Genomic DNA, 143,755 nt, shown 5'->3' with positions numbered 1-143,755 from the left:
CAACAGTGGGAAACTATCTCAGAGCACCTCCTAGGGGACAAAGTCTGAGAAAACATCTGGAAGGGAATTTGATGAAGCACTAACTAGGACAACAAATAGTTAGCATAGCATAGCTATAGTTAGCATAGCGTTCATAAGGGAATGTCAAGGCAGCATAACTTGTTTGAGCTCTAAAAAGCCTAGAAAATTTAATATGCTCAAAGATGTTGGACAGTGCTTAAAATCAAATTCAAAAGCTGGGCCAAAGACACATGAAAAAGTATACAAAGCCAGACACTGAATAGGAGAACAGCTGGAAAAAAATAGAAGGAAAGCAGAGATCAGGCAAATTCAGACAGTGGCTGGGACTGGGACTATAGGTGAGTCAGCCCCTGCACTGCAATTGTTTATTGGGGCTCATACAATCGGCTTAAGCCATTTATAGAGCACTCCATCTTTACCATGATTCAGAGAAATATTAGACAATATTTCTTCAAATAGATCTTACCTTGGAAATAATTTTTTCCAAAATTTGGAATACCTGCAAATCCCATGCAGCTGCTTTTGCCTAGTCATAGATATGCAGGCAAATGACAAGATTACGGATTTAATTAAATCCTCAGTCTGGCTTCTTGCATGGGGTCTGCAAATGTCCACACATGTCCATAAATGCTGCTAATCACAAGGACTGGAGATGGCAGCAAGCTCTCCATCACAGCCTCCTTTGAAAATGCCTCTGCTACCAGCTGGAACACTATCTATCCTATTAAGTTTTTGGCAGCTACAAAAGGGAATCTGGTTTTAAAACTGGGCCAACTACAAAGTCAGACACGTGGTCATGTCAGCCAACCATGACATGTCATCCAATATATAGCTTTATAATCATTTAAGATTATATCATTAATATATTTTAAAATATATTAGCTTTATAATCATTTAAAAGGGCATCCAGACGAGCAGCATTTCTGTGTAAATTACTCCAGAAAGAGGACACAGCCCGTGGAAGGAAAGGCTGAGCCAGTCATGACAGCAATGAATTTTGCGTTGGACTGGAATAGCAGGGCCTTTTCAAATAAGACAGACTTCAGAAATAATTGGTGTTCATCTGATGTCAGCTAAAAAAGTTTCCCTTGGGCCAGGTGAAAAGAAACTTGGGCACAAAGAACTATGTCTACAAGATCTAGGCAGAGATAAAATGGGTCTGGAAGATAACACGAAAAGCAGAATACAAGGCTCTGAACTTATCACCCCTGGATATCATGGAAAAGGAACAAACCCTGAGAAATTAAATAAGAGAATTGGCACGTTATTACTCAAGTGACAATATCTGAGAAATTGCAGTAAGCGTAAGGTCACAATAATTGTCCGCATCCCCAGTGGAGCTGACAGCAAATTATGGGTAGAATCAAACTAATCTGCTCCTTCTGGCATGGGCAAGATTTTCACCCTCTTCAAAAACTCTAATAAAAAATTGAATAGCTCAGAGCTGCCTCTTATCCAGAGTTAACTTTCTTCCAAGAAACTTTTGATAAAGTAGATAGTGCCTCCACAGCAGATTTTACATTTCTTATTATCTAGGTTTTCCAGAAGGTTGCCAAAGAAGTTTTAATCTCTGAGCAAAAATTAACTGATTTGATCTTGCTCACTCTAGTTGTCTGAATTGCCATCATCTTCAGCAGGACAAACTTGTACCATGGAAAAAAAGAAATCACTGGGATAACTGCCTAATGGTTTCGATTACACAAACAGTCTGTCTCCCAAGTATACTCATGTGCACTTGGTAAGACAAATGCAGCAGCAGGTCCCTCATTTTGTTGATAAAGATTTTAGAAGACATAAAACCATGGGCAATCCCATCATACTAGACAAAGGCATCTTACAAACCACTGATGAGTTCAGTTTTGTGGGAAACACCTTTTATTAGCACTGGAAATACACCAGCTGTATGTTTTGTGAGGCAAAGACAAGTGCTTATTTCCGGAGTCTAACACCAACATGGAACTGTAACCTTATGACAGTGTCAGCACAGAGATAGAAATCTCTAGCAGCAATGCAGGAACAATACTCTATCCAGCTCAGTTATGGTGCCTGAGCCAGAAATACGAATAAAGAATGAAAAAAATTGGGAGTGCACATGACTGCCCACAGCTGCACAAAATGTGGAGGAGAAAGCCACCTTGTTTCAAAGTTGCTGTATAAAAAGGCCCATCATTTGAGCTCTGCTTTGGTGATTCCCAAGCCAAAAGGGAAAGAAGCTGCTCCTTAGGGGCCCAGAGCAAAAATAATGGAAACAGCAACTTTACACACCAGCAACTTGAAGAAATTAAAGGAGCAGCCCAGGAAAGTATTGGCTGGCAATTCTCAGCCTTCTGCACCTGACAGTGCAAGCCGCCAATAGGTTTGGATATCTTGCCATTTCCAGTTTGATGTGACATGGGAAACAAAACTGCTCCTTGTTCTGACTGCTATTTGAACCCAGCATTTAAATCCCAAAGGAAAAGGCTTCCTTAAAGATGCTGGTTTCCTAACACTACAAGACACATACCAAACAACACCCAGAGCTCTCACTAATTAACCTTTTATCTCTTAAGCTCTCTGCCTTTTTCCTGGAATCACACCATGAAAACACCGCTCTTTTTCCTGCACCTGGTTTTCCATCCTTCCCTGTGATCCCAGTACCTTTGGCTGAGAGTCTGAATTCCCATCTCCTCCAGGCCAGCCCCTTGCTTTCGTCTTCTCTGCAGCCTGACAGCCAGATGTGGAGCTCAGCCTTAGGGCCACTTCACTTTCCTTTTCACTCAGACTGAAGAGTTGCATTAGCAACTGACAGCTATTTGGTTATATCTTTTTTAATCATTTGACTTGCATACATGTGATCAACTGAAAAGTGCTCACAGCTGCTGGAAAAAGCAGACAACAGAGAGTCTCCAGCTTGCCCTGTGGATGGGACAGAGGAGCCAGGACTCAATTTCTCAACAGGAATGCCTCCAAATCACCCTGGACACAAGAATCAGTCCAGGAAGCCAAGCTGATATGCACAAACCATAAACTATCTTGTCAGCACACAGAACTGATTCTGCCCAACTTTCTAAATAACCCAGACCCACAATGTTGTTCTGCTGAATCTCTAGAGCTCTGCCAACGTTTCTTGGACTGCCTATCTCCAGCTGTCAATATATTGAGACCCATATTCTCTATACATTCATATTTCAAAGGCAGAACCTGGGAATGAAAGTGTTACCCACTTTTAAAACCTTCCCTGCACAGAGGTACTCACAAGGTGTCAGAACAAGCAGCAGCTCACCACCATTCCCATTACACAGGCAACAAACTTGTTGAGCAGGAGAGTTTGTTGCACTCAACAACTCCTTAAAGTGCCTGGTGTAACCATGGGAATATTTTCCTGCTTCTGGGCAGAGAGAGGTTAGTTAAGTACAGCCCTGGGCACACCAGTTACATGCAGTTAGTTACACAGGCTCAGCTCAGAATCTCTTTACACAGAAATAGGAGTACATGCCATGGATTTGGGTTATAGCTTTTCTGTGTACTGCCCTCATCCAGGCTTCAGAGCTCTTTAATATTAATCATAACATAAAAATAAATTAGATAAAATATAGCAGAGCAGAAACCAGAAAAGAGACAGCAATATACCCAGTGCTTCCAGTCTGGTTACAAACTGTGGTGGATATCAGAGTCTCCAAATTCTTTTGAAATATTGGAGTGCTGCAGGGGTAATATGATGGATTCAGATTCAAGACACTGAGGAACGGGGCAAGAAAACAAAGCCTTTGATTTACACTCAAGTAAATCTTCCTCTGGATTAATCTGCCCAGCTCTGTGATAACATGTAGATATTTTTTACACAACCTAACATAAACAAATCCTCCATGTGCAGTGAATGGTGGGGCAGTAAAAAGGAAAGCAGTTTGGGAGCATATACTTTCCAAGGAATGGAAAAACACTTTGTCATTCACTCTGGGTTTAGCTTTCAGAAGTGCTGCCAGGGGACTGAGTGTTTGATATAATCAGTCTGCTACCAAGAGCTTCATTTAAGCACAGAGAGCTGCCTGTGTGCTGGGTGATTCCCAAAACAACTGGGAGTCTGCGTAACATCACCTCACCCACTTCTGCTCTCCCTCAGCTAAACGTGACAGATCAATTGGGCCAAGGGCTTCAGCCTGATGAAGCTAGTAGGGACTCATGCAACTGCATAAACTGGCATTACTGGTCTCCAGGGTATACAAGGATATGAAGACAGACTGGCAAGTTTCAACAGTAAATTAAATGAGCCTTCACAACTGGGCATCATGTACTCTTTTTTTTCCCCATCTTCTGCCATCAGCAGCATCAGTCTGATGTTTCACTGCTTGTTGCAGGAACAGGACAGTGTTGCAACATGGACCAGGGTGGGATGGGTTCTTGTTTAACCTGCACAGACTTTACAGGAGAAAAAACAAAAACAAAACAAACAACAAAAAACAAGCCCCAAAACAACCAAAAAAATCATCTTGATTTCTGTTCCCAAATTTTATGAACAGTAAACCTAAGCTCAATAGCAACGTGCTCCCTCCCAATCCTGTCTGGACTCAGCTCTTCACCCTTACACTCCAGCTTCTGCCCCCAGGCTGCTGGAGGGCTGACTGACCACCCAGCCCCTCTCCCCGCGGCAGACTTCGCCCAAGGATGGGCGCAGCTCCCACAGGCTGGTTTTAAGCTCAGCTTTTGCCGCAGAGCCCGTTGCCTGCAGGCTGGGAGCACGCAGGTGCTGAGCAATGCTGGGGGAAAAGATCTCAGCTCCACAATTATCTGCTTCCAAATCCCTGCTGTGTCAGTTTGTTTTCTTCACCAGCAATGTTTTAGGAACAGCTGAGCACTTGGATTCCCCTTTCCCGGGGACTGAAAACCAAGCAAACCCAGCTAGCACACACAGCTGCTCCTTCATCTAGGAAGAACAGGGTTTTACATCTGGCTAAGCCACTCCTCAAAAGCCTGGTGAGAAAAAACACTTGGTAACAGTTAATTAACACAACAAAAGACACTTGGAAGTAGTAATTCCCATTTATGCTAAATGCTATCCCTGCAGCCAGCTTCTTCCAGGTTTCTACCCCATATATTTTCTTCATGCAAGGAAATCTTATCTATTATCTTGGCACATCTCAGACAATACGTCTCATCCTAAAGACACAGACCTCTTGCTGGGATAGCCAAATGTCCAAGTTAGCAATATGGGTTCTTCAAGCAGTTTCTCCTCAGTGGTGCATCGAGCAGATTCCTATCACTGGCAAGCCTTTGCCAAGTGACTGTGTGTATATTGCACTAACAACAGTTATGCAGGTCACAGCTGATGAGTGACAGTATAACAGTTTTTGGCACTTAATCTGATGCACTACAACATATTTTCTCACATGAGCACACTGAACTGCCTCACAGCAGTTTGAAGCAATAGTTCTTACATAACTTTGTGGAAACTGAGGCACAGACCTGTACTGACCATCCCAGGGCTACCCCACCTGCTCGCAAAAGCGGGATTGGAAAGCAAACCCAGATCGGTCTCAAGACTCTGGCTTCAAGCAACAGACCACCCAGTCACAAGAAAAATCACTAGGATAACAAAAGCCTCAAGTCCTGTAGCTCTCAAGTCCCTGCAAATTGAGACAGGTCTCAGCTGACAATAAGGTGCAGTGCTGCCAGGAGGGAACACGGACACACAGACAGCAGCTCTTCAGGGCAGTTTTCCACGCCTGAAGCAGGGCACAAAGGGCTCCATTATACACCCCTTTCCAGCAGTAGCAGAAGAAGCAGTCTAGAGGTTACAGACATCAGCACATTATGTGGAAAGCTAAAGGAATCAAGTGAAAACTCAGTTATTTCACAATGCCCCTGGTCCTCAGCTACTGCACTGTTGTGGACAGACTGGTGGGGTTGGTGTGGAAGAAGCAGAAACCGTCTCCAGCTCAACAGCTCCCATTACAACCAGCTGACTGCTTAATTGGGAGATCCTGGATTTGGGGAGTTCTCAGACAAGTATAGCATTAGGTTAGTTAACATGTCTAAATTTACATCTGTCCCAGAGGACCACATTTCCTGTACTACCAGCCCCACAAGAAGGAGAAAGTAGTTTTTTCTTTCATCAATGTCTGGCTCTGTTCCAGAGGATTTGTTTTTTGTCCCTGCAGGATCTTCCCTGGGGAAGCTATTTCCTTGAGGTCTACTTTCTCCTCATGACCAGCCTTCACCTAAATCAAGGTTACATAGGGGCCCCAGCCCATCATCAGGAGGTGTTCAAGGCTGATGCTGGCCAGGATGCCTGCAGAGACCAGTCTTACTCTTCATCAGGAAGAATCTTGCTATCAGACACCCTCAAAGAAAATGCAATTGCACAGCAGCTGCTCCGCAGTTGCCCACTCTCTCTGGAGAGGGACACCGGGACAGGAGCTAGCCCCAACACATCCTTGTGAGGCAGTGAGCATATACACCCCAGAAGTGCCAGCCTAGACCCAGAATCCCTGTGAGGCTCAGACTCCTCATTCGCACACTGAATCCCAAAGTTGAAGCACAGGGTCCCCACCAGCTTGCAGACTCCTTCCCTCCTAGGTGGTGTGGCTGAAACCCCCACCCCAAAATCTGAAGTTTAGTCAAAAGGCTAATGAGGAAGGATCTGGAGTCATATCTCATTCTGCCCTCCTCCATATAGCTAATTTCAGTCTGAAAACTGTGTGAGCAGCAGAATAAGCCCCTAAGGAAGATCTAGTGACTGTGTGTGACCTTACCCCTGAAGCACATTGTCAACAAATTAATTCACTTCACGATAAAGTTTTAATAGATTCGGACCTCCAGCATCACAAATACCTTTCTCAAAAGCCACATGGCCTGGCAACCTTCTCCTTTGTTCATGCAATGCTTGCACAAACTCTGCAACAGAGTCAACGACAAGAATCATAGAATACCAGGTGGGACGGGACCTCAATGATCATCTGGTCCAAACTTTCTTGGCAAAAGCACAATATAGACAAGATTGACCAGCATCCTGTCCAGCTGAATCTTAAAAGTGTCCAATGCTGGGGAATCTACCACTTGCCTGGGGACATTCTTCCAGTGTCTGATTGTTCTCATTGTGAAAATTTTCCTCTTGTGTCCAGTTGGAATTTCCCAAGGAGTAACTTGTACCCATTACCCTTTGTCTTTTCCGTGTGATTCCTCATAAAAAAGGAGTCTCCTTCTTTTTAGCCACCCTTTAAATACTGGAACATGGTGATAAGGTCTCCCGTAAACCTCCTCTTCTCAAGGCTCAAACAACCCAATTCTCCCAGCCTTCCCAGTTCCTTGATCATCTTTGTGGCCCTTCTCTGGACTCTCTCCAGCCTGTCCACATTTTTTTTTTTTTATAGTGGGGATTAAAACTGAACACAGTGTTCCATGTGTGGCCTGACAAGCACTGAGAGGGAAGACGACTTCTCTATCTCTGCTGGTGATGCCCTTGTTGATGCAACCCAGCATCCTGTTGGATTTCTTTGCTGCTGCAGCACACTGTTCACTCATACTGAGCTTGTTGTCCACCAGGACCCCCAGGTCCTTTTCCACAGAGCTGTTCCCCAGCCAGGTATATCCAAGTCTGTGCTGCACTCCTGGATCATGTTTTCCTAGCTGCAATGATTTGTGTCCCAGTGTTGGTCTAAGCAGCAGCAACCAGCATCATGCCATTGCACATGGCACAACTCTCACCCCAAATAGCCCAGCCTGAAGATATGAGCAGGCAGCAGCTCTGACCCAGGGCAGATCTGATAGCAAATGTATAGAAAGAGCCACACTCCCCCAAGCCTTCCACAGGGGCTTAGAAATGGGTAAGGAATGAGTCAATGAGACAAGCTCAGGCAGCACAGGGACAAGACATGCCCTGGCTGCTTGCTGGGTTGGCAACGTCAGCAGGACTCAGACAACAGCTGCAAGCATCACCCAAGACAGAGCAGACAGATGGAGGGGACTCAGTGGGCTAGAGCTCTGTAGGAGGACATCATGAATTGTAGTTCCTCTGTACAGAAAGGCTGAATTATGCACTGCTCCTGGGATCCAAGGGACAGAGCTAAAAGCAGCTCGTGGCAGCCGTGAGACTTCAGCAAGGAGCAGCACAGGGCTTTAGGAGAGAGACTGATGTTGGGTGGGTCACACACAGAATAAACCTCTTAACTGGTACAGCCGCGATTGAGAAAGCAACTAAACAGAACAGCATTTCTGCAAACCTACTTCACTGAATTTACATTATTACATAATACAGCTGGTGAATAAACAGCAAACAATATCTTTTAACATATTAAACATTTACACCTCTTAAAGACATTCCTGAAATACAGGTTTGAATCCAAGAAGTAATAGGGAAGAAAAGGACCCTCTTTCCTAAGCCATCCATCTGTACTTATCCTCTACCCCAACAGCTGTAGACCTTCAGTTCTGGCTAATACCTCTCCAGATTTATTGGATGCCCAGCTAGAAAGCTCTGATTGTTCCCTCTTGCAGTATTTTTCCATGGGTGAGGAATGTGGGAGGGATCCATAATATTTTTATGACTATTATATGGCTTTCTGTTAACTTGATGGGATGACTCATAGGGCCCTCCCTGAGAAGGCAGCAAGGATCCCTTGAAATGAATGCTCATGGAGAGGCATAGAGGTCAAACCAACACTGGAGCCTGAATGCTGGTAGGAGTTTTAATTATGAATTATTAATCTAGCTACTATAGGTTGCTATTTTTGGAGCAGCTAAATTAACAGGGAAGTAACAGGAGGATCTTCTCAAAAGATAGGGCACTTCTGCCTCCTTCCCAGTAAGGGATGTGAAATTTTTACTCCCTGGATCTGAAACAGCAGTAATTTGTGGTGCCTGATTTATCAAGGTTACAAATCACCAAAGCAGAATCTTGCCTTCACTTCTGTCTCTCCTCATGCCAAGGGGAAATCTAATCCCCCCAGAATGCCTCTCACCAGCACAGATTAGATTGCTTTAAAAAGGGTATCATCTTCCTTCAGTTCACTTTACATGGTCTGGAGAGTAAAATTGCGTGGTTTCTGACTGGAGATGGATAATGCAATATTATCTCATAAGAAAATGTTGCCTTGTTAAAGCTGAGAGGTTTGCAAGCAAACATATATCTAAAGCAAGAATAACTTCAATTAAAAGTGGAAATATCAGATTAAGAGAATTTGGATTCATTAAAAGATAATTTCACATCCTAAGACCTCCTTTTTCTGCCTGACTTTCTGAAAAAGGTTAAAATTTCCTTTGAATTTTATGCCAGAGTTGAAACAAATTTGACCATAGGCTACAGGAGATTCACAATCCTGCAGTCCCCATCATAGAAAATATCGTACCTGTTAACTGAAAATGTCGACATGGCTAACCCATAAAGGCGTTAAGATACTGAACCAATAACAGTAAGTGGAATTTGTATCTGCTGAGGCAAGGTAAGCCCCAGATCCTTTCAGGGCTCAGGAGACCCCAGTGTGGAAGGGAAAACGCCATTCCCAGGAGATTAGAGCAACTGTGGGGTGCTGGGGGCTTGCAGCAGTCACACCTGCAGAGAAGGAATGTTTCAGCACCTTTTATCACCAGAGCACTACAGTATCACTGCCTGGACACTCAGCAATTAGCTCCCTGGAAATACTGCTGCTCACACCAACCAGATGCAGAGCCTGCCCAAACCTCAAAACCCTGCTTGTTTCCCTCACTTTTTGCCAGCACAGAACAGGCCAGGGAGCCTTGCAGTTTTGTGAAAAAAGAAAAAAAAAAAAAAAAAAAAAAAAAGTACTTCTTCATTCTCTTCATAATTAAAGCTCGTCTCACCAGAGAGCACAAGGGCAATTTACCTCCTCAAGGGGAGGGGGTTGCTGGCATTCAGCTAATGGAAACAGGCTGCTGGCTAACGGGTGGTCCACAAGACATTTGTTTGTGTAAGGAGCAATCCCAGACATGGCAGGTAAGCAGCATGCTGCCCTTGCGGATCCGAGTGACTACACTCAAAAACTACTTCAATCAGCAGCTACACAAAGTCTACTGAGGACGAGACTGCTGAACAGGAATTTAGCACCATTTACACCACCAGCTTGGATGAGCAGCACCATATCCCCCAATGACCCCAACACCACCATCAGAGCCCTCATTGCTCCAGGATGGCCAGGGAAACAGATGCTGGGACTGGAAGGAGAGTTATGTACTTCAGACTCATGAAAGTTTCATTTACTCTGCTGTACTTGATAAAGGAAGGGATGAGTTGTACTGAATGCAGCATTTCTACTGAATTTGTTTATCATAGGAAAAAAGTCTTTCAGCTGAGACCAAAACTGTTTGTGGACACAGACTGTCTCCAGCAGGCCTTTCAGGAGAAAGGTCATTAGAGTTGCATCAGGCAGTGTGCCAGACAAAGGTATCACCTTGGCCTCAGACCTCACCAGGATTGCAGCCTGCCCAGCTACCAAGTCCCAGAGTTTCCAGCAGATTCAGGCACAGCACAAGCTGCTCTGCCACACACTTAGCAGCACAGCTCTGACCCGTAGGGGGTTGCCGTTCTCTGGATGAGACTTCTTCAGAGCCAGTCTTTCACCAGATGTCTCTAACTCCTACTGCCAGACAAGTCCTTACAAGGTGCTATTTTGGTGGGGAATTTAACAAAAAAAAAAACAAAAAACAAACAAACAAAAAAAAAAAAAACCAAAAAAAAAAAACCAAAAAAAAAAAAACCAAACAAACAAAAAAACCACCACAATACCCCCCCCCCAAAAAAAAACAAACAAAAAAAAAAAAAAAAAACAAACAAAAAAAAAAAACCCAAAACATGAGGTGGTCAGTTTAGTTCAAATCTCCAAAACCAAAAAAAGGGACAACTCAAGAGGCACCACAGCTGCTCTGGGCACACACACATACCTCCAAACCCAGACATCAGGTGACAGCAGCAACAGGAGCAGGGCTTATCCCTTGATACTTCAAAGCCCACTTCCCAAACCATAGTGGCTACACCAAGTTTAGAGTTGCCTTCTCCACAGGAACAAACACCTCCCTGCAAAACCTACTCACCTTCTGCCTTTGATATTTGAGTATCCTGCTGTGCTCTCATAGGCCACCACAACCATCCAAGCCCACTCTTCATCTGAGAGTTGACCTCCTCCCTGGCTCTCCCAGCTGAAGCCAATCTTACCTCCTAAAATCCCAACCACAATTCTCCTAGGAGCAGCCTGGGAAGCAGGAAAAAGGCTGGGGAAAAAACCAAACACATGGATGCCAGTCAGTAGATCAGTGACAATATCTATCTGTAGTCCCAGATCACAGTTTAAGTGTTGGGATAATTGTGTAACAATATGCTGAGAACATTTCTGGAAGGCACAAAGGCAAGCTATGCTTGGGCAAGCTGCAGTGGTGCACAGTATAAAATGAAGTTCACAATCAGATACAAATATGTCATGCTTAAACACATGATCTGTTTGCATAACAATGTGCCTGAAACATTGCTTTCTTTTTAATTGGAACAGTTTGTCAAAGGCTTTGTACCTCAAAGCAAGTTATAACTCTGTTCTTTAAATTAGTAAGAATTCTTCTCCTTTCTAAATAGTTACCATCCAGAAACAAGGCAATGCCACCTGGTTCATGACAACTCCCAAATAGTCAGCAGCAGAGAGAAGAAAGTCCAAGCAAAGAGCTTGTTAAAAATCCACAGGCTGAAAGTCATCTGATTTTTTTTTTTTTTTTTTGTAAATGCTGTGTATAATTAGAAAAATCATGAGGTAGAGCTGGTGAAAGAGGTAAGAAAATGTCATGCATCTTTGGAGATTTTATTCTGGTTTTGCTGCAATTTTGAATTAAAAATATAACACGAGATGTAGCACGAGCCCATCAAAACCATGTTCGCAGAAGATCTTCTGTTGAAGCCTGTCCACCTCCCACCTGATCTTAACTGAGAATTTCTGAATAATAAATACTATTTTCAATGTTTGTTTTGACCAACTTTACACAAACAATTCCTGTGAAGAAGACAAAGGCAAATCTGAGACAAGTTACTTCCTATTTGTCACCAAAACATGGTCTGAAGCCGTTCCTCAAACTCAACCCTGTTGCCCATGAGCAGAACAGATCTTTCCCCTGCCACCCTCAACCCTCATGATGGTGCTGGCAAGGGGAGAGGGCAGCCCAGCAGCTGCATCATGCCTGCAACAATTGAGCAACAGTCCTGTCTAATGTTTCATTGTTAAAAAGTATTCCCAACTGAAAAGCAAATGCTGCCCCACAGTGTGTTTCTAGTAAACAAAAGAAGACAAATGCATACCAGACACAAGGGATGTGGGAGGAAGAGGAATGCATAATCACCTCCCAAGAGTCATTGCATGGTTTCTTCTTCTAGGGGGGTCTGAACTGAGGGAACAGTGGCAAATCTCCTGGGTGCTCACATGAGGAGAGGCCTGACTTAAAGCGCTGCATCTATAAACCTCAGGCTTGGCTCTGGTCAGATTTACATGATAACCAAAAATTATAAAATCAATATAAGAATGTCTCTATATAATCATATATAGAGAGACATTTTATAGTCATAAGCCTGGGTGGATGAAACAGTTGTTTTTGCAATTGCTGGGCAGGGCAAAGCGAAGTTGTATTCAAGTGTGGTTTCCCCTGAATGTTTAAAGAAGGGCCTGAATCTGACCCGAGTTCACATCTAAAGGTGACCTCAATTTCTGGCCCTTTTTCCCACAGCAGGAGACAGCAGCATTCATTGCCACACAGCCCAGCAAGCCCTGGAGTTACCTCCAGCCTCCTTAGTTTTCACTCATATCCCCCTTTCCCTAACCTTCATGCATCTTCTTCCATCCTCTTTTTTTAGCTTATTAAGTCTTTGGTGGCCTCTCAAACATACTAAATATAAATGTGTGGACCCAGCTATGTAAATAAAATGGCCCATGTGGTCAGCACAGATGAGGGCAGGGGGTCTTTCACACAGATGGGAAGGCTGATTGCCAACCGAATCCCAAGCCCTGCACTCCTGCACAAAGAAAGGGAGCACTCGCAACTTTTCTTAGAACAGCTGTTATTTTTCTCTACCTTGGGTGGGAAATGCCAGTTACTGTCACTGTTAAGATCTGCCTCCAGCACCAGGAGATGAAGACCTGGAGGAAAGAGGGTCAAGGGACAGGAGGATGTGTAGGGAGGAATTTTTATGGATGAATGGTATGCAACCAGAAGGGGAAAGGCTTCTCCAGTCTTACTGTTTCTGATATATGTGTACATCAGTGTTGAACAGGGTGCACACCATACGGAGACTGTTCTTGGCCTGTTGGGAATCATTTGTCTGAGTGACTACCTTGTTCCTTCCAGAAAAAAGGAAGGCAGCTCAGACTGGCAAAATAGGTCAGGGGGCAGTTCAGGAGAGGACTGCCAGACAGCTGTCTCTCCATCTCCGGTGCAATGTCCCCTGGCAGCAGGGAATTTGACCCTCTGTCAGGCAAGCAGAGGTGCTGGGATCTGCATGTAGTGTAGTGGGACTGAGTGTGCAAACTGTGCACACCCTCTGCTAGGTTAGAGGGTGACTTTGCTACCTGCCCCACAGTGAGTCTTTCTTGACTGAAGAGGTCTTCATCAAGCTGCTGGCTCTGATACAGTCCTCTGTGCCTCCCCATGGGTGCAAAGGGACAGGAGGAAGGTGGTCCAGGGCACGTGGCCACCTAAGAGGGTGAGCGTGCCGGGTGGGACAGCAAAGAGAGCACACCCAAGCTCTGACTCACTGTCACACTAACACAGCACTGAGCCTGCTTCTACTTTTCAGCAGGCACAGAAGAGCCCAAGCCAGATTCAGGGACTGGATCTCAGTGGAAAGTGAGATACAACACAGCCAGTGGGACTCAGAATCATGGGGGATGCCCAAGCCAGACAAACATAATACATGGCAGAAACTTCCATCCATTACCACTGACTCACACCTTGACACCTTGACACACTCAAGTTTACACCCCAGCTTAGTCCCAGGAGGCTGGGACAGCCTCCTCCTCTTCCTCCAAATCACACAATCCATGGCAGAGTCTCAGGGTTTGGAGGGGAAGCCTCCTTTTTTCTGACTCAGTGTCTGGTGCCTAGACTGGGGGACAGAGAGTTGGCATGAGGTCTAACCTCATCTGACTCGATCTCCAGGAGGTCTGTCTCCTTTGCTGATGCTTCTCCTTCCTTCCAGCCTCTTCCTATTCACAGGCCTAGCTAGGGGTGACATGCCAAACCTCCTGGTTTTAAACCTATATACTTGAAAACCTTTTAGACAACACAGTAAAAGAGGTGATGGATCCTGCTGTGCTTGTTTGCTTTGCAGCCTTTTGGAGTCAATGCCAAATGAAATTAAGCCCCAGAATAAATCCTACTGAAGAGCAACATTTTCACAGATAACCTCAGCTACACAGGTTGCAAGTTCTCAAGCATTTCTACATCTCTGCAGGCAAAAACATGTGTTTTGTGTTGCTTCGCATAAGTCTCTCCGGTTATTTAACTGCATAAACCCTTCCATAAATTGCTTGCTGGACCTCAAAATGCAGCAAGAACGCTCTTTGATGTATTTCTCAATCACCAGGTGCATCAATCACTACTGTGCACACCTTGTTTGCTCCCACGCAGGGAGAAGTTACCAGTCGCCTTTGCAAGAAAAGAGGGCAAAAAGTCAAATGGTTTTCATGGATGAATAAATGTCAGTGGGCTAAACCTCATGCATAGAGCTTGTTTATACTGAGAGTTACTAGCACTCCCTCTTCCTGCTCGCTGATAAAATACTCCTCCTCTATCCATCCTTATGAAATATACTCCAGACCAAGTGCCTGCACATGAATATTTGACCTCTTTGTGAGCTCCTTTTACACTACCGTATTTTGTCCTGTGGTGGCAGTTGCTCTCTGTACAGGAATAAATATAACAACAGTCTTATTCTGTGGTGTTCAGGTGGCATATCAGTCTTGTCACAGACACACTCTGCACAGAGGTGGATCTAACTCTTCATCATCACAGCACAATTTTTAACATTTATTCTGAGTCCTGGGAATTAATCTTGTTTTTCAGGTTAGAGTTTAGCTGAGTAACTTTCGTGATTCAGATCTACCATTGGATTTCACAAGGGATGTGCAGGCTCATTGACAAGGTAAGATTCATCATCGTTGAGTGAGCTGTGCTGCTGACATGCTGTGTGATAAGGTCTGGATCAAGGCATCACTCTGAATCAGTTTCCCCATTCAAAATGTAAATGAGTCAGTGCAATAGAAAAACTGAGAGCATTTACTTTATGTTGACATAGCACTCCTGTTGGCCATGTTGTCGGGTCTTAATGCTGAGAGTTAGCCTGCATATACATTACACTACAACATGTCACGCTTCTCCAGGGAAAGCAACCCTTTGTGAACACCCTCTCACTCCTGCACGTGGCCCCTGCACTGCTGCTACGAGTTGCTGGCTCCCAGTGTGACAGCTCATATTAACAATGTTTTTGTAGAGGTGGGGCTGAAGGGATGGAGAAGTTGGAAGAGGGGAAATGGAGCCTTAAACAGCTTGGCCAGCAGTTCAAACACCTAGTGCGACAGCCTAGAGCTCATATCCTCTGGCCGCTACTGAGGAAGGAATTGGCTGGCTTTGGGAGCAGGCTACAATCTTTATTCAGGGGTCCCAACAACAGCTGAACTGCTGATTCAGACAGAATATGTGATTGGTTCAGCTATGTACAATTAGGCTGAGGCTGCTCTGTAGTATTTAATGGGTAATTTCTCTGCCTCTGCACTGCTGCTGTGTGGTTATCTTTGGTACCCCTGGGCTCTGTGCTTTCTTGTGACCTGTGATGTGCGGCTGGACTTGTTTTACTACAGCCCACTGATAGAAACAAAATGCTATGGTCTTTCAAGGCCCTTATTCATCTCCTTATTTGATCAATCCAGTCCCAAGGGAGTTCTTGTGGTGTAAGGAATTTCTCAGTGCCAGGGGGAAAAGTGGACGTGCGCTCACATAGATGACATCCTCCCATGGGGCTGAAATCCATGGCCTTCACATCCAGATCACAAGCTATGTCCATATTGCAGTAAGGGATCCTAAACATAACCTTTTCCATCTGCTCTGCCTGCCTGTGTCTGCCTTACTGATCACTTCTATCTGCCTCTTAGACAATACTAACCAACATAATCACCTGCTAGGAGGGATTTGTCACATCAAACTCAACATACTCTGGGAGTGTTTTAGACTTCAGCTCAGACATGTAGATTCTATGGAAAAAGGAGATGGATCTATTTTTAGTGTGGCAGTCCGTTTGAGAGGCACTGATGCCAGCTTCATCATGACAAGTATCTCCCAAGTTCTGCAGCAGACTGACTGCTTCATGGTGGCATGGTGGGGGGGTACTGCATGTGTGAGCAACATGGTCTACATGACATGTCAGCTCATCTTTGAACACATCTGGAGTCCCTGTAGCCATCATATGGGAGCAGCTCACAGAAAGGGAGTCTGACCAAGCCCACACTACTGTAAGAAGGGATGGGAACTGATGGGCAGCAGGCACACAGGGACTTGTGCAGGGCGTAGCCATGCCTCAGGATCACACACGCAGCTCCCATCATGTCTCCCTTCACCCTTTACATGCCGAGTCAAGATTTCTTGTCATCCACCTGAGAGTCAATATCAGGCTTCTGAAGGCCAGAAATTCCCAAACAAGAAGGAGGAGGCTTCTGAGTCACCAACACCAAACCCAGCACTGAGGTCTCTCTGCCCTGAGCATGCCACAGCAACCCCATCACACTGAGGTTTCCTCTTTGCCCCACTCCCTCTCAGCGGAGGCAAGGACTGAGCGGACCCTGGTGACCAGCTCCTTTGCTGTGTTGCCCCTCTGCACGGTGGAGACAGTCCCACTGGAGAGGGCTCGTGCCTGTGACATGGCCTGCAACACAGAGCAGCCTACCGCTTGGTGCACCGGGCACATCCCTGATGGCAGGAGCAGACAGCTCCCTGGACAGGAGGCTCGTGCATCACACTGGTTGGCATCCCCACCCCCTTGTTAATTTGGGGGAGCATTCCTGTCTCTGTCAGGGCTTTACCAACTCCACAGTGCTTTACATTCCCAGTCCCACTCCTGTCTCAGTCCTCCTAACCATTGACACTGCTGTCAACAGAGAAATTTCACAGGCAGTTCAGATGCAGAGAGATTGGAGGCATTAATTTCCTTGGGGCTTAGCCTTGAACTTAGTCTCAGCTCTCTTGATATCTCCACTCCCTCATTCCACTGAGTCATTCCTGGTTTAACTTTACTGTCATCCCCCAAAGATCATGACTTTAAATCATGCAATTAGAAGTAATATTACTAATAATAGCTAACAGAGATATTTTCCACTTGTGATTTTTTTTTTTTTTTTTCGTTTTGAGTCTCTATTTTCTCTGCAATTTTGTGGGCTAGAAATATGTTTTCATGGAGAGTCTTGCATAATCACATGGTTCTGGGATCTGGGCACCAAGCTCTGGAAGCTCTGCTATTGAACTGGGGATCAGATGCGTAGTAAATACATCTACTTTTGATAATGCTTGTTACTACAGCTTGGTTTAAGAACACACATGTATTTTCAGTGCATACATACATACATACATACACACGCATATGCATGCATACATCCAATCACAGATCTCTCTATGTAAAATTTTCTCTAGTAAAAGAAGAATTTTACTATGTAAAATATCTCAAGCTCAGCACACAGTGCCCAGCCTGCCTGGTATTGGTGAGCAGGGTGGCCTTGGGATGGGGATTGATCCCCACTGTCCTGAACAGAGCAGAGCCCTGGGCTATGGGCAGCCAGGAGCCTCCCACACACTCTGCTGCAGGAGGTCACTTTTTTGAAAGCCTCAAAGGTTGGTGTCAAACAGGTGACCAAATAAGAGATAGAATGCTTATGCTGACATGCTAGGAGGTCCCCTTCTGAGCGATGGGAGTTAGCCTAGGGTTGGGCAGGGGAGAGGCTTTCATGCTTCACAGGGAAAGAAGGAGTCACCAGCAAGTCAGAGACACAGTCTACTTGGACCCTTGGCCCTCATCCATCGGAGGGTGATATAGGTGCTGTAGAGTTCTGTGAGATCCCCACAAGTACATCAAATGTGTTCCCAAATCCGGTTTCTCTTTAAGACTGCCTTTGCCATAGAGGCACCAAGCACCCCCACACCATCCCGGCACCAAGCACCGCCCCACACCATCCCCACACCACAGTGTGATGAGGTTTATTAGTTCCAGACGCCTGGATAAGAGCTCACCCCCTGGCCATTGCCAGTCAGCAGGCACAGCCTGTGTAAATGCCAGACCTGGCCCCAGGAGAAGCACTGTGCCTCTCCACCCGTGCCAGCAGTGAGAAGGTCCCCAGGAGATGCTGTGAGCACAAAGGCTCTTTACCAGTCCCTCCAGCTCACCCCCTGTCCTGGCTCAGACCACTGGGTCTGTGCTGCCAAAGGCCTCTGGGTCTGGATGTCCTGACGGGGGACAATCAGGACAGTATACTGTTGAGCCTTGACCCCATTCCTGGCAAGATGGGAAATTCCCAGAGGAGCAGGCGGCTGTTCAGCAGCATGCCAGACACCCTTTTATCACAGAGCATAAAGCAAAACAGGCCAGTCATTGATTCATGTTCGCTGCAGTACTGGGCTCTCCTCATCCCCCTTCATATCTATGTGGTGTCTACCATGCTTTTCTTGTTCAGACAGTAAAACTTTATGGTCCCCTTTCATCAATGCCTTGCAAAGGACTGGCTACAGCTTGCCTTCTGCAGGGAGCAGCCAGGCTGGTGGTACAGTGGTGGGATCCTGCTGTCCCCTGCCGGGCATCCCCAGCATGGCTTTCTGCACTGCCCCAGGTTTGAAGACTGCAGAGGGCATGACAGTGGGTACAGCAAAAGAAGGGGCACACTTAAGATTTTCTCTCCAGCTCTGCTCTTTATGTGATTTCAGGCACCCTACTGCCGTGTTTTTTCACTGCCCCAGGAGAGGAGGGAGGTCTGCCGAGATCACCTCAGGATGCTCTCAGTTATCCAGACTGGTTTGGAAAATCTGTGGACCACTGGTGACACAAGGCAGAGTGAAACTACTACTGACCGCAAGATGTCTGTGCACAGTGAACCCACAGCTGCAATTCATTGGTGCTTCCAGTCAGCTGGGTCCATCTACCACTAGTCAGCTGTCATGAAAATCAGTTTCCTCTCCATGACAGGTGACCTGGTGGAAGGAGGGCATAGGGAGGCAGCACATGGCACCACTGCAAAGGCTCCGAGCAGCTGTCTGCTGACTGCCTGTGCTTCCATGGCCAAGGGAGAGCACTGGTGTCAGTCTGTCTCAGATGGAAATGGTGGTGGAAGGGAATCTCACCTCTGCTGCTCAGAGAGGAGACTGAGGCTGCCAAGCAAGGCTGCTTGACATGGTGCTTATAGCTGAGGGCTTAGAGAAAGGAGGGGGGAAATAACAGAAAAAAAATTATAGAGCATTATGCAAAGTGGTTTGGGAACTGTTTTTACATGATGGGCAAGGTGTGAGAATAGCTGATTAAGTCAATCATGTTCCTATATGCTTCTGCCACTGTATGGCTTGTGGTGCCCCATGACGGGAGTCTCCTCTCACTGCAGTGCTCTTGCAGCATCACCATTTCACAGAGGCGAGGCACAAGGTGCGCGCTTCTGCCCTGCAGCCCTCCAAGGACAGCTGCTCGGCACAGACACTGCACTGTGGCCTTGGTCACAGAAGAACGGCCACGGTGGCTGTGCCACAGCAAAATGGCTTGAGTAAAGTGTGAGGAGATGAAGAGGACTAACATCACCATGAAACCCTAACACTGAAATAAAATCCTCTCAAATCAACCCATATATCACTGGAAGCAGCCTGTAAATGTGACTCCTGGCTGGCAGCCAAAGTGCAAATGGCAAGCCTCTGTGCAGAAGTGGCTTAATGTGCAGTGGGGATCACTGCTATTATGAGTCCCAGAACAGGCTGTGCTGGTGCATAGGTTTTGCAGTGTTGGTTACAGGCTATTAAACCCCTCTAAGGTCATAAGTTCTCATTCCTCTTCCAAATGCATAAACTTATTCCTAAAAACCACACCAAAACACACTCAAATGGCTCACAGTTTTATTGAACGTGTCTCCACTTGAACAGAGGCAGAATGAGAAGGGACCTCTCTACCAAGAAAAAACAGGTTCATGTTGGGTTGCTTTTTAGGAGCACTAGCCAAAATATTCCTAAATAGAAGGAAAGACCTGCTAAAGGAGTGTTGGTACAAAGCAAGTCTGAGCATACCTGTCCTACTCACTCCATGTTCCTGGGCACTGGAGTGAGAGAAGCACTAATATACCAATGAACAGTGATTGGAGACCTTAGGTTACCCCAGGGTAAGGGTCTCCCAAGTCAGGGGACAAGAATCCTCAGGACAGCTGATGTGGGCACACTCAGAGGATGGAGTTTGGGCAATAGCTAAGAGAACATGGGAGAAAAACAGGAGGTTTAAATTGTTAATGTATTAATCTGCCTTTCCCAAATAGACTCTGTTCCTCCATCACCACCACCACCCATAAATTTACATTTATTTTAAACCCTGGGGCTTGTTTCTCTTCAGAAAGGAAACATTGATGTCAAGGGCACTTAGAAAAAGTCATTTAGTTTCTGGGTGAGAGCTCAGTACAGTATAATAAGAGTTCCAGAGCAACAGCCCAGTGCTCTGCGCAGCCCATCTTGGCAATGGGGACCCCCACAAGAGGAGGCAGTGGCTTGCTGTGTTGAGACGTTCTGGGTGCTACTGAAGGATGAGTGCTGACGGTGCTCAGGATTGCACTGTGGTGTTTGCTACTGTTCTTCAAGCCTAAACTCATGACTTTAAGTGATGCTGAAAGACTCTTATGTCTTCCTTTAATCTATTTGCTTTTTAAGTAGTTTTCTAGCTTTCATGTTTGTAAAGAAACACCTGAAATTCAATACATCAATGTTAAAACAAAGCAGCAAGGAAAAGAAGTATCCAGGCTGTTTGCACAACCTCAGGGCTCCTCAGCCGGTTTGGTGATTTCTGGAAGCAGAGGGTGCTCCTGGAGCCTGCAGCCATGCACCACGAGAGGGCACGGGGGTCACTCAGGCGGTGCCCAGCCACGGCAGGCAGGGTGGTGGCATGCCCCGGCCAGGCTCTGCCCCAGCCTTTGTGTGACCTTCTCTTCTGGCATGCCTCAGTTTCCCCTTTTGTATTTGTCTTGAAAAGGAAATTTAGACACGCTGCTGAGTCATCAGTTGTGGAAAACCAGTAGTTCCTTCAAACACCCACGGGTGGTGTGGGAGGACAAGAGGAAACAGGAACACCCAAAGGTGGGGCCAGTGCTGCAAGGCAAAGACATATTTTCGGTCTGCACCATTCAGCACTGCCTCTCAGGATGCTATGGAAGCCCTTCTCCAGTGGGCTTTTACATTTTTCACATGGAAAATGTGTTCTGCCCTCAAAACTTGTCAGCACTGACTGCTGCAAAATCCCTGTCACCCACCACCTTGTAAGTGTTCGGAAAAGCACTATCTGCAGTTATTTACAGGACTTAGAGGCCCATTTCATGAGATCAAGTATTTAGCTGTTCTCGGAAAATCCCAGTCTGAAATACAGACCAAGATCCTGTGGAAGAAAAGCTATCGCTGTGCCCTTGGACCGAGTTGTCTCTACCCCCAGGACACATCAGGACAACACATACTGACCAGGTTCAGCTTTGTGGTCACAGGCAGCTGAGAAGGGATCACTGGACATGGGCTCTGCTGGTTGCCACCTCCCCACAGGACTGCCTGTGCGTGAGCTGAACGTGATTCACCCAGCCCCTTGACTGCACCGCTGCTGGCTTCACAGCAAGCACAGAGAAGGGCACGGACTGCAGTGACTTGCCTGATGCTGGCCTCAGCACAAGGTGAGCTCACCGACCTGTAAACCTACTGCCCTGCAGGCACCAGATATTTGCGCTGCCTGCCGGGACTGTGCTGTTTTTCACATGCCGCTCCTGCCAGGACTTCAATGATCAGATGCTGCTGCCAACACTGCCTTTTCCCTGGGCAACAGCACGTGGGGATTGACCCTCAGTAAGATGCACCATGTTCAAGAACAGGGGAATGTGGGGCTGGGGTCCAGAGCAGGCCATCACTGTCCCATCTTGGCCTTCAGACATACCTAGGGCTGGCTCTCTCCAGGGGTGGTATGTCCTGCACAGACAAGCAAAGGACCCTCAAGCTGCCTACCAAATCCGATACAAAGAGGTCAGAGTACTTATGCACCTCACTATAGGTATCAGGGCACTTGTGCAACCCTGGTGCCATTCAAATGGCTCCAGTGACTACAACACAGAAACACATTTCATTGAGGTTCCCAAGAAGAGAAATACACATCTCCCTTGCTATGATTGGCCTGGGTCTGTAGGACCCTTGGGAATAGATCTCATGTCCTTGTTCCTGTGGTTCCACATCAGCCCAGATGCTGCCCAAGCCGCACTAGTCAGAGCCTGTCAAAACCTGCATGGTGAGCAGCAGCAGTGGCAGGGGGCTCAGCTGCAGGAGGCAGCAGTGCTGGGGTGCTCTGGGAGCCTCACAACTTACCAGAAACGTGCCGCTCTCTCGCCAAGAGCAAACATCTCCATCCTCACAAATGGTTAACCTGCTGGAAGCTGCACAGCACTAATGACTTCACATGCATTTAATCAGCTTGGGCTTCCAGAGCCTCCTCCTCAGCAGCAGGAAAGGCCATGCACCCGAGGTGCAAATGCTCCTAAAGCCACGCACACCCCCCCTTACCAATCATTAATCATCACTGGGCCGGCAACGGGAGCAAGCGGCAAGCAAGCAGGAAAAGGCCAAGTCTCTACAGCTCCACAGGATCAGCAGGAAGCAGTGCTGACCGGTTCCCTGTGGTGACAGCTCTTTCTCCGACCACCCTCCCCTGGGAGGCCCCGGTGGAGGTGGCCAGTCCCGCAGCACTGCCCTTTCCTTCAGGAAGGTCACTTGGTCCAGAGTGCGGGAGGCTCTGCCTGCAGCTGGGAGCTGCTGGGCTACGTGTGAGGTGGGAGCCCTGAAGAGGAGGTTCTGTCTGGTCGGCACCACAGTCTCCATCTCTTCACCATGTGGCACAAGGTATTTTGGAGTGCCCTGGAGTGCACCTGCCGATTGCTGGGTATCTCCACTGCAGCAGGTAAGAGTGAGCTCTCTTTTTTCTTTGGCACTAAAAGTCACTGAGTGGGTGTTGAGACCCCTGGGCTGTCTCCCTGCCTTTAGCTAGGAGCAGCCACTGCCCAATCTTGTGAGAGGGGCAAGGAAACTTGCTCACTTTTGCTTTGGGACCCAGGGAGGGAGAGTGCTAGGTACCTGGACAGGCTCTTTACAAATTATGTGGGGGGACACAGTGAGACATCAGAAAGGAGGAGCCAGCGCTCAGTATGGCAGAGGACAATCTAAAGCACAAACGGAAAAGAAAACTGAATTATATTCTTGTAAAACAGACATGGGAACAGACAAGATGTGAATGGGACTGAAAATTAAAATACTCATGGCTGCACAAAACCACCAAGCTGCTCTGTGAAGATGAAGGAGGAGCTCCTTGTGCCGTGCACAGTGAGATGTCCTGTGCCGGGCAGGATGGAGAGGTCCCAGCCATCACGGCACAGTTGCAGCCTACATGCTGCTCTGCCTCACTAGCAACCCATCAGGGAGCAGGCTCAGGAAGCAGTTCAGGTTATAGCTGCAGTACGAACATCATAAATTCACCCACCTGGCTAGATGCATCCTCTCACCCACTGTCAGGGGCTGCTTGGGACCAGCATCCTCTGGGTTTGGGTGACACGTTCTAGTGCTTGGTTTCAGATGAAATGCAAATGTTTTGATCTGGCTGTCTCAGGCACAACATCTCACCCAGAAGGACTGAACTGCAGTAAATAACCCTCTCACACGGGTCATCTCTGGACAGGATGTAGGGAATCTGCTAATGCAGAGGGCTCAGGAGTTCACTCTGACATTGCTGCTGACTCACTGTTACAGGACAGACTGCACTCTCTGCCTCAGTTTCCCCACCAGAAAAACAGAGATCAAAGTGCCTGATTTGACTAAAGGCTGGAGGAGTGAACCGGAGGTTCCTGGTGAAAGGTGACTTGAGGTTGTGCCTGTGGTTCCTGTGTCAGACCCCCAGGAATTTCAGATTCAGACATTGCAGAGTAGGTCATAGCAGGCCCTCCTACCTTTGTATTTCCTTTATCAACTGCAGACAGACATGTGAGTCACTTTTCTCAAGTCAGGGGCAAAGTAGAAAGCACACATGTCAGCTGAAGAGAGCACAGGTCCCCAAGGACACCCAAAGCCCAGCTGGGATGCTGAAGGCTGTGCTCTGGAATGTGCTTTAAATGACTGATAATGGGCAGCAATTTGAATATCAGAGTTTATACAAACTCCCAGTAGATAAGTACACATCATGGGGACACTGAAACAGATAGGAGCTGGGACACATCTTTAACCAACAAATGCAAATCTCTTCCTTACTCCATCCCTATCCCCCTCAGGCCCACATGAGCCCATGTTGGTCATATTCTCTCTTAAAGCTCCAAGAAAACTCATAGAGGCCTTCATGGGAGAAAACACGAGCTTGTTGCCATGGGAAAACTAAAGCTAGAACAGCAAAATTGAAAGTAGTTTACAATTTGGAAGTGTCTTAGTGGAATATAATCTCTCTCTCATGCTTGTTTTCATCATTTTGCAACATCTGCACCTCTTTCTGTAGTTCTTGAAATGAGCAGTGCAGTTGTCTCTCTGCTGAGCATCACAGAGCATAGACAGCTGTACTTCCAATCTCTGTGCTTTTCCATAGCTCTGATGCATTTCCAGTATCACCTAACTTTACGAAAAGGCCAGTGAAGAATGGGAGGTGCCTGTGTTTTATTCCTCTATGTGTCTCAATGGAGTAAGAAAACAGCTTGATGCAGTGTTTAGTGCCTGATGAGGTGTGTGAGGTTTCTGCATGAAATGGAAACCATGCAGGAGAAGATCCCACGGGGTTTGTTTGAGAAAAAAAAAAAAAAATGAAAGGGAGAGGAGAGTGCATCAGCCTCATTAATTGATTCTGAGAAGGCCTGGCCAGCTCCATCACCTGCTTACAAACACAGAAGGTTACCCTCATAATATAAACCTCCTGTTCCCCAAGGATCCTGGAGTGTAATGGCTGTCTGCAATGGTGGGGCTGCAGGGTTTCTTGTGTGTGAGAAATCAGACAGCCCTGCTGTCGTCAGAGCTTCGCGGCAAGTTAGTGAAGAGTGATAAAACTCTCCCATGATTTGCTGCAGTGTTTGGGGCATCTCTGCAGTTCAGAGATTTTAGGCCTTGTGATTCCTGCATCTAGGAGAGATTCCTTACTTATTTCTTAATTCTCATGCTTTCAACCATTTAATTCCTAATCATGTGCCTTTAGCCACATGGTTTGGACAAGATCCAAATCAAGGCAGCAACTAGTCCAAACAAACACCTCAGAAACAGCCCTTTGCTTCTTGCATATTCTTCATCCAAAGAGCTTTGTGGGTAAAGCAGAAGCTGTGTTAAATGAGGAAACCTCCTCATCCAGAGCAGAGACTCGAGCATAACATCCAAGCTATTGAATTCTGCATTCATCCCCAGGAAATGAATGAATGAATGAATGAATGAACTCCACATGTGTAGGGAAGATTGTAAAGAAGGGTTCTCAGTCACAAGATAGCAAAGGACAATACTTTGCATGTAGGATTATACAGCTCATGCAGCTTCACAGCCCTCTGATGAGACTGATTTCCCTGTGCCTCTGTTCAGGGCTGGAGAGGCAGCCTCCATGGAGGAGGGTGACTCATAGGCCCTGTGCTCTCCCCTGGCTGAGAGGGGCCATCAGCTGCAGGTGGCACAGGGGGAACCAAACCAAGACCACAGCACCCTGGTGGGGCTTTTCTCAGCCAAGATGGGAGAGCTGTGTGCTCAGACACAGACCCTCATCATTGACCCACCTGTGGGCTTGGTGGACACTGGTCTGCATCCCTATTTGGGTTCCTGATACCCTTCTCCAGCTGGGACTCAGAGAAATTAAGCCAACTGGCACCTCAAGCCTTGGCCAGCATGCACTGAGCGGGACCAGTGGTGAACTTCCTGATCATCAGTGGATGGACAGCATCTGGTCAGTGAGATGTGGAGATATCAAGTGTGGACAGGAGTGCAGTGACTGCCTAGAGCAATTCCCTGGACATGAGACCTGGGGTCCACTCAGCTACATGCTGCTGGCACTTCTGCACCATGACTGACTGGTTATGTACCAACCAAATTGATGCAGCTAGTGCAAGGCACTGGTTTCTGCTCCATTTTGGAAATAGGCTTGTGGGGAACTGAAGGATGTTGAAGGAAATTTTCCATGCCCCTGAAGCTATTGGCCCCCAACAGCCAGTCCAGGGAAGATTTTAGCCTTGCTAATGCTCTAAATCCCCCTTAAACTGACTCCCCAGTGTGCTGTGCTGGCTGGGGCACTGAGGGGATGTTCATTCCCTGGTTTTAATCTGCCTGCTCTCATTATATGTTTTTCTGTTTGGCTAGCAAAGGATCTTGATGCCATGGCTACGGCCCTTTGTGAAGGCAGCTGGCACATTTCCCCTGTCCTGCTGCTGCTCTGCAGTCATGTGTTGGGTGCAGCAGGCCTGGGCAAGCAGTGAGGGCAGGGGAGTAAGACTGGCAGGCACTGGGAAACCTGAGCAGTGAGGTCCCCAGAATGGGAGGGGCAGAGATGAATGGGGCAGTGGGAAGGAAGTCCCTGAGGCAGCCCTGATGGAGTGGCATGGCAGGAGGTTGGAAGGGACATGGGACACTGCTGTTAACCTCCCTCAGCTGTCCAAGGCCAGCTGGTATCCCCAGAGCACCTCCTTCTAGCCCACACAGTGGCAAGGCTGCCATGATAGGGTTGCAGCCGGGATGGGTTTCTGGGCTGTATGTCAAGGCCAGCATTCAGCTCTGACTCCCCAGGGAGCATGAATCACGGGTGCTGGCAGTCCTAATGTTCTGCAAAGCATGGAGGAGCAGCCTCGCCAGCCCCTGGGGAAATCGGGGCATTGATCCTGGGAGCTGGTAGGGCACCAGAGAGACCAGAACCAACCCTGCAGTCAGCATCTTTCCTACCTTCTCTTTCTAGTGCTGATTGGTGTGGGCGTAGAAACTCTGCAGCGAGGACAGTTCAAAAGCCTGGCTTTCTATCTGCTGTGAGTATTTTTGCCCTTGAAGTCAGAGCTGGAGGGGGTGACACATTCGACCTCTCCACCATATGTAGCACCAGACTAGACTGCAACAGCAGCAGGGAGCAGTATCTGAGGCTTTTGGGGATTTCCAATCTCCATATTTAGGTTTCAGAAAAGTAAGCTATTTCTGATAGAGAAAATGATACTATTGCATCACCCATGCTACTGTTCAGGTGGGCCAGAGGTGACACTGACTTCAAGTTTATCCCCTGGGGACAGAAGGGTTTTGAGCTCTCCTCCACAAACCAGCCAAGCAGAGGGTGTTCAGCCCCAAGCACACAGACTCTGTTGTGAACTGGATAGTAAATCCTGGCTCTCTATGCCCCTTCTGAGACCTGGAGAGCATACTCAAGCCCAGCCCTGCCTCCCTGACAGCTCCACCTTTCAGTTTTTCAGGGGTTGCAGTTACTGTCTGTGAAGGCTTCTTCTTTATCAGTTTGTTCCTGGAGATGTGCTTCACGTAAGTAGACCCTGTCCTGTCTTCTCCAGCCTTGGTAGGACCTCCCTAAGGCAACTTGCTCCTTACAGGCAACAGCAGACCTAGCTGAGCTGCAAGCACCAGACCAAAAGTCCTGCCCCTAATGCCATGGCAAATGGACTCAGGCAGGACAGAGGTAACTGAGGCCATGTCCACAGACAATTAAACCTATGTTTTAACCCAAGTTTGTGCTATAATTTGCTGAGCACAACAAACCCTGGTCTGCAGCATCTGCTTAACACACAGTACGAAACACTACAAGGGACTGGGGTTGAGGAAAGATCCAGATCCCCAGGGTGAGCTGCAGCTTCCCTCCAGAGACACTGCAGAAATTTAAGTTAAAATGTTGAAAATCCTTATGTACTTCTCAGAGTCTGAGCACTTCTGCTGTCTTTTAGCATAAATTCAAAAGCCCTGACAGCTTAGAGGCAGCACCTTACTCCAGCTAACAGGCACTCAACTAGTGGCCAAGTAGGCAAACTCACCTAGGAAAGATGGCCTGAGATGCTGACCACTGGCAGATGTAGCCCCTGGCCTCTTCTCCCCATGTGAGAGGCTCAGGCTTTGCTTACAGTCCCTGAACAAAACACTGGTTTCCTGGAAAACCAGAGTGAGCATCTGCACATCTAGATGGGTGATGCTTAGGCCCAAATCTTCTTTCCATGTGCTTGGTGCCCCATCCCACAAGGACCTCTGCCTCTCTCCCCAGATACGAGCCTGACTCCCTCTCACAGGCCTGCTGGAAGCGAGCTAGACGCCCAGGAAGCTTCCAGAAATTCCTGGGGTACACGCTGCTCTCAGTGGCTTGCTTCCTGCATCCCGTCCTCGTCTGGCATGTCACCATCCCTGGTGAGAAGCCCGTGCTGGGGTGGGAGGTAGTGCAGATGAAATAGGAGCATGGTCGGTCAAGGGCCGGGAGAGGGTGGGGATATGCGGGGTGCTGGACTGGTTGCAGATGGTGCTGAGCTAGCTAGACCAAGGACTGCTTGGCAAGCTCTTCACCTTGCCCCAGCCCTCAGCCAACATGACCTTCTCCCCAGGGTCCATGCTGGTGCTCACCGCCCTGGCCTACTTCCTGCTGAGCAAGAGGAGGAAGACCCCAGAGCACAAAGAGATACATCCCCCAGCGGGCCAGTACGTGGACCCTTCAGCCACCTTGGCAGCCCCAACCACTGCTGGTGACACTGAGCAGACCTATACCTTCCACGGAGCCCAGAGGGAGCAGCACCACTCGCTGCTGGGCCACATGAAAAGTATCCTGAAGGGCAGCAAAGACAGGAGCCTGGCACCAGTAGCTCCTGTCCAACCAGAAGTCCCTCCAGCCCCACGCAAGCAAGTGCACTTCCAGGAGAAGGTGGTGCAGATCATCCCCTCTGTCAGCGAGAGCTTGGAGGACATGGAAAGCGAGGCTGAAGAGACCACATCAGACACAACGCCCATCCTCACCCCACCTGATGCCCCCGTCATCCTTGCTCCCCTCAGCTCCACGGGCCTCTTTTGAGCCCTCAGCGGGAACAAGGATGGAACAGACCTGCTACCCCTGGCACTGCCATCTCTCCCTGACGTTCCAGCAGCCAAAGGGCCCTGAGAGGTTGCCCTCCTTGCCCTTCCTGCCTCCAGGGTGACAACTGTGTCAGCCCTCTTCAAGGGGCTGCCTGTACTACATGGTCCCAAACCTTGTGACAGGGCCAGTAGTGGTCCCCAGCCCCTGTAGTGCCATGCCCAGGGGACAGGCAGTGGTTCAGCCAGGGTGGTGCCAGCTCAGTAAGGTTTCTGCTCCCATAGCCTCACTAGTGGGTCACCCCTCTTCTGTGGCACTACACATCACAGTGGCTACTCCTGCCTAACATCACAGCCATGGCGTGTGCCTCCCATGAGGCATCAGCAGGCAGGAGGAGGGGATACCACTGTGACCCCAGGGCAACCTCTTCTGAGGGTGGTTGTCTCCCTCCTGCCCTCTCTGTGCCTTGAAGAGCTCAGGGCTGGGACAGATTCAGCATAGGACACCACAGCCTGCAGGTTTCCTCACAGCACCTGCACCAGCTGCAGCAGGCCCAGGGCATCGGAAATATCATTTCAAAGGTGGGCTGAGAGCAAGCACACCCCCTGCAACTAGCATCAGCTAAGTGCCCTCCCCTGAGACACACTCTGAGCCCAGCAGGAAAATCACCTCTGGCCTTGGGGACACCTATGCAGGAGCAGGTAGGACCCTGGGGCTTCCTGGTGTCCCCTTCCTGGAGAGTCCTCTTGAGTTAGAAGAGCTTTTGGATGATGTGGCAGCTCAGGTCATGAGATTCAGCACCACGCTGGCACAGAATACCATGTGTAACTCTCAAGGTGTGTTAATTATGTGTCCCAGAGGGAAAATGCAATAATAAAGTTACCACATTGTTCCACCAGTCTCCTCCATTACAGCTCTTTCCTGAACCCTTCACCTATGGCTTAATCCTACCATATTTTCTGCACTTTGAGGAACATTCATCTGTAATCAGGCATTTCTCTCCCGCTCAACTCATCCCCTTGGCTCTATCCCACCTGAGGACTAAGACCTTCTGCTTCCAGATGTCAAATGGTGTCTGTGCCTGCAAATACCATCTACAAGATCCTCTCATCAGCATCAGACAGCTCTTTTGGCTGCATGTGGGAAAGAGCTCAGGTGGCTGTTTATTCTTGGACATGGGACATGAGGCCACACTGTCACTACTGCTGGGATGAAGAGTTGTAACTGCTCTAAGCCCAGACACACAGCATTGGGATGAGGTGGTAGTAAGGAAACAAGATCCCTGAGACCTGCTAGACTATTTATAAGGTAGAAGCCAGTGGGGATGGTTCTTTTTCTTGGAAATACTTATACTACTTTTTAAAATCTCAGCTCTTTGAGTCACAGTTACCATGTTCATTTAGGAAAGCAGTGTAGTTTGAAGTGTGAAAATGTTGATTCAAAAATCAGAAGGCAATTGAGATAAGAACCCAGTGCTACTTTTTAATAAACACTTTTTAAGTGACTCCTAATTTGAGAGATGGATGGGGAAGAAGGTGGAAGATACTTACTCAATATTTGACTGCCTGTGTTTGTTAATGAAACTCTGCCCATGGAAGCAGCTTATGAATGGTTGCACACACTTGTCATTCCTACAATCAGACATAAACAACAAGCTTCTTGTTGCATCACCAACATTTAAAATGATAGCTGGTATCTATCTATTCTAAATATGATACATGGAATAGAACCCTCCTTCTGGCTGCATAAATTAACCCTCCACCCCATAATTGCATGCTGGGGAAGAGTCACGTACACATCTGCCCTTAGGGAGGTTTTGCACCTGCAAAAATGTCTTCAGAAAATTAGGCCTGTTTACAGCCTAACGCTGCACAACTGATAGTAGCAAGCCCAAGATCCAAACACAGCTCCACCCTCAGGCTAGTGTATTCATCAAATTAAGAAATAAAAATAAAGCTGTTTTCTTCTAAAGTTGGTGGCCAAACAGCATACCTGCACCAATAAAGGTCCTGACCCAGTCATGCTAAGAGAGTACCCATCCTTGCCAACTGTGCCCCAAGAGGCTGTGCTCAGATCTGGCTCCCTAGCACAATCACGTATTTGCTCTGCAATTAGACCCGCTCTCATTAGCAAACTCAGCTTTCTGCATCATCCAAGGCTCTTCTTTGAACATTGCATAACTAATTACACACACAAAGATAAAGTTTGTTGAAGAGGCATCGCTCCCAATAGATCAAGCAATATGCTGACAAGAGAAAGGCCACATTTCTGCAGTCTCCTCTCTAGCCCTGAGCAAAGCTCCAGGGCAGCCTGGGTGGGGACAGCTGATCTTCAACAAATTTTATCCTTCAGCCCTTACTCAGTCAGCCCCATACTTCATACTGGAGGGGGAAGCAGGGCCAACTGACAAGGGGAGAAGCAATGTGGTGAGAGCACCTGTGGTACTCTGAAGTCTGTGGGGAGCACATTTCATTGCTCTGTGAAATGCATAAAATGAATTCACAGTTGTTAGAATCTGCAGAATTAGGTATTTCAGTTTTTAGGCTCATCTTTTGAAAATCTGTTGTAGGTTTCCCTTGGGAAACAAGACTGGGGGAAGCTACAGGTGAGGTGGTTGTTCAGTCTTCTTGAAGACAGCACTGGACCTGGTTGTTTTTCTTGCCTGCTCCCTGGTATTGGCCTGGCTCTTTTCCAGCCCCACAGCTAGCTGGCTAGGATATGAAGACTGGAAAAAAGCTTTTTGTCTTTTCTGTGGTATTAAATTGCCTGTTCAGTTAAGGTCCATGGCTGGCTCACCCTGGAGTCTGCCAAGAGCCTGCACCAATGCCAGAGAAGTAGATGTTCCTCCAGAGGCAGCCGGGCTGTGCTCCAAACAGCATCAGATGGGTGCGATCCCACCACAGGGGCTGAGCTGCTCCCCAGATTACCCCTGCCAAGGAGTCCATTTGGACATCCTTGGCTGTGTTCCTCACCACCCATCCCAGCGCTGGTGCTATCTTCCATCTCCATTAGCACACAGAGTTTATTAGCCCAGAGGAAAAATAATTAGGAAAAAGAATGTGGGTGGCTATCTTCTTGGGTAATGAGCCAAATAAATTAATGGATGGAAGGGCCAGCCACAAAATTAAGGGGATGGGGAATAAAAGCACCCCTTTCAGAGGCAGCAGGCTGCTAGAGCAGCTCAACTGCTTAAAGAAATGCAGCCTCAGGCTTTCTTTGAAATCCCAGTGCAGAGGAAATGTTCAGCCTCAGGGGGTGTCAGACGACACTGCAGAGGACTCAGATTATTCTTCTCTGTTGGCCCCTCTCTCTACTTCTAGCTGTGGGGGGCATCCCAGGGGCTATTGAAAGTACCAGAGGTGCTGTAGAGAGATGCTGGGGGATCTGTATATGAAAACCTCTCATATATTCAGGGTAATTGCAGGAAAAGAAAAAGAGGAAGAACTTCATGCTATTAACTGTGCAGTATAGTAATATCTGAACTTGAGCTGCCTGAACTGCAAGTCCACACAGCACTACATGAACACTGCTATATAATTTTTACCTGCATTACAGTTATTTCATGATACAGCTAATCCATTGACATGAGTTAGAGTGCATAAACCTAGAAAATCCTATGGATTCACATACTGAAAGGAAACAAGATGAATCACCCAAAAGACATAGATGTGTAAGGTAAAACTCTGTGAGTAAATCCTGGCAGAAATTGTTTCCTTCAAAATTTCTTCCAAAGATTTCCCTGCATGAGGAAAAATTTGCCTGCTTTGCATGTACAGTGGAAACACTTTACAATGCTGCTTGACAGCCCCCATCACAACTTAGTGTACCAGTACGTTAAAAACAATTAATCCACTTTATGTTTTATATGAAAGAAAAAATAAAGTTCAGTGCAGGCTTCAGTTATATTTCCTCTCTGCCTCCAGTGCACACTAGTACAAGTAGTTGTTGCACAGCCCCGAAGGCAGGTACGCTACCTGCCCCACCACAATGTTCCCACCTCACGTCAGGCACTTAGATGGTCGCACTCCAAATTCCCTAGCTACCCCCAGGGATTCTGGGCCCCATTTTCTCTGAGCACTGCTCTGTATTTGAAACATGGATATGAATGTTTTACCCATACAACAACAGTGTTAAGAAAATAAAGTACACTTGGAGAGAAAAATGTTTGGTTTCTGCAGTGTCTGTACTCAAAATCAGAAATAAGCTGCTCATATCTGCATGTGTACCACTCACAACAGCTACACTGCTTTGGCATTAGTGGCGTGGATGGCTCCCAATTCAATTTTGAGTCGTGCCCACATGTGGGAGAGGTCTTGTCTCCACTCAGTTCCAAATGCTGCATGCTCACACACCTGCAACCCTGCCTCTCCTCAGCCCTGCACCTTGTCCCATCCCATTCAGGAGATTCTCATGTGTGCTGGGCCAGAAATGCAGGTTCTGTTTTGGCTACTCCTGCATTTTGTGCTGTACAAGAAATTACAGGAACCAGAAACAAGGTCCCAAACCTGCCTGGGATTCCTCGGAGCTGTCAGCCCCCTTGTTTGCTTGGCATGGTGTGGGCAAAAGTAGGAATCTGGCTTCCAGCCACCATATATCAGCTTGCATACTGCTGGTGAAATGACTGCACTTAGGTTATATCCTAGTGAATGATTAAGGTACCTTTAGAAAACTAATTCTAGGCAGCTATTCACTCAGCATGTGACTTTACTGAATCTTGATTTGAGACTTTATGCAAAACGCCAGGAATCTGATTTTCCAACCCAGGTCTTTGGATCACAGACTAAAGAGGGAATCCATATTTCAGATAGGAAAAAAAGAAAAAACAAACAAACAAACAAACAAACAAAAAACACAAAACCAAAAACAAAACAGACAAACAAAATAAAAAGAGAAAGAGAAAAAAACTACCTAGAAGAGTAATGTTTTTTGGCAGTTCATCCTCATCCCAACCTGTACATAAAGGTGACCTCATCCAGCACAGGAGGAAGTTGTAAACAGCATCTTAATACTAATCCCCATCCATCCTCACCTCTTCCTTCTTCCCAGCCTCTCATTCATCACAGCCTTTCCACCCCAGAGCTGGACTCATTCAGAAAAGCTATATAAAAAGAAATATCATCTTGATTAATTCATGCTAAACAAAATTATATACTGTGACATTTCCACCCTGCCTTAACCCTCTTTCCATTGCCTTCAAAACTCCCTTGTAAGAGGGGCTGGGTTTAGTACTCACCCAGATGCCCAACTTTGCTTATCAGCCCCGGGCTCTCTGCTGGCACCCTGCTCCTTGGCTGGTGCATCACCCACTGCACCTGCGCTTGCTCTCCTAGAGAGCCACACTTGCAGCTGCAGTTTTGGGTGAGGCTTCCAACACTGCAGAGGAACATAACACCAACCAAATTGTGCCTAGAAGGGGAAAAGGCAGCAGCCACAGGGGACGTGCCCAGTCAAAGGAGACTGTATGGCAGCCCTAACTAACTTGTTAATTTTTTTCTGTTGTTTTGGGGTAAACCTCACCTTCCAATTTGTGATGCCTGCTGGTGTGCTGCTAATTTTGCACCATAAAAAAGTGAGTTTATTTTTTCAGTAATGTGTTGTGCTAGGCTGTATTACTTCCTTCAATAGCATGAGAAAACAGAAGTATACAAAAAGAGTTTTACTGTGCATGGAACTGAGCTGAAGAAGCTCTTCTACATTGGCTACTCAGCCATTCTCAGAGGGATTTGGTATAGTGACAGTACTTCTGAATTTGGTGTAGTAGCACTACATTTATTACCTCTTTCACTCTTGTGCCTATTGAGGAAACAATCCCCAGCATGGGAGCAAATTTGCCTTCCAGACCAATCAGATGAAGGGACCACATCCCATTTTATGTCATACTGCAGAGCTATGTCCCCATATCATGTTCTCAGGAAGACAGGCTGCCAGTGAAGGTGCAGATGCATTACAATACTTGGATCTTCTCCATGCTCCCAGATCTGGTGGGTGAAGTTGCATGGGCCAGGAAACCTGAAGCTCTTCCCTGGGCATACACATTTGTGGCAGTATGGCAGGGAAGCTTGATCTGGGAAGCTTTTGAGGAGAAGGGCTTGGAAAGGGAATTAGACCTCTTAGCTACGCCTTCCCCTCAAAAACCCAAGCCCAAGCATGAAAGTGAACTCCATCTTCATCTCAAATTAATTATTATTCCCTCTTAGCATCTATTTCTCATGCAGGCATCTGCAAGCTCAGAAGAAATCATCAGCTGCATAAATGGAAATCAAAGTGTCTTCTCCAGCAATAGATGTGTTATGTGTTTCACACTGGGACTGCATGTGGTCACAGTGTAAAAATATGACAGACTTACTGTCAACATCTCTTATGTAAAAGTGCCATAAGAAGGAAATTGAAAACAAATTCCTGCTGTCTGGTTTGGAAATGGAGAAGGCTCTGCTGTTATCATAACTTCTCCTGGCTCTTATCCAGTACTAAACTACCACGTTTATACTAAAATTATTTTATAAAACTCATACTAACTTATTTTATGACTTCTTCATTTCCAACTAGTAGTCACAGGCACAAACATTCCCTCATTCAGTCTGATTCCTTCTAATTCAAAATTCCAAACAAAAGCACAGCATAGTCCCTCTGCAAATGTATTTATCAGATAGTTATAAATATGAATTATCTTTAGTTTTTGTATCCTGATATTATTTATAAGGTTAGTGTTACTGTATGTCATTGTTTTCCACTTACATATCACTTTCAACCATTGAAAAGCTGACACAAAATGGCAGAATATTTTTTGCTTTGTGTCCTGCAGCTACAATTAAGAATGCACCAAACCCCTTAATTACAGCATTGCTCTTCCCTGAAATAGCACCATATGTATGAAGTACTCCATCAGTAGTGAACACTGTGTTTTCAGAAAAGGTATTGTGACAGATCATGCAATACAAACTACCAGACAAGGCAAAGTCAAAAATACCACACAGAATTTATATTGCCATGGAAATGTCATTGCATCCACTGTACTGGTTCTGTCCTGAAACAGCATCCTGCGTGCCATTCTGGACAGTGTACGTCCTTTCTTGTTACTTGTTTAGAGGTGTAAATGACAGCAGAGAAATACCCAAAGTTCAGCTCCAGCTGCCTGCCTGCCCTACCATTTTCTGTGGTTTCCACTCTTGTGTGGCTGACACCTGTGAAACACTCCTACAACCACCCAGGACTGCATGGAGCTACCATGCAAAAGCTTAGGTTTGTTACTCAATAGTTTTATTGAAAAAAATAATTATTTGAGTTATTGCCCCATAAACAACTAAGTCAGTAAAACAATAAAAAAAAGTGTAAGAAAAATCAGCTTAGTCAATGTCTTAAACCTTTTTTACAAGACTTTAACTCCCATGTTACTGGCAATTTGGTGAGCCATTCAAACAGGGTTTTTTTCTTGCTAAAAAAGATTATATGTCTCAGGCAAACACAGTGAAAATTACAAGTTGAATGTGACGTAACTAAAACCAGTCTCAAGTAGAAAATTGTTAACAATAATTTGTAATCAATTTTTGCAGAGCTCTCATGTAACAGTAATTAGAAATTACAAGATAAATCACATTTCTAAAAACATTCATTTCTTTTGGGAGGCTCAGTGTTTTTTAATGATGTAGTTACTAAGATGAAAGACATTTTTATTAATAGCATTTTACCTTTGTTCTATCCTTTTAGGAAAAAGTCTGACAACTTTGAAAAGTTTTCTTATGAAGCTGAGTAAGTGTGTATATGGCTCAATACCAGCACAGGATAGCTGCTAGGTAGAAGTTACACTGAAGCCAATTAGAATTTTTGTTTTATTATCCTGTGGTTTATATTTCATTTGATCTATCTAATCATGTTTAAAATCTAATTTATTCAAAATAGTCATGAGAAACTTAACAGACCTCTGAGTTCACAAGTCTATAAATTTACTATGCCTTGGATGATTCACTCACAAATAGACATGCACAAAAAGCAGTCAGTGACTAGTTTTATGGGCAACATCTCAGAAATCACATCTACTATACATGTCTGATATTCAGAACAAGACATGAGACAACAGGTTGCATTACAGTCTCTTATATAAGAAAGAATAGAGTTTCAGGAGGATACTTGGGTCAGGGAATAGAGTAGATGGAACGAACTAGATTAGACTAGACTAGACTGGAATTGAATGGAATGGAAAGGAATAACTTCAGCTAATATAAATACAATTCTGATGTAGGTGTAATTTCAAGCTGTCATTACTAGAAAAGTGAAATTGATGAGGGCTGTTTATTGATGGACCAGGGCTGAATTCCAAAGGTAAGTTAGTGATTCTGTTTTGAAACTATGATAATTTCTCAAATGTACATTTTCCCCACATCTGCTTGTCCCCTATGTAAACTAAAAAGTCCATGCCAAATGCTGTATAGTCTGGAGAAAGAGACCAATGATATGACATCGAAATGTTACTTCTTCAGATCAGTAATCTGATTTAGTAGAAGAAATTCTATGACTGGAAGCACTGGGATTTCATTTGGGGTATTGATATGCTTGAGCACTTGGTGGGACACAGCGATGTATGGCAGAGAGAGGAGAAATGGCTGTGAGGCAAGAAAATATGTATGAGGATCATGAAGGCAGAATAGAAAAGGGTGTGTGGAGAAGCTGAGAAACAGGAGGAATTTATGAAAAGCTGAAGAGTTGAAAAAGGACAGGTAGGTAAGAAAACATGACAAGACACTGAAATAAAAAGCAAACAGGACAAGAGATGCTGAGGGACATGCAAGAAAACAGTAGGAGTAAAGGACATTGACAAGACTTCAAAGACTGAAGTACAGAAGAGTAGACAAGGGGCAGGGCACTGGATGGGTTATGAGCTGGCCTCTCCTCATGAACAAGGAGAAGGTAAATGATGATTTGTTTCATTCATCCTGAGCAAAAGTGTGGCAAATCATAGTTGAATTTGGAACTGAAATTGTCATGTATATTAAGAGTGATTCCTTCCCCTTCAAAGACCAGAAAGCAGACTGGAGAAAGCAAGCATATAGCAAACATAAGCAAGCATGTGGATACATGATAATTAATTACCCTGTATAACTTTTCCATCAGCTTTTTAATTCTGAGAAGGTTTGAACATGTTGTGCAATACGCTGCTTCTTGCAGCATAGCTGTGTGGTTTTGTGGGATGAACTGCGGGACAATGTGCACCACCTCACAGTTCAGATGGACATGACTGGATGGGACTCAGAGACATGGCGCACCAGGGTGTGTATGGGAACGGCACGTTCTTATAACACCACAGGTGCAGCTAACCAGGTTTTCCTCGGCTCCTATGGGAGATACCACACCTCTTCATGCTACAATTGTATTTAGCAAACCAGGCTCATCCTAAATGACCTCCTTTATCTATTACTAATAAACAAGACAAATGTGTATTGCACAGTAAAAGCCTGCTGTTTCATTTTGCGTCACTCTGGTAAATCCACATTGCTTTGATGGGAAATATCAGGATGATTGTCTCCAATTAGGTGCAGTTGTACTATTTCTGACTGTGATTTCCCAGACAGCAATGCATGTGTGCATGCTGGGTAGCTGACACATAGTGCATTTAATGTTTCAAAGGCAGCAAACCCTCTGGGATTATCATGCTAACAGGGCTAACCTCTGCAGCACACGCTTTTCAGTTACACACAGTCACTCTATGTGTTGTACAGATCTGTGCAAACACCATGGTCTGTTGCATGTGAGGAAATATACCATGACTAGAAAAGTCTGGGCATAAAGTAGCCATACCATCAGAGCTAATACCAAAACTAAATATATCAGTAATGGGGATAAAAAAAAAAAAAAAAAAAAAAAAAAAAAACAAGAAACCTCTAACCTGCTCAACATCAAAGAACTGGATAAAAGAGCTACAAAATTACCTATCAAGTGTTCTGAAGTCCAAGGATAATATCAAACCCTGTATGCTCATGCTAATACTTACCATGCTTGCAGTAGCTATGAAAAGCCATAATTAAAATTATAATGGTGTTATAAATTAATAAATTTACTAAGATTTTATTGAAAGGTTAGTTGACATTTCCATTAAGATAGCTGCTCCTGGAATCATGCAAGGATATCAGACACTCAGATCCTGTTCAAAGAGATGCCTCAGTCATCAGCCTGCATCACTTGTGAAAGGGAAAACTGTTTAGAATTCCTCTCATAAATGACCTCCCAGTTTTCATTCATCCTTTTTTTTTCCTATAATGTTCAGCTACCAAGAGTGAACATTTTGCAGACAACAGATGTTCACAAGTTTAACCAAATTATGCCCATTAGTCGTCACAGATGGAAAGTTTCTTCACATCTGGAAATCTTGATGCTGCTTTGCGTAAACCAAGTGAAGGATACCTGCAAAACCAGTCTTCATTATTTACTAATATTTTGTAAATAAAAATTAAATCTGTTAATTATCTTTAACAGATAAGGATAAAACACTTCACACCCTCCAGACATGACCTAGCAAGAAACTGGTTTAGTCAAAATGAATATACACAAAGTCTAGGACAAATCCCAGAGGCAGGCAGGTTGCCCAAGGACATCTTAAATGGCACTAAAACCCATGTTTGGTTACTTCTTATTGATGGATCCAGGGACTGATTACTGGTGTTTTGTGCAGCCCCTTATCTTGCTACAATCCTTTGCTTTGTCCAATGTCCCATAGGCCAAAGATTAAAAAAAAAAAAAAAGCAGACAGATTAGTGGCTGAAATTCTGTAAATCTGCAAAAAAAATTCCACAAAATTCCCTCTGAGCTGAGCTGTCATCTAAGGGAAAAAATAGCCGTTGTGAGTAGAGGGCTGCATGTTTACACCCGGTATGCATATACACCCTGTATTTATGATTTCACCCACTAGTAGTTGACAGCTGGTGTACCACGTAGAGAAGTCAGTTTGCCGTAAGCAATTATCTAGCTCTGGCTTTGATTTTAATTTCTAATAAATAAACTCCAAGTCTGTAATTCTCTGCAGTCCCAAATGCAAATTACAGGCTAGTGGTCACAGAAGACATCTCAGAACTGACCTGCCCCTGATGCTGCTCCCCCTCCTTGGCGCCGGTGGCAGCAAACAGCATGGGGAAGGCATCACACATGGTAAAGTCATCACGCGTGGGGAAGGCATCATGTGGGAAAGCTGCTGAGCTAAGCAATCCTGCGGTGGGGAAGGGAAGGCTGGCTCCTCCCACAGATCATCTCAGAGGCCCTCCTCAGAGTCCGTACAAAGAACATAAGGTGTGACAAGGACATGACATGGAGACATGGTTCACTTGTGTATAATCTGAAACAACCTACAGAGTGCTGAACATGCCAGGTGAGAAGTCAAACAATGCAAAACAATAACGTGTCTTTCCACACCAAAACCCTTGAAGACTGGGACTTCCCATCCATTTTTAAGTGTGTCTTACAAGGTTTTCTCTGAACAGGTCTAATTTCAGTTCCTTCTTTGTTCAAATTGAGTCATGCACAGCCGTGCAGAAAGCAATGGCACCAACTTCAGGGTGATTCCTAAACTGATGCCTTCTGTGGAAAACAAATGCTTTCTTATGAAATTAAAAGGGTGGGTACCCAATATATGCACCATCTACAAGTTTTATGCTGCACGTTGCCCATAAGGCTAAGGGTGAGTCTGTAACATCAAAGGCTCTATGATATCAGAATTACTCCTTTATGCAAAACACTTGTACTTGTTTTTATAATTTGAAAATTATACTATTCTAAAAGATCATTTTGTTTTGCAATGACACCATCCCTTTTCAAAACATGAAGACAAGAGCAATACAGAAACACTATAGGACCATACAGTGATTTTTTTCAAAAACTTAAGGGAGGATGGCTTAGCTGCCTTCCTAAGGGATCAATGCTCAGGAGATTATGCTGTCTGTGTGTCTATATGTTCCCTTGTAAATTTTGAGCCCTGTTGCTGGTTTTCTCTGATAGCAGTATAGTCCTCTGCAAAATAGTTAAGGCTTCGTGTGTTTTGTTAAAAAAAAAATCAAGAGTAAAAAAAAGACTACAAGTGTTCTGATCAGAAAAGACTACATCATGATTAGGAGATTAGAAGAGAAAGAAGAAGAGCAAGAGAGATAAATATTTGGAAATATTTAAATGGAGCTTGCAATCTACTGTAAGGTTCAAACTGACAGGAAACCAGTGTTACTACATCTAATGCTCAGAGAATGGTTTTTTAAGCACAGAAGAATTCTGACAGGATCGAATGAAATTTTTGACAGCTTTGCTAGTGCCAATAATCTATCCGTCTGTTAAAATCCTGCTTAAATCTTTTTCTTGGATATTCCTTTTTTTTTTTTTTTTTCCAAACCAAAGCTCATCAGTGACTTCTTTATCTCTAGTAGTCCATTCTCTTAAGTTTCTGTAATGAGAACATGTCTTTATGGATTATATAAATAAAAACTGACATCCCTAAGGGCACAAAAGTAAGAATTTCAGCCATGATTTTCATTTAATTATCTGAATATTCATTCAGATTAACAGGAATATAGCTTGAACTGAATTATCCCTTAGACACTGTTCAGTCAGGTAATAGTTCATGCAAAAAATCCTCGTAGCTGGAAGTGCCAGCTAGACAGTGGGAGGGAAACAAAAGCCCTGGAGGTCAAAATGACTTGGTCAGAATCACACAACAGTGACAAGTGGTTCAGTGTCCTACTCATTAGACATGAGCACCAGTTATTTCAAGATTCCAGGATGACATGAGCGAGACTGTGGATACAGCAAGAGTGGAGTGATTAGGCTGAGAAGTGCTGCAGAGGTAACAGGGAACGCAGCAGAGAGATGCCAGCCTGGCTTTGCCAGATGAGGGGCAGGGTGCCACGTGAGTGGGGTATGGACCCTAAAAATGATGTTCCTGGAGTCAAGTCTGAGCTGATACCTCTACATGCTGCTCTGTAGTGATGCCATCAGCTCAGCTCAGAATCAGCCTGGGGATCACTGTGCCTCGAACAATTGGGCAGTGAAGACGTGACCAATTCTGCTGTTGGCTTTCAAAAGGAAAATACAAATTACCAATTTTTCAGACCTGTTTCTCCTCTAGCATTGGAGCTCCTCTGCTACAGGTTGACAGCTCCACTAGCAGAGAGCATGGAGCCATGAGACATTCTTGCTGAAGGACACATCATGCTCCTACACAGACCTTGGGAATTCCCCATTTTTTGGACAGCCACAGCTACCTGCTCCAGGGAAGTGAAACAGCCGAGATGCCAATTTGCAAAGGGATCTTCCTGCCCCAAGGCACTTCACAAAATAATTCCAAAGCAAAAAGATCACCTTGAGTATGAAAAAGACATGAATTTCCTATGTGATGGTAAGAATTATGCCCTTGTCTTGTATTACTTGGCTTAAGGAAAGAATATTCCCTTGTTTCATGGAAACTTTGGATGTCTACTGCAACACCAAATGGAGCAGAGCTTGAAAGTGGTCCATAAGTCTCAACTGTCCTATTTCTGTGCAGTGTTGTGAATCTATGTGCTGGCACTAATATTTTAGAAATAAACTTCATTCACATAGAGAATAAATGAAATATTGTTGACACAAGTAAAATAGAATGTGTAGACTCTTCATTTGTTTTTGAAAAGTATCACATTAGGGTCAGCAGATAAATTTTGTCCTTATAAGGGAAAGCTTTTATTGAAAACAGGTGTTATATTTGATATGCAGCTTTGCTATTTAAAGTACATGTCTATAGCCAAGGTTAAAACAGTTTTATCATGTTCCATTTTCCTTATGAAAGATCAAAATTATATTCTAAGCCCTAAGTGCAAAGTAATACTCTTGATTTTATAATTATTTTTTATCTCACTTTTTATTATTTTATGGTGGACTATTTAATGTGGGAAAATTAATGCTGATGCCCAGAGCAGACCATCAATTTGTATTGGTAATTGTATCTTCAGTTTTTAAAGAAAAAGGACCAGATCTATGAGTTAGCTATACCTTCGTTGTTTGAAAAGAAATTCCTGCTGTGTATAAAGGTAAAAGGAGAAAGCAAGTGCTTTACAAATTGGAAAGACAGAGCTGTTGACCTAGCAAAAGTTAGTGGGGAATTGCTTTCTATGCATGAAAAAATTCAACACGCCAAGGCTGAGATAATTAGTAATGGAATTCATAGTTGAAGAGAATTTTTCAGGAGAAAGGTATTCATGGGAAGAGTTGGAGGTCCCAGCTGCCAGCCAACTCGGGCCAGCCCTGACCTCAGCTCACTGCCCATTCTGGGCTGCCACCAACTCAACCTCAGCCCAACCCACTTACAGGTATGCAAAAATCCCGGTTTGAACAGAGGATGGAAGCTTTGTGGTGCCATCTCTATACCCCCAGAAGCCTCCTTCTGTCCCAGAGCAAACCCACTGCTTCAGTTCTAAGCTCTAAGAAAAATCCAAGCCACTCTGCCCACAGACCCTTTGACCCATCCTTAAAAATATCTGGGTAGCTCCTGATGATGCCAATATAAAACTTACCAGAGCAAATTGCCTGAGCCAACCCCAGCCTCGTTCATTAGTCCATGCTTAGCAGAGCTTCCCGGCACACACTCACCAGGACTGACTGGGGCACCTTGACTGGCGCTGACTGGGGCACAGTGTAACTCATACTTAGTGCTCATACTGGTTCCAGTTCTTCTGCCAGAGGATTTGAGTTCACACTCCTATGACTTTCATTTAGCAACAAGTGCAAGAGAAATAAACACTATTTAATTCAGCTTTCCATGCATGCGTATGCAGATATATGAATTTCTTTTTTTGTTCTAATTATTGTTGATACATATGGGGGTGAAGAGATATTGCTGTATATATTACTACAAAATTAGCAGAAGAGTAAAAAGAATTACCTGTGTATTGTGAGGCAAAACAATTTGGATAGTTATGCAAAGCTCATGAATTGCAACAGAGACTTCATCCACCCTCAGAGGTGAAGAAATCCTGGTTTGCATACATTTTATAAACTTCAGCATCAGCCAAAAAGTTCTGTGAAAATTATTTCTGTTTTCAAAAGTTGTGTTTCCTTTGGATAGCTCAACAGAGGGGCTGGTGCTGAGCTTTTTGTTTGCAAGCTGGCCCTTCTATGGGTGACTGAGGCTTGGGCAGGAAGGCAGCACTGCTTGGAACATTTCCAGACAAAGTGTCAGCAGTGTGAGCAGAAGAGACAGGCATGCAGCCCTCTCTGTCACTCCTGAACCCTTCCTTTTGACACTTCTTACTTTACCTTTGTCACATGAAAGTTTCATAATTATGGAAGTGCAATTCAGAGCTATCTTACTCATTGCTTAAGAATACTATGCTGCTCAGCCTAGTTTCTGTAAATCCTCCAGGCAAGCCCATACCACTTAGACTGATGATGATCACAAGGAGTATTTTTACGGGCCTGACAGAACTGAAGAGAGTCTCCCACCCAAGCAGCACCTGTTCTCACCAGTGCTTTATGTTTTTGCACTTGTATCTCTTTGTGCATGGGATCCTTTGGAAGGACTCTTTTTGCTGTTCAGAGGTGTAGGGGCCATTTCTGGACAGAGAGGCTCTGCCTCCATCCCCCAGACTTGCCTGTGCAGGGAGCCAGCAGTGTTCCAGCCAAGGTAATAGCGTGAGGTGGGGTCGCTGAGGGCAGGCATTGCACCCATCCTGCCAGAAACCAGGTATTGTCCTAGGGATGCCGTGGAGAACTCACTGTTAGACCCTATCTTTAGTTCTCAGTGTTTTGCTCACTCTCAAGAAACAAATGCTTGCACCATTGTGGCATGAAATATTTTTAAAGCCATATAAGTACATGGAAGAGTCCCTTCTGGTTTTGTTTCTGTGTGTTCCCTTAGACACTCCTGGCTGGCAACTTGCACAAAAACAAGTCTGTCTCTCAATAAAGCATACCTTCCTTTAAAGGGCCTCCTTAACATAGTCAAAATAGCCAAATATTTCTGATAACTATGTACGCTAGCTGGATGAAGAAGCCAAAAAGACATATTTGATCCACGAAGAACTGCTATATCCAGCTGCTTGCAAATATCTTCCATTCTTAAGTCACTTTCAGAGCCAGGTCTAATTCCTGAAGCAGGAGGGAATGGGGAGAGCAAAATGTTTGCAGAAAACACCACAATGCTGGGGATTATGTCCTGTGCATTGCTGGGGGGTGTTATTCAGAAAGAGCACTGGAAGGAGCTGAAGTTTCATAAACCAAGCATGTAGTCAACAATTTATACAGAGGCATTTATTTATATAAGGGCATCTAGACTGACCCGTTTAAATTCCATTTGTGTATGACCACATTAGTGAAGCTGCAGCCACACCTTTGACAGCAACATTTCAACCTTTAAGCATTTCCACTGAATTATACACCTGTTTATAGTATGAGTAACTTCCCCTGAAATGTCAACTTACAACAGAGTGTGCGTGTCTGTGTTTAAAAAAATCAGCCTAACATCCTTGTTCATCTTCTTTTCCCATCTTAAATACTCACTTCAAACACATCCTGCCAATAATCTGCAATTATAACTTTATCCACTAGTTTTCTATTTATGGTATTATCGTTTTACTCAATATTCTTTTACCTAGTTCTTTTTTTCAAAGAAGCATTGCTTTACACTGAAGAATGAAGCTGGCTTTGTTCACAGTGAGTTAATAGCACATCTTAATGAGTTAGGATAGCATGAAGTAGTCGAAGACAAATATACATTTGAACAGTTCACTGGTGGAATTCATGCTAAGCTTCGAAAGACACTCAGGCTTTAGAAAGGAGACAACCTGGTTTTCTTAGAGGGAAGATGTAAGATCTTAAAGTATATGAAAGGAAATAAAGAGAAGATTCCAAAGAAAACCTACCCAGTGTGTAGAGTCAATATTTTGAAACACTCCATGTTCTAAACCAAGCCTTCGAAAATAATTTCCTCTACTAATTCCCTGTCAGAACCTGAACTTGGACTTTTATATTTCTCTTTGAAGGCCTGCTAGCAAATGTTGTAGGAACAGGTCTTCTCCTGAGATTTTATTTCATATTTCTTTCTGGTCTGTAAATATTAAAGAAAATAACTTCTGAGGATATATTAAATAATTCTGGTCCTAACCAGAGTCAGGATTGCAAGGAGAAAGTATGTAAACTATAATAAAAATAGAAATATCAAAGCCTGTTCAAAAACTTGGTAGATGTTCATCTCAGTGTACAAGCTAATCTGTTCTGTGTGGATGGATGATATCTGTGAGACAGAATGAATATTTGGAGGAACAAGCATGGGGAACTAAACAAGAAAGAATAATTAATTTAAAATTTTCAAAATAAGCTGGAACAGTCAGAATGCAAAGTCCACCAGCTTTAGACCAGAGTATGCAAGTGGGAGAAAAAAAAAAAAAAAAAAGCCTCAATCATACTTCTGCAGCGTTTTCATTATACTAATAGCTAAGACACCAGTTAGGGAACATAACTGCATTATGTTTGTACTCCACAAGAAGAGCCTCACAAAGGTCACTGTCCTGAAGACCTGACAATCTAATCAGACCTACCTATTTTCTACTGCTAGTCTATATTGGCCCACTCCCAGTGTGCTTGAGACCACTGAGACAAGTGGCCACTATGGTGATATTTCCTGAGTCCATACAGATTATGGAGAAGCATCTAGCTTTGTAACAGTTCATTTAGGGAATATCCATTTTATTCTGTGGCCATTCTAGAGGTGAAGTATGAATAAAAGAAAATCTCCTGAAACCACTCCTGCAACAATGTAGAATTATAGAACAGAAACACAAGCATTGAAAGAATCAAAGAAAAATCTGTGCAATAACATCAGTAGAAGTATCAAAGAGTCAGAGTGCTTTCCATCCTTTCCACATAACATAAGAAGCTGGAACTGGCGGGTTGTTAGTAAAAGATAAAGTTGTTGCAGGTTTCTTGACAATTTCATTAAATATCATAAGGTATATCTATGAACATATTTGTTTTCAAAATTCCTGATCCTGCTCTGCCACTCCACAGAGGCTGGTATTCTCCTTAAAAATCCAGCAATCTGTGATAGCAAAAAGAGCTTTGTTGTAGCTGTGGTGGCGAAGGAGATGAAAAGCACAACGTCTGAGAATAAAAGGAGTTGCCTTTCTCTGGTACTACCCTAGGGAAAAGCTGAAGTGATAGCAGAAGGAATGAGGAGTGGGAAAGGAATAGCTGTTTATTGTCAAGGTACTGCATGATTAGGGAAAAAATGGTGCGTGACCATAGTTTCACTACCATCTTTACCCAGCACTGCTTTCAAACAGCCAGGAATTGAGTTTCCACTCTTCTATTGTCTCAGACACTCAGCTGAAAACATGATTTCTGCCACAAGGTTGGTAACACTTCAATTTATCTCTGACCCCAAACTGGTATAGGCTTTGTGGGAGCTGCAAAAGATGGTGTCAAACCTGGGCTTGAAGGAGTTGCTTTATTATTTGAGAACAAATATATTTTGTTATATTGTTTTGTTTGTAACTCACATAGGTGAAAGGATGACTATATCTTGAAAGGTTCATTTCAGCTAAAGACTCACCTAGACTTAGCCTGAATTTAGGTAACTCTGGGATAATGGGAGATGCATGGGAAAATGGCAAGTATTGGAATAAAATAGCGGTGGCTTTCAACCAAAGGGAAGGAGGCTAGCTCAGCAAAAATAAGTTTTTAAAATGTCTGTTCCTTTTTCTACAAAAGCAGCTAAGTATTTTCAAGGTACTTATTATATCAGAATGTAGTGTTAGAAAGTTAAAATATAAATTGTTGTTCTGTGATAAGAAAAACATAACCAATTCATATTATTTGGGAAAAAATTTACAAAGTCTTCCTGATTGGGAAAACCACAAATACAGTGGAGTTTTTTGGCTGATTCAGTGTATCTTATAGATCTATCAGAGGGACAACAGAGGTTTAGACATAGTCTCTAGGGGTTTGTATGGTGTAGAGAGAATGTTAATCCAAACACTGCATTTTCTTTGAGCTAAGAGTATGTAGGTATTCATAGACTGTGGAGCTGTTATGCATGCATCTAAGCAGGCTAGTTTCCTCTCAGTTTTTTTTGTTCCTTATTTCCTGGATGAAACTGGACATCCCTGCGCTCAGTCTCCACCTCGCATTAGCAAATCTTAATTTTCCTTTCTCATCTTCATCCTATGCAGTGCATAAATTTTGCCATTGAACAGTTTTGTATAAATTACGCTAGGCAACTAATTTTGTATGAATTATGCTAGGCAACTGAAGTGCTTTATTTAGGTTCCTAAGTTCTTAATTAAATGTTTCATTTAATTAATAATTTCAAATGTTTTCATTTGTTTATTTTCAATTGGTTTTGTTTTTTTCAGTTAACTATCCAGCAACTTGATTGCCTCCACTTTGAAAAGTTCACTGTGACAATGATTGATATAGTTATGAGGTGACCAATAACTCCAGTGTTACCCAGAGTTAGCCAGAAATGTTTCCTAATTAATCTACAGAACAAATGCATGTCACAGTACTGCAAGTGACTTGCTTCTCAGAAGAATGAGTGAAATCTATTTCTCCAGAACCTTTGCTCCTTTCCTTGGATTCACAGATGCTTTTGCCCTGATTGAGAGAAATGTCCTGTCCCAGACCTTAGCAGAGAATCCAGATTGCTGCCAGACTCCCTCAGATGGGTGTTTAAAGTCAACTTGGTTCCATTTAATTGACAAGTAGGGAGTACCAGACTAGCTCCGTTCAGTATTAGGCAGCACATCCCTCATCAGAAAAGCACGGAACCTATCTGGATTACAAGTGCAGAGCAGGATTACTGACAGATGAATATATTGTTTTGTCTAGAGAGAAGATATGGCTGTTTGTTGCTGTGACATATTTGTTTCAGGGAATTACTTATTCAGAAGAACTCAGAAGAATGAAGAGAGCTGTGGATCCTGAAGCATTTATGAATATTGTAAGTTGCTCAGTAGAGTGACCTGGGGATAGAAGGAATGCATGTCTCACAGCAGAGCGGTTTCTAGCTGTTAGAAATAACAAGGTAGATAAGCAGCTTTTATTTAATTCATCCTCTCTAATCACTCTATATATTACTGCTTTCTCTTTTATTCTCTTCTTTCTGCATGTGTAACAGGACATCTTATGTTTGATAAAAATTAAGGCAAACACCTTTCCTTAGTAAATCTTCAGAGTTAATTTCCTTTTAAATATCAGTTGCCAGTTTGCTATTGCTGGTACTATGCCCCCACCTGAAAGAATGACCATCTGGAATGTCAGTATTTCTTCATCAAAGACTCTAAGTAACTAGTGGCTTACGGTTTCTCCTTTTTGGAATGTCCAGCATAGATCAGAAAAGGCCAGCTTTGCAAAACGCACCTCTTGCCGAGTAAGCTTGTTTAGATCTTTAGTCACTTGTTAAAATCTTGAGGTTTCTGTATTGCATGACAACTTACATTTAGTAATTCTCTGAATATGAGCTATAAAAAACAATCCTCTTTTGAAACAAAACATTTTGAATGTTACAGGTCAAAAATAATACTTATTTCAGAGCTTAAGACTGTGATAGTGATTTCCCTTGTGCTGTGTACTATGACTATGTAAGTGACTGATCCTGTTTTTTCTATAATGTAGTCAGTTTTTCAATGTTATTCATTGCGTATGTGCTATTCACAAAAGTGCAGTTGTGAAGATCTCTGGATTTCTCTGAAGGTAGTTTAAATAAACTGGTTTCATTTTGCGTTGTAACAGATCAGGAGCATGCACTCAGGCAGATCATCTCAGCTATGGGAATCATAAGCTCCTGCTATGAGGTTATAGTGATTCTTATATCACCATAATGCAAGGGTTTGTGATTTTATGGCAGTAGTATAACACTTTTTTTTTTTTTTTTTTATAACAGATTTTAACTGAATAGTCAAATCCCAGATATAGCACAAAGAATGAAAGAAATATGTTGTAGTTTTAGGGTTACAATATCCAATCTGATATTGCTTTATTCAGATGTTTAATGTATGTAGGAAAAATCCCCAGTTGTATCTGTTCTCTAGCATCTAATTTCTTCACTGTGACCATCCTATGCATATAATATATGAAATGGACTTCTTCAATCAAATGTATCTGTACTTTCTCTTCTAGAATGAGCTCATTACTTACAAAGGGTACCCCAGTGAGGAGTATGAAGTGACAACAGAAGATGGTTATATCATTACCATTAACAGAATCCCTTATGGTACACAGAACCAGGGAAACCCAGGTACAGTTCTTTTATATGAGACAAAACCAGACTAGATAGAGCACATTCTGGAAAGAGAAACCTTATATATATAAAATGTCCATCAAAGTTTGTATATACGATTGAAATTTCAGTAAAGAATTCTGGCTGCCCTAAACAGTCTGCAGGATCAACATGATTTATGTCAAGCATGCCTATTTTTAATAAAAATCCACTATAATATGAAGTATATATCATCATAATAAGAGTTGATGAGTAAAAATTAAAAAAACTTAATAAATAGGGTAAAAACTGTAATCTGCCTAATCAACAGGCTTTGAGAAAGTTGTTTCAGCTTCTAATTTTGTTTTGCTTTTGCTTACACCTGGTTAATATCAGTGACTGATTCATATTTTGGGTAAAGGAAATCTCTGCAAACAATCCCACACCTTCATTCTATATATCAGTGTTGAGAATCTCAAGCTAATGCAATAGAGCTGTACAAACAATGACTGGAGGGTGCCAAGCTAGTTTTTGCTGGTGTCAGGCAGATCTTTCCATAAATGCTTACAGAAGCTTAGAAGAAATTCTCTCTTTACAGAAGGGGATGTTTTAGTCTTATGATTAGTTGTCTCCCTTTAAGCTGGCACAGGAACAAATCTCAATATTGAATATGGGACAGTAAGGTCCCTGAACTACTAGAAAATCAAGACATTTTGTAAATTGTTGTTTTGTTTCTGATTTTTTTTTTTCAGCTTTGAAACCTGCTGTATTTCTTCAACATGGATTATTGGGAGATGCTAGGAACTGGGTCACAAACTTGCCCAACAACAGCTTGGGCTTCATACTAGCTGATGCTGGCTTTGACGTTTGGATGGGGAATAGCAGAGGGAATCTCTGGTCCAGAAAACATCAAAATTATTCTATTGATCAAGATGAATTCTGGGCTTTCAGGTAGACTGAACCATTGAAGAGCATCTCCATTACCCACTGTTACATATTTATTTAAAATGGCTAAATCAGGGATTTGCATATGCTACCTTTAAAAAAACATTCTTTGCATTCAATTTTGCTGAGCTGCCCCTATACAGGCATCTGAACTTTAATAGCGGTGGAGACTACTTTCTTCTAGTTACTGCTAGAAAAGGTTCTTCAAACTAGAGATATAGTAGCAGAGCAACTCAGAGCAACCTGCACAGGTCATGCTCAAGCCACTCCTTGTGTTTAGCCTAACACTCTTACTGTTTAGAAACACTACTCTGTGTATCACAATAACACTAAATTTACAGAAAGAGAAAATTTAAATAAATTTTGCACTTATTTGAATGAACATTTGAAAATAGACCTTTTCTTGAATTCCAAATTGTATAAAATGTTTGATTCCATGGACAGAATTCTATTATTATATCACCAGCTTTTCCTTCTGTGTAGACCATTACAATTCAACCTAATACTTCTTGAAATTATAGTCCTTCTGTTGATGTCAAGGGAGAAAATACCCCAGAAAACCTTGAGTAGAACCTTCCATATCTAGTGCCAGAGAAACACAGAACCTAAAATAGCTGAATGATTCACTAAATGATTCATATTGTTTCTTTGCTGTCAAGCCTGTAATAAAAATGTGAATTCAAATGTATTTTTAATTTATGTATGCCTCTCTCAATATCCTGCCTGCAGTTTTGATGAGATGGCAAAGTTTGATCTTCCAGCAGCAATAAATTTCATTGTGGAAAAAACAGGACAGGGAAGATTGTACTATATTGGCTATTCACAAGGCACTACCATTGGTAAGTTACACACAACAGACCAATGTTTCAGAAAAACAGGAATAAAATATGCCTGGAGACATTGAATGTACCTGGGGTTTTCATTATCTCTTTGCAGGTATGAAAAACACAGGATAAACTGTTTTCAACATGTAGGCATTTTTAATTTATTGTAAAGACAACAAAATGTAATGGTCCAAAGGCATTGCTGCTGTAAGTCTGTTGACTTAGAATTATACTGGAAATTATTGTGGACCATGCAAATTGTTTCTTTCCAAGACGCACGGGTGTGCCCAACAGCAGATGGTCATTTAACAAAAATAAACAAAGTAGGAAGATGAGAGTACAGAACCGGTTTGGATAGGAGGCACACACAAAAACAAGAAAATATTAAATTGGATTGACCAGAAGAAGAACAACTGCACCTCCCAGTAGTATACGAAATGCATGAATGTACATCAGAAGTATGTATTTATGTTTAAATGGGTTTGGAAGAAATCTGCAAAGGCAAAATATAGAAAGAAATTCCCCTCTGAAGAGGGAAATAAAACTACTAGCTGCTAACATATAGTGAAGAAGGATTTCATACAAATCTAGGTTGAACCACAGTCTCTGAACAAATAACAAGGTTGCTTGTAGGTTTGAAATTACAGAATAACATTTATAAATACTGAAACTGGTCAAATATATAAACGATGATTTTATTAACTCGTCTCTTTTGTTTTCTCAGCTTTCATTGCATTTTCAATACTGCCAGAGCTGGCTCAAAAAATCAAACTCTTTTTTGCATTGGCACCAGTCACCACTATTAAATATGCGAGAAGCCCAGTGACGAAACTCCTCTACCTTCCTGAAAAATTGATTAGGGTATGTGATATCTTGGTTTCAACTGTTTAACCATATACTTGTTTGTTCAGCTCTTAAAATGAATAAACAGAAAATATAGGGTTTTATGAAGTCTACTTATTTGCATGTGGGTAGGTTTATCTTATGACTGAAGCCTTTGGAAGTTCAGACTGGACATTAAGAAAAACTTTTTATCTAGGTCAATAGTGCAGTGCTGGGACAGGTCACCCAGAGAGGTACAGAGATTCAGATCCTTTCCAAGATTCCTGTAGACAAAACCACAACTGATGTGTGAACTTAGAGCTAAACTACAAATTGGAGTTAACATTTGACATATCTCTTCATTAAAAGTGATGAAATACAAATTGAGTAACGCCTGAGCAGGCTGATGCAATGGAAAATCACCAAATTTCTCTCCTGTTTGTGGGAACATCATCTGGCAAATAAAGAAAAAGCAAATGAGAACCACTGAAAGTTCTGGAGAAGAGGAACAGAACACAATCAACTTTTTAAACCAACAGCACAGTGTACAAGTGTATATTCTTAAATGAATGTTAACGTTGTATTTCACAGGGTTTGCTTGGCAGAAGAGAATTCCTTCCCCAGACTGAATGTCTAAGAAGGCTAATAGTCCCCGTTTGCAGCCACCGAGCTTTTGCCAGGCTTTGTAGAAGTGTCTTCTTCAGTCTGGGTGGCTGTAACCTGAAAAACATTGACATGGTATGTATAACTCTTACCAGCTCTACTGAGAGTTTAAGCTTCTGCTCACAAAACTTACTTTCTATCCTCTGTTGTGACTCCTGAATTTCTATTAGTCAGCATCACATTGCAGGGAACAGTCCCCACTACCAGATAGTAATATCTGCTGGTCGCCCCACCACTGGCAGGGACCATTGCCTCGCTTCTCAGAAGAGCACTTGGCACAACCCCTACAATCAGCAGCTGCTCCAAGCGCCCCAAAACTCTGAAGTCTGCCTTCTGCCAGACCCCACTTAGGGCACTGTCTCCTGGTTCATATCGTGACTACTGGTCTCATCAGAGATCTTCAGTATGCTGGCACACAACAGAAGAAGAAATAAAACCCCTTCCTGCTTCATGTTACCAGGAGCTCTTTGCAACAGAGAAAGGAACACGTATATTCCCCCTTGTCCTCCTTCTCCAAGACTTGGACCATCAGGGATGTGCTCAGAGGATCAGAATACCTAGGGGGCTGCTGAGAAAGTTGGCAGACACTGAGGATTAAGACATACTTGGGCACCTCATGCTGCGTAGAGCTGTAGGCCAGACCACCTGGGCATGAAACTTTTGTTCCAGCGTTTTCCAAAAAATGCCTCAGAGCAAGTTCTCTGAGGAAGGATCACACATCATCTTGTTAAGAAACACCTTCAGGACTAGGGTGTGTTTTATTTCAAAGTCATGCATTCCTCAAGCAGTTACAGTTCCTTTTTCTGTTTTCTCCAACAGTGATCCTCTCACACAGGATCTGTTACAGACTCCTGAAAAGAAACTCCTAGTTTGGGGTCTAAATTGCTAACTTTCTATTCTGTCCTTTCCACCTGTAGATTCTTTTAGATGCTCAGTCATCCTGGAAAATGTTCTGGTTGGAAGTTGTTGTTCAGTGTTACTCCAAACCTGACACATCATCACATCTGGAGTAACTTTGAGGGAGTCTCTGATCTTGTCACTCCAATTTCTGTTGTTTTTATTGACACATGACACTTCTGTGGCAGATGTTTTTATATACATCTTAATAGAAGGGAGAAAGAGAATACTCACTGAATATTTTCTTTCAGAACCGAATCAATGTGTACATTGCACAAACCCCTGCTGGAACTTCTGTGCAGAACATAGTCCACTGGAGTCAGGTAAGCAAAATAGGTACTTACCTCTGGCTGAATGATATAGGGTGGGTATAGCTGATATCCTGTTGTGAAGTTATTACTAACTTCTTGGAAACACATGCAATTTGTTGTTTACAATTGAAATCTCAATTCAAAACACTATTTCTCATTGAGTCTTCTTTTGCCAACAGGATAGAAATACCCTATGTGATACAGGTACATGTGAAGCCAACAATGAAATGTTGTATTTGTGAAAAATAATGTATGCTGGAAGCTGTGTATGCAGATATATGTATCACTCTTCTTGTTGTATATCCAGTAACTTTTGTAAATGTTGCCCTCAGTTCTGTATAGAGCTTACCTTAAGAAATTAGTTATGTTTCCAATATGGAATCAAGAAATAAGCAAGACATAAGCTGCTTTGTAAAATATCAAATTTTACTAGTAAATCCCTTGCATTTTCATCTCTTGATATCAAAGCTCTCAGTGTCTGGACAGCAACAGAGCTATAAATAATAAACTCTTCATTTAGTAACCTCATTATATCCCTTACTTACAAGGTACTGTCACAGCACATCCTCAGCATCAATGCTGATGCAAGCTGCTTTTCTGTCTTTGGGCTCATACTTTCAGGATTCATAAAGCCTGGGCTCAGTCACAGAAGCAGCTGTATGCAAGGCAGGTTTCCTGGCATCACTACAAGCTCTGGAGCAGAGCAGGAAACAACTGGGAGCACAATGGGCTTGCAAAAGTGTTAATGCAGTTTTCAACACAGCAGACACATAGGTATGTTTGAGTGACATCTGCACAGGCATTTACTCAAAATCAAACAATACTTTGGGCTTTGAATTTACATAAAATATAAGATTTGATCTAGTTGCTTTTGTAACGATGGCCTAGACCCATAAAGAAAAAATGTTACAAAGGCACAGTGGAGGGACCTCTGCAAATTGACAGGTTTAATTCAGCATTTAGCCACAGACTGCCAAGTACAAACATACAGGAGTAATACTCCTAACTCTTCATTGTCTTTGCTATTATTACTATTAAAGGAGTTAACAGACACCTTAGCTTCAATATTAAGATCCCATTGGTGGTGTCCCTCACAGTAGTAACAGCACACACTGTAGGCAAAGCACAAGGGAAGAACTAGAAATGGTGACTCATGTACTCAAACCAGAGACAGAAGAGAAAACATAAGAAGGAGCCACTCACACAGCTGACTGATGGCAACATGACTGTCAGAAGAGGACACAGCAGCAGCAGTGAGGGGAACTTGCTGGAGGCAGTTGTTAATAAAAATTTTTCAAACTAGAACAAATGGCCTGCAAGAGCATTCCTGGGTCTTTCTGCAGGAGCCATGATTTTCTTGGTTCTGACAAAACATTTGACTCCTTTTCATTGATTGAGACTTCTAATTAATTTACTGTTGTCTCTTTCTTAGCTCTTAGAAGAGTTTCCATTGAGGCTTTAAGATTGGAGTCAGAGGCTTGGCAGGGAAAAAAACTTCCTGAATGATATCTTTATAACTACCCTTTTTGTGTTCATCCTCTTAGGAGGCCCATTCAGGGAAGTTCCAGGCTTACAACTGGGGCAGTTCAAAGAAGAACATGGAAAAATATCAACAGGTATATTTTAGTGAAACAGTATTATCACCCTTGAACAACACAGAAGCATACAGGAAGAGAGCAAGGATGTAGTAGGAAACACATTTTCAGAATACAAGTAGTTGAAAGTATTACTACTTTCCAGTTTGGAAGTCGACAAAGAAAGAATACAAGCACTGATGGCAATAATATCTTTTTATTGGAGAGAGAGAGAGAGAGAAAGAGAGAGAGAGAGAAGACCCAAGCTTTTCAATTTAATGATCAATAGGAACAAGAGGAAGTGAGGGCAGGAAAGAGAAAATTAATTTTGAAAAACAAGACTACATCTAGTGGATAAGACCAAAGAGGTATCTTGCTTACTAGCTGACTGAAACAGTTGCCAATATAGGATAGTTCAGAAAAACAACATTCAGAAGAGGGCAACCAGAGAGCTAATAGCTACCCCTAGGTTCTGGCAGGCAGAAACAAGAGGACTTTATCCTCAAGCAGTTCCTGAGGAATCTCTCCTCCCTTCAAGACTCTAATCCCATCCTTGATCCTTCTCCCCTTTAGGTCTCCACAACAGTCTATCATTACAAGATATATGTTTTAATGATGTCTTTCATGAAATGCAACTTCCTGGTTTGTCTTGAATTTGCTTGCCCCTGGAAAGTCACTGGATGCCTTCTAGGTTTTGTGTTATGAGAAGTAATGGCATAATTACTTTCTATGCTCTTTCTTATACCATTTGTGATTGCATAAGCCTGTCTCTTCTCCCTGCCTCTATTTTCCAAACTCAGGAATCCTAAGCTACTCCCTCTCCTCCTACAGAAGCCACTCCATACTCCTTTTCACCCTTGTCACGTGTTTTCTGTGACAAACCAGTACTCCAAAAGGACAAAGATGGGGGATTATCCAGAGGCATCCTGACTTTTTCTGTCTTGTTCCAAGTTCCTGCCCTATGAACCTCGCCTAGCTAAGAGGTCAAAGACCCAACGGTAACTCTTTGCCAATTTAGGAGGTGGTTTTCATTTAGCTGGGTCATCCCTGTAAGCACAGACAGAAAAGGCAAGCAAGGGTACTTGCTTCCTTCCTGTTTGGTTTCGGCACCTCTACTTCAAACAGCACAGAAGAAAGCTTCAAATTAATGTTTAAAGTTTTCTGTGTTTTCCTGGACATTCATTCCTGTACTGCTTCATGTTTTCCAGGCTACTCCTCCTCTCTACAACGTAGAAGAGATGACTGTACAAACTGCAGCATGGACTGGGGGACAAGACTTGCTCGCAGATCCCAAGGATGCGGCCATTTTACTGTCTCAAGTTAAGCGTCTCATCTATCACAAGAGGATTCCTGAATGGGCACACCTGGATTTCATCTGGGGATTGGATGCACCTTTGCACATGTACAATGAAATTATCGATCTGATGCAGAAGTATCCTTAACCCACAAACTCATTCTTGACTCTTACTTGACTCGTTCAACGACACTTGCTTTCACTGGGTGCAAACAAAACTTTGTTTTGCATCAGATGGTTTCTGCCGGAGTCAGAGAAAAGGATCATCCTGATGCTGTTTTCACATCACATGTCACTGCAATGGCTTTAGTGTCCCGATGGTGCACTTATTATTTTCTGATAACCTTGTGGGTCAGTAATCACTTTTTAATTGATATAGCCTAAATTCCACAATAAGTGTAGTACTTTGCTAATGGAAGACAGGATTTTCTTGAAGCCTGCTCTCTTCTTTAAACTCTAACAGTAATGAAAGCACTGACTTTCTCTGGATATGGTCAGTGATCTTAAGACGTTTTCCATTCTTCGTATTATTTCTCAGTTTATTGGATTAGCAGTTATTGAAAAGCATAATGTAAGTCAAGACCAATTCTAGCAGTTATGGTATTGATTAATTTTATGTTTAAATTAACAATGACCAGAAAGTAAAAACTGAGTTCACACAAAAAACTCACTCCTGAAAAGAAGATGGTTTGTCTTCATTTGCAACAGGACCACTCATTTTTCATGAGGAAAAGCAAGGGACACAGGGAGGGTAGACCCAGCAGAAAACAATAACCAGTCTTGTGGTTCAAGCATGGACCTGGAAGATGGAAAACTTGGGTTCAAGGCACCCCCTGAGATAGAGAAATCTTGACAGACTCAGCCTCGGCTGAAACACTTTCAGGATCTGTATACATGAACTCTCCAGGGTGGGAGAAAGGAGCTGATTTCATCTTGGCAGTGACAGCGCTTCAGTGGGACACTGGTTCAAAGTTACACTGAACCCAGCAGGAACTTCACATCTCCTGCTATTTCACATGGAATCCTCAGGCTACCACATAACTGGGCTGTTCTAGCCTTTATCATGCCTCTGAGAAGTCTCTTTGGGGTTTAAACACTAAAACAAAAAGTATCCAAACATCTCTAGAAAGAATCCATTATCTCCACCCTATGGGTATTTACAGCACATTAGTGGGAAGGGCTACTTTGAAAACAGTGCTGAAGAAAGTGTCATTCTATTTAATTTCCTGGGAGAACTCTGGTTTGCCAATCTTGTTTCAAATAGGTATTGAATGCACAAAGACTCACGTGAAGGGTAGCCTCCATGGTTATTAGGTTACATCATTATGGGTCACTGTCCCTCCAGAATGAAATGCCATTAGCTTCACTGTGGAAAGAAACACAGTGCTTTTAGGGGTTTCCTTTCATCATGACACCCTCATTCTCATTTGAATAAAATGTTGTCATGGGCCAAGACTGGGATGCTTACCAGGGCAGGTACAGCTGTTACACTAAGACAGTTCACTGCTGACATTATATAACTAAAGGGTCAGTGTCTCACTCTGCAAAATGGTTCATTAGATGAATAAATTAACCATTGTTGATACCATTTATGCTCTTTTCCCTTCTAAGACAAACAAGAGACCTGTTTGATCACCTGATCCCACTGCTGAAGCCTGTCTTCTTTTCTTGCGCTCCATGAATGTAAGCAGAGCTTGATCCAAACAAAATAGCTCCCCTACAGACAAGAACATTTTGTACACCCAGTATGAACTCCTGCTGACAAATACCCTCCAGAGAGTCAGCCCTTCAATTAACTCACTGCTTATAGGAGAAACACATGAGGACTTGAGACCTACTTTATGAGTTTTCAATAGTTACAATGGGAAATGCAATAGCAAGATACCTGAAAGAAACCAGAGCATCCCCTAAATTCACCTAGGAAGAAGATTGCAGCTGTGCAACCTGAGAGACCATAGAGGAGGCAGGGTGTCGAATTTTCTGGAAAATCAGTAAAAACAGGTTGGGCAAGCAGCATTGGAAACATCATGCGGACTGTTGATCCCACCTTGGGACATGAGGATGGACTAGACATCATGTCACAGAAGCCCTTCTGAGTGATTAATTTATGGTTTAATTAAAGTTACTGTCACTTAGAGACTTCTAAGTCATCTAAGAGCTGAGTTGTAATGCTTTTCATGGAGAAATTACCAAATTACTTTTTTCACCATACCAAACAATGTTCTCTACTTTGTACATAAATCAACTGTTACTGTGGCTTCACTGACACCCTGTTCTAATTTCACTCCATTCCTTCCCCCACCAGCCAAAAACATCATATTATTTACAACAGTGTTCCCAAGAACACAACCCTTTCATCTGGTTTTCTTCTACATGCTCATCAGTCCATGATGAAACACAAGTTCTTCTGAAGCCACTTATGAGTTAATTGGCTGAAAAGGCTGGTCCTTATGTAGGAGGATTTCACTTTGTAACCCAGCTGCCTAAGGACACAGAACATGTCCTTCTACTCATGGTCACTGAGCTAATTTCAGTGAGGACTGAACCCCTGGAGTGACTGCAACTATTTCAGCAGTTGGGCAAGGATCTCCAAAGATACTATGTTTTCAGAGTTGATGAAAATGTCTTGGAGAAATAAGAACCCCTGTTTGTTCCCTCACTGGGAGGAAGGTCATATGATATGTTCAAACCTTCTTTGACACCAAAGGGTCCCTACAGAAACCGTATGTCAACTCTAAGTGACTAACGTAGAATAAGATGGGTTTCATAAGCTGTGCTTCTCACTGAAAAACAGACTTAGAACAGACTGTAATGTTGAACTTAAAGTTAACATAAACCAAAATATATGTTGAGGGAAGCTGGATACTTCCTCCTCTTCATCCTAAAAGATTACATTTAGAACAGCCCCTCAGTTGGGCAACAGTAGAGGTCAAGATCCACCACAGCCTCAGGGAATTGGAACACCCATGTCCCAACTAAAGATCCTAACCACTGATTTGCAAGTACTTCTTAAACTCTCTTGCTGCATGGTGCATTTTGGGTTTGTGAATTTAAACAGAAGATCTTTTTCATCACAAAGATTTCCTCACTTCTGAAGCACTGCCAAATCAGCACTTAAACACGCTCTATAATACAAGCTGCCAACTCATGACACTCACGGCTGCTACACTGAAGCGCTCATTATGTTTTGACTTCCTTTTATCTGCGCAGGTTTCTGCCAGTGAATCAGTCTGCTAGTGGAGACAGACCAGGAACTGCAGCAGAAGACACAATCAAGGCAGTCAAAGCGGAGGTAAGTTGCTTATACATACATGTTCACGGCCTTTTTCTCTGTTGCCTTTCTACATAAAGATGTGCAGTCTCGGTTTTGCGCAGTTGCTTGTAAGAATAGACAGCTTTTTGCCTCTCTAATCTGTAAGCCTATTGCTATGAACAGAAGTGCGTCTGCTCAAATTAGAAGACAAAGAAGTTTGACCTGCACAAAAGGAAGAGAAAAGAGCAACTATTTAATTTTCTTCTACTTGCTTTCTTCAGTCTGAGAACAAGGGAATGAAAGTCCCAGCATTGCGACAGTGTGTGTAAACTGTCGCAGTATAATGCGCATGTATGTTTTGTGAGTTATGCAGAAGATTCTCATATGCATTTAGTCAGAGTTGTTTCTCTGGTTGGTGTGTGAATGCCTTACAGCTTATATGGAATAAATTTTAGACTTCTTAAAACACAAGGATAAATGGATGAATTTCTGAAGGGCTTGTATCTTAGTTTCACTAAATCTTAAAAGTACCTAAAGAACTTTCAAGGGTATTTCTCTCTCTGACCTTGTTTCTTTCTATGTTCTTCTATGACAGTTTACCATGACCAATATTTCCTTATTACTTTGTCTTGCTAGATAAAAACAGCTGTTCACATCTCCTAACTGTCTTTATTCCTGAAGCTAAAGGGATCAGTGGCCTGCCAAGATTGCTATTTCTTAGCCTGCTGTATCTGATTTAAAAGGTGAATATCTGGAAGTCCATAAGCCATGTCAGCAAAGCCAGGTGATCATAGGGTGAATTCAGAAATGTTTGCCCTAACAAGAGGAATAATTTAGTCTCTGCATTGCCTCAACTAGTCTTGGTAGTGATTTGAAAACAAGCTGAGACATTAGCAGAACTTTTTCTTCACAAATGAGATTCCCCGTGCAAGGAGAGGGAGGCATATACTACTCCCATTAGAACAGAGTAAAACAGCAGAAAGCAAAAGTGTTGTGCTGAGTATGTAGTTGTGAGGCTTCCTGTTTGGACAATAAAAATTAAGAAGGATTTGATATACAAAGGGAATCGAATGGAGTGTGTTTTGATGCCAAATTTAAAGTTTTGGGTGTTTCCAAACGTCGCTTCATTCCAACTGTCTGATGACTCATGAGGTTTGACTTCTTTAAATTTGTTCAGTCAAATTTAAAGGTTAAATTGAAGATCAGAAAAAGTTGAAACTTATTCTCCAATCAGGAGATTTAAAGATGCAAAAATCTCTTGGTTACCTCACTCCCACAAATCCTGCGCATCTTCCTCATTACTTGCCAGAGAATATTCTCTTATTTTCTCTTGATCTGTAGCTCCGTTTCTGAGTCCAAATAAACTTAGCAGAGCAGCATGTCTCATCATAGCAGATGTCTTATGCCAGAAGCAGAATCCAGAAACATGTGGCTGCATGAGAACCTCTGTTCTTCATTAAAAACTGGGTTCTCTATGTCTAGTGGAACTAGCAATGCCTGGTTTTGGAAAGACTTTTTTCCCGAGTCTGTTTAATTTCCAATGCAAACTATAATACAGGAAGGTCTCCTATGAAATTCTCTCACAAACCCTGATGCCCAGCCATGCTTGCTGTGGCTACTTTGAAGTTACATGGACACTGACTAGTAGGCTAGTTCCCTCTTGCTGACTGCTCAGCTGGTTGCAGAACATGCAACAGCTGCCTTTGGCCTGCCTCCCCCCCAGCAAGGCACTAACCCTGTTGAGCAGTCCTTCCCCAGAAAACAGTCCTCAGGAGCTCCTGTGAATCCCATTAGCTTACAGGCTTGTATCTCAGTGCTGAACTCGGCAGATATTTACCAATTACATCAAAAGTTAATTACAGGATGGACAGAAAGGTAAACTAACATAACCATGCCCTCTTCTTCTAAGGAAACCAAGCCTGCAAGAGCAGTAATGTCCCCAGTCATTACTGGTGAGGCAATTTTACTAGATGCCTTGATGAGCTGAAGCCTTACATTGCATTACATGTCCTTTTTGTCCCATGGATTCTACTGTTGAACATTTAGATATCCTGCCTGATCTTTATAGTCTTTATCCACGTGCAGAAAGGCTGCTATTTTTCTCTTCACAGCTCTCATTCTTTCCTCACACATGCAGGCAACATGAAGGCAATCTCAGGATCCATTGTTTACTGCTCGAGAACCAAATCATTCCGTGGTTTCTCAGCTGGTGGCAGCCATCAATTTTGAGACAGAAACTTTGGGCTCAAGAAGTAGCAGTCGGAAAAATGCAATGTTCTGGGGATAGCAAAGCAGGTTCTTGGAAGAAGTGGGCAGCAAGTGACTGGTGAAGAAGCCTGAGGGGATGGTAAATGGAGACCTAGATGACTCAGATTCAGTCTGAAAGGCATGTTTGACTGGGAACTGACTCATGGGGCTTCTGGGGAGCCACACATGATCACCTCGTTTGCTTCATATTCTCAGAGGAACTAATTTCAAACAGAACTTGAACCTGGTCTGGGCCACATCACCCCATGGTGAAAGCAGAAGCTGGCACTGATATGGCTCAAGCATGTTTCCCTAAGCCCATTACATCTCCTCCCAGAGTCTCTGAATCAATCCTGGCCCTTGCACAACCCCTCACAGGACTCTCTGACTGATCCCTTACCCCAGCATACCACTGACCAGCACCAAGAATGGCATTTGATTCCAAGGGAAGAGAGGGCAGCTGGAAAGAGAGCCCATCACAAACCTCTCTCCATTCCTGAGGAGACAGGAAAAAAACGGTGCTTTTTTCTCCTTTCACTTCTCCTGCTGGCAGAGAAACAGAGGCAGATAAAAGCAGACAAGCTGGGTGGTGGTCAGCTCAGGCACTCATAATTCTTTGTCAAGCTTCTGCTAGACTCACGCCAAGACCTGGCCTTGTCTACCAACAACAGCTGCCTTGTCATCTGCACGGTGTGCAGGCATATTCTCACAGGGTATCACAAGTGTTTTCCTCACCTGTTCTGCAACCCTCCCTGTTACACAGTGTGAGCTGTGGACAGTCCTTCCTCACACAGGTACTTATTCTGGCAGACCCTTGGGGAACAGACCTTAGGCAACCTTCAGGAGACTCCACACTTGGGTCTTCCTGTGGAATTCCACAGCACTCTCTTCCTAACACAAACACACTTGCATGTGCTCTTTCATACAGCCCCAAGATGTGGTACCTCCTTGTGCTGCTCTGCTCCCAAGGAATTGTCTTTTCAGCAGGATTTACAACACTTTCCACTCTGAATTCAGACACAAGCCAGTGCAGGAAGACTCGCAACCCCGAATGTTTTATGAACGTTGTAAGTTGGGTCACTTTCTCTCCCTTTCTTTCTAAAGTGTCTCTCCACGTAACACCACCCCACCGCATCACTATAGTCCCTGTCAGGAGGCTAAGAATGACCCCTTCCACATTTCCCATTTTCCCAGCCTGTCTTTTCCAAAACCACTGCATTAGAGTCACCGCTGCAATGAGGGCCAGTTCTGAATGTGTCAGGGACAGATGTCACTCTTTCACATTGCATGAGGACAGACATGTGGCACTGCAATGGAGAGTGCTGGCTATTACTTTTGGCTCCAAGGCTGGACAACTGCCCAGAACCCCCAAAGGGAAACTGGAGATCCAGGCTACTGAATTTTGACACCAGCAACAGGACTCAGCCCTGGACTGTGGCCAGAGTACAGACCACAAGATCCAGTCTATCCCAAACTGAACAACAGACTGTCTGCATTTAGGGTGAACCTCAACAGATATATGATGAACACAAGTCTGGGTCATGCCTCATGATGCTTATTTGCAGTCAACTTTCTCAACACATGTTGATATTTTGGGCTACCACACAAAGAAGGGAAGAGTGCAAACCTGGCAAGAGGACAAAGATCCCTTCAGCACTACGATAGGGAGTACCAGCCTAGAAGAAACTGATGCTCCTATCCAAACAGTCTGAGCTTCCAGAGAGAACCCCTTTGCAGTGAAGGCAAAGGCTGGTTTCTAGTTTCAAAGGAAGCAAAGTCTTCCCCTTCTGTAACAATCTGTTTGTTCAGTACAATGGCAAGGGAGATTAAGCCCCTTCTTCAAACAGCAGATTCTCACAACACAAAGTAATCCCTTGCTCTGAATCACCAAAGATTTCCTCACAGCATACGAAAAATCAGGTGTAGATGGTCTCATGAGTTCCTTATTGACAAGAGCTCCACCTTTGTTTGCCTTGTCTTCATGGCTTGCCTAACCACACTTTGGCAAGAAAGGATTCATTATGGACCAGAACCCATAGCTTTTGACACTGACTTATACAGATACTGCTACATATTTAATCTGTAGAAAGGTATGATGTGTACCAGCCTTGCAAAACATGACAAATTATCTCCCAAAAGGTTAGTGACTCAATACAGTTCTGCTTTGTCCCATAATAGGGGGTCAGATACCAGACAACTACCACCTAAGCAGGTCTGAAGAAGACTTTGATGTATCTTTTCACAAGCTCAGTAGTACTTATTCTCAGCCGTGGTCTCTGTGGCCAGAGGCCTTGCACTACCATCATAGAACAGCCTATATCCACACTGCTCAGCTTGATTACTCTCTAATACAGGACGACTTGCACATTAACAAAATCTCCTTTCCCACAGAGTGAAATAATCAGATATCATGGATACCCCAGTGAGGAATATCAAGTTACCACAGAGGATGGATACATTCTTGGTGTTTTCAGAATTCCTGCTGGGAGGAACAACCAAAATACAGGTATGACACAGTGTAGGACATAAAGAAAATCTAAGAGCCAATTTCCACATGGGTCCCCCATCTTTCCCCTTTTGCATATACAATGGCATGTTCCACACCTTTCCATCTCAGCAAGAGCACCTAGTAAGGAGTGTAGTCTGAATTCTGTATCCATCTGAAGGCCACACATTCAGTGTCTCTGTTCTTTTTTCAGACTTTTCTAATAATTTTGTTGTGTTCCAGTTTTTTTCTCTCAGGTGGATTGGATTTTGGTTTTGCATTAACACCCTACATAATAAGCATTTAAAATAGAAGCCCAGCAACAAAGCCTCTCAGGGTAGGCATATGAACATTCATTCCCAGCCTTCTGAAAGACAGAGGTATTCTTAGGGAAGGTGATAAGAAATCAGGTCATCAATGAGAAGCAAATGTATTTAATCTTTTTCATCACATTTTCTGAATGGAATAAAATTTTCTACCTGGAATTCAAGGTACCCTGGATACTGCTACTTTGTTTATTAGTCCTTGTTTTAATTATAGACTAATTTATTTTGAATGACTCCTACTATTTGGATCTCCTACTTTGGAGATTATCTGGATCAGTCTCACTCTCAAAGTAAGGTTAGTCAAAGTTGGATGAGGGGCCTCTCAGCCTTGCTCATTTGGTTACTGAATAGACCTATGAGTAGATATGTTTCTTTGGATGAATTATTGTCTTCCACACACTGTTATGCCTTCAGAAGTTTTCAACTGTGCGTAGATGGTTTCAATACAGGGACCTGTAAGTTTTGCTTTCCAGTGCAAGAGGAGGTGGGGACAGTTAATTTTTTTATTTGCCAGACCTGACATGAAATGGTTATGAAATGTCATTAAATGATTCCTGCTTGAATGGAACAAATCCTTCAGGTTTCTCAGACTGATATCTATGCATAGTTCTCCTGGGAGCTTCTTGAAGAAGGAAAGATTTAAAACCTCTCACAAACTAAAGTCTGCACCCCAATCTTAAATATACTACGTTAACTACTGCTCCAATATAAGAATACTTTCATCTTTTCCAGGGCAAAAGCCTGTAGTCTTCCTACAGCATGCTTTTCTAGGAGATGCTACCCACTGGATTTCTAACCTGCCCAACAACAGCTTGGGCTTCCTCCTCGCAGATGCTGGCTATGATGTCTGGATGGGAAACAGCCGAGGGAACACTTGGTCTTTAAAACACAAGACCCTTAATCCCAGCCAGAAAGCGTTCTGGCAGTTCAGGTACTCTGTAGAGGGAAAACTACTCAAGACAGAAACTCTGAGGGGACTAGAAAGCCTCAGCCTGATGTTTTTTACCTAAACCAGCATCAGATCAGGGTCTACACCAACAAAGGAGAGTAAAGAACCAGACAAAGAAGGATGCTTACTACTACACAGAGTTGGGAGCACTGGCTGGGGAAGAGATTTCAGACACTGGGAAATGAAATGGGATGCTGAGGAAAAGGGAGACCATACTGTGGACAGGGAGAGCAAGAACATCAGCTGGAACAGGCTGAGCAGCCTTGTCCAGAAATCTCTGATCAGTCACAACTGAAATCAACCAAGAGAGAAATGTGTTTTGTAACCCATGCTAGTGAAAGCACTTGTTAAATTCAGTTCCCCAAGGGCTGCAACTGACAGGTGAAATTGGCACCTCCTCTGCAGAGAGCCCAAGGCATCAGGCAGCCTGACAGTATAGCTACATCCCTCTACCCCCTTCCCCAACTCAAGCAAGAATGCAGACAAAGCATGCAACCTCATCTTTCAATGGGATCTGCTTGGTGCAAGACACAAAACTGGCATTCAGTAACTCACACTGTGATAGCCAAATTGTCTGCTAGTTTTTTGTGTTTCTTCCCTGTAGCTTCGATGAAATGGGTAAATACGATATTCCAGCGGAACTGTACTTCATCATGAATAAAACTGGACAGAAGTATGTATACTATGTTGGTCACTCTGAAGGCTCAACAGCAGGTAATGTCAGGGCACACACAGTTCACAACCATTTATGTTCCTATCTGATCAGTAAGTGGGTCTTTTCATTGATTCAATTGTTTTTCTTGTTTGTGGAGAGCTAGCAAATGTAGAATAGAAGTGCTTTCTGAGTTGAGATTTGGAAGATGTGCAAAACTTCTAAAACTATCTTTGGTTACCCTTAATAAACAAAGAAACCTAATAGCATATCCAAATACAGTTCAATTCTCTAAATAATCAGAAACATGAAAGTGATTATTTACTGGGTACCTCAGGTACTGGCACTGGGTATTTTACTCAAATTCTCAGCAACAATAATTTTCTTTATCTTTTGTATTAAGACATACAATTATTTTCCTTGTAAACAGGAAGGAAAAACTAAAAAGATAAAACAGCACATATAATACATCATTTCAAATAACAGAAGACAAGGAAAAACACCCTCGACATTACTAAGTCATGTGACTTAGTGGCAGCCTTACAATTTATATGTGGCCACATTACTGTTTAAAAACGTACTGCTAGACACTGAAAATTAGGGAAGAAAAAACATTAATAACTTATTTTCTCTTAGTGTCAGCCTTTAGCATTAACTCACTTCATGGTCTCTGAATGCAACTAACTTTCTTTTATCCTCATCTGAATGTTTATTGATGTTTATGGTTAATGTGTAAGATTAATGAATAGACATTGATTAGAACTGAGCAACTACCAGTTCATTAGTGTAAATGACCCAGAAAAAAAGAGAGAGAAATGTGGGAAAATCACATATTGTCACAGCTCCGGACCTTTTCTTTCTTTTCCTGCCATAAGAGTATTTAAAGACCCTCATGGCAAAACTAACTAATCATCTAGGCTTTCTTCAGCTGCCTTTGATGCAAACAATCAGTTGAAAACACTCAGAGCTCCCAGTATTCAGCTAATTATTTTACAGTTTCATGGAAGCATAAACATGCATAGACCTTTAGAGACTATAATCTGAAAAACTAATTTTTTATGAGTTTTATGAACTTAAGAGAGAATTGATTTTATCGTGAAAACCTCATTGACATGTTGCCTACAAAAACCTTTTCTGATAAAGGTAATGTTCAGACATGCTCTAAACCTCAGAATGAACTTTGCCTCCCAAATAAAATTCATTTCAGGACTTAGCTTCAACACTTGCCTTAGATAAAACACGCAGCACAGACAAATATGGACAACAGACAATGGACTGCAAATCTAGTTCACTTCTTGTTTGCTACTTACTGCTTATTTATTTTTTTTTTCTGTGGAAGATGTCTTCACTAACTCAGACTGTCTCTTCTGTGTTTACAGGCTTCATAGCATTTTCTACATACCATGAGCTGGCTAAACGGGTGAAAATGTTCTGTGCTTTGGGTCCAGTAATCACATGCTCACATGCTACAAGCCCTCTGATTAAGATAATAAGTGTTCCTGAACCACTGCTCAGGGTATGTTATTTTTCCTTCAAAGAGGCTTAATGCCTAACATACCTTCACAAGGTTTACTCAATCTGAGACAAAGTGTTCCCAAACAGGTGATATGCTGATACTGAGCTTGGGATGAATCAAGTGCTCTTGAAAAATCTGTTCCCAAACTCTGTGAGGAAAATACTGGAGATATAGGGCTTGTAGAAGCAGGTTCCAGTGAAGTAGGAGATTTGTGAAACTCTGTCTCATCATAGGACTCTTGCTGTTAACTAATATTTTACTGGCCTCATGCAGGAGGAACTAAACCAGAGCTGCAATACTAGCCATGACAATCTCTGGGACTTCAGAAACGATTGAGCATTGAGGTCACTACACTAGAAATGGAAGGATGGCTTCCTCCAGAATTTATGCCAGTAATATGAAGAAGGAATGATAACGTCAATGTGTTTTAAGGGGTATTGGGACAGTAAGCTGTTTCAGCAATCTTTGAATACTGAGTTAGGCTTCTAGGCTATTAGCAACAGTTTCCTGCATAAAATGCTCCTGTAAAGAGGAAAAAAAAAAAAAAAAAAAAGTGTTGCACTTTTCCCTTTCCACAGTTAGTACTTGGCTGCAAAGGGGCCCTGCACCAGATTGGACTTCTGAAAGGACCTGTGACACAATTCTGTACAGACCTGGATAAGTTTTGTGGCCATGTACTGTGTTACATAGCTGGAGGCAACATAAAAAATCTGAACACGGTAAGTTTATGCAAAAACACCTACTCAAAGTAGAACTAATGTGATTTTGGAAGTTACATTTGTGCACTCTATCCTTATCTAGTAACTGTTATGCATGTAAATGCACATAAACCATAATGTAGTTCTCAGCAGACTGAGGGAATGTCAGGACATTGTGGGATGTGAACAGTGCCAAACAAGACTAGAGCTAATTCTGGATGGGATCAACATCTAGGCACATTCCAATCCCAAAACGAAAGGACTGAATTCAGTCTGGAGCTATATTGTGCATGTCAATAGATGTGCCCCCTTTTGGGGCTAAGCCAACCAGATTTTGGTCATACACAGATGCTCTTCAAAAAGAGCTAACAAATGATGGAGTCAGACTTCTTGGTAATACAGTTCCCAGTTCCCTTTCTTAGCATGCAAACACCAGGGTCCTTTGAACACTGGAAGAAAGGAAAAAGCTCTTTTCCTCTTCCCATTTTTCAGACTACTTGAACAAGAACTCGGTCTCATAAAACTACTGTAAGGGGCATTTTCCCATTTTTGTTGTTCTTAGGGGCCAGCAGCTCAATCCACAACATGTAGAGCTACAGGAAGTCCTTGCACTGTGCCTGAGGGGTGCAACACACCCGCAGTGGGATTCACATAGACTAGTGAATCAGTCAGAGAGGACAGGAGAGTTGTACCTGTGCTTGCCAACATATGGACACTGTAGTGTGTCTTAAATCCCCTTTAGAGTGGTCAAAGTATGAAGAAGCTGGCCTGTGCAATGTTTATTACTGCAATATCTGTAAAGACTGGGACCTATTTTTCTCCATCTATAACCACTAGTAAAAGCATATATGGGAAAGCAGTGAGAATCAAAGGTTCAATGCAAAAGCAATTAAAAGCATTGAAGCCCTTTTGAATTGAAGAGCTAAATCATTAATGATCCTTCCTGACTTGGGTTAAGTCGCTAATGTGGTTCTCAGGGCAACAGAGCAAGTCTGAGGAGGAAACCAGGGAGATGGAATTGGAACATCTCCTTAACAGAACTAAAAAAAATGTAAACAGAAGAAAAATCAATGCCTTATAAGCTGACTTCTTCAGCACTAGGAGTAAAATGAAGAGAAAAAACAAATCTTCAAAAGACACGTGCATGGGGGTTTGGTGTGAGGTGAGGAATCTACTTTGAAAGGACTGAAAGGTTGTTGTTGGACCACGGGATCCCACAGTAGTACTGTCTTCATCAGATAGACTCACTTTCATGGAGAAAGCATGCAGATGTATATTATTAACCAGCTATTTCTAAAACTGCTTCTCAGTTTCCTGTCTAATATTTGAAGAATATTCTATTAAAATGGGGTTTTAACACAACAGCAGTGTGTTACTCAGGTCCTTCACAGCTTTATTATGTCACAGCACTGGATCACTGCCTTTATAACGCTTCTGTTTTCTCTCCAGAGTCGAATAGATACATACGTAGGACATTCCCCTGCTGGAACATCAGTACAGAACATTATTCATTGGCGTCAGGTATAACTGCATACTAACATATAAACTTATTACTGCTTTTTATGCAACCGATAACCTACAGGGAAGTCCAGATGTGGTGGATCTGGGAAACTTCCCCTCACACCTTCTCACGTGCTGCTGTGAGCACCTCGCACAGAAGGAGCACCCTTTCCCATGACCTCACCAGACCATTACCATTGCCTGAATTGTCCCTCTGGTATCAGGCACTGAGGTTTCCCCAGGGCACATCAGGCCTCTCTGCATGTTGGGCTCAGTGTCTTCCAGCCCTCATTTTTATTTATGAAGACATTTGCCTTGAAAGCTGCAGAAGAGAATGCAAGCATGGTCTAGGAACTTGGCAGGTAGTAGGAGTGTAGTGGAAACTTGAGGAACCTGGGGATAAGCCAGACAAAGAAGTAATGCAGGTTAAAGCTTTTCTCCCAGAGAGGTAATTGCATCCTGGATCACCTCTCAAGCCCAGTTAACCACAAAAATGTTTCTGCTGGCACAAGCGGCAAAGTAGGAAACTGCCTTACACTTCTACAGTACATGACAAGCAACCCTGCTCTACAGTGATGTTCCCAACAGCCATTTTTTTCCAAAAACCTTTCAGCTACTCTTGTCACTGTCCAGATCCTGGATTACAGTTCTCTAAAGGTGGGTTTCTACTTGTTCTGCTCATGGTCTGAATCAGACCAGGGCAAGACAGCTCCAGCCAAGAAACACATCACTGCATGTGTCCATGTGCACCTGCTGACCCAGGATATATCTGAATACATTCTATAGGCAGACCTCCCATTTCTGCAAACACTTAATATGGTCCAGAATATAGGTGTGCTTCCAAGGACATCCCTGACAAAAATTCCCAGCAGTCATCCCCGCAGGATACACCTACCCAGAGCCAAGAAATGGGGACAAATCATTGACACCCAATGGCTTTACAGCCTTTTTGCCAGCTTCTAACAAAGTCAAGTGGCTACAAAGCGAACACAGATACAGAAGGATAGAAGAAAATAGCAAATGCAATACAGCAAGCAGATTTCTAGCACGTTCCCTGCTACTTGAAACCTTGAAGTCAAGGTTTTCTAAACAAAACAGACATTGACTTTCTCTCACCCTGTATTACATACAACCACTCACAAATGAAATTATTTGTCAGACTTGTGCAAAAAACAAAATAAAAATAAAATTACAAAAAAACCCAACCAAATAAAAAACTCTCAAACAGATGTGCACCTAGCTCTTCACTCATCAGTCCTGCAGGGCATATATCATGTCTTTTAAACAACACAGGCTCAAGAAGACTAATGTCTCATGCCTAATGTTCCACTCCAAAAATGCTGTCAGAGCACAACTCATGTATAGCCAAAGTCTTGTAAGTACAGAGCCTCTGGAAATGTCACTACTGCTTTGAGCAGACTAGACAAAACTAACACACAAAAGACAAGATGAGTGAGGAGGGATCTTATATTACACTAGACTAGCAATAGCTCTGACACATTCTAGACATTACAGATGTCTTTCCATGTGACAGCTGAACCCTGACTCTGCATCATGAACAGGGACCCCAACTTTAGCTTACTAAGGCAGTCAAGCAAAATTTTAATAACACAACATACAAAGGATGACAGCTGAGGATCAGGAGAGAATGTTAGCAAGGGGAAAAAAGATGAAACCGCTCACCCTACAATCCATCCTCAGTACTGCTGGAAGCCTGTCTACTGCCCGAGCCTTGCCTTCAATCACAGGCAAGAAAACAACTCCTGTACTTTGCTTCTTGGTCTCTCAACACTTACCTTTTATCTGTTCTTTTAACAGATAAGACGTGCAGACCGATTTCAAGCTTACGACTATGGCTCTAAGGAAAACATGAAGAAATACAACCAGGTAAGGCAATATGCTTTCCCTGAAAACCCATCCTTGGGTCCTGGCAAAAATAAGAATAGAAATAATTCAGATTTTAGCACCTTGAGCACTACAGAAAGAAGGAGAGAGTGGTCTGAGGTAATGTTTCACTGGAGTCCAATACTTATAAGTGTAAAAGTCTATTCACAGACAAGGCATAGACAGATCCTTGCAGACAGCTAAGAGAAGTTTTGCCTCCCCTACTGATGCAGAGTTGTGTCCAACGACATGTCAATTTACCTGCCATTCCCAAAAGGATAAGAGACACACCCAGGTCCTTGAACTGGATGAATATGAAGATCTTCACTTCCCCAAAAATCCTCAAGGTCTGCCTTTCAATTAAGGGAGGAAATTAATCTCACAGCTACAGTGACCTGTCCAATTGGCTGACAATCATTTCACTTTTAATTAGCACATATGACTTGCGGTGTCCTGTGCTGTACCAGGGCAGGCTGTTTTTCACAGACAGAAAAGCTCCAGAGATATGATCAGTTACTTCTACCCATACACACTGTCTCAAAAATTTTCTAAAGTGAAATTATAAATGGCCAAAGTATTTCCTTGCCACTTAAATCCCAGGCATAACAACTAAGACCAACAGTTGCACTCCGTGCCCCAACAAAATATAAGAATCTTCCCACCCTAAATATATACATGAAGAAGCTCCACAGTCCTTGCCTGATAAACACAGACACTGCTCTTTCCATATCTCCACCTCCAAGGGGCACAAGTAGGTGTCAGACTGCAGGACAACTCACAGACATGCATTCAGAAAAGACACGGGAATTTAATGGATCATTCCTTTTCATGGACAACAGGGAACGGGGTTTGAGAAATCGACACTGAGAGGGTGGTCTTCTTGCTTACTGGTTTACTGCAGTGAGTGCAGTAGGGAAAGAGAGATGCTTGCACAGAGTCTTTTCTCTAAACACAACTTCTGATGCAACAGCATTCACTCAGGTCTCCTCCTTTTCTTACAGTCTACTCCTCTTGCATACAAGATAGAGAAGATAGGCATACCAATTGCTGTTTGGAGTGGTGGAGAAGACAAATTTGCAGATCCAAAAGACATGGCAAAGCTACTTCCTCGGATTACTAATCTCATTTACCATGAGCATTTTCCTGCTTGGGGACATCTTGATTTCATCTGGGGCCTTGATGCAACTGAGAAAATGTATTGGAAAATCATTGAACTAATAAGAAAATACTTTTGAAACCACATGAAGAATGTTGATTCACTCAGTAAAAACCTCCAAAATTTCTATGTGGCAATAAGGGTGATACATGGGGAAGAGGTAAACACACAGACACATAATGGATCCCAGTGTAGGTATTTATCTGCACTTGTTTGTATCTTTTTTCCTCATAGTTTGAGGTTTCCCACAGTGTTACTGTGAGTGCTGTCTTCCTGAGAAGTTTGCAATGCATAGGAATGAAAGATGAAAATATGAATACATATGAACATACACTTCAGGGATCACTTATTGTGGACAGATTTTATTTCTACAAGACTGATTTTCCTAAGCCTAAATTTTGTTGTTCTTGTGCATATATATCTGTGTAACCCACAGAGGCATTCCCATGCCAGATATTTGTCTTCCCATGAAGACCCAAAAGTGGGATTTGCTCATTTCTCTGTTGAAGTACAATTGACCTTTGTTTAAATTAAATCAGTTATCCACTTGACAGAGAACTTGTTTTTTTCCTTTTTCACTCCTCACATTTACCTATAGTGTCAACACAACCAAGAGATCTTCAGATGCAAGAAAGTGAGCAGGCAATAGATGACTTCCAAACATCAAGCAGTCCAGCCTCTGAAAAACTCATAGAAATATTCTCCTGCCCTCCATGCCTACACATCACCCAAAGATTTCTTCACACACTCTAAACCCCCAACTTCAAAGACCATGGATTGCAGCTGATCTCTTCATTCCAGATGTAGACCCATCAGACAAGCTGCACTCCAAGCAATACAGCTTCCACTCCAATAATTATTCTTGACGCTGATAATTAAGCTGTTGCAAGCATTCTGAGCTCTCAGCTTTGACTTTGTTGTGGTTTGGGCCTGATCGGCAACCAACCACCGCAGCTAATCACCCTCCCTTCCCACTCCCCACCTGGGAATGGGGGAGGGGATTAGAGGGGTGAAGGGAGACTCGCAGGCTGAGATAAGAACAGTTTAATAATGGCAATAAAACGAGAACAATAACGATGATGGGGGGAAAACAAAAAGAAATATATAAACAGGCAATGTACAGCGTAATTGCTCACCACCTGCTAACCAATACCCAGCCCGTTCCCGGCCAGCGACCCCGAGATACCAAGATCCCACAATCGCAATCTCGGAAGTGAGAGCGAGCCCCTTCCCAGCCACCCCTCCTTTATATAGTGAGCATGACGTTCCATGATATGGAATATTTCACTGGCCAGTTTGGGTCAGGTGCTGTGGCCGTGCTCCCTCCCTGCTCCCTGTGCCCTTGCGCACGGGCAGGACATGGAGAGTTGGAGAGTCCTTGAAGTCTCGGCAGCAGCTGAAAACATCAGTGTGCTATCAGCATTTTTCCCATACCAAACCCAAAGCTAAATCCAAAACACAGCACTCATCTAGTCCCTGAAAAGGAATATTAATTCTATTTCAGCCCAAACTAAGACAGACTTTTATGTAACTCTGTGTCTTGACCAGTCTGCTCAAGCAATTTATACAGCATAGGAAGGCAGTCAACTGTTTTCCCTTTCCAGCCATTAGCCCAAAGAGGTAGCATCTTCGTTATCCATGCAAGTGTTTCACATGTACTTACCTACAAGCTGATTTAGCTGTCTGTCCTCTGGTTACACCCAAAGCGTTCATTATTAGGAGCTCAGACTGGGTAGTTTTGTTTCCCAGAGTGTTCCTGGGTGGAGCCTCAAGCTCATATTGCCCAACCGAGACACTTTGTAGTTGTCAGAATCCAATAGAATAATTACAGCAAAAAATGTACATGTGTTCTGCAACACAGGAAAAACACACCAGTTTGCCCATGCACCTAGTCTAGCAGCCATCACCAATGCTGATCATGGCGTCTATCTTCCGAACTTATGGCAGCTTACAGGAAATAGCCAAAACTGTCAACAAAAATAAAGATCCATTAGACCAAGAAAGCAAGATGCAGCAACATTTGAAAGGAGATTCCCCTTTATTGCTGCATTATTAAATCACAAAGCACCAGGGCACATTAATACATTGCTTACCACTGCAGGTTTTCTTCTGTCTTCACCTATGCAAGAGTCATTAATTTATTATTATTTTGGTACATGCATCCCCTGTTGCATGCACCATTCTGAAACGCAGGCTATCCTGTCCAGTCCCATGGGAAGGATACAACTGATTCCCATCAGCATTTCATTTACTGATTTTTTTACTTTAGCACACTGTTTATATTGGAAAAGTAGTTAAGAGACTTGGTTCTCTACTGCACTAAACATGTTTTCATTATTATTTCTTAATGCATTAAGCAACCTAGGAATTCGCTTTCTTTGTCTCCAGTAACTCATTGAATCTCTTTTCTTTCTCATATAAGAAACAACAAAGATAATGCTTCCCTAGTAGCAACATAGTGAGAATTGGGGTGTGTGAAACTTGTAGCAGGGATGGAAGAAAGAAGTGTCAAGCTGAGATCTGTTTTCCCAGTCACTCCCACTGTAGGAAGAGAAATACTAAGAGGAAGGGTACCAGACTGTATAAATTGCTGTGGCATGTTGTTTGGTTGTCAAGTGTATCCCCTACAGAACAAATAACATACACTCCAAAGGATATTTGATTTTTGCATTGACTGCCAACCATCATGTGCAATGTTTAGGCTTTCAGAAATATTATAGCTAGCTTTCAAAATCCACAGTCTGTGTAAGTTAAGTAATAAAACTGGGGAAGCAGATGGGAAGGGCAATATTTTGAACACATAATCATTCATGGCTTATCAAAATCAGATTAACTCCTTTCAGCCTACACGGCCTTGGGGGTACTGACAAATCTCACACAAAACAGTCAAAGTCTGCAGCAAGGAACAGTGGAGTTGGACCAAGTCTTTATCAAGTAACAGCCCTCAACCTTCTGCAGGACTCCTGCTGCTGTGCAAGACAGATTGACAGCTGAGGTAATTTTCTGCATTTTCAAGACTCCTTGATGACTAGGACGTTTTCCTTAGCATGTTTTCAATGTTGTAGAACTGCAGCCTTCTTGCTATATCTAAAGGAGTCTCCCCAGCCTGAAAGAAACAGATGAAATATATTGCAATATGATAGATGTAGGTCAAGTACAAAGAGCTTTCCCAAATTTGCCACCCAGATGCAGTACTCTTCTGCGTACGTTTCACTGTGACATCCTTGCTCTAAAACAAAGGTTTCAGAACATGCTGAGTCTAATACTACTCTCACTGAAGCCAGGGGTAGAGACCTCCCCTCCAGCAGTGACTGTCTCCTGGGGCTAATGTCCAAAGTCAGTACAGAGCTAAGCTAAGACCTGATTTCAAGAGCAACATGAGCAATATGTTACTCATCTTGACTCAGTAATGCAGATACTCCCAGGTCAATATCCATTTGGGCAACATTTGAGCTTTTCTGATGGCAGAAGGAACTTGACTTAGCCCCTCTCAGAGAATGGTGTCCAGTGGCACAAAAAGCACCTAGGAATGCTGTTAGTGCTCTCCTGCAGCCTGCATTTTAGGAACAACTGTATAGTAGCTCTGAGTTAAGAAAAGGTACCATAAAGATAGTTAAGAGAACTGCCAATCCAGTGGACACGCAAGCAGTGTTTACTGGTAGAAATCCAGCAGTGAAGGATTTGGACTTCAAAGTTGTTCTTGCCAACAGAGGCAATGGAGCAAACTTTGCTTTATACCCCAGAGCAAACAAGTCTGCTGACAGAAGCTGTGCACCCTTTTTTAAACTGCTGCACACCAGCTAAGGCCTACAACATGCTGGTTCACCATCTTCACAAGGAAATGTAGTTATCAACTTCACCTTCTTACCTGATTCTTTACAGAAATGTCTGCGTGAGCCTCAAGCAGTAAAGGAATGACTGCCTGGTTTTTCATTTCACAAGCATAGTGAAGGGCTGTGCTACCACACTGAAGGGAAACAGAAGCAGATGAATTTTAGTTCTGGTACTTCTTTAGTAGATCTTAGGCAAGTATGACTACCTGTAGGCTTATTAGTTTCCCCCTAATATCTGGATACAAAAAACACATATCATGTCCTGTCACAATACACTACACAGTAAAACAAATTCTCATAAGAGCAACAAGAACAAAAAAAAATCATTCCTTCCCCAGGAAGCAGCTGCTAAAACAGGTATGATACCTTCAGCAGGAAGCCAATAGTTCTTTACTAATTTCAGAGGATTCCATGATCTTTATCTCAACAATTATGTCTGAAGCAATACTGTTTGCTTACACTTCAGTGTTTTAGAATTTGGTTGCTGCTAAAATTGGGGGTTCTCCTTTTCTACCTTAGAGTAGAGGAGCTGTTTATCACACCCAGGTAGGCTAGTGGATGCAGACCTCCACATATGGCCAATCAGCACACTCTGAAGACCAAGAAAAGATACAGGATTAGCACTGTGCCACAACCTTTGTCCACAAATCTGTTTCAGTCCCAGAACTCATAAATGGTGAGAAACTCAGACCTTTATATCACTAGAATCTTTATAGGATCAAGTATTTAATATGTAAGTATCTCAACCCAGCTTGCCTGGATTCTCTTAAGAAGGCATTGGTCAGAAAGGGACAATTAGTTGATCAGTGGAGAATTATTTCTGTGTACTTTACAAAATTATTGCCTAAGTGTCATGGGGAAATACTGAATCCTCCTGGTACATCACAGTCAGTTCAGTCCCCGAACCTAATCTGAAAGCAAGACTACGTTGCTAGAAGCTCCTGAAGTCTGTTTTTAGTATTGTTGCATGAATACAAGCCACATTTACATATGTATAAACCCACTTACAAAGTCTGTAGCATTAACATCAGCTCCAGCTCTAAGCAACATCCTGATCAGGTTTTCATTCTGTTTAGTCTTTGAGACCTGTTTGGTGCAAAGGAAAGAGTAACACAGTAAGGTAGTTCATCTGCATATAGTACTAAGTAGATTATGGCTAAATACTGCGTTTTTTTTCCAAAAATAAGAGTGTCTGGCTTCTGCAAATGCCAGACTGATGCAGTGATACAATTCTGTTCCTTCACCAACTATATTCACAGCAAAACCCCTGCTTATTCTGTTGCTCTCCATCAGTCCTTGCTTTTAAAAAGCGGCCCATATTATGTACAGGTTCCTGGCCTGAAATACCATCATTAGAAAGGTATGGGGTCTTTCCTGCTTTCATCCAGACTTACCATGAGAAGATATCCAATAAGCATAACTGGCATAAGGATTATGATGAGCACATAGTCAAGGAAGGTAAATCGTTTTCTCACAGCATAATGCAGACAAGTACGATCCTTCTAAACACAAAATAACTCTGATTAGTACCAGATTCAGTGATCTGATTATATTTGTTTAATATTTATAATAGTAGACCAATTTATATTTCACAAACTTTCTTTTAGGTTATCTACTAGAAATACTTCTCTGATTTTCAAGCAGAAACAGACACATGCATTTTGCTTCCGTCAGGCAGAAGCACATTTAACACATACAGGCACATGGAAATTGGGCTACGTGTGCAAGAAGGATGTGCAAACCAAAGGATTCCATGTGTATGTCTCCAAACTTGGACAAGACTCCAGAGAGGAAGAGGGTGTTGAACATCTCATGTGGCTACTACCGCTGTCTAGCAAGTTAAATCAGCAGGAAGACTCCCTGCCAGCTCCTCTCCTTACAGAAGTGCTGGTTACTAAAGCAAAGACATATGAGAGTTTATCACATCTCTTTTGACACATGAGAAACACGGGCAAGTAGCAACACCCCCAGCAGATTCCTAGTGAGAACAGAGTTTAAAAAATCTTTGAATACTGAGTATATGAAAGCAACTAAAGGGCAGAGATGTAAACTTGTGTGTTAAAGAACACTTGTGTTAAACCTCCTACAGGTTGTCAAACTAGAATTTGACAAACCTGGTTACAGTGTTACATTGGGCCTCAAAAATGAGCAGAAAGGCCTTTCTGTGCCATCCTCTGCTCCCCATTCTCAGTCCTAAGCACCACAGTTGAGCTCTGCACCCTAGAGCCTGATTCTATCTCTGAAGGCAAGCAGCAAGTCATTGAAGAAAGCCAGGTATGGCTAGCAAATGGCTGCCAATGCAATCAAAATTACCTTACAGCAAAATACTGAATCCTTTCAAAGGGACACTGAGGTAAGATGGAGAGCCTTCTGTATCAAGAATAATAGATGGGATAGGATATGCTACTGACCTCATGAACATTTGCTGCCCTCCTATGAAATAAACAAATGCAATGGAAACCAGAGATATAAGATAGTCCACAAATGCGTAGGAACTTGCTAAACATTGCCTTGGAGTATGAGATGATACCACAGAATTGACAATGTTATGGAGTTTTTTCCTGGCTATTTGCCAGCTTTAACATCATAAGAATAAATTATTAATGAAAACAGAAACATATCTTTTAGCTACTTTTTATTTGTAACCTGCAAGGAAATCTACTACAAACATACTTCCTCGTCACCTTAGGGAAAACAGCCAGTCACAGCTATTGTAAAAGGGAGGTAGGATTTTTAAAATAGGGAACAGGGGGAGAACAGATGGAAGGCTTCCGTCTTTGCTCCCCAGTATGCTATTATGTGTCATGCTACTGTTCTGTAGCATGACAAAAGCAGGTCTGCAGAGGAAATAAGGAAGGTTTTCTTAGAGTCAGTCTCTCCTCATTTGTGAGAGATGAACAGGCTCTGATTCAGATCTTCCTTTTAACCAGGGTGAAGAAAAGGACAGAGGGAAAGAAGGGACAGATGCAAGGTGGAGGGCAAGACAAATGTGGAGTGCTGCATGGATAAGCAGGCAGAACCTACTGGGGACTGGGGATGACATGCAGTATTACCTAAATGGGGAATGTGAACACAGAGAGAAATTCAGGTTGGCAATGTTTATCATCTTGTGTGTATTGGCAAGTTAGCAAAATAAAGGAGGAGACAAATAGAAACATATAGCTTTATTGAATTATCATTTGGGTGTTATATTTTTGCCTCAGCTGGAAACAAACCTCAGGTTTGGCTGTTCCTGCCAGCATCCCCACACATACACTCCAAGAATCTGAAAGAACAGTCAATGCACAGTAGGAGTTTGTGGCCACTTACCTTGTTTCTAAGGTTGACATCAGCATTTCTTTTTAGAAGATAGCTAACTATCCTGTTGTTTCCCTGTTTACATGCACAAATTAAGGGGGTATCTCCACCGAAGCTGTCCTGGATGTTGAGATAGTTGCTGTTGTGCTCCAGAAGGAGTTGAACTTCATTGAAATTGTTATTATAAGCTGCCTGACAAATAGGCTGAAGAGAAAAGATAATATTCATCAGCACACGTTTCACTAAGACATCCATACTTCTCATTCTGATTTACTACTTGCACATCCTAAAACACTTCCGAACACTTCTGACATAGGTTGTAGTTCTAGGTGACTTCCAGAAGATGGTGGTAAAAGATACTCCTGCAGCCCTCAGCCGGAGAATTCACAGCCCTTGCACAGTGGAATGAATTTTCTGTTCCTTTTGGACGGTGTCTATAATCCAGGAAATAAATCTAGTTCATTTGCAGCCATAGGAGTTGGTAGCTCTATTAAGCAGCAAGCACTGACAAGCTCATGTCTCTCTATGAGCACTGAACAATAGGTACCACTTCTGACTCACCAGTTCCCAGAACAAAACCAGACTTCAGGTGAAAGTTGAAAAACCAAACCCCCACACTGTTTCTTTTCTAGGGCTTGAAGTTAAACTTCATATCTAAAAAATACACGCATACATGTCTACAGCTCAGATCCTGCTTGGCTTTTGAGAACTGCTTGTTGCCGGTCTTTGCTCAGTATTTCTAGGCACCCTTGACTTAACCTGCAATTCCTTTCCAGCAGCAAGAACTCAGACTAAGGAAAGGCTGAGAATGACAGGAGTGCTATGAGTTTCTAATGGCCTAACACATGCATAAAATAACAGTGGGAACTTCTCCAGTCAAAAAGCGAGTAAGTGTATTTCTTTTCTTCTGTTGTCAATGCTGAGGGTTTTATTCATCATTTTCCAAGACAGGCATTTTCTTTAAATATTGTCTGCAGTTTTTCCTTCCAATTCTCCTTTTATCACATCCTAAATACACTATATGATCAAAATTTAGCCTTGAACTCTGAGCACTTTCCTCACTCCCTTCCCCTTTTTTTCCCCCCACATTAAAAAGGTTCATCTTATTTACACTTTTGCTTCAAACAAAATTTGATTTACAACACAAGTTTACCTCCAGCATCATTGCTGCTTAGTCTTCTGGACAGCTGCATACAAGAAGTGATTTTACTTTCAAAAGAAAATATTTACATGCTTACCAGACCTTGCACCACTTCTTGTTTTGTTTTTATTATATCAGACAAAAATCTACACAGAATATATGCAAAATTGTAAATTTGCACACCTGCCTGTATTCTTATAGAAGCCTACATATACTATTTGTTATTTTACACTCCTCCAGAATCAGAACTGTTTTAATGATTTTGAGGAGAAACTCCTCTCTTAAATCCCTCCTGGTGTAGGTGACATGCACACTGGTGCCATCTAAATGATCAATTTGCTCTAGAACCTCACTCTCTGTCTTGTCACTGCCTAGGACTGTATCTTTGTGTCCAGGAAAGAGAAGATCAAGTGGAGTCTGTTTGCACCTCTAATTTCCCTACTATTCTCACTTTTAAGTATTGCTTTTCTTATTTAAAGATGTAGGAGATTCGTTGTTTGGTTGAACACTTGCTCAAATCCCAGCCTTTTACCATACAACTTTACTTCTTTCTAGTCTGCTTCTTGCTAGTTCATCAGCTTGTGTCACCAAATGACACACTTTTGTGCTTTTCTTTCTGTACTGCCTCAAAGAGTTTTACTTGCTAGGCCATTAAGCCCAAGGCATTTCTCACTGATACTCTCATTGACCCATGGGATCTTTTTCTAAACCTCCACTACTGTTGAACTCAGTTCTAAAGCCATGAATAATGATGGAGCATTTGCCACTCCCTATGAGACTACATTATTTGGGACTGAAGTCATGCACAGAGACTGGCACACAAGAGTCATGTGTGCTCTTTTACCTACTGCAACTGGCTATTCTCAGAAGACAGGGCACAGAGAATGTAAGAAAGCAATTTTCATCCATTCCAACAGCTAATACATGGGTAACTGATGTACTTAAAGTATACTTTTAATTTTTATTATTATTCCACTGCAGTTGGGGTTCTTTGTAGAATTGATTCACACATTAATATGTTCCATTCATATTAAAACAAAACCCAAACCTTTTTCCTTGTTTTATGGGATTTTCTTGAAGCCCACTCTGCTGGTTTGCATTCTGGAAAATGCCTCCTTTAGTCAAAGAAAGGTGAGAAGTCTCATATATCAGATTTGTTTTATAATTCCCAAATTGACAGACACAACTCCATGACTGGAGGATCAAACACAGTAGCGGAATATTTAAGAAAGGGAACAAAGCCATACAAACAACTATAAACTCACTATTTTGATATCAATAACAATAGGACTTCAGAAAAAAATTGTGTTAGGAAAAAATAAAGATAAGAAAATTTACAGATAGTTGGCAATCAGTCACCTGTGTAAGAACAGCATCAGAAAGAGTAATCAGTGGCAAACTTTATATTAGGCAGTCTTTCTCACAGAAAGAGAAGAGACCTGTCATAGAAGGCACTTAACTGGGATAGTGGATACAGTTCTTGTCATCTGGGTTCAAAAAGGAGATCAAGCTGTGGCAGGAGCATAAAACTTATACACAACTGAGGAATCTGAAGAGCCTGAAGAAAGGCTTTTGCTTAGATTGGGTAGGAAGAAAAGAGACAGGGCTGTAAGTGTTCCAAAATAAATTAAAGGGTAAGTATTAGAGAAGAAGAGCCAAGTAATTTCAAGGAACAAGGTAAAAAAGGTGATACATCTGGCCAAAATGAAAATTAGAAAGAGATTTCTAACCATGTGCAGAGTAAAGCTCCAAAACACGTTTCCAGTAGCAGCAGAATAGACACAAAACCTGACTGGCTTCAGGCTGAAATCTGAGAATTGTGGAAGGATTTCTGTGGTTCTGAGGCCACTGCAATAAACCCTTCTTCTACCTTTCAGTTTTTTGGGTTGCCACTCTGGCAGACCTATCTAAATTAGGACTAACTGTGTTTAAGGCTCTTTTAAACAATTCTCCAAACATTGCTCAGAGGACAATAAATAGAGTTTCTTACATACACACAGTTAGACAGCACTTGTCTGGAATATCAGCAGTGAGGCCAGTTATAGAGTTAGAGCAATGTTATGTGCAAGCAGTAGATTCCATCCAAAATCCAAGAAAAAGTATTTCCTTTATGTCTACAGAATAGCATGAAGGTTAAAAGTCTGGAAATCCTCAGGTAATTTTCTACAGTGTTAGAAGACTACCTCAGCAATGATGTAGCTTAACAACAAGCTTCTGATTCATGTTATGGTTATTACATTATTGTTATCCACCCATCACACACAAGAAGGAAATAAACCTATGAGATATAACTCTGAGTAACTGTGCTTCACATGCAAGTTGAAAGCAGTATCAGAAGAGTCCAAAGTTCATGTCTTGGACTCAGGCTCAGCTGTGGAGAGGAGCATGGCTATGAGTGCAGAAGACTCATGGCAGTGTAGGACAGCTAGAACCCCTGCAGCTTCACTCGTTGGAGATGCACTGGCAACTATAGCACAGACATAGAGTTTGTGGCATGTCCTTTAGGCACATGTGAGAAACAAAGGCCAGTGCTCCCACAACAAAAAACCCTGAAGAAAGTGTCAATGGGAACTGAGCTCACAACTTCTGTAGGTGCTGTCAGTCCAAGACACAAAGTGACTACTCTCACCTACGCCACATTATTTATAAACCCCCGTGTCCTGACCACCCCAGGGAACTCAGAACAGAGCTAGACCACCTCCACAATGTAGCAGGCCAGACCTGACACGAGCACATCAAACATTACACCCAATACAAACACAAGCTCTAGGTCTGAAGGGAGGGGGAGCAGGACCAAGAATTCCAGCTTAGGTAAAGAGGAAGCGAGCGCCTCTTTCAACTGCCTGGAAGCAAAGTTCCTTCACCTCTGCTCTCGCTCACACTTCTGCAGCACCACCTAACATTCAGACAAGATGCACATGATGAACCTGACAGCGTGACGCTGCACAGAACATACGATGGAAAGGAGAGAAAACAGAGAATCACAACACCAAACTCCCCCTACCCTCACCAGTGGTGCCTTTTCCCTGACACAGCATCAGGGCTAACGATGAACTAACTCATATTCTCCATGAACCAGAGCACGTGGCTCTGCCCAGCTGAAGTAAGCAATGGGCAGACACCAGGGACTGCCCTTTCTGGGAAATGAATGAAGGGGGATCTAGCAGTGCCTCAAAACCTGGTTGTGTGGACACAGGTCTGAGATCAAGCTCACTCAGCTTGGAAGCAGCCACCAAGGGGCACTCCAGGACATCAAGTTCAAACTTCTCTAGAAGGCCTTCCTGTGTTGTACAAGAACAACCAGCCACAGGCACACATCGCAAGAGGTTACAGGAAAGCATTCAGGTCAGTGACCAGCACTGCTTGGGAAAGAGCACAGCGTTCAGTGTCTTCCATACTGAACACCTAAATCAGTCTAATGTTCAACCTAACATCACGTCTGACCTAAATGAGTTTTACAAAGGATTGCCAAGTTCTCTAATGGAAGACAACAATTTCCAAATGTTAATCAGATAGGATCTCCACCTGACAGAGTTTCCTGCAACCAGACATTATCTTCCTATTGCCATCCATCAGCAGTGTAGGCCTGGAATGGCCAGTGTCTGGACAACAGATACTGCACAAAACATACAATGGAAGGGAGAGAAAATAGAGAATCACAACACCAAACTCCTCCTACCCTCATCAGTGGTGCTTTTTCCCTGCCACAACACCCAGGCTAGCTATGAACTAGAGCACATGGCTCTGCCCAATTGAAGAAAGCAAAGGGCAGACACTGGGGACTGGAAATTAGAATTTGAAGATTAAATATGCCAATGGCTGAGTAACGTTCATGCAATTCATGTGCTCAAAGGAAAATTGAATATGCAATTTTAAAGAAAAACTTCTACAGTTAAGTTAGAATCTCTGTTTCTACAATACTTCTTCTACAAGCCCTTCAGAAGATGATTTAATTGTTTAGTATCTGAGACTTTGGGAAAGGTGAGAAGTAGTCACAAGACAGGCAATGGTTTTCACAGCTGAGATCACAGTGTAAGATCACCAGATATAGCGTGCAAAAAAAAGTAAAAAAAACTTTCACTGTAAGGAAGAAAGACTACACAACTGATTTTTATTTTTTTTTTTTAATCAATTGTGTGCCATGTAATTGAAATCAGGACCTGATATTTTACCCAGATCCAGATAAACTGCCACATATGAATTTGTCTACTTGTTTTCAGAGCTTCTTGCATCTCCTTCTGCTTAGCTTTGCTGCAGTAGTGATAAGCCATGAGCAATTCAGCAAGTTCTACCACATGAAATAAAGGTTTAAAGCATAGCAATAAGGACAAAGCATTCAGCCAATAGAAAGGAGGCTAAAATAAAGCTGGTCTTGCAACTGGGAGAGCAATTTTAGATTATAATTGCTTCTTCCTTTGAGAGCTGCAAAGGATTGCCTAAATTACATCAACACTTTGCAGTTGTTTAGACAAAAGGGAGTCATTTCATAACGTACAGATATTCTGAACCAATCCATAGACTCTTCCTGTACATTCAAATTCATCCAAAGGCATGCTATGAACTAAACAGGAAAGTCTAAATCATGTTTGTGATGCTGAGGAATGCACTAGTATCCAAACCATACTTTCTTATTTGAACTTCTCTAGATTTCTATCCTGTATAAATGAACAATACTTTATCTGGAAAACTATAACTCACGCAAAATTGTTAAAGGAAGAGAACTAATGTATATGAAAATAGCAACTAATAAACGTGGAAGATACGGACAGCATTTGAACATTATCTAAACACCACTTTAATTAAGTTAGATGACACTAGCTTCTCGTACAATACTATCTCAGAGTGGTAGATCTGGAGAGAGGCAACAAATCCTTTCAGAATAAGGTGCAGTCTACCCAGCCGATCACCTTATGAATGCACAGATTCAAGTTCCCTGTAATACTGAAAGAGGAGAAGAAATTTGATTTCATTGAATAGCCTGTTTAAAAATAAAAGGGTGGCTTTCAGCATAGAAACGTAAGCTTGTAAAGGAACAGCTATGTAATGCTATCTCCAGCAAAAGAATTGGCAGTGCAATCCACTGTATTCAGTCAAAAAGGACCAAAATCTTAATTTGTTCCCAATCGTACAAATGGAAAGTTTATAAAATAATGCATATGTTTAAGTAGCATTTATGCTAAAATCTAGGGGTATGCTAAATGGACCATGGTCTGGGGACAAATCCATAAAGATAAGAGCTGAAAAAAAAAATCACATTCCTAAAACAATTATGCAGTGGGGGGTAATGTTTCCTTAGGCATTAGCTTTATTATCTATTTTCAACATAATCTAACAAGTTACTTGCATTTTGCAAATCTGTTTGTTGCTTGAACCAAACACATACTTTCTCTGTGAAGTCACAATAATTACACTGGTTATTGCATTTTCTTTACTCCTATAAACAGCACTTCTATCAATTTGTAATAGCTGAAAGTACAACATTTCCAAAGGAAAAGAACTTCCAGATCTGTATAAGCCTGTGTACAGGGGGCTGCGAAGGGAACAAACCAAAACCTGTGAATATCCATATCTTCAATAGCTTCGGTTACTGTGCGGAAAATGGTCACATACCTCAGAATAGAGTATCCCCATGACTATTCTTCACTGCTTGAGTTCGTTCTTGTTCACCAGCCCAACAAGTTAACCTCACTCGAAATGCTCTTGAGCTTGTTTGAATCTGGTTAATATTTAACTTAAAAGTATCACTCTTTCTTAAGCTACATTTCCTTTAAGTGCTTTCTACTTGGTAGAATAAAACAATTGTCTTCAGAACCAAACCCAAGGAGATAAATGTGAGAATAGCAGCTCACAGGAAACTGACAGAACAAGTTGCAACACAGAAGCATTTTCTTTTGTCATTTTTGCAATAACAGCCTCCAGTCACCTAAAAAGGAAAGTAGCAAAACAGGCTGAGGAGGAGAGGAGGGAAAGAGAGAGGAAGGCAGTTTCACAAGTGAAGAAAGGGAGGGTGAAAAATTAAAAAAAAAGCATGAAACCTGAAACTTGAAACAAGTAACTATGGCTAGTTTGCCACCCAAGCTACTTCTGACTAAAACATATTCCAGCCCCTCTGCAGGAACACCTCAAGACGCCTACTGGGAAAAGAGAAGCAACTAGATCCCACACCTTTAACGAGTGTTCCCAGTATAATTATCTTCAGTCTCTCATTAAATAGGCCGGCTGCTTTCATCACCTTTTACTCAGCCTTCTCTTCCTAGCCCAGCCCAAACAATTAATATGACTCATGTTTAACCTGCTAATTTTATATGTTAATTGCATTAGAGCTTCCTTGGGAAGAGAATTATTGTTGATGTTTCCATCCCCTTTGCGTGTTCACGTCTCCAAGGACAAGATGTTGATAATATTTCTGTACTACACTCAGACAGTCTTTCTGAGTAGGACATGCGTATTTCAAGCATCTGCAGATACCCCAAAATAGCTTTTCCCTTTATAGTTTAAATTCACATTTCCTGTATTTCCAGCATATTTTAAAATAAGTAATAATATTTATTCTCCAGTGAGGTGGACGACCATATAAAATTACTTATACTGTCTCTATCCTCCTCTGGTTAAAGTAGTATAGCACCACTGACCATAGTGTTAGTTTTCTGGCACCAGTTCTAACACTTTCCATCGTTGTTTACCTAAAGAAAATTAGGTTGGCTTGTAACAGCAATGTACACTACACCTACCAATATTGGTAGATATTGGATCCTCCCAACAGACTGATCTTTCAGTATCCAGTGAGTATTCTGTTGGCCTAAAGACATGGAGGAGTGAGTAACATCTCAAAGGTAAAAAGGTATTCCTTGCCACTATTTCTTCACATCAAGATCCTAAGGAATGGATATCCTCCTACATTAACTAACCAGGTTGTTGGAATTTATAAACTACAACTTGTTGAAAGAAACTTCAAATCACTCAGCTGTTACATATAACAACTTAGTAATTTACTTAATTCTGTCCTAATACAAATATATAAATGCATGGGAACATGGAAAAGTATTCAAAAAAAAAAAAAAAAAATCAGAAAAACCCCTCCTCCACAAAGCACAGTGATAGCTTCAGGCAACAGCTTTCCCAAGACAGTGTAAATTACCATTTAATCCAGCAACACATCTCAAGCCATCTTGAAAATCACATTAACTACTTTGGTCAGAGCTTCAGCTGGAAAACATATAAGCAGCCCAATCATGGTGAGGTATTAAACTCATGCAAATTTATATAGTCACAGGTTTATTTCTGCTTCACATATTGCTTTAGTGTTCTTTAACATGCTTATAAATGAGGATTCAGATCCTGAAGATTTTAATCTTTTTTTGTTGAATAAAACTTTTTTCTCCAAAAGGTGCCAAGACTCAATGTATGGGCAAACTGTCACCTACTCCATCTGTGTAGGAAATGTGATTCTTACTTCCTAAAAGAATTTAACAACACTTCAAAAGTTTCATGTGAGCCAGAAGTGGACTAAGAGTTTGTCAGAAAGGCCTTCACCAGAGAGACAATAAGGGTAACTCATTTTTAAACTAAATATCAATTAAACTTCTGAACAGCACATTCAATAAAATAAATGGAAGATCATTTATCTCTTTAATTTCCAAGTACTCTAGATGATATTGTTCCAAATGTCGTGAGTTACACTACTCTCAGGAAAGCAATCTGTGGCCTGCTGGAGTTCTGTGTGCATAACAGTCCTCAGAAATGTGTATTCCCTAGAAAAGCAGTCCTGGAATGGCAGGTGTCTGGACAAAAGCAACACCCACCCCTTACCACTTCCCTCCAGAAGATTGTTAGCTACTCAGACAACATCCCTGTAGCACTGTAAGGGTCTACACCTCTGCTTCAGGACAGGATTAAGTCAACAACCCCTCTGAGCATAAAAAAACCCCTCCATGGCACGGACCAGAGCCCGTATTTTATAACATTTTAAACTGAACTCAGTAAATCACTGATGCCACATGAAAAACACAGGACTTCCCAACCCTTCCCTTGCCTCCTGCTGCTCACATGGTCACTACTGGGTTATTTCTGTTTCGGCCCATTCCGTGACTAAGCTCCAGCAGCTCATCATTCATACAGGCTGATCCTGATCTGCCCAGGATCCTGTTCCCCATAATCAGTTCACAGGCAGTACTGCATAATGTGGAACACAATAGTCCTGTAAAAGTCAGTGGGCTGTACATTTGCACAAACCTGCTGACACATGTATGCATTTTCACGATCAGTGCTATCCTATATGGTAACTCTTAATTTAAAATTGGCCAAGTAGCATAGTGACTGGGAGATGCCTCAGCAGACTGAAGCATTTGATAAACAGATGGCTTCTTTCCCATACCTGCCTGCTCAAACAATAGGTAAACATCTGGCAAATGCATGGAGAAAATTGATAAGAACCACAGAAGTATGTGGGAATAGGAATAGGGTTCCAAGACAAAAGGAAGAACATATACAAACCATTTCCTTAAATGAAACACTACTTTTGTATTTTACAGGGTTTGCAAAGGAGAAAGGAACGAACATATTCCCCTTTGTCTTCGCCCTCCAAGCCTGCAGATCATCAGATATTTGTTTAGAGGCACAGGATACCTCAGGGAGTACCTAAGAGAAAGCTGGCAGACATTGGGGGTTAAGACAGACTTGGGCACCTCATGCTATATAGGCCAGACCACCTGGGCATCAAAGTTTTATTCCAGTACTTTCAAAACAGAATACTTACTATCTCAGCTGGAATGATTATCTAAGTAAGGACAGCACATCCCAGGAAGTTTCTGTATACCTTTTCAGTTTTGTGTTTCCTATGCTCTTTTTATATGCATTACTTTCATTGTCTCTTTTCCCTATTAAGGTGGGTTTACCTATCTTTTGTTCTTTACTCAATTCCTACTAACAATATCAGAAAAATTATCATACATTCCATATGCTGGCATGAGGTGAAACTAGATTAAATGTTGCAGATCATTCCAGGCTGACAATTCTACAGAACAAAAAAATGTAGTATGATGTTAGCTGGCAACACAGCAGAGAAAAGACTTCTGTATCTCCCACTAAGCAAGGGTATCAGACTTGCTGAGCTATAATGTTTTTCATTGAGAAATCACTTTTTTGTCTTTTCCACAGACTGCATTCTACTTTATAAATCAGAATTGTTTCTGTGGTGACTCTCAAGTTCTGTTTACTAACGAAGACTTACTTCACTCCGTTTGCCCACACAAGAAGACAGATGATTAGCACCCACATTGCAGAGAATTCGCTGCACCAGGGCACCAGGCCAGTTTCAGTAAGGACTGAGCCCCTGGGCTGACTACAATTAATTCAGTGGTTAGGCAAAGGTATCCAAACATACTGTGTTTTCACAGAGTTCATGGAAATGGCTTGGAAGAAGCAAGAAATCTTGCTAGCATGCTCTCTGGGTCAAAGTTCACACAATGTTTTCAAACTTAATTCAAAACTTGAGAATCTCTACAGAAGCAGACTAATTCAGGGAAAACTGGTCTTTGCTGGTGTGGTGTTCACTGAACAACAAATTTAGGAATATGTGTGTGATGCTAAATTCACATCTTCAAATCACTTGTATTTTTATTCTAAGATTACCTAACAAAGAAGAATTGTCACTGAGCAATCTGTAAACAGCAGCTCAGAAAACAAGTGACAGCTGTGGAACCGGTGACCATGTCAGCTTCTGTACAAACCATAGCAGCAGAGACCACATTCATAGGTAGAAAGTGCTGAAAAAAGCTAGACTCTTTCTCTTCTTCGTCCCAAAACAATGTTGTCACAGCACTCCTCAAGGTAAGCAGTGGTACAGATCAAAATCTGTCACAGCCTCAGGGAACAAGAATCCCCCAGGTCCCTGTTAAATACTCTAATTACAGGTTAGATGCCTCTTTACCTCTCCTGCTCCATGGTGCAATCTGGTCTTTCAGAATGTCATGCAACGGTGCTGTTTATCATAAAATAACTCCACTCCTTAAATACTGACAAACCAGCACTCATATATGTGCAGGCATCACACAGCACTCTACTGCTTCTCCTTTTATTGGTTCAGGTTTCTGCCAGTGAATGAGTCTGCTAGTGGAGACAGACTAGGAACTGCAGCAGAAGATACGAGCAAGGCAGTCAAAGCAGAGGTAAGTTGCTTGCACATATGTGTTCGTGGTCTCTTTCTCTATTGCCTTTCTCCATAAAGATGTGCAGCCTTGCTTTTGTGCAGTTGCTTGTCAACATAGACCACCTGCATCCCTTCCGATTTACAAGCCTCATGATATGCAGCCTTGCTTTTGTGCAGTTGCTTGTCAACATAGACAACCTGCATCCCTTCCGATTTACAAGCCTCATGATATGCATCAAAGTGCATGTTTGCTAAAGCTGAGGAAAGGAAGAACTGCGCAAAAGTGAAAAAAGCAACTGATGGTTTCATTTTATTCTAGTTACTGAGGTTTTTTACTGTGGATGCATAAAAAACTCAGTATTGAAAGCATGTACATAAATTGGACATTTTGCTTTCATAGTTCCAAATGCATTTAAGCTTTCCTTGCAAGTTAACGAGGAGATTCTGACATCTGTTAGCTTCATTAACTACCCTGGTGCCTTTCTATCCCATTTACAGTGCATGTGAAAAAAATATGACTCTCTCAAGAGTACACTGATGAATTTCTAGAAGGTTTAAAGCTTATTTGCATTAAATATCAAAAGTCTCCAGAAATGGTCTTTTGAATGTAACTTTCAGGTACCTTCCTTTACCTTTTTTTTTTTTTTTTTTCATTAAATAGTTCTGTTAATTCCAGTTTGCCATGGTAAATGCTGCACTTTGACATTGTTTCATTACATATAAAGGATAGATTGCTGTTCAAGGCTCCTACAGTCAAGACTTTGACATTGAAATTAATGGGAGAGTGCGTGCCAAGCCTTGGAGTTAATTGGCACAATCTAGTTTACAAGCATTCATCTGGAAGTGCCTTAAAATATGCCAGCTAAACCAGGTGACAATATAGTGTATATAAAAAAGTATACTCTAAAAATGGGAACAATTTAGCTACCCTGTTGCCTCACCTGTAGTACAAAAACAAACTGTGACTTAAGCTGAACTTTTCAGTTTTATTCCCAAATGATGTTCCACATGCAGAAATAGGGGAACATGTTTTACTTCTGTTTGAACTGAATAAAACAGCAGAAAGCAGTGGAGGATCTACTATAAAGCTGTGCTTCCAGAGCAAACATGTGGGAGGATTTCTGTTCTATTGACAGAATAATGGAAGTATTCTCCTACCAAGTAGATCAACTAGAGTGATTTTGGACGCCAATATTAAGATCAAGGGTATATCCCATTTTTAGTTTAATTCAAATGTTCTAGTGACTCAAGGGGTATGATAGCTTTAACCAAAAATTAGAAGAATTGAGAACACCCTCCCTCATTAAGAAGTTTAGAGAAAACAAACCTTTTTGCTATCTTTTCCAGGCTCCCCATCTTAAAAATCTTCCCCATGATACGTTAGATAATATACTCTGGTTTTATGACTTGTCTGTTTCCTCTATGTTGATTACAATGGTGGCTACAGCCAAAAAGCAGGACACTCACTAGATGGACTGCATTCTACAATTTCTATTCAGAAAAGCTTCCCTGTGACCATCAGTCAATCCCTAGAAACCATGAAGATGCAGACTTTCCTCCAGGTGGCCAAAACACATATTTAAAATAGGAAGGTGAGAGAGAAAGGAAAGAACTCATGGCACAAACTATGACCGATATCATACAAGCACATTCCCCCAGGTTGATTCCATATCCTTGTGAAGCCTTTGACTCATGCCTGGCCCCTGTTAAATAGGGTGAGCTGTGGACAGTCCTTATCTCACACAGGTACTTATTCTAGCAGACCCTTGGGGAACAGACCTTAGGCAACCTTCAGGAGACTTCACACTTAGGTCTTCCTGTGGAATTCCACAGCACTCTCTTCCTAACACAAACACCCCTTCATGTGCTCTTTTATACAGCCCCAAGATGTGGTACCTCCTTGTGCTGCTCTGCTCCCAAGGAATTGCCTTTTCAGCAGGATTTACAACACTTTCCACTCTGAATTCAGACACAAGCCAGTACAGGAAGACTTACAACCCTGAATGCTTTATGAACGTTGTAAGTTGGGTTACCTTCTCTCCCTTTCTTTCTAAAGTGTCTCTCCATGTACCACTACTGCTACCCCATTACTAACAGTCCCTGGCAGGATACTAAAAGTAGGGCCCTTTCAAAGTAGTCACTCCATCACTATGATAGGGAGTACCAGCCTAGAAGAAATTTTAATGGTCCAAAAAGTCAGAGCTGCAACAGAAAATCCCTTTGCAGTGGAGGCAAAGGCTGGTTTCTAGTCTCAAGGGAAGCAAGGTCTTCCCTTTCTGTAACAATGTTTGTTCAGTACAATGGCAAGGGAGATTGAACCCCTTCCTCAAACAGCAGATTCTCACAACACAAAGTAATCCAAGACCCCTTGCTCTGAATCACCAAAGATTTCCTCACAATAGTGGCAAGTCTATAATAGGTGGTGCTGTGAGTGAGTCTGTATTAGGAGACCCACCCTACCTGGCTTGCCTAACCACACTTTGGCAAGAAAGGATTCATTATGGACCAAAACCCATAGCTTTTGACACTGACTTATACAGATACTGCTACATATTTAATCTGTAGAAAAGTATGATGTGTATCAGCCTTGCAAAACATGACAAATTATCTCCCAAAAGGTTAGTGACTCAATACAGTTCTGCTTTGTCCCATAATTGGGGGTCAGATACCAGACAACTACCACCTAAGCAGGTCTGAAGAAGACTTTGATGTATCTTTTCACAAGCTCAGTAGTACTTATTCTCAGCCGTGGTCCCTGTGGCCAGAGGCCTTGCACTACCATCACTGAGCAGCCCATATCCATACTTTTCACCTTGGTTACCCTCTAAAGGAGGATGGGTTTACCAGAGCCATTTATTAGCATCATCCCTGAAGTCTAAAAGAACAAAGAGGTATCCAGGAAAAGTGGTGGAGAGCACTGGGATGCTCAGGGAAAAGCTACTGTCAAGACAGTCCTAACACATGACAGCACATAGAACAAAGCTGCAGGGCCCAGTAACAGTCTCATTTACTGCACAGTTGAACTCTGTCATCCTGCTACTCTTACAAGCCTGTGTAATGCTCAGATACCACTTCTACAGCAATTACTATGCAGCCAAAACCTAAGCAAAATGGAGTATGTCAGGAAAGCTCCAAGTATAACTAGGTGCTTATACCTGAGCAATTGCAGCTCTTGATATTTCAATTCGAGAGATACAGCATTAAAGAGTATACACAAACCACATCACACAAACACAGCTCAACTGCTCTCACTCTTGTTTTCTTCCTCCAGCCTCCATGGTTATGTTACAGCTTATTATCTAACCATCCCCAAAAGAGAGAGGCATGGATTTTGTTGTTCTGCAGGAATGTCTTTTGGGTCCCTTCCTACCAGTACAACACAGAGCAGTAGAGAAAAAGCCAGCAATACATTATCACATTCATCTTCCTGGCACATTCTTGGCTAGCTTCACATTACTGGACAGAAGCAGCCTCTAGACACTTCCCCACCCATCTCTACACTGTAAATACTTGTTAACAAAATCTTTGATTTCCCACAGAGTGAAATCATCAGATATCATGGATACCCCAGTGAGGAATATCAAGTTACCACAGAGGATGGATACATTCTTGGTGTTTTCAGAATTCCTGCTGGGAGGAACAGCCAAAATACAGGTATGACACAGCACAGGACATAAAGAAGGTCTGAGAGCCAACTTTTACATGGGTTCCCCACCTTTCCCCTTTGCACATGCAATGGCATGTTCCACACCTTTCCATCTCAGCAAGAGCGCCTCGTCAGGAATGTGGCCTGAATTCTGTATATAGGTTAAAAAACTCCTGCAAAACCAGACTCTGCACCCCAGTTTTAACTACACATTACTTACTACTACAGCATAAGAAAACACTCTTCTTTTTCAGAGAAAAAGCCTGCAGTCTTGCTACACCATGGTACTTTAGGAGATTCTATTCATTGGATTTCTAACCTGCCCAACAACAGCCTGGGCTTCATCCTCGCAGATGCCGGCTATGACGTCTGGTTGGGAAACAGCAGAGGAAATACCTGGTCTTTAAAACACAAGACCCTTAAGCCCTGCCAGAAAGAGTTCTGGCAGTTCAGGTACTCCATGGAGAAAGAATTACTGAAGAAAGCAACTTACAGGGGACTAGCAAGATTGAGCAGTTAATATTGGGATGGAGAACCTTTCCCCTTCTGGTTATACGAGAAAATCCCCTTCTGGATTATATGAAAACCCTACTGGTTTTCATATAATCTGATTTCAGGTGGGACATGCAACATCCAAGGAGACTATACCAACTCCTTTTCCCACGTGCAGGCACTTCTGGGTGTGTCAAGGGGGTCATAAGAAGGGCTTGGCTACATGATCTGGACAAGCCCTTCTGGAATCAGCACATACAGAAGCAAAGCTGGAAGTATACAGGTCACCTTCGTCCATACCCAGTGCTGGTTTCTTTGGGGAAAAGACTTCCAAAACTGTGAGACACCTGTAACCTTGAAGTATCCCACCAGATACTGTGTCCCAAGTGCAGACAGGAGAGGAGACTGCTCAGCTCAGTTTAGAAATCTGATCTATCACAACTGATGTTAACTGAGGCAGAAATATTTTTTGTAACCCATGCTGGTGAGAGCAATGATTAAATTCACTTCTGCAAGAGCCTCAGCTAATGGACAAAACTGACACCTCCTCTGCAGAGAGCCCAAGGCATCAGGCAGCCTGACAGTATAGCTGCATCCCTCTACCCCCTTCCCCAACTCAAGCAAGAATGCAGACAAAGCATGCAACCTCATCTTTCAATGGGATCTGCTTGGTGCAAGACACAAAACTGACATTCAGTAACTCACACTGTGATAGTCAAATTGTCTGCTAGTTTTTTGTTTCTCCCCTGTAGCTTCGATGAAATAGGTAAATACGATATTCCAGCGGAACTGTACTTCATCATGAATAAAACTGGACAGAAGGATGTATACTATGTTGGTCACTCTGAAGGCTCAACAGCAGGTAATGTTAGTATTTATGATTTATACATAATATCTATGAATAGATATTGAGGTTTATGCCATGGTGTGCCATTACCCTTTTACGAAAATAAATTCAGAAACAGGAGAAAATGGGGGGAAGAAGCACATAGCCCCATTTTTGACAATTATTTCCCTTTCTTCTCACATATGCATTCTGAGGGTCTTTTTGCAGAACAAATCATTCAGACCAAGATATCACCTTCTTTGTCTTTAGATACCTATGTTTTAGGCAACCAGTTAAAGTTCTCACCAAATCCATCAGTGGAGAAATTTAGACATGTTCAGAAAACAGGACGGGGTGCACCCTTTTTGCTTTTCCTTCCTTGCACCCTTCCTTCCACCCTTCCACCCTTCCTTCTACTCTTCTTTTATGTGTGCATTCATTCTCACCCAAGTTTTCACTTAGTTACAAGTAAAAATTCTGCTCTTACTCTTCAGATAATTATTGTATTACTGCATGCCAGCATGAACATATAGTCTTTTAGAGACTGCAAGCTGAAAAAAAATCATTATTTTATTAGATTTTGGGGAACTTTAGAAGGAATCTGAATTAAGAAAATCAGATTAATGCATCTTCTCCCCAAAAAATGGCCTAACACAAAATTGTCAGTTCTAAGAAAATCACTATCTGGTTATGCTCTAAGGAACCTGTATCCTTAGAATGAACTCTGTCTCACATCTGGACATCAGATGGGCTGCTAATCTAGTCTCACTTCTTTGCTGCCTACTGTTTTTTTATTTATTTGATCTGTGGAGATCTCTTCAATAACTTAATTTGTGTCTTCTGTGTTTGCAGGCTTCATAGCATTTTCTACTTATCCTGAATTGGCTCGAAGGGTTAAAGTGTTCTTTGCTTTGGGACCAGTAGCCACAATCACATATGCCACCAGTCCTCTAGTAACATTGACACATCTTCCCCAGTCACTGATCAGGGTATGTCATTCCTCTTTCTAAAAGACAAAATTGTCTGCTTTGGCTCTACCAGACTCACTCAACCTGAACTGATTTTGATGGGGTGATGACTTAAGAATGAATTCAGTGTATCAGATCACTGATAGTGCTGGTGGACTTCAGACTTTCCACAGAGCTAAGATGCAAGGCTTGATGCGGTATCTCTTTTGTAACTTCTTTAAGATAGCAGACATACTTTCATCATTATTTGTTCAATATTTTTGAAGGGAGCTCAAAAATGTTGGAAAAGGAGCCTAACAGTCTACTAAATCTAGGCTTAAGCACTAGTAGAAAACTACAAATAAGATATTTCATACCTTAATTTTATTAGATGTGCAGTTCATTTATGCTTGTGAAATATTTACTTGTAAAATTATAAAGGAAACTTAAAGGGAAATACCTCTTTCACACCAGAATTTGTCAATTTAATAGAATTTGGTGTGAATGGTGGAAATCCTGCACGATATACTTTATGTCAAAGTGTGCAGGAGGACATCCTCTTTCTGTCCAAGCTGTAACAATTATGTGACTATAGAGCATCCAGTTCTACATCCTTCTCATGTCTGCTCCCTCTTTACTTGGTAGTAATAGTAACACTACAGTTTGTGCACTTGCCTGGAAGAAATGTTAGGGCAAAAAGGGATTTCCTATACTCTGCAGTCATGCATCCAGCCAACTGCCCTTTCTCACCAAGGTCAGTGGACTAAAATCAGATGGGTAGTGACTTCCGAGACTCATGCCTAGTAATAAGAAGCAGAAAGAACATGTGGTGTGCTCTTGAGAAGAACACATTTTAAAGGATACTGGGATAGAAAGCACTTTTGGCAATCTTAGCTGAGAGGCAAGGATATTAGAGAAGAAGGAGTGACCATTTTCTGCATTAAATAATCCTTCAACAAGGTAAAAAAAAAAGTTTTACACTTTTCCTCCCTTCAGTTACTACTTGGCTGCAAAGGAGCTCTTCAGCAAAATGAACTGCTGAAACGGCCTCTAACACAGATCTGCAGATCCATGGAAAAAGTTTGTGGCAATATCATGTGCTACATAGCTGGGACCAGGATACAAAATCTGAACATGGTAAGCATGTCCAAGGACACCTTAATACAAATAAAACTACAGTAATTTTGAAGCAAAACGTATTTTCTGCCTTGTATCTATATACAGTTGCAGGGACATAGAGAAATGTGTTGAGGTTTTCAAGTAATGCCAACTAGGACCTCAGTTAATGATGAGATATACCACCTGACACATTCAAATCACACAAGGAAGAAAGGCTGAATTCAGAATGGTCCCATCTTGCAATGATGTCCCTCAGTGTCCCCTCTTTTGGAGCTAAGCCAAAGAAAAGTTGAACAGTTACCAAAGCTTTTTAAAATGGACAAATAGATGAAGAAAAATCTTTCTTCTTTTGAACAATTCATATTTTCCTTCCTAAACAGGAAGACATTCAGATCATATGAACATAAGGGATTGTTTCTTTTTGGTCGCTACACATCAAAACATTTCCAGTCAAAACTCAAAGCTGTTTCTTCACACTTCTCTCAACAGCAAGATCTCATTCCTTTACTCTGGCTGCCATCTTTTTTTGTTGCAACCTTCCACATGTCTGATCTCCAGTGGCCTTTGATCTCTCATATTCAGACTATTTAACAAGTGTTCCCATAAAAAGCTCCCACACATACAGACTCATTATACTCTAGCAAACAGTCTAATAACAATCCTCCTCTACCAGTTAAGCACAGCACTATTTAAAAGCATCAGATAAACAGTAGAAACTGGGAAAAAGAAAGGCCATACACACTCCCCAAAAGGTGTTTTCCATATGACTGAGTACTAATGTGAGAAAGACCCTCCCAAAGGGACAAAATTATACATACTCCTTCCTACTGTAAACTCATAGATTTGTGAGTGTCTCCTTAACATTCTTTTTGATTTTTGAAGAATATTCTATTAAAATGGGTTTTTAACACAACAGCAGGTCCTTCACAGCTTTATTATGTCACAGCACTGGATCACTGCCTTTATAACACTTCTGCTTTCTCTCCAGAGTCGAATAGATACATACATAGGACATTATCCTGCTGGAATATCAGTACAAAACTTTATTCATTGGCATCAGGTATAACTGCATACTAACATATAAACAGACTCTTACTGTTGCTTTTTATACAACTGATAGCCTACAGGGAAGTCCAGATGTGGTGGATCTGGGAAACTTCCCCTCACACCTTCTCACGTGCTGCTGTGAGCACCTCGCACAGAAGGAGCACCCTTTCCCATGACCTCACCAGACCATTACCATTGCCTGAATTGTCCCTCTGGTATCAGGCACTGAGGTTTCCCCAGGGCACATCAGGCCTCTCTGCACGTTGGGCTCAGTGTCTTCCAGCCCTCATTTTTATTTATGAAGACATTTGCCTTGAAAGCTGCAGAAGAGAATGCAAGCATGGTCTAGGCACTTGGCAGGTAGTAGGAGTGTAGTGGAAATTTGAGGAACCTGGGGATGAGCCAGAAAAAGAAGTAATGCAGGTTAAACCTTTTCTCCCAGAGGATTAATTGCAGCCTGGATCATCTCCCAAAGCTGGTTAACCACAAAAATGTTTCTGCTGGCACAAGCGGCAAAGTGGGGAATTGCCTCTTCTGCTTACCTTCATGTGACAAACAGGGACCCCAACTATAGCTAAGGCATTCAAGCAGAATTTTACTAACAAAACATACCAAGGGTGTCAGCTGAGGATCAGGACAGAATGTTAGCAAGGGGAAAAAAGCAATGAAATCGCTCACCCTATGATCCATCCTCAGTACCCCTGGGAGCCTATCCACTGCCTAAGCCTTGCCTTCAATCACAGGCAAGAAAACAACTTCTGCACTCTACTCTCTCCCTTAACACTTTCTTTTTGTTTGTCTTTGTTACAATATTAATAGCTAACACGTGCAGACCGATTTCAAGCTTATGACTATGGCTCTAAGGAAAACATGAAGAAATACAACCAGGTAAGGCAATACGCTTTCCCTGAGAACCCATCCTTGGGTCCTGGCAAAAATAAGAATAGAAAAAATTCAGATTTTAGCACCTTGAGCATTACAGAAAGAAGGAGATTGGTCTGAGGTAATGTTTTACTGAAGTCTAATACTTATAAGTGTAAAAGTCTACTCACAGACAAGGCATAGACAGATCCTTGCAGACAGCTAAGAGAAGTTTTGCCTCCCCTACTGATGCAGAGATGTGTCCAACAACATGTCAATTTACCTGCCATTCCCAAAAGGCTAAGAGACACACCCAGGTCCTTGAACTGGATGAATATGAAGCTCTTCACTTCCACAGATATCCTCAAAGTCTGCCTTTCATTTACCATAGACTGGTAGGGGAAAAACAAAACAAAACAAACAAAAAAAAAAAAAAAAAAACAAACCACAACACAGTGGAAATGCATACTTTGGTTTTGGGAAGCTACTTACTGCAAAAATAAAACAGAAAGGATAAAGGATGATTGAGTACAGAACAGTGGGGACAACTGCTGTGGTGAACTAATGTATCCTGTCCCAAAAAAAGGAAACAGAAAAAACCTGGTCACTAGGAGCTTTGGCTACTGCTCAGGCAACTCTCAGAAATGCTGTGCCCCACCTGCAACACTGATAACTTGCCTGACAGCTTTTTGAGATTTGATCAGATCAGTTGACTTGTCATGATCTTTTCCGAGTCACGGCAGGTTATTTTATGGGTGACACATTTTGCAGGTGGAGAAAGACTCCAAAGATTTCTCTGATACCTTCCATACACACATATAGTCTTTAAGTACTGACTTTTAAATTTTGGAATGGGCAATGTTCTATTCCCAAAACATTGTGTGGTTAGGAAACTACCCAAAAGAACAGTCAGTGAGAAAAACAGCAGACTCCTAAGGTCATAGGGGTCAATGTAAAGCATCTTGTTTATGGTCCCTTACCGCCCTGTAGACAAAAAAAAAAAAAAACATCCTGCATTAAGTCATTTGACTTAGGTCTCAGAAGATCCCTATTCTACTCTTCCATGTTTCTTTGATTTTGTCTGTGATGATGGGCAAGAGAAGTATGCTCATGGACTACACTGTAACATAGAGTGCCAAGTGAAGACTAGAACAGTACAGCTAGAAGTTTTTCACTCAATGCCCTATGAATGCATGAAGAGGACCCTACATAAGCCAAAAATGGGACACACATGAACAACAACTCTGCAGTCCTTGCATGATAAACACAGACACTGCTCTTTCCATATCTCCACCTCCAAGGGGCACAAGTAGGTGTCAGACTGCAGGACAACTCACAGACATGCATTAAGAAAAGACACAGGAATTTAATGGATCATTCCTTTTCATGGACAACAGGGAACGGGGTTTGGGAAATCGACACTGAGAGGGTGGTCTTCTTGCTTACTGGTTTACTGCAGTGAGTGCAATAGGGAAAGAGAGATGCTTGCACAGAGTCTTTTCTCTAAACACAACTTCTGATGCAACAGCATTCACTCAGGTCTCCTCCTTTTCTTACAGTCTACTCCTCCTGCATACAAGATTGAGAAGATAGGCATACCAATTGCTGTTTGGAGCGGTGGACGAGACAAATTTGCAGATCCAAAAGACATGGCAAAACTACTTCCTCGGATTGCTAATCTCATTTACCTTGAGCATTTTCCTGCTTGGGGACATCTTGATTTCATCTGGGGCCTTGATGCAACTGAGAAAATGTATTGGAAAATCATTGAACTAATAAGAAAACACCCTTAAAACTTCACACAGGGAATTCATTCATCCATTAAAATTCCCAAAGATTTCTATTTAGCAGTAGAATAAGGATACAGGGATTGGTATGGGTGTTTACAAGTCACTGTCAATTGGTTTGCAATTTTCTTATATTGTTTTCTGTGGTGTTATATCATTCTGGTGACTGCAGTCTCTCTGAGGAAGTTGAGGTACATAGGGATGATCACCAAACATACAAACATATTAGAAGGAACATTTAAGTGATCACCTATTTTGGAAAATTTTAGCTTTTATAAGACTGATTTTGCTACAACTAAGATTTAATTTTCACTTCCCTTGTAGATAAATACCACATATTTCATCCGAGACAGAGGTGTTATCCCATGAAAACCCAAAACGGGAGATACTAATTTCTCTGTAGAAGTAGTATTGATCTTTTTAAAATTAAATCATCTATCCTCTTGATAGTGTTTCACATGTTTTTCCTTCCTCACATTACTGACAGACCCAAAAGACCACTACTTGTTAGACTACGCTGGCATCTAAGCAGACAGTAGTTGGATTTAACGGCCCAAATGCCAAGGAATCCAAACTCAGAAAAACTATGTCAGAGAGAAATCACTTGATTGTTAAGACATATGCAGATACTTGCTTACCCTAACTAACTAACAGTTTGTTAACCCCCTTACTACAAAGAGCACAACTTCCCTCATGCTCATAACCTGGCAACTGAGGATTGACGAGATGCAGACATCGCAGCAGCCTGCACACAAAGAATGACAGTGTCCATCTCAAGAAATATTTCTGGCACTGTCAGTAAAGAAGTTGTTTCAAGCTCTGCTAGCTTCTCAATTCACCATGTTAGTGTGTTCCACTTGTTCACCTACAGAATTATTTCAGGAGGGTTCACCATTACAGGACAAAACATAGTAGCTCAGGCACTGTGGGTGTTTCTGGGTGGGGGTTTAAAGCCAGATTCCTCAATCAAGACTTGTGGCAAATGAAACTCATTTGATGGCAATCTGGATGATAGAGATCAATATATAAGCAAAACATGTTTGTCTCATGCATATAGAAAACACATGCTAAGGAGGTGACACACCTCCTGTAGCAGCCTGTGGTACCACTGAGAAGTGAGCTCACAACTTCTGTAGGTGCTGTCAGTCCAAGACACAAAGTGACTACTCTCACCTACACCACATTATTTATAAACCCCAGTGTCCTGACCACCCCAGGGAACTCAGAACAGAGCTAGACCACCTCCACAATGTAGCAGGCCAGACCTGACACGAGCACATCAAACATTACACCCAATACAAACACAAGCTCTAGGTCTGAAGGGAGGGGGAGCAGGACCAAGAATTCCAGCTTAGGTAAAGAGGAAGCGAGCGCCTCTTTCAACTGCCTGGAAGCAAAGTTCCTTCACCTCTGCTCTCGCTTACACTTCTGCAGCACCACCTAACATTCAGACAAGATGCACATGATGAACCTGACAGCGTGACGCTGCACAGAACATACGATGGAAAGGAGAGAAAACAGAGAATCACAACACCAAACTCCCCCTACCCTCACCAGTGGTGCCTTTTCCCTGACACAGCATCAGGGCTAATGATGAACTAACTCATATTCTCCATGAACCAGAGCACGTGGCTCTGCCCAGCTGAAGTAAGCAATGGGCAGACACCAGGGACTGCCCTTTCTGGGAAATGAATGAAGGGGGATCTAGCAGTGCCTCAAAACCTGGTTGTGTGGACACAGGTCTGAGATCAAGCTCACTCAGCTTGGAAGCAGCCACCAAGGGGCACTCCAGGACATCAAGTTCAAACTTCTCTAGAAGGCCTTCCTGTGTTGTACAAGAACAACCAGCCACAGGCACACATCGCAAGAGGTTACAGGAAAGCATTCAGGTCAGTGACCAGCACTGCTTGGGAAAGAGCACAGCGTTCAGTGTCTTCCATACTGAACACCTAAATCAATCTAATGTTCAACCTAACATCACGTCTGACCTAAATGAGTTTTACAAAGGATTGCCAAGTTCTCTAATGGAAGACAACAATTTCCAAATGTTAATCAGATAGGATCTCCACCTGACAGAGTTTCCTGCAACCAGACATTATCTTCCTATTGCCATCCATCAGCAGTGTAGGCCTGGAATGGCCAGTGTCTGGACAACAGAAACACCCACCCCTAGGAAGATTGTTAGGTACCCAGACAACATTCTTGCAGCACTGTAAAGCTCCCTTGCACCTCTACTTCAGGATGGGATTAATTCAACAGCCCCATTGAGCACAAAGAAAGCCCTCCATGGCATAGACTGGAGCCTGTATTTTGTAACACTTTAAGCCAAACTCAGTGAATCACGGGTGTTGCATGAAAAAACCAAGATAGCAAGGTAAGTGTTTCAACAAACAGGATTTTTGTTGTTTGCCCAAATCAGTCCCTCCTGTTATTAAAACCAGAACCAAGACAGCCACCAGCATTAAGAATTGGTACTTCAAGGATGGGATGCAAAGCAGCCAGAACAGCCACACACACAACGAGAAGAAGGAAAGGAAATGTCCTTACCATGTCTGGGATTGCAGGATGAGCTGAATACAAGTATCTTAGACCTCATCTAGACTTCTGTGTCCAGGTTTGGGCCCCAAGAAAGACATCAGTGTGATCAATATCTGCTGAGGAAGTTCAGCAGAAGGCCACCAAGAAGGTCATCCAGACTTATCACGGAGCAACTGCTGTGTTGGCTCGACATTCGCAGCAGACACCTGGGCCAGCCCACTGCCCTGCCCTGCCCTGCCCTGCCCTTTCAGAGCCCAGGCTGACAGCCCCTCTTCCTACCGCAGCCCCTACCTTAGGGGAGAAAGTCCCCTCTTCTCCAGGGATCTTCCTTCCCAGGTACCCCAGCCCCATACTGGATACCACACCTTCATTTAAACCTTCCTTACCCATAGACATCTTCCTCAGCAACAGCACCAATTGCGTCTCCCCTCAGCCGCACCCGAGGTTTCGGTCAGCGCACGCGAGGGGTGCTGGCCTGCCCACCGGGGCCCAGCATGGGAAGCAGGGAGGGGACGCACGCCAGGGGTGCAGGGGCCGTGCTGCCAGCCCCGCCCCGGCCCTCGCTCGCCCTCCGCCGCTCGCCCCTCGCCCTCCCGCGCAGCCGTTGGGCTGCAGCGGCGGCCCCGCGCGCGCGGCGGCGCTGGCGGCCGTTGGGCTGCGGCGGCCCCCGCGGCGCAGAGCGGGACGCGGCCACGCCGCTCGCCCCGGCGCCGCGCAGGCTCCTCCCTTCGCACCGCACCGCAACCCGGGCCGGCTGCGGCGGTGGCGGCGGCGCAAGGAGCTCGGCTCGGCTCCTCGCCGCCGGCACCTGCCGTCCCGCCCGCCGCTCCTGCGCAGGGCGCCCGCGGCACCGAGCGCCGGCGGGGAGAGGCCGGGCGGCGGAGGCCCAAGCCGCCCCGCCGCTCCTGCCTCCCCCACAACCCACCGCCGCGGCGGGGCGAGCGCCCCTCGCTTTGTCTCCAGCACCGGCCGCCGGGGTGGCTCACACGGATGCGAGACCCGGTAAGCAGCCCTCGCCTTCCCCGGTGCGGGGAGCGCCAGGCAGGGAGCTGGCGGGACGCTGCCTCCCCGCCTCCATCCCGCTGCTTTGCGCCAACGGTCCCTGCGGGCAGAGGGAGAAAGGGGTGGCGCCGCGCCGTGCGCTGCCCTTCCGGGGCCGGGGAGCGGTGGGAGCCGTGGCCGGTACGAGCTCCACCGGCCCCGCCGCCCTGGCGAATGTCCCCGGTGAGCGATGGCTCCGGCCCGTCCCCGCGCCGGGTGTCAGGTGCCGCAGTCCCAGAGGCCCGTCGGAAATCGCCCTCCTCCAGGCAGGGCGGAACCCGGGTGTGAACAGCCTCAGGCGGGAGCGCCTCGGGGCGAGGAGGAGCGAGGGAGCAGCTCTTGGTGCGTGGGCGCAGCGTGGGCATCTTGGTGTCACTGGCAACTTCTGGGTGTGCAGGGAGGCAGGGGGACAGCGAGCCCGGGCTGGGTAAAGCTGCGGATTCCACTGCGCCTACAAAAATAGGCGATTATAGTATGGTGGGGAGCAGAGTTCAGAACGTTATTGTGTTTCAGAGAGAAATCAAACTTATAACAGTACTTTAATTTTGAAGAATTTCTATATACATGTGAAAGATAATAATTGGAACAGAAAGTAAAATAGTGTGGAAAAAAAGAAGAAATTGTGTTTGCTGGGCATCGGTAATTCTTTCATAAGCTGTTTCTGCTTACGTACCTCATGTTGTACCTACCTCATTCTGGCCTCTGTGGCATCTAAGGTGTCCCTCTGGAGTGCACCGAGGAACGTAATTCACTTCTCTCATGGATGCACTGTCCTGTTTCAGAATGCTGTCAAAAAGTCTCTTCTGGGCGAATTCCTCTTGGTTTGGAATTCTTTTTATTTAATATGCACATGGTTCAGAATGCTTGTCTGAGAAGTCATGGGCAGGAAAACCCCCACCTTTTACTGAGAATGGAAAGAGGCGAGATTATGAGGTTCTTGGATGGACCGTAGTTCCCAGGGTGTTCATTCAGTTACTGAGGCAATATATTGTGTTACTCTGTACCAGCTGGCTTTTGTGACGTGCTAAATGCATTTCTGCCTGGTATATTGCACGTCTTGGTGCTAAAGGTATGAATAACTAAACCAAAGGCCAGTGTTGACAAGTCCAGATATTCATAGACCACATGAGAGTATAGGAAGCATTCCTGCCAAATCCTGTGTAATTCTGTAGGTGCAAATTTCATAGTTATGAGGTTTTTTAATAGTATTTTAAATGGCTGTAAGTGCAGGGGCGTTATTTTGTAGTATTGTGTTTAATAATAGGGTTCAGTGTCTTGATCAATCCTGCAATCATGTGTATTACTGATATTGCTATGGGGATACTGTGAAGGCATTTCATATGGTTTTCTTTATGTGCGTGAAGTATGCTCAAGGTCAGGCCTTAAGGCATTTGCTGGAAATTAGTCACCAAGCTGAGGAAGAGTATAGCTCAAGGTGAGGGATGTCATGAAATCTTCAACTACCGAGTGGCAAGGTGACTTATGCATGAAGACACGGAGCAAATGCTGTACAAAAATAAATATTTGGTCTCTGTTTGCTGGACTTGTATGGATAGTGGTTTTTTTTTCCTGTTCTTATCTGACTCCTGAGATTCTATTTCTGTATCAAAGGTTACATTTCCAGTTTGTGTTCTGAAACTTAGTTTGCTGCCATGTAATTAAAGTATTTGTCTATATCATTTTAATAAATATTTAACATTTAGATTGTCATTTCAGAAAACATATTTTCTGGTCATAGTTTCCATTATAAATAGAAGTATTAGTCCATGAAAGTTAATTATCTTGCTTGTACAGTTCCTGGATGTTCTGTGTGTAGTGGCTTAGTACTGTTGTTGCATAGGCATCTCTTTTACAAAAATCCAACATTTTCAATCTTACACCGATGATGATACCTCATGATAATGCTGTGAGTCAGGCACCTGCTCAGACACAACTCGTTGCCTACCACTTCCTCCTGGCAGCTCTAGATGACTCACAGTTCAACACACAATATATTAGGCAAGCTGTGGGCTCACTACATAATCAGCTAGAAAGTATCTTCCTCTTAGCATCTCTGAGCCACTGTCAAAAGGCCTTCAGAGATGTCTAGCTCACTCCATTATTATGGAAAGGAGTTTGGATTGGCTGCAAAGATCGTTGGACTCCTCCTGAAAGGAAAAACTAATAATTTGGAAATAGGCTCAAAAGGTACTGGGATGAGTAGCCTGTTGGCCTGCAAGTGTATAAAATGTTAGCCACAAATCGTCATGCTCAGCTTTGATATTCTGGATAGTTCTGCTGAATTTCAAGCAGCCCTGTGAGCTTGACTGTGTTACAGTCAGTACTGCTATAAAACATGTGCTTACCATTGTCAATATTATCAAATTTACAGAAGAGAAATAAATATTGTAACTATCCAAGTAGGAAAAAATGGTCAAAACCAGACCTAATTCTTCTCATAGAGCCAGGCATTCCTGGATTTTTTCCCATCTGCTCATATCATGAGACATCCTCAATCATCTAGGATAGGGCAGGAGGTCAAAGACTTCATTATGAAATTAACTATCTGTATTATCTTAATATAAGCATCACACTGCAGAAACATGCCAGATTAACTGATAGTTATTTGTACTGGTTGACCACATGCCATCCTGTAGGCTAATATTACTATCAGGTTTTTTACCTGCACTTTGCTTACTTAACCATACAAAATAGTCAGAATTCATTGAAGAAATGCCCCAACTTATCTTTTCCTAGATTTAAGGCCACAAGACAAGCTTCATTCTTTATACTTAATTTAATAGACTTCAGATAAGATGTGGATTTATGTCAGAAATGTCAATTAAATGTAATTCTTCTTTGTCACATACATTATGAACCATAAGAAGCAAGACAGAATAGGAATTCACCATCAGATAGAAAAACAAATTGATTGTTGCAGCCAGTTATTCACCCAATTAACCTCCTTATTAGAGGTTATGGAGTGTTATAAAAATAAGTAGCAAATATTGCCAGAAAAATTGTTACCTTTTATAGGAAGAATTTGAAGGTTTTTAACCCTTCTATGCTAGTGAGACTTTGCTTCTGAGAGAAATAGGGCCCCAGACAGAAAAATCTATGAAACCTGATGATTTGCAGGGAATCATGCTTTCTTTGTATCTTGGAAGTGTATGAAGTGTTTCAGACCTCTGTGCTGATTTTAGCCCCTCCTTTGTTTCCCTTAGTAACACAGCTTCTTCTCTTCATAGGGGAAGTTAGTTTTATCAGTGATGTTATGGATTGCAGGTATCTCTTCTTCCAGTATTTTAGCAGAATCATCAAAGAACAAATTATATAAACAACAACTATTTCTTTTATTTCTGCCTTCTGGCTTGATGTGCCCTGGTATACTAATTTTGACAGTGAGTTGTTGTGAGTTTCCTAAAGGAAGGAAACGGCACTGTTTTCTACACCATGTCTAGAACATACTTTTAGTGGGTCACTGGAATGATGCTGTTTTGTGTTGCATAAATCTATTTCATTGACTGCCTAAGAAGGCTATGGTTTGCAATCAAAGATATTCTAACATTGGTGATACTTTATCCTTTATGTTAAAAATGTTTTTCTGATGAAACTGAATGGTGTTATTAAAAAAGGGAGAGGGAGAGGCTGTGTTTTGTTTTGGCCTAAGAAACCACAAGAGAAAGAACTGTCAGCAGTTCACAGGTGCATGTTTCAATGTTCAATATTTCCAGTCTGTTTTTCAACACATTCTCTTAAAAGTGACTAATACCTTTGTAGACAGAGCTTATTAATAAATCTGTTAGCAAACCACCACCTATGTGTACAGCTCCAATGCACAGGGTTATGTTGTAGTAGCACAAACATGCTTGACCTTGACTTCAAAATAGTCTGCATAAAAATGAATGAGAAAATAGGTAAAGGTCAGAGGTCTCCTCTGCTCTGAAGCAATGGGAAAAGCCTGTAGGTTCTACATACATATTCTCTGTAGGGGATAAAAGTCAGGTTCTTGCATGTGTCATGTTGGATGTTATTTGCATATTGTAGTGGTTTATCAGAGTCTTAGCAGATTCAGTAGCAATCTAATTTTATTGATGTAGCTTCTTAATGCAGTAATGTTTGTATCTGTTCCAAAAGAAAAACTGTCCCTACAAAACAGCCAATCAATGATTTTCAAGTAGCTACATTAGCTAACTGCAGTTGTCCAAATATTTACAGAACAAATTTTAAAATCTTCAAATAATTGTTATAACTTTTTTAACTGTGGGAAAACAGACCCTTGTGCCGCGCACATTTTCTTTAGATGAAAATAAAGCTCAGGTTTTTTTTTGATGTAAGATACAGCATTGAGTGGTGTAACCATATAAGCAAGACTTGGTTTTGTCAGATCTGTGCATGGATGATCTCCTCTGCACATGATTTCTCCCTCAATACCCAAGCAGGTCATAATGTTACTGTCTGTATGCCACTGACACAGTCTGCAGAGAGACCTCTAGGCAGTGTGCAGGGAGGCGGGTGGGACTGATCCTTCAGAGTAGGTGAAAAAGAGGATATAAGCTTGACCCAGTTCTAGGAGAGATGATTGTACAGCTCAGCAGCTGCCTCTGGGACCTTGTGGAGCCTGGGAGGAGGTCTTGGCAGTGCTGCTTAAATGAAGCCATAGAGCTAAGGGGTAGTGTTAAATTATGAACCATTACTGAGATGGGCTTTTCTAGAGCCAAGCTTTGTAGCTCCTACCACAAAGAGCAACCTCTCCATTGAAGGAGAAGTTCTTGGGAGGGTTCTCAGTAAGTGGTTCCTTGTGGTGCTTCTTTTCATTCTTTTAACTGAAAGACCATTCTGTTGGTTTTGGTTGATTCTTCTTTTTCTCTGCACAAAAGAATGATCTTGCCATGACATTCTGTGCTTTGTGTTTTTTTTTGTTTGTTTGTTTGGGGGGTTTGTTTGTTTTGTTGTTGTTTGTTTGTTTTTTGTTGTTGTTAGTTTTTTTTTTTTCCAGAAGAGACTATTAACTATACTAGCTGAATCACTTTCTATTATGGTGAACGGTTGTTTCAAAAAACATGTTGACAGATTAACATGCTGTTTCTTTTTAGAGAGAACCAACAGAAGGCAGTTTGCTATTTAGACTGTTTTTTAGCATATTTTATATCAAACCCAAGTGTGTGTATAAATGATTATGTGCTGTGCAAATACATGGCCTGGCATTTCAAAAAGAGGTGAATGAGTTAGGTGCCTGTATTTCTAACCCGTTTTTCACTAATCTCACTTGAACATCCCCTTCAAAGTACCGCAGTACAAGTATCTGCATCATGAGTGATTTATTGGCATAAAACAGTCCTTTATCTTCATCTGGCAATCACTGGATGTGCCCTATTTCAAGTTTGCTGAGACAATTTAGTTCCATTATGGGTAATTAAAAGGTGTTTTCTGCACTTGCTAATTTGGCTATTTTAATGAGAACTGACCCCTTTATGGTTTGAGATGCATTTTTATTTAAGGATTCTATAATCATCACACTTCCTAGTATAGTAAAACAGAGTATTACTCTTAACTTCTCATGACAATATTAAAATAAGCTTTTTCTTACCATGGGACAAATGCAGAACAGTGTGTTCAAGAGTAGTTTGTACAAAGCAGAACTATGCCACATTTATTTCCTATATTAGCAAATATTTCTGGCTATACTGTAAGTATCCTGATTCCAATGAACTGAACTGAATGATTTTGATGGAAACCACACCTGGGCTTTACATTTTACCAAATTATCAAACAAAAGGATGAGTATTTCTGAAATAATCCACTATTTTAAAATATGCAAATAATAAATCATTGCTAATGCCCCAAGTCCCTGTTATTCTTAACAGAACCTAAGCTTTACATGAAAAAAGTGCTTTGGAAAATTTTACCAGCAATGTCTTTAATGCAGCTTCTTAGTTAAAACCAATAGTCAAAATATTGGTAAGTGTTGCTGAGGCAGTGAAGTCAGTGTGTTATGACTCATTCCCTTGGAATTTAAAAATATGTTACGAAGAGGAAACTAATGTTTCAAAGTAACTAATAGCAATGTTTCAAAGTAACTAATGTTACAAAGTTAAAACTAATGATTAAACTAATACTGAAGTTAGGCAGTTACTCGTTTATGAATCTGAATAGCTCATTCAACATTTTAAAAACTCTTCTGAAAAAGGAAAAGCAGCCTCAATATCATGACAAGGAGTTGAAATTCAGTCCTCATGCTCTGCAGTCATCTAGTTTCTGGGAGGTACTGGTACTCTGAGCTTCTCTTTGTGGCTGTGTCTTCACCAGAAAGTTTGAGCAGCGCAGCTCCTGCTGGGGTACAGCAGTGTCTGTGTGCATCCTTTGGCAGAGCATGGTCCTGCTTTGCTTCTTTGTCTTTGCTGGTGCAGTCACCTCACATAGGTTGTATCAGTGAAGGACATATCATTCTAAACAGACATTCCCAAGCCCATCATAAGAATGCATGAAAACCGAGAGAAGCTCTTTCTGCCCAGACTGTGAGCTGGCTCCACACAAGGCATTACAAACACGAACTGTGTAACTGAAATAGTTCATACTGCACTTGAGCTAATAAGCCTTGTGCAGCCATGTGTACCTCCTTTCACTATCACAGAGCACAGTTACATAGCTTGCAAACTCAGCTAGGTCATGCCTCTCAGGCTCTGAGGACAAGCAGAGAGGCTTTTGTTTGTCAACATACATCCATCCTGGCAGTTGTTTGAAACATGCCAGCATGCAGCAAACTGTGAGGATGTTGGAAAATTTATGATGAATTATGATATTATACCTCTCAGAAAACCATGAGAATTTTTATGTGCATTCTCTAGACCTTCTCATAATGCCTCAGTCTTATTAGCCTACTCTTGAGGTCCTTAATATGTCTTGATATGCTTATTCTATCTTCATGTACTACTATTTGCATATACTTTTAAGTGAAATTTGTGCTCCCTGCTTTTTACTTCTCTGGTACTTGGTACCATGCTTGTTGGCCTGAGTAGGAAGACTGACTTTCAGTGCTATTTAAGATGCTGATTTTCTCACTTTGCTCTATTTCTTGTGGCTGAATGCCTTTGATTTAATAAAGCTGGATTTTACAGAGGATTAATGCAGAGTATAATAAGCTGGATCACATAGGAAAACAAGTTTTTGAGGAGGAAATGGGATTTGGTGAGGAGTGCCATTACCAATGAAATCAAGAAAAGTTTCTTAACTGTTGAATGGATGTTAAGTTTTTATATTCTGATAATGACTCTCAGAAAATTCATCATTAGAAAAGGCTTGATTTGCTTGCTAAATGTCCAGACATTTCTTCTGAATGAAACATTACCTAAGTCCATCTAAGTTGGTTGGAGCCCCTGAAATGGTAAAGCAGAGAAATGTATCTACTCTTAGAATTTAGAGCACTTTACACTCTATTAGACTAAGACAGCTCCAGGCTAGCATTGCTACTTATCCCCTGTGGTTGAGGTTGGAGTGCAGTTCGCTGTATTAGCATAACTATTTTGCATATTTGAATATAATTAGTTTCAGTTACACAGAGAGGTTTGACATTTGAATTTCTTTTTTCTCTTGTAGAGTAAAACATAAGTGTGTTTCCAGAAGACAGAGAGTTGATCATCAGGACAGGGGAATTCTTGTAGGCACTATACAAGCTCTTAAGGTCCACTTTATACCCAGCTTACATCAATCTAGGACAGCACTGCCTCAGAAAGGGGCAAGTCTCTCTGTTTTGCTGGCTTCATGTTTCTGCCTTCTCCCTTGCATTCTGAGTTTGAGAACAAAGTAATTAATTTTAAAAGTCCCTTTGATTTTAACTTGGATCAGCTACAACTTGCCTTGAAGTCACTAGTGTCAACAAGTGGAAGTACAAAGAAGTATGGTCTGGGTAAGGGGAGCCCCTTGACGGTTCATGGCCTTCAACCATCTGAAGGTGACTGTGAAGCTGTGCCATGAGGAACATTATGCACAGAGACATTCCGGGGACCTGCCATACATGCCTGTGGTGGTGTTTTTAGTAAAGCTTAACTTTCTGCATTTTAATCATTTATAATTCTGGCCAGTATGTCCACATGTTAAGGAAAATATATTGGAGTACAGTCATAAAACAGCCCATGCTCTTTTTAGGATTTTTAAAATTATTATTATTTTTATTTATGCTGCCACTTGTAATAGCTAATATATTTGAGTAATATTTGAGATATTTGTAAAAGTGATACAAATTCATCCAAGTATTTCTTCTTTATTTACAGTGTCTGGTTTTTAATGTGTTCCCAAAGCCAAATTTAAAAAGTCAGTTTCCTCTTTTATTTGCAGTAATTCTGCTAATCTCTTGCACTGTAGCTTGACTTACGTTTTCTGCAGAACTTCATCCTTTCAAAGCTCTGACACAATTTTGAGGAAGTGTGAGTTTCTGCTCTTACCAGATGTCTCTTCTTTAAAATATCTGTTGTTATACTTTTTAAATTATTATTATTAATGCTTCCTTAGATTAAAAGAATCACTGAAATAACTTCTGTTTACAACTTTAGTATTCTTAAAAGCAACCAAGATGAGAAAAGTTTGCAAGTAAAGAGTTCCATGATGACTTCCTGTGGTGGTCCCAACGAGATTTCTGCTGGGGGATACCATAAGCTTCTTTAACAAAGACCTCTTTAGGAATACTGGCCCCAAAAAACTAAACCAAACCACCAGTTATTGTCTTTTGTGTTTCCCACTTGCTGCACTAACAGTTTTCCACTTGCCTACCAGCTAGGCTGAAAGGTCTTCAAGGTGTGATAATAGTTGAAAGAAGCATATGATCCATATCCCATGCCATCCATAGGGGAGCATCTGAGAAGCATTCTCTTAAGCATCCATTTCCTCACTAGGTTTTGGAGAAAGTCCATAAGAGAGAAAATTATGCTGGGTTTGAGTGAGTGGCAGGGATTTTTGGTAGCAGAGGAGGGGGCTACAGCAGTGTCCCCCTGTGAGAAGCTTCTCATAGCTCCCCCAGATCCAAGCTGGACCCACCTCTGCACCAAGGCTAAGCCAATTAGCGATGGTGGCTGCACCACAGCAATAACATGTTTAAGAAGGGGAGTTGTGAGGAGGAGTTGTAAGGAAAACCCCTGTGTGAACACCAAGGTCAGTGGAAGACAGGAGGAGAAGGTGGGGGAGGTGTGCCAGAGCAGAGAACTCCCCTGCAGTCCACAGTGAGATGGCAGGGCTGCCTCCCCTGCTACCCATGTCGGTTCATGGTAGAGCAGATGCCAGCCTGCAGCCTGTGGAGGAGCCCACACCAGAGCAGGTGATTGCACCCGAAGGAGGTCAGGATCCTGTAGGAGGAAGCAGCCCCTGCTGTTGTAGTTCAGCGCTGGGAGGACTGCAACACATAGCAGGGACCCATGCCAGAGCAGCATGGAAATGACTTCATCCCGTGGGAGGGACTCATGTCGGAGAAAGTTTGTGGAGGACTGCCTTCTGTGAGAGGGAATCATGCTGGAACAGGGGAGGAATGTGAGTTTTCTCCCAGGAGGGGGAAAGAAGCCACAGGACTGACCACACCCCCCATTCCCTGCCCCCTGTGCAGCTGAAGGGGAGGAGGTAGAGATATCAGGAGCAAAGCTGAGCAGGGGTAGAGGAAGGGGGAGAGGGAGGTGTTTTCAAGTTGTGAATAAATGGTTTAAAATATATGGGGTTTAGGTGTCTTTTTTTTTTACTTTCTTTTTTTTTTTTTTTTTTTTTTTTAATTTTTATTCCTGAGCCATACAGAACATATGAATGCAGAGTCTCTCACTGAAGATGAGGGACTTTGCTGGAAGGAAGGGATGACATCCAGAAGGACCTTGACAGGCTTGAGAAGTGGGCCCATGCAAACCTCGTGAAGTTCAACAAGGCCAAGTGCAAAGTCCTGCACATGGGTTGAGGCAATACCCTGCACAAATACAGGCTGGGTGATGAGTGGATTGAGAGCAGTCCTGAGGAAGAGGACTTGGGAGTAGCAGTGGGTGGAAAACTGACCACAAACCATCAATGTGCACTTGGAGACCGGAAAGCCAACCGTTCCCTGGGCTGCATCAAGAGAAGTGTGACCAGCAGGTCAAGGGAGGGGGTTCTTCCCCTCTGCTCTCATGACACCCCTACCTGTAGTACTGTGTCCAGCTCTAGGGACCCCATCATAAGAAGGACAAGGACCTGCTTGAGCTGGTCCAGCGGAGGCCACAAAGATGATCAGAGGGCTGGAGCACCTCCCTTGTGAAGACAGGCTGAGAGAGTTGGGGTTGTTCAGCCTGGAGAAGAGAAGGCTCTGGGGAGACCTTGTAGTGGCCTTCCAGTGCTTTAAGGGAGCTACAGGAAAGATAGGGAGGGACACTTTATAAGGCAGTGTAGTTACAGGACAAGGGGTAATGGTTTTAAACTGAAAGAGGGTAGATTTAGATTAGATATAGGGAAGAAATTCTTTCATGTGATGGTGGTGAGACACTGGAACGTGTTGCCCAGAGAGGCTGTGGATGCTTCTTCCCTGGAAGTGTTCAAGATCAGGATAAACAAGAATTTGAGAAACCTGTTTTAGTGTAAGGTGTCCCTGCCCATGGCAGGGGGGTTGGAACTGGATGATCTTTAAGGTCTCTTCCAACCCAAACCATTCTATGATTTTATTTCTGCTTAGAATCTGAGCTGCAGGGGAAAAAGACTAACATGGAGCTCTGCACTTGCCAAGCTTTTAGCCCTCTTCTTTCACAGTCTACCGCATCTACAGTGGTCCAGCTGAAGAAGGGTTTCAGGTGGAATTCTCCATCAGACAGTACGTTTCTTGGTGTAGGCTACAGCAAAAATATTTAATTATTGTGGTACCATGGCACTTTTCTACAGTTCGTGAATAAGCAATGAATAAGATCTCCTGCCAAGCTGATCATTTATTTACACCAGAACTCCATGTATATAAAATTAAATTGTTTGGAGAACTGTTTCCATTAGCACTGCAGCCACAACTAATGTTGATGTCTTGAGTATATAAACCATGCTCCTTTTTTTTTTTATCACAAGTTATGCAAGCATTTTCAATATTTTAATTTCAAAAAAAGCAGGTCTTGAATTGAATTCACAGACCTGTGACATATCTGATGATGAGAATAAAAATCTTGAAAATGGAAAACATAGCTATGAAGTCAAGCAAGAATATATTAATTGAGACTAGGAGGTCATCCGTAAAAGCAGAGTAAGACTGATTTAATAAGGTGGAATGAGTATACCAGTAGGGGCTTTTACAAGTGAAACAGGATGATTCTGATTATTTTAAAGAAAATGTGTTACTTAATTTAATGTCCCCTGTAATACTTGCACTAATGGTTAAAATTAAAGACTGATCTAGCAGTTACTGTTAGTTTTTGGAAAAAATGAGGAAGACCCAAATACAGAAATCAGTATTTGAGAAATGCAGCCATCTAAAAACACATTAGGGTTGTTTTTCTCTAACCCAGAGTCCTCTGGTCTCCAGAGAGGGGTGTGCTGGGAAAATACCTTTGCTGAACCCACTCTTTATACAAAATCATAAAGCATATTTATTGCAATATAAAATGTACCTTTGACATTCAGGATCAAGTCTGTTTATATTGAGTGCACAGAAGTGAAAAAACACATTAGGAGCTTAATTTTCATATTTCCCTTTCAGGGATGGGTTGGGTTTTTTTTGGTTTTGGTGTTTTGTTTTGTTTTGTTTTCTGGGTGGGGGTGGTGTTGGGGTGGGTTGGTTTGCTTGTTTGTTTGTTTTCTGATGACCATAACATTTCTAAATATTTGTCTTGTTCAGAGCTGTGCAAGGAGCAATTACTATCAGTTGACTCATCAGAGTTCATTGTATTTTGAGTGTTGTTGAAGTCAGCAAGCTGTGCAGATGGAACACATGGTTGTTGAAGTATTTTCTCTGTTTTATATTACTGTTAGGAGTTTGTGTGCTAAGTTTTATTTTTAATTATAGGCTCAGCAGGAAAAAAGATGCCAGATTCATACTGTTTATAAATATGTTTGTCAAAACATATGCTCAAGGAAGCACAGATTCTGTCATTAGTCTATGAACTTTTGAGGTTTTCACTTAATGCTTGAAAGTTGGGGGGGTTTTAAGTTGTTGTAAAAATTGTAAAAATAATTTCTTATATTGTGTTCAAATCCACTGTAATATCACTAGAAGAGGTCATACAGTCCACAACTGTCCTGTAAGACCACAGGCATTCCCATTTTAAATTCTAGATGCCTGGTAAATTTTAGATTATTACTAAATATGTAAGTACTGTGATACTGAAGTAATGAGTGGGTGCAGGTATGCAAACTTAGATGACATTTGAATATATTTCTAATCTGAATGGCTTATTTTTTCCAGCACAGGACCACAATCAACATATCTGTGTTCAACCTTCCCTTGAGCTAATAAATTCTGAGACAGCTGGCTGAAAATATTGAGCACTGGGTTGGTACTGCCCTTTGCAGTCAGATGGAGACTTTGGAGGAAAAGAGCGATCTTCTCGGTTTGCAGACAGACAACAACATGGAACAACCATTCACTGTCAGCTCATTGGTATGTATTACAAAAAAATGCTTTAATGGTTAAGCACCCTCTCTTTCAAATTGGGAACAATTCGAAAGAGCTGTTTAGCCATGTTGGCTGTCAGCTACAAGGGTCTCTTCCTGCATGCTGCCAGTTCCTTCTACATTCTGCCTGATGGTTTTGATGGAATTTATTTTATTTCTATATATGTGGTTTATGGGGTTTTAACTTGTTTCAGTGATCAGATTTTTAAGAATTTGAAGTGAACATTTTGCATAGAAAGAGCAAAAATTTTAATCAAAGTAAGAGAAAGTTACTTTCAGTAGCCATTTTAGCCACTTAACAGGAAGATAATGATTATAAAAGCAGCTATGCTGCTTCTTCAGTGGAGTTAGTTCTAACTTCTTAGGCTTTAACTGCCTTGTTTGAAGCTGTAAATGAACAATTGAAGTGAACTGTTGACTGACCAGGGAACATGATTGCTCTTTGTTAGCTGAACTATACCCAGCAGTCATACCCTACATATCATGTAATAGAAGACTGAGTATTCAGGCTCTCCAAGAAACTATTTCAATAACTTAAGGCAGAACCTTGTAAGAATTTCATGTGTGAGGGATTCTAAAGAGGACACACTTTGTGTTGCCTTTGATCATAACCACGGGGGTTTACTTATTTTTTTTTTTCCTTGGATTTTTTGTAGTTTGAAGATTTGGGGAGGGGGATAAGATCACTTCTTATTTGTACTTTCAACCACAATTTCTTTGCAATTGAGAAATGTGTTGGAATGTTTCAACTGTGGCTGGCAGTGGGGAAACCAATGCCTATTTTGAGAAAAAAGATTTCCCTTGCGTTTCTTGAATGAGATCACTTGCTGAAAGTGAAATGTAATATCTGTTTCTCCTTGCTAATCTTTGTTCTTTTTCAGAAAAAGCTAGTAGCTATTCCTGACCATACAGACATCTCTGTGACCCCAGAAGAGAGAGTACGTGCCTTAAGCAAACTTGGCAGCAATATCACAATCAATGAAGATATCACTCCACGTCGTTACTTTAGATCTGGAGTAGAGATGGAGCGAATGGCATCAGTATATATGGAGGAGGGAAACCTGGAGAATGCTTTTGTTTTTTATAATAAGTTCATAACGTAAGAAACCATTTGTAGTCATTACAGTTTATAACTCTTAAGTAAACTGAGATGAAGAGTTGCAGTGAAAACAGGGCACCCCTTTAGATTAGGAGAAAAATGTTTAGTGTGTTCTTGCAGAATAGCTTTGTTCTCTGGGGATCTTTGACCAAAGGCTTTGTTATCATTTCATCTCAACTGTTAGTATGGTAGTCCTATCCATCTATTAACTGCCAGGCATGAACTAACCTAATATACAGAGGTTTAAGTTTACTGTACCAGGCTATACTGTAAGCACTGTTTCCCACAGATTATTCTGTAGCTATCAGCATGTTGGTTAAATACAATGCATGGCTTTAAAAGCAACATCTAGATAAGATTTCTGAGCCTTTAATAGTTATGATCTATGAGCTTCTGTCGATCTTAAAGATGGTAGTATTGAGCAGCATTTAAAAAACTTGAAAAAATGGCTTTTTGTCTCTTTTTACTTTCCTTTTCCAAAAGGATTAAGTATAATTTATTGCTGCTTACAGGAGTAAATGCAAAATCCACAATATATGTTCATTGTATGATTATTTTCCCCATCCAAAAAAACCAAATGTGGACAGCTTTCATTATAACTCTCAAAATAGCCAGCTGAAAAAATATATTAGTGGCAGATTTAAACTTTTAACTAGCTAGTTTTGCTGTAGGATTGATTGGTTTGTTTAATTTGCATATTTTAAAAATTTTATAATAGGAGACCTCCTTCTACCCCCCCTTATTTTCCTCATACTCTGAAAAATAGACCAAATCTTTCATATTCCACTTAATTTTAAATGTATTTATCTATAAAAAGGGTCTGGCACTGAACACTGCACAAACTGATGCAAGAATGATAGCAGCTATGTATTCCAGACTCTTTGCAGTTAAGTGTTGCCATAATTTAGATGTCTGTATGAGTTAACAATACTGCAGTTAGCTCTGCAGCTTGGTCTGGTAAAAATAACTGGTTTTAATGGTAGTTAGTGCTGCATTCTGGACTTCCCATTTAAGATTCAGCATTGCAGCTAAGGACAGATAAAGACAGCAGAAATAGGATTTATTAACACCAGCTCAGGTGGCAGGTGCTTTTGAGGGCTGTTTTTAGGTGCTGACTGCTAGTTAGTCCTTTTTTAACCCAACCCACTAGTAATGAAACCAAAATATATTCAGATGTAGAAAATAATCTCCTGTCATTACCCTATGCATCCTATACAAGTCTATACAAGAATTTAAGTGTTAGTTTAAACAAATATGTAGAAACCTGCTCCAATTCATCTGGAACTCAGTGTTTAACAGTTATGTGAAACTGCCAATATAAGAGCTATTGTGGATATTCTTCTGGCTACTGAGGCAAACACATGCATCTTTAATTTGCCAGGTTATTTGTAGAAAAGCTGCCCAGTCACCGAGACTATCACCAATGTGCAGTACCAGAAAAACAAGATATTATTAAGGTAGGGTTATGGTTTTCTGGCCTTTAAAAAATGTTTCCTCCAGAATCAGTCTGTTCCTTCCTAGCAGTCATCTTCCCCACAATACGCACATAACCCACAATAGCCACCACAATTTGAATATCTGATACCTATTTATACTAGTAATTAATGTTTTATTTTTTTTTAATCACTTGTTCATTACTAGAAATTGAAATTATTGCTCTAAAAGGTGAACAAGAACAGTCTCAGAATAAGTTGGTAGACTGTTGGAAACCTAGGTACATCTACTTCTAAAAGTTTACATATTAAAAATACATTAATTTAACAATACTTAGAGTTTGATTCTGGTCCCAATTATGTAAGTGGCTGATGGTCCAAACAGACTGTTGCAGAGCGAGTTATGTGGCATTACTGGTATCTGTGCACTATTTGCTTACCCTTCTAAATAATCAAAGTATATTTTTGCTTTATTACCAAATATGTATTTACTTAATTTTTACCAGATTTTTTCCCTCCACTTGTATACAAAAGTTTTACATTTTTTTTTTTTTCCCCTGAAAGAATTTTCAAATACAGCCTTATACTGAGCTTAAAACATCAGGAATTGCCCAATGAGAATTAGAATAAGCATAAGTGTCTCTTGCTTCATGATGCCATATTTGCATGCTTTCTCTACTGTTAAAGTTGAATAATGTTATATTCAAAGCCAAAATGCTTCATGTTAAATTCTGACTGTGGCCCACAATCTAGGAAAACATCCTTGTTGAGAAAGGGCATCTAACATTTGCTCCTTCCTCTTGTACTCAGCAGGGTTAAGCATGTGGTCTCATTCCCTCTCCTGCCTGTGGCTTCTAAATTATTTTGTAGTAGCCTCTGCATCAGTAAAAAACATTGGACATAGTTTTTGTTTTACAAAACAACATTGTTTTGTCTGTGGGGACTGTCACAGGAAGCTACATGTGTAGCTATCTCTGCAAATAAACTTGCCTTCACACACAACTGGAAATGGGCGTATTCAGTCATATTTCTGTCCAGGGGGTCCCAGATTAAAATTTAATGATCCTACCTGAAACACTGAAAGTTGGACTTAGCTTTTTTTATAAATCACACAACAAAAATGCTGGTCATCACACACCTATTAAACAAAACAGAGATAACAGATAGCTAGAAAAAGGACTAATCTTTTATTAAGTCGTCCTGCCACACCTTTCACTGACATAAATTAATATAGCTTTATTGAAATCAGTATACTACAGCAGTTTTATAAGAAGATGATTTAGTGTGTATTTCTTCCTTTCTTTCCTAGGAGAACAGCAATATTTATTTTATATTTTTTTAAAATCTCTATTATAGCTGAGTTTGTTTTCCAGGTGGCTCTTTTAAAAAGTGAAAAATAAAATTATCTATCTTTCCCCCCCATCCAAAAGAAATTGAAGGAGGTTGCATTTCCACGGACAGATGAATTGAAGAGAGATCTTTTAAAAAAATATAATTTAGAATATCAAGAATACATGAAAAACAAAGTAAGTTTTATATGGTTATTAGATCTTTGGTATGAATATTTTGTCTCTCATAAATCTTCTTAAAAATTAAGCAGTAAAATGCCAGTTCTGCAAGAACGTAATTTCACAGGCTGCTTAGAATGACTTTTCACTTCTCAGAATCTAATCAGTTGGTCATTTGAAAACAAGTAATGCAAGTGCGTGCTTGGAAATAAACACACTGTGATATTTATGTAATAACACTATATTGAAGAGAGAAGACATGAACTCTTGGCTTCACTATGAATATCTGAATAGTCTTGGGTACACTCCGGTTTTGTTTTATAAAGAAGATACTGTTCAGACAGTTATATGAGTATGTGGAAAAAGTCTCTTGGCTCAGAATGTGTTCAAGTTTAAATTTGATCCTTTTTGGTCTTTAAACAACTTAAAGTAAATACTTAAGTAAATACTTGCATCTTGTGCGTTGAAGTCACTGAAAACAGGACCTGTAGTTTTAAAAGCTTGTCTTGGAAAGAGCATCTGAGAAAAAACACCTTTTTTTTCCTTTACTTGAAACTGTCCTAAAGAATTAAGAAGAAAAAAAAAAAAAAAACAAAAAAACAAAAAAACAAAAAAACAAAAAAAAACAAAAAAAAAAAAAAAAACAACAAAGAACACCCAACCCAACCCTTATACCTGTCATTGTTTGGCTTAAGGCTTTCTTTCCTGCTCTGTTTTGTTCAAGACATTTAACAGACTAATTTGCTCTGTTTTTTCATTTGCTTTTGGAGATATTTGATGCTTTCCTTTACCAGGAGCAGGAAGGGCTGCTGAAACCTGCAGCTTCCCTTGCAGTTTCATTGAACAGCAGGTGGCTCAGGGGTCAGGGACATAGATCAGAGCAGAGAAGGCATCTGATGTGTCTGAGGCTGCGAAGGCTATGCACCAAACCAGGTTAAGCAATCCAGGGAAAGTCAAGGAAAGAAAGTAGCAGGAGAAAGTCAACAAACCTATCCAAACAGCAACAACAAGTAACAAAACCAGATAACAAAATGGATTATGAAATCTACCCAGAAAACCCATGTGCCCGTGGATCTCCTGTTGCACTGAAAATTGTAAGGGCTTACACTTGTGCCTAGACTCTTTACCATCAGTGTTCTGAAAACTTATTTTCTAATGACTTTATTAGCACTGGCCTCATTTGCCCATTATATCACTGCTGAAGTAAAAATGCATAGCACCACAGGTATGCAGATTGGAAGCTTCGTGTTAGAAATTCCTTACTGTATCTCCTGCCATATCATAGTAATTTTGGGAATGTATCTGTATTTGCCAGTTCAGCAAACAGGTTCCAAAAGATTTAATTAAACATTAAAAATTAAAAATGAAAGGATTTGATGGTTTTATTAAACAATTGCTTCTTTCCCTTAATTTTTCATAGCTTATTTTCAGTGTTCTGAGAATGTCACTATTTTGCATATGTTTCAGAACAAATGTAAAACTGAATTTCTGAAGAAACTAGAGCATCAAAAGCTAATAGAGGCAGAGAAGAAACGAATTGCACATATGCGGCAACAGCAGCTTGAATCAGAACAATTTCAATTCTTTGAGGATCAACTTAAGAAGCAAGAACTAGCTCGAGATCAGAAAATCAAAGAGACCGTGGTTATGTCTGAACAGATAGATGGAAGTATGCTGTCTTGTATTTCTGTACCAGAGAAGAGTTCTTTATCTACTGCACTGCTTGAAAAAAAGAGAAAAGCAGCACACCTGGCTGCACTGGACATTCACCTCCAGTAAATAGGGTCTTAAAGCCAGCAGCTACTTTAAGTGCTGTTCAGAGTAAGTGCAGAGATTCTTTCTTTTTTTTTTTTTTTTCCTTTTTATTTTATCTGCCTGTTTGCTGCTTATGGCAGTCCACACATTGCATATGCATATGTATTTATTCATCATGGGGATGTCCATAGTGAAATAAGCATGAAGAGGTTGATGTACACAAAGCAGTTCCATATAGCTTCTTCGTTTTAAGGGAGAAGATTAGTTACACAGCTTCACATTTTTCAGTTGAGTACTAATAGATGGATCTAAAGGTTGAGCCTTAGTGTTCCTGTGGAATGAAGCCTGAATCTTGCCATGACTTGAAGGGAACAGAAGCAGAACCTGCAGTGGTTCACCCTGGGAAGCCATGTCCCAGGAGGTGGTATCAGCTCACTGCCACATCAGGGGCAGGCTAGTGAGTGTATCTTCTCTAGACTGGTGACCTCAATTTAGGGTGAATTTCTTGTGCTGTAGTTTTATTCTCATTATAAATCTGACATGTGGTAAGTATAATTCTTTCACTTTTAATAATTTCCTGTGTGTATTTACTTATTTTAGGGAACTTCACTGTGTAAGCTACAAGTGCCTTTTTACCCCTCTCTCTTTTTTTTTTTTTTTTTTTTTTTTTCTTAATTTTTTTGCTAGCTCAATTGGCCGAAGCACTTAGAGGTGTCATTTTGCCCAGGGATCTCTGTCACAAATTTCTGCTGCTAGCAGAGGCAAATACAGTAAGAGGAATAGAGACATGTGGAATTCTCTGCGGAAAACTGGTACAGTTTAACCCTCATATTTGCATGGAGAAGTAGTATTTGATAATGCTGTATTTTCCTGTAATGTATTGATTTCAAAGCAAAAGCTGATCTAAGCGATTAGATTTTAATGTAATTAGCTTCCTATTATAGCCTGAGTGGTTACTTCAGCAGTGCAGGCTTGCCTTATGGGGGAAACATCTGACCAAAGTGTACTGCTGTCATTATAAAATGTAGCAAGTTTTTCAGCATGCTACACAATACAGGCTTTTTCAAGTACTTTCTCTGACATTCATCTAAGGTAAGTGAGGTTTAGTTACAGGACAATGAAATATAAAGACTGTTAGAATCTACTGGAGTCATCAAATTCATAATGGCACAACAAAAAAGGAGAAGAAAATCCCCCCATCAAGCTGTAGAACATCTGATTTTCAGGCTGTTTTTTTCCCTTTGACCTAGAAAACACTTAATGTCCTTTCAGAGCAGGGGAAACTGTCATGGCAGATTGTATAAAAAGAAAGAATAGCAAGAGTAGTGATGTTCCATGTTTCACAGAAAATAATGATAGTACTCTCAAACCTCTTTTTAAATGTTTTGAATTGTTTCAAAGGACAAGCTTTTTGCACTGGACTCTGAGAATATTTCAATGCAATAATCTTGTGTTCTTACTAATACTACCCTGTGTGTTTTCATGATGAAATGATAAGGCATATTTCCACGTGCAGTAAGTCAGTGTAGCTGCACTGGAATTGGTAGAGCTATACTGCTTTGCTTTAGCTGATAGGCTGACAACTTTCAGATTCTGAGTCAGAATTTATTCATTAGTTCATTTGCTCCACTCTAAGTCAATGTTTATTTTACAGACACATAATGAATTTACTATTACCCATGTAATAGTGCCAAAGCAATCTGCAGGACCAGACTACTGTGACATGGAGAATGTGGAAGAATTATTTGGTATTCAGGATCAGTATGATCTCCTTACTTTGGGTTGGATCCATGTATGTATGACTCATAGATTCTGGCTGTGTGGAAAAAAAAAAAAACAAACAAACAACCAAAACAAAACAAAACAAAACAGAAATAACAAACAAAAGAAGTAACTGGAATAATCCAAATTAATTTTCTTACTTAATTGTAGTGATGTAAACGAGCACTAATGTTCTTCACAAATGAGTATTTCTTAATGCAGTTGAGGCATCCTGTTGACATAATGGGCCTGCTTTTGCCAGTGCAAATTTGTTTATGTCAATTTAGGGGTATTTTACTACTCTCTAACACCATTTATTTTTCTACCGTATTAAAAATTTGTGTGGGAGAGTATTGTGTTGTTTAAACTTTGTATTAATTTCAATCTTAGGGATTTTGGACAATCAAGTTATTTCCCTTTGTCTTGTGCTTCTTCATTCCACTTTTTTCCCCCCCATGATCAGAAAATTGCTCGTACATTTGGTTGTGAATGTGCATCCATAAACCTTGTACTGAAAATCCACCCTAACAATGTAGAAGCTGGGTTAGCAGAAATTTAAGAAAGCAACCTGGGGAAGTACTGATGCTTTCACTTGTTACAAATTATTGTTCCTTCTTGAATGTATGTCAACCTTGATTTGTAAGAAATATTTCACGATGTTGAGTTTTCCCTTTCTTTTTGTAGACACATCCAACACAAACTGCATTCTTATCCAGTGTTGATCTTCATACTCATTGTTCTTATCAGCTAATGTTACCAGAGGCCATTGCAATTGTTTGTTCACCAAAGCATAATGAGTGAGTTCTGATTTTTTTTTTTTTTAAGTAATATTTAGATATTTTCTCCTGCTCCTTGTCATTAAATTTGATCAAATGCAAACAGCACATGTCAACTGGGATTAAGGGCAGGAATATTGTCTTGTGAGTTTGTTTTCTTTAAGTTGTTTAGACTTGCATTCCAGTTAGTCTCTACACACAGTCTACCCTCCTCCCTTCCCAGGCCCATGTTTTAAATTTTATTTATTTTTATACTCTGCTCAACCAAGCAGTGATGACAGGAGCTGTTGTTCTGGACACCTCATTGCCAGTGCCCTACCACAGACCTATCTTCATTCTGGCTGTTGAAGAAAGTAGGGGGGTTAGACATATTTTTCTAGGATGATACGGGGATTGCAGTTTGGGGACTAGAGGGATAAAAGATCACTTTTTTGATAATAAAGTCCAATTTTTGTATTTCATAAAATATAAACAATAAGTATCTGGAAAAATCTGGAACTGTGTAAGTATTACTGTGAAGGTTTATAATGGAACAGGTTGCCCAGAGAGCGTGTGAAGTCTATATCCTTGGAGATATTCAAAACCTGAATGGACATGATCCTGGGCAACCTGCTCAAGGTGATTCTGCTGGAACAGGGGGATTGGACTAGGCGATCTTCAGAGGCTCATTCCAACCTCAACAATTTTGTGATTCTGCTTTGGTGTGCTTGGCGTTTCAAGGCCCCACAGCTAACTACATTGTTTAAACAGTGCATTTCTTCAGTCTTTCTTTCTGACCTTCTGCCACTGTAGATGACTGCTACAAATCCCATTCTGGTTGCCTAACTTCCTGTATGGGCCATTCAAGTAGCAGAACTGCAAATACAGATTGAATGGCAAGTGTACAAGCACTAGGCTTTGTAATCCAGAGCACACCTGCATAACTTTTAAAATCTCTGGTCCTTCCAACCTCTTTCATAGTTTGCTGATACCCTATAACCAACTCTAACCTGTTACTCCTATCTGTAGCATTCATTAATCAGGTGCTGTCCTGTAGTTATTAGGTATTAATGTTCTTTACAGAAAGGTGGGGTTTCTAATATTTTATTCAATACTCAAAGTGTTACATCATACATATGCAGCAGTGGATTTTCTAGTGCTTTGTATCACCTGATTACCTAAAAAAAGTGAGGAGGATGTGTGCTCTCACTAGTCATTTACACAGCTAGCTTAAAGGCCATTCTCTTTTAGGTTTACCTGCTAGAGTTCAGTGAGTGAAAGGCAATCCAGAACAACTAAGCTTCTGGTTTGTATCTGTTCCTGTATGAACTAGCCTCAGCCCTTGGTAGGCTAACCTGCCTAATGGGAATAGCACCAGTACTGTGGGTTTTTTCTCCCCTTCTCCACATCATCTCTTCCTTTGCAGGAATACAACTCCCCTTGATTTCAAATACCTTTAAGACCCCAACTCAGCCTTGGCTCTTGTGTATCAAAGGTCACTGAGTACCATTCTGTTGTCCTTCTGTTAGGCTAAGAAATTTGTATGTGAAACCTTGGACATGTATTATGGGAGAAGTATGTAACAGGAGTTTCATCCTTTGCTTTCTAGCACTGGCATCTTCAGACTTACTAATGCTGGCATGCTAGAAGTTTCTGCGTGTAAAAAGAAGGGATTCCATCCACATACAAAGGACCCTAGGTTATTTAATGTAAGTATATAATCCAACATGGTTTTGACTATTCAAATTCTTGCCCATGGTTCTGCTGCTAGCAGGAATTATATGTACTTTAGATTAGATTTCTTTCTAATGTTTCTCCCATTTTAATAATTTGTTACCCTTACTTCACTAAGATAAACATCAGGAGTCTTAAGCAGTCAATAGCAGCCATGAGATGAGTGTTACACACTGCCATTCAAATGGTGGCTAACCAGAGGCAGTTACCATCAGTCACTACTTTTTCCTACTTCCAGAAGAAGCAAAAGCCAGAGTTTCAAATGGTAGTTATTCCTAAGATCTTCATTCTTTAAACAAAGAATTCAGTTTCTCCCCAACTGTGCTGTCCCAACAGAACATCCCAGCTGCTAAAAAGTGCAGCTACGAGTAGATTAAGTCCCACTTTCTTCATTACCCGTAATTTTCCCCAGGTTCCTCATAAACTTTTCTCAGTAACTACCATATCTCTTCATGTTTTAATAGCATAGTATACTATATATATGGCTGAACGTTATAGTCAGTCAGAATAATCAGAAATGTCACTTATCTGGAAGACAACAATGCCTACCTCTGAATAATTAAGATTTTTTTTTTTTTAATGGGGCTCACTTCAAATACAGAACAACTCCTATAGCTCAAAATAAAATGATCAAATGCAGAGAAGTAATGCTAAATACATTGGAAATTACTTCTTTGTTGTAGGACTCTCAGACTGTCAGTATTACTCCTCAAAAGAATAAGAGATTGGGGTTCTTTGCTTTGTTCTGTTCTTTTAACATTGACTGTAGGGATAATGAGAATGTAGTCCAACTCTGAAAAATTTGAATACTTTTGTTACAGATGGGCTCTTTTCAGTGGTCCTTTACAGACTTTGTTAATCAATGAAGTTCCTGGACACTTGAGTTCATTTAGAGTCATTAGACACACTGCTGGTATTATATATCAGACACAAACATCCTTTCAAGTACAATCCCCAAAACACATTGATCTTCCAACAAAAACAGTAAAATCACACCCTTGTTTCCTGGAGGAAATATATCAGGGGTGAGAATATAGGAAGCTTCTTGAAACCTGACTAAATCCTAATCTGTATCTGGTTTATGGTAAAAACTTCTCCACAGACCTAATACAAGCTGTTAGTCATGACTGTGTCTAAAGATACAATTTAGTCGTAAATGCTTAAAAAAAAATCCATCATGTGTGCAGACATATCTGAAACCACTGCAGGAAGAGAACACAGTTCCTGCTTTCCTTGATGCTGTACCCCATGCGCCTGTTCTAATGTAAAACACACCTTCCTTCTCCATTTCAGGTATCCCATGCTGTGATACATAAAGGACAGCACAGAACTGTAATCTATTTCACAGGATAAGCACTAAACAATATTGTCTTTAGAAATTTGTTTCTGATTGGATGGTGTAGTCCTTGCTTTATTCAGCAGTCTATACCTGCGACAGTCAGGATTGCCTGTGAACAGGCACAGTGACAGATATAATCAATGTTAGATAGATAGGCATAATATTAAGTAGGCTCAGAAAGTTGAAAGGAAACAATAGCCCTCATATGCTATTTTACTGAAACCAATTTCTGTGAGTAATGGGTTGACTTCTTCTGCAGCCATGTACCCACGTGGTCGGGAAAGACATAAAGATAACTGTGCTGGATCTGAGGTGATATGGATGGACAATAGTGATGTTACTCTACAAATGGCCAAAACAGAAAAATGGATTCCTGTTTTTCTTACATTTTCAGAAATGACTTTTATATTTATACATTTTAGATTGAATTGTTTGATATTTATTGCTCTAGCCTGTTTTGGAGTTATTTTGTTGCTCTGTCAAGATGGAGTTCAGTGGCATCACCTCTGAATCTGTAAACAAATCTCACCTACAAAACAACAATAAAATGAACTTCAAACAACACTAACTGTTGAAATAAGTAATGTTTCTTTTCTGACTTGTTGTTTTTCAGAGAATTACAAATTTTTAACAGTGGTTGGCTTTTTATGACTCACAGCTATGTGAATTCACTGAAGCAGTGAAGAGATGTACATGATATGTAGTATGTACATGATATGTAGTAGAGGCAAATACATCAGCTTGGGTGATTTTTTTTTAAATCCTTTTCCCCATTTCATCATTGTATAGCTCAAGTTTTGGATAAGTTATTAAGCAGAAAACACTTAGAAAAACACAAGTCCTTTACCTGAGAGCTGACCCTCATCACATCTTGGAATAGCAGAGATGCATCAGAGTCCCTTGGAGAAATGTGTCTTCTCCAGCAACCCTCCAGTATAAACTTTTATTTGAAATCAAGTTCTTATCCTGAAAGAGATTCCCTGGATCTATCCAGAATTAGATAAAAAGATCTAGATAGAGTTAGAAGAACCATACAAAAGTTATTTGCTCTTACAAGAGTTTATTTAGTATCTGTTCCAAGAACGTAGATGATCTACACTTTAAATAATAAGGTTAGTACAAAAACGTTTAGAATGTGTGCTAACAGTCAGAAGCTGGACAAGATCTGAAACCCAGGGGTTACACAGACATGCTAAATAACAGGTGCTGTTGCAAAAAGCTTAGTTTGAAAGGTAACATGTAACAGGCAAGTGAGGTAAACTATTGAGTTTAGACAGGAAAATAGGTAACAAAAATAAATAGCATCCTTTATCCTGATCTCTAATGAATACAGATTGCAGCAAGTTCCTTAGAAGTGACCTTTTCCAGGTCTGTCGCAGTGAATTCTTTATTCATAGATAGAGTTGTAAGACAGTATTACTGTCTTCAGCTTCTGTGCTATACTTCTAGCTGAATATCAGTTTTGATTTATTTAACACTATAAATGGAATCAGAAAAATCACAGAAAAAGAAATTGTCTAAATTATTTTATCTACTTTGTTAACCCCCTCTCCCCCCCCACAAAAAAAAAAAAAAAAAAAAAAAACAAAAACAAAACAAGTTCTGAAGAGAAAGTGTATTAAGCCAGCTTAATTACCCTTTAGACCCTGCCAGAAATCACAACATAAAATAACAGGCTGCACTCTTCCTGAGGCCATATTATAGGAAAGTCATGTGTTCAATTTATTAGTGTTTAGATATGCTCCCAAAGGAACAGACTTGGTTTCTTTAAAGAAAACACACAGAATTGTGTAGTATAAATCGGACACCTCTGGGCCACACACTGTAAGAAATTAGCTTTTCCAGCATGACAGCTGTGAATTAAGAAGTGATGTGGATAGATAATATTTCTGGATAGAGCAGATGCAAAGCAAAGTGCACATGCTCATCTTGATATCAAACAGATGCTATGCTCCTTTGGCATTTCCCAAAACTCTGGAAAAATCAAGAGTGGTTCTGTTTGCAAACTAAAATGTTTTCTGAGGCTGAACTTTGACAACGTGCAGCCTGATAGGTGAGCGTTTTCTAGCATTGGTATCATGGAGCAAAAGGTACCACTTTAAGATCAGTATAGTGTAGTAACAAATTCATGTCACAAGATGGAGCTTCAAACCAGCTGTAATGGTACCTCCACAAACGCATGTTTGTTTTTTTTCACATGGGAGCAGCAAGTTCATAGCATATTTAAAACTTATTAAAAAAAAAAAAAATACACAGTATCCAATTAGTTAGAGTAATTATGATGAAGGATTTATGGAATGAAATTATAAGAATGTATTTTCTGGAATACATTCACAGTAATACACTAAGGAGACATATAAAGCAATTTAAAAGCATTTGCGGTGAACAATAGATGGGCCAGCTTCATCATATTCCTGTTTGCTGATCCACATCTGCTGGAAAGTAGACAGGGAGGCAAGAATAGAGCCTCCAATCCAGACGGAGTACTTACGTTCAGGAGGAGCAATGATCTGTTTAAGACATAAAAGCATTAAGTACAACCGTCCACTGCAAATAGAATACATTTTTAATATAAAAATATTAAAGCAGTGATATTTCATGTTAACAAAACCACTGTATTTATGTGCTAGTGTCATCCCTGGCATTACAGTTAGCCATTGCTGCAAGCTGTAAACTTGAAAAGTTATTTAAGTCTGAGTCCACATCTTCAATTTCTCTCCCTGAGTCAGTCTGCCCAGCAAAAGTAGTGTATTTGTGTATTCATGACCGCATATGACAAAAGGGGAGATAAATGCTCTGGAAACATATAATGATAACCTAGGAGGGCTTCGAAAAACAAGTGACCTATGGAGCACTCCTACTGGTATGGTTGATAAAATGTTTGTAAAGCAAGGAACAGAAGATTTGAAGCAGTAGAAGGACGACTGGCTTATCGGAGGCTCTGTCTTATCTGTAGGCCAAGGACAAAACCAGCATTTGCTCTATCCCATCTCCATCAGCCACAAAGGGCTGAAGAAGGTCACATATAGCCCCAGAGGAAAATTTACGCTGCTGGCTCCACACCATTATTTGGCCATGTCAGGGCAGTTCGTGGAATTCACCATGAACAAGGAAATGGGAGAAGGCACTTTTCTTCCAGCAGCAAAGTTACCAGGTGGTGATTATTTACTAGAAGGTACAGACATGATTCAAAGTATGTACACAGCACTTACTTTGTAAAGTGTTGCTATGTTTCACTAGATTCTTGAGGACTTTGTACCTGCTAAATCTAATAGTTTACAAATGATTGCACCATACCTTGATCTTCATAGTGCTGGGAGCCAGGGCAGTTATTTCCTTCTGCATCCTGTCTGCAATACCCGGGTACATTGTAGTGCCTCCAGACAGCACATTGTTGGCGTAAAGATCCTTTCTGATGTCTATGTCACACTTCATGATGCTGTTGTAAGTGGTTTCATGAATGCCAGCAGACTCCATGCCTGGGGAAGGTACAGAAGAACACTGAGGAAGCAACTCCATACAGAGACAATTTTCTTCAGCTGTCTAGATTATTTGCTTAGTTTCTTAGTGTACAGCCCTCCTCTCCCCCTTATGCACACAACTCCTCCTTAAAATGAAAGCTGGGGGTGTGGAATAGTAAAGTTTCCACTAGGCTTTTGCAGGCCATCTCAAATGTCCTAAAAATTCCTTATATGGTATTAGAATAATTTGTTTTCTTTTTTTTTTTTTTTTTTTTCTTTTTAACTAAGCCAGCTCAGAGAAAGAACAGTCAAAATATGTCCTAATACTTTTAAGTATGCAACTACTTTATCTTCTGAGCTGAAATTTTGCCGATTAGCAGAACCAACACTGGATTTCTGTGTGACCTCATTGCAAGCCTACCTTCATGGCTGTTGATTAGCATGGCATTGTCTTGGCTTTACTCTGCAAACGTGATGAACCACGGATTCAGAATTTGGAGCAGTCTTTTTAAAAAATAAGAAGTAGTGCATCCTGCCCTTCTTCTCCCCCCACTTCCATGCAAGCACATTCAAACTACAATCCTCCCATTATTTACAAAAGTGACTTTGTGGCCATGCTTCTTGTAGTAGCCAACTGCATAACATAGAAAATGGCATCTGCCTAGTGCCAGAAGCCGGGAATAAACATTCAGGGTTTATTTCAGGGAAGCATTTTGTCTTACTGTTTGACATGAAGTTCCTCCCACCACATTAATAGTGCTGTCCTAAAAGATTATTTTATAATGGGTGCTAGGACATACTTGTGTATAGGTCTGAGTGGGTTAGCAATGAGACACAACTAAAAGAAAACAGGGGCTTGATATTTATGTGCAGTTTACCAAGGCTGAACAATCATTCAACCCACCAATGAAAGACGGCTGGAAGAGGGTCTCTGGGCAGCGGAATCGTTCATTTCCAATAGTGATCACCTGACCATCAGGAAGCTCATAGCTTTTTTCCAGAGAGGAGGAAGAGGCAGCAGTGGCCATCTCATTTTCAAAGTCCAGGGCCACGTAACACAGCTTCTCCTTGATGTCACGGACAATTTCACGCTCCGCTGTCAAGAGGATTCAGTCTTTAGAATGGCACTCAGGAAGGACCCAGACGTGTTGACAGGTTGTTCCCTTTCACCCTCCAACACCCTCCCCATTCTTTAAACAAGTCCTCTGCTAGTCTTGCAGGGGACTTCCCTGCTGGATTCCTTCTTCTGTCTATTCATCTGCAGAACTACTGCTAGTCCTTCTAAGGCCACTAGGAACATTACATATTAAACAACTCTCCTACTCAGTCAGTAGTGTGTCTTTACCAGTGGTCACAAAGGAGTAGCCACGTTCCGTCAGGATTTTCATGAGGTAGTCTGTCAGGTCACGGCCAGCCAGGTCCAGACGCATGATGGCGTGTGGCAGGGCGTAGCCTTCATAAATTGGCACATTGTGGGTGACACCATCCCCAGAGTCAAGCACAATCCCTTTGAGAAGATAACACACAATTTATTCCCAGGTGCTCATCAACACACTTAACTGTTTCAAACATTTATGTCCTGTTCCTCAGAAGCCTACCTGTGGTACGTCCAGAAGCATAGAGGGACAGAACGGCTTGAATAGCTACATACATGGCTGGCACATTGAAAGTCTCAAACATAATCTGAAATGCAATTAAAATAATTGCCTTAGCACTAGTGGTTTTAGCTTAATTGAAGCAATTTACTGAAAGAGAGGGAAGAGACAAGATTTTCATATTTCTTGATGATGGGTAATAACAAGGAAGGAAAACGCAAAATCTAAATCCAAAAATATTTGTCCTATAAGACATCTCCCTTTGTCTGGTCTATATCTTTAATGTATGAATATAGACACATGCATATATTAAAAACAGATTAAGATGACATAAAGCTTGGAGAGATTGAAGTGCTCACATCGAAAGCAGATACACTGGTTTTCTAAAGTAAATGTAATAATATGCAAGTATGACAGGTGGTAACTAAGCTCTTTCCATCTTCCATAACTAAGAGAGAGAGACTACTTGACAGCATGAATAACTGAAATAATGAAGTTCACATACTGTTGAATTCACAAAGTTGGAATTATTCCATGCCTTTAGTGTGAACTCACCTGGGTCATTTTCTCTCGGTTGGCTTTGGGATTCAGTGGTGCTTCAGTCAGCAGAGTTGGATGTTCTTCAGGTGCCACACGGAGCTCATTATAGAAAGAGTGATGCCAGATCTGAGGACAATGGGAGAAGCCAAAGGAAAGAAACACAATCAGCCAGCAGCTCAGAATCACTTCCAGACAGGTATTGTGCTCCAGCACTCTGCTTACAGTCCTAGAGATAGGCTAGTAATGTTTTTCATGCAGTTGTTCTTATTGCCTTCATAGACATTACCTAAGTAACTATAGAAAGAAAAGCACTATCCTCATATTTAACTACCAGTAATATATGACTTATTTTAATGACACATAAGCTAATGAAAATAAATATATTATTCTTACAGTAGAAGAGATAGAGCAGGACAGACTTGGTTCCAGCAATGCTTTTCAATTGTGATTGAAAGTGAAACAGTTCCAGAACAACTCTGGAACACATACAGACCTAAATAGTAGAGTTCAGTAGATAATGGGTCTCTTGAAGACAGTTTCACCTTTTAGGTGGTAGAGGCCAGCCCAAGAATTCATAAAAAGAAATGAAGGCAAATGGCTTGTGAGGCTGAAAGTCAACTTGTGTTTATCACCTCCAGATGACTCGGTCCTACTAGCTATAAAAATCTGAGGCCAAGTAGACCACAATGAGGAGGTTAATACACCAATAAGAAGAAAACCAACAGAGATTTTCTAAAGGCCAAGAAGTTTCTTCTAAGATTGGGGACTGTTTGATACGTTAGGTGTCTGAAAGGTTTTGCTTCCAAGTAAAACCTACAGTGCTATGAGAGTCAGTAAGTCCTGTGTGACTCCACACACTTGCATTGTGTTGTGATGTTCCGGCTGTTCTAAATAGCCCTATTTCCACAGCACAACATTAAATAGAGATACCATCTTAGAAATTATATCAACTATACAGACTAGGACTATAAGCTTGGTTCTGGAAACCCTTCATCTAAATACTGGCTCTTAAATAGATGCACTGCACTGCAATATTGCTAATCTTTCACGCATTAAAAAGTACATGTGTAAATAGTGCCCTTCACATCAGAATTACATACATGCTTTGAATTTTTGTAGAAACAAATGCCTTCTTAAACTCCATTTCCTTGCTAGTAAGTTGAGGATATTACTTTTCTTCCTTTTTTTTTTTTTTTTTTTTTTTTTAACTCCAGTAATTAGCAAAGATTTAGAGATCAGACCAGAGTAAAAGAACTCCCAATAATTATTTTTATGTACTCCTAGTGATACTTCAGCCTTAGATGCAAGTTAACCTTTGCTGTTAACAAGATTCTCATTAAACCATGCTTGTTAGCATGACACTTTCATCTAGAATTTAGTGGGTATTCTGTAAAATTTAGTTCAAGTAGTTCTGTTTACCAGTAATACACATCAACTTTTCAAAGCTGAAATACCTTCTCCATGTCATCCCAGTTTGTAATGATGCCATGTTCTATGGGGTATTTCAAGGTCAGGATTCCTCTCTTGCTTTGAGCCTCATCACCTACGTAGCTGTCTTTTTGACCCATACCAACCATCACACCCTATAAAATAACACAAATGGAGTTAGTCTCTCAGAAAGAAGTATCACAAAGTAGATGGAACATTAGCTGTGAAATAAATCCAGTTGTCAGTTATACTAGTTAGAAAATACTTTACGAATACTAAGGAATGGAGAATTACTTGTTGCTCTTTAATTGCCAAATGAAATGTTCAGTTCATTTAAATCTCTGGAGTTCATGTTTCCACTTACAGCTTAAGTTAACAGAACAAGTACAATGCATCAAGATGAAGTCAAAAAATAGGGTTGTTTTAATATTCCTTATTATTCGGAGATGAACTGTGCTAAACTATAATAAAGTGAAGTAAAAGCAGAAAGTGATGTTTTACCATCTAAGGGTCAAGATAGAGCAATACACACTTTACATTTCCCTAAACTTAAATTTCAACATTTAAAAATCTTTTTAAACACTATAATATTGTCATTAGAGATAGACAATTTAAATCTATTGGTACAGGCTTCTTTTTAGGTATTTTCATGGATTCTGTAGAAATGGTCCATGGGCCAGAAGCTGGAAACTATGCTGGAGATACACTAGTCTCTATATTAAAGTCATAAATATTGGAAAAAAAATAGCATATAATAGGATGCTTTGAGTCCATGATACTCTCATCAGAACTTAGTCATTACAGACTCCAAACCTTGGCTTCTCTAACTCTCTGTCTTAAAAACAGGGAACCTGGATTTGCAATTTTTGATGGGATGATCCTTCCTTCAGGAGACTAATAGTATATGCGATATGTGACCAGGAAAGAAAGGTTCTACAAATCTGTATTTGTTTCCATTGTGACTATGGCTTGTTTTTGAGCAACTAATGCCATTCACATTATCTACAGAAGCTGGCATTTGAATATATTTTTTTTACCTATGGTAATGCCCAGAGGCCTCAATTAGACCTCCACCCCCTAGCTGCTACACTGAAAGGCAGACATTTCTCCAGCCCTGAAGAACTTAAAATGCATTTGCTGGATATATAAAGTGCCACATTTTACAATCAGTTTACCTCTTTCCACTTCACCAGGGCCTCAGATGCCAGAGAAGCAATTAGATGGATCTGCTAATTAGGTGGATTAGTTTGTTGTGGCCTAGTCAAGCTGCTTTAGTTCATGCTGAAAAATTCTCTATATTTAACAGCTTAGATAATAAATGTAATTTTAAAACTATTAAAATCAAGGAGAATGCATCATATACTCAAATGTAAATCCTGAAGCTAAAGAAACTCAACCCTAGACAGGTGCCCATTTATGATACAGCTAAATGAATAATGTCAGGAAGATTAATAGGAAGCTGACAGAAAACATCTTCCTTTAGTTTTCCACACATCAGCTATCATCAGCTTTTAGGGGTGTCAAAATTTCCAGATACTTCTGTGTTGGGCTTTTTTGTTCTGTTTTTTTAAACTAGCTTTACTCACTGAGTTCTCCGGGTGATCCAAAATTAAGTGTCAGGGAAAGGAGGAGATAGAGTGAAAAATTTCAGAAGGATTCCTCTCACAAGGCAAGAGACCTGCTTTGACTCAGATGAGTGTACTGTTGAACTCATTTTGCCTGGAAATACTGTGTTACAGAGATCATCCAGGGCTGGGCTAGCCCCAAACACAGGAAAAGGTGGCCTGGGGTGGAGATCTGGAGACAGGGCAGCAAAGACTTCTACAAACCCAGTATGGAATAACCAAAGCAGTTCATCACCTGGTGCCTGGGACGACCCACAATGGAGGGGAAAACTGCTCTTGGAGCATCATCCCCAGCGAAGCCAGCTTTACAGAGCCCTGACCCATTGTCACAAACAAGGGCAGTGCTGTCTTCTTCCTCACACATCTTCTATGTCAATGTCCTCAGGCCCTCCAGACAGCAAATGGCCCTATGAAAACAGCAGGAAAGAATTTAAAAAAAACAAAAAAACAAAAAAACAAAAACATAGGTAGCAGACCCACTCTTGAAGACAGAGACAGCTGTATGAAAGCAAACAGCACCAGCAAAGAGAGGTATGGCACCAGTTTGGCAGTCACAAGACCTGCAAGACATATGAAGGAACCGTCTTCCTTTTGAATGTGCAGGAGGTTTCAACCACATCTGCCGGAGGGATGTATGCACTAGAGATTGTCCAGGGGATTGCAGAGGAAGCTTCCAGTCCTACTGCATGGGCAGAGAGATCAGGGAGCAGCAAATGTTTATCTAAATTTGGTCATAGAAATCCATGGGTGGGGTGGGTGGGAGATAAAAGAGAACGCTGGACTGACAGCTGCAAAAACAAAGATCCCTTTGCTTTGGATTCAGAACAACTTCCCCCACTTTTCTATCACCCTGACAAAATCCTGACACATGTGGAAAGCTGTCAAAGGTAAGAGTACTTCAGTCTTCCCCATTCGGTCTTGGGCTTCCCAAAAACTAACCACATCAAATGTTATGCATGTACCAGGGGTGTTTTCCTGATGCAGTTTTTAACCCACTGAGTGAAGGAGGTCAATTAAGTTTACATTTAACTTTAAAAGAGAATAAATGTTCCCAAATAAAAAGGGGAAAAAAAAAAAAGCAAAAAAAAAAAGCCTCTTCCAGCCCTCCCCTAGTCACATAGAAAAAATAACCCGCTCTTAAGTCAGGGACAGTATGTGTTTTAAAAACAGGCCATAGAATATGTTCTATCATCATTTCAAAGCAGCTAATAAACTGCATTTGTAGAGTGGCAGAGTAATTTATGTCGGCTCCTTGTCTCAGTAAAAAGAAACTGTTTTCCTCCTCTGGTGAAGAGGAAGATAATATGGATAATAAAAATGCTTTGAAGGCTTTGTATTAAAGTCAATTACGGAAACAAGCACTGAATACCAGGACTCAAGAAGAACTATTTACTCACAACTTATATCATGGTAGGGAATCACTTGGCTAGCTCTGAGCCCAGGCTTCCATGCAGAGTTCAACAAATTGCAATGCGTTAACAGCTAAAGGAGACAGCTGTCATCCACAGACCAGCTGGCTCCACGTGCAGTCTCCAAAACCTTCTGCCACGGGAATACTGGAAGTGCAGGACAAACTGGGAATGGGGTCAGCATGAGCCATGGCTGATGAGCAAGGGAGCTCACAATCTATTTAGCCTCTACAGTGGATGGAACAAGCGCAAACAGTTCTAGATCCTTCACTTGAGATCCTCATTTGTCTCTCCCCAGCCAGGCAACAAGAGACATGGCTGCAGCCCCACTCCTGCAGGCTGTGTGGGCATAGCTCCCAGAACAAGACAAGGATAGGGAAATCCTAACTTGATGCACTCCAGATATTTTATCATTATTATTGGGAAAGGAAAGTAGGTTGCAATTTTTGCATTTATTAAATTCCCAGGAAAACAGGCTCTATGTATTCAGACATTTACTGAATGGAGTGCAATTGTTATCTAACATGAATGAACAGACTGGTTTGGACAAACCATTTCCTAATTAGGAAATAGGCTTTTCAACTGTCTGTTTTTGGAACAGAGTTTGAGGTCAGGGGGTTTGCTCAAACCCATGCAGCTAATGAAATGCCAAAAATCACTTGGGGGAGGGGAAAGAAGGGGGCAGGAAAGGCTACATTTCTGAGCTTAGTGGACTCTAAATGAAAACCATATTTAGTAATAGAGCACAAAAAGTTGAAAAATCCAAGCTGAATGATTTCAGACAGGGAGCTCTGTTGCCAGCCAGTGAGTTACAGCTTGGGACTGCCATGGCATGCAGTAGCAAGGTCTTACAGCAGCAAATGTCACTCTGTACTGTGGGAGAAAGGAAATTTTTCTCCCAAGTATTTAATATACTGCTTAGCCTCTTTCTTCTATATGCTTTACATCTAAAAATAACCAATCACCTCACCAATCACCACAAAAAGCTATTAAGAGAACTCCAGCCCCACAAGAAATACTGTGTGTAGCCTGTTCCATAATGAAATGTTTGGCATTTTACAGAACAGTAGTTTCATATACATAGAGACAAGGATGAATACACATGCATCCTCATTGTATCATATTAGACACTGCTGATTTGTACAGTGCCAGCTCTTCTTACAGACACATTCCCCAAAACACTCATATCACCTTACATTAAGCTAACAGCACTGAAGCAAACCTGATGAGAAATGCTACTACATACACCTTCAGGAACTCTGTTCTGTCCAAACTAACACCTCAAGGTCACACAGGTTCATTTAAACCCACACATAAATAGCTGTAATTCCAGCTGTGGCATTACACAGACTGTGTCTTTATACAATTGCTGGAGTGCCAGTAGAATGAGCAAAATCATCAGGTAGAACTTTTCTTCTCCTTTCAGAAGTGCTATAAAATAAAGACAACTCAGTATAGATACTACAACCATTTTATCAATTCAATTCTAATAAGTAAGTTTGCTTAAGCAAACTATAGCACAGCAGTACATCCTCCTGAATAGCTTCCATTTGACGTTATTTAATTGTAGACCTCCAGCAATCTGTAAATCACGCGATTGGTTCAGTGCCACTTACCCTGACAGTGTTTGGCTGGGGATAGCTGCTCTGGGATGATGCATTCTATCTGAAAGCTCTGAGGTTATATAGGCCCTTCAGCTCTTCTCCTCCCACTAGCCTCCCAAACAAGGAGCAGACACAGAGAGAGACAGAGCTGAAATCTCTAACAAAACCATATAGGGACCTTATTACAAAAACCTCTAATCTGGGTGGCCACAGGCCCTGGGTCTCTTCCACTGCATTCCAGTGCAGAGCTCATGAAACAGGAGGAGGCTTTCAGCTGTGTAAGATAAACACTCTAAAACTTCAGAAGAGTTACTAAAATGCAGAGAGACAGTGTGCCCACAATCGACACCCTCTGGCAGGAGGAGCTTGTGTTCAAACAAGAGGTCCAGGCCTCCACAGTAACATCCAAGAGGCAGAACAAGAAATTGGAAGAGCAGTGATCTGTAATAGGGAAGGTGTTTTAAAAGAAACACTTTGCTTTCATTAAAGATTTTGAAAAAAACAATGAAAATATTTCTGGCAAGCTAAACAGCTGCTGAATTTTGTTACAAAGTCTTTTTAAAAGCTTGGCGTTTTGCTTTTATGATAAATATTGCCCATACCCTTAAGGGTAGTGAAAAAAGTACCTGCTGTTGTATAGGGTCCACAGTGAAGTCTTTGAAAACTGTGAAAATGTTCTGTTAAAAGACTGTTATTTTCACCTCTGGATTGCAGTGGGCTGGAATCCATTCTGTTTCTCTGTCAACTTATTTGCAAGACACTAGGATCTGCGGGCCAACTTCACACTAGTGCTACTAAGTCTGGACTGTCGTAAACTCACATCTTAAATTGCTCATAGTAAAGTTGTTGAATTTTAAAACCTTCAGCTAGCTTTTCCACTGAACATATTTTTAGCAAATTATGCAAGGGTTCTCACTGTACAAGTTATTTTCAGCACAAGACTGGATATTTTTTTACAGCTATAGCCAGCTGTTCTCTGGACAGGCTGATTCTAGCAAAACAGTCCT

General features: G+C 41.8%; 7 protein-coding genes across 11 annotated transcripts; 5 read left to right on the top strand and 2 right to left on the bottom strand.

Annotated features, from left to right (window-relative positions):
- Positions 1-22,858: 22,858 nt before the first annotated feature.
- Positions 22,859-30,693, top strand: TMEM72 (transmembrane protein 72). Its single transcript, XM_009970295.3, has 5 exons — positions 22,859-23,164; positions 27,149-27,215; positions 27,640-27,711; positions 28,439-28,578; positions 28,770-30,693. The coding sequence occupies exons 1-5, from the start codon at positions 23,095-23,097 to the stop codon at positions 29,228-29,230; spliced, it is 810 nt and encodes a 269-aa protein (XP_009968597.3). The 5' UTR covers positions 22,859-23,094; the 3' UTR covers positions 29,231-30,693.
- A 16,863-nt stretch (positions 30,694-47,556) lies between these two features.
- LOC104363786 (lipase member M) lies at positions 47,557-57,898 on the top strand. Its single transcript, XM_009970292.3, has 10 exons — positions 47,557-47,573; positions 49,052-49,163; positions 50,342-50,459; positions 51,173-51,371; positions 52,095-52,204; positions 52,914-53,050; positions 53,603-53,749; positions 54,823-54,894; positions 56,427-56,498; positions 57,665-57,898. The coding sequence occupies exons 1-10, from the start codon at positions 47,557-47,559 to the stop codon at positions 57,896-57,898; spliced, it is 1,218 nt and encodes a 405-aa protein (XP_009968594.3).
- A 2,928-nt stretch (positions 57,899-60,826) lies between these two features.
- LOC104366969 (lysosomal acid lipase/cholesteryl ester hydrolase) lies at positions 60,827-74,500 on the top strand. 2 transcript variants are annotated; one of them, XM_033001768.2, is made up of 10 exons: positions 60,827-61,042; positions 64,179-64,317; positions 65,642-65,756; positions 66,794-66,992; positions 67,615-67,724; positions 69,042-69,178; positions 69,757-69,897; positions 71,326-71,397; positions 73,195-73,263; positions 74,262-74,500. In XM_033001768.2, exons 2-10 carry the CDS (start codon positions 64,186-64,188, stop codon positions 74,493-74,495), a joined length of 1,209 nt encoding a protein of 402 aa, XP_032857659.2. In that variant the 5' UTR covers positions 60,827-61,042; positions 64,179-64,185; the 3' UTR covers positions 74,496-74,500. The 2 variants fall into 2 exon arrangements, with proteins under 2 accessions (XP_032857659.2, XP_032857661.2); XM_033001770.2 differs by lacking the exon at positions 64,179-64,317 and having other exon boundaries at positions 60,925-61,042.
- Positions 74,501-76,435: 1,935 nt separating this feature from the next.
- On the bottom strand, positions 76,436-106,477 carry ANKRD22 (ankyrin repeat domain 22). 4 transcript variants are annotated; one of them, XM_033001775.2, is made up of 6 exons: positions 106,107-106,477; positions 81,559-81,750; positions 79,644-79,751; positions 79,258-79,335; positions 78,285-78,383; positions 76,436-77,522 (listed from the first exon to the last, which is right to left on the bottom strand). In XM_033001775.2, the coding sequence occupies exons 1-6, from the start codon at positions 106,107-106,109 to the stop codon at positions 77,445-77,447; spliced, it is 558 nt and encodes a 185-aa protein (XP_032857666.1). In that variant the 5' UTR covers positions 106,110-106,477; the 3' UTR covers positions 76,436-77,444. The 4 variants fall into 4 exon arrangements, with proteins under 4 accessions (XP_032857666.1, XP_042644888.1, XP_032857665.1 ...); XM_042788954.1 differs by lacking the exon at positions 106,107-106,477 and adding an exon at positions 103,461-103,502; XM_033001774.2 differs by lacking the exon at positions 106,107-106,477 and adding an exon at positions 88,298-88,874.
- LOC104360101 (lysosomal acid lipase/cholesteryl ester hydrolase) lies at positions 92,547-104,006 on the top strand. Its single transcript, XM_042788935.1, has 10 exons — positions 92,547-92,853; positions 94,715-94,853; positions 96,374-96,488; positions 96,735-96,933; positions 97,725-97,834; positions 98,651-98,787; positions 99,742-99,882; positions 100,853-100,924; positions 101,731-101,799; positions 103,332-104,006. The coding sequence occupies exons 2-10, from the start codon at positions 94,722-94,724 to the stop codon at positions 103,563-103,565; spliced, it is 1,209 nt and encodes a 402-aa protein (XP_042644869.1). The 5' UTR covers positions 92,547-92,853; positions 94,715-94,721; the 3' UTR covers positions 103,566-104,006.
- Positions 106,478-106,488: 11 nt separating the features above from the next.
- Positions 106,489-131,650, top strand: STAMBPL1 (STAM binding protein like 1). The gene is given in 12 exon segments (XM_033001767.2): positions 106,489-107,099; positions 119,494-119,688; positions 120,584-120,801; positions 122,183-122,258; positions 123,665-123,760; positions 125,210-125,471; positions 125,474-125,563; positions 126,185-126,309; positions 127,152-127,289; positions 127,943-128,055; positions 129,623-129,722; positions 131,346-131,650. Coding segments are annotated over 11 exon segments (1,359 nt in total). The 5' UTR covers positions 106,489-107,099; positions 119,494-119,604; the 3' UTR covers positions 131,403-131,650.
- A 479-nt stretch (positions 131,651-132,129) lies between these two features.
- Positions 132,130-142,831, bottom strand: ACTA2 (actin alpha 2, smooth muscle). The gene is made up of 9 exons (XM_009966760.3): positions 142,761-142,831; positions 139,971-140,142; positions 138,137-138,265; positions 136,698-136,808; positions 136,146-136,230; positions 135,893-136,054; positions 135,452-135,643; positions 134,384-134,565; positions 132,130-133,596 (listed from the first exon to the last, which is right to left on the bottom strand). The coding sequence occupies exons 2-9, from the start codon at positions 140,097-140,099 to the stop codon at positions 133,453-133,455; spliced, it is 1,134 nt and encodes a 377-aa protein (XP_009965062.1). The 5' UTR covers positions 140,100-140,142; positions 142,761-142,831; the 3' UTR covers positions 132,130-133,452.
- Between the last annotated feature and the right edge of the window lie 924 nt (positions 142,832-143,755).

This window comes from Tyto alba, unplaced genomic scaffold, assembly GCF_018691265.1.
Source record: "Tyto alba isolate M040663 unplaced genomic scaffold, T.alba_DEE_v4.0 Super-Scaffold_1, whole genome shotgun sequence".
Taxonomy (NCBI): domain Eukaryota; kingdom Metazoa; phylum Chordata; class Aves; order Strigiformes; family Tytonidae; genus Tyto; species Tyto alba.
This window is presented reverse-complemented; position numbering and strand designations above follow the sequence as displayed.

Coding starts and splice junctions, on each gene's coding strand:
- LOC104366969 (XM_033001768.2), top strand. CDS start 64,186: ATGTGGTACCTCCTTGTGCTGCTCTGCTCCCAAGGAATTGTCTTTTCA. Junction 64,318..65,641: donor CCGAATGTTTTATGAACGTT/GTAAGTTGGGTC, acceptor CCTTTCCCACAG/AGTGAAATAATCAGATATCA. Junction 73,264..74,261: donor ACATGAAGAAATACAACCAG/GTAAGGCAATAT, acceptor CTTTTCTTACAG/TCTACTCCTCTTGCATACAA.
- ANKRD22 (XM_042788954.1), bottom strand. CDS start 103,487: ATGTCCCCAAGCAGGAAAATGCTCAAG. Junction 79,752..81,558: donor ATGTCAACCTTAGAAACAAG/GTAAGTGGCCAC, acceptor TTTTGTGTTTAG/AAGGATCGTACTTGTCTGCA. Junction 78,384..79,257: donor ATGTTAATGCTACAGACTTT/GTAAGTGGGTTT, acceptor GTTTCCCTTCAG/TGTGGTAGCACAGCCCTTCA.
- ACTA2 (XM_009966760.3), bottom strand. CDS start 140,099: ATGTGTGAGGAAGAAGACAGCACTGCCCTTGTTTGTGACAATGGGTCA. Junction 136,231..136,697: donor ACCGAGAGAAAATGACCCAG/GTGAGTTCACAC, acceptor ATTGCATTTCAG/ATTATGTTTGAGACTTTCAA. Junction 133,597..134,383: donor CCAGCACTATGAAGATCAAG/GTATGGTGCAAT, acceptor TGTCTTAAACAG/ATCATTGCTCCTCCTGAACG.
- LOC104363786 (XM_009970292.3), top strand. Junction 53,750..54,822: donor ACCTGAAAAACATTGACATG/GTATGTATAACT, acceptor ATTTTCTTTCAG/AACCGAATCAATGTGTACAT. Junction 56,499..57,664: donor ACATGGAAAAATATCAACAG/GTATATTTTAGT, acceptor CATGTTTTCCAG/GCTACTCCTCCTCTCTACAA.
- LOC104360101 (XM_042788935.1), top strand. CDS start 94,722: ATGTGGTACCTCCTTGTGCTGCTCTGCTCCCAAGGAATTGCCTTTTCA. Junction 100,925..101,730: donor ACTTTATTCATTGGCATCAG/GTATAACTGCAT, acceptor CAATATTAATAG/CTAACACGTGCAGACCGATT. Junction 101,800..103,331: donor ACATGAAGAAATACAACCAG/GTAAGGCAATAC, acceptor CTTTTCTTACAG/TCTACTCCTCCTGCATACAA.
- TMEM72 (XM_009970295.3), top strand. CDS start 23,095: ATGTGGCACAAGGTATTTTGGAGTGCCCTGGAGTGCACCTGCCGATTG. Junction 27,216..27,639: donor AGCCTGGCTTTCTATCTGCT/GTGAGTATTTTT, acceptor TCCACCTTTCAG/TTTTTCAGGGGTTGCAGTTA. Junction 28,579..28,769: donor CTGGCATGTCACCATCCCTG/GTGAGAAGCCCG, acceptor CCTTCTCCCCAG/GGTCCATGCTGGTGCTCACC.